General features: G+C 40.9%; 3 protein-coding genes across 9 annotated transcripts; 1 reads left to right on the top strand and 2 right to left on the bottom strand.

Moving 5' to 3' along the window:
- Positions 1-934: 934 nt before the first annotated feature.
- On the bottom strand, positions 935-46,759 carry ctbp2.S (1.S). Of its 2 annotated transcripts, XM_041570884.1 has the most exons (12): positions 46,195-46,759; positions 40,581-40,693; positions 38,106-38,274; positions 19,752-19,906; positions 17,847-17,991; positions 14,145-14,351; positions 11,728-11,942; positions 8,524-8,654; positions 6,967-7,094; positions 6,777-6,894; positions 5,041-5,096; positions 935-1,476 (listed from the first exon to the last, which is right to left on the bottom strand). In XM_041570884.1, exons 3-11 carry the CDS (start codon positions 38,122-38,124, stop codon positions 5,057-5,059), a joined length of 1,158 nt encoding a protein of 385 aa, XP_041426818.1. In that variant the 5' UTR covers positions 38,125-38,274; positions 40,581-40,693; positions 46,195-46,759; the 3' UTR covers positions 935-1,476; positions 5,041-5,056. The 2 variants fall into 2 exon arrangements, with proteins under 2 accessions (XP_041426818.1, XP_018082849.2); XM_018227360.2 differs by lacking the exons at positions 38,106-38,274; positions 40,581-40,693; positions 46,195-46,759 and adding an exon at positions 26,026-27,788.
- Positions 46,760-56,823: 10,064 nt separating this feature from the next.
- ikzf5.S (IKAROS family zinc finger 5 S homeolog) lies at positions 56,824-73,423 on the bottom strand. 6 transcript variants are annotated; one of them, XM_018227355.2, is made up of 5 exons: positions 73,263-73,423; positions 65,531-65,698; positions 63,065-63,304; positions 60,582-61,499; positions 56,824-57,257 (listed from the first exon to the last, which is right to left on the bottom strand). In XM_018227355.2, the coding sequence occupies exons 2-5, from the start codon at positions 65,661-65,663 to the stop codon at positions 57,193-57,195; spliced, it is 1,356 nt and encodes a 451-aa protein (XP_018082844.1). In that variant the 5' UTR covers positions 65,664-65,698; positions 73,263-73,423; the 3' UTR covers positions 56,824-57,192. The 6 variants fall into 6 exon arrangements, with proteins under 6 accessions (XP_018082844.1, XP_041426817.1, XP_018082846.1 ...); XM_041570883.1 differs by having other exon boundaries at positions 60,611-61,499; XM_018227357.2 differs by having other exon boundaries at positions 63,065-63,247.
- A 30,071-nt stretch (positions 73,424-103,494) lies between these two features.
- On the top strand, positions 103,495-106,480 carry hmx3.S (H6 family homeobox 3 S homeolog). The gene is made up of 2 exons (XM_018227354.2): positions 103,495-104,122; positions 105,026-106,480. The coding sequence occupies exons 1-2, from the start codon at positions 103,822-103,824 to the stop codon at positions 105,643-105,645; spliced, it is 921 nt and encodes a 306-aa protein (XP_018082843.1). The 5' UTR covers positions 103,495-103,821; the 3' UTR covers positions 105,646-106,480.
- Positions 106,481-110,371: the final 3,891 nt, after the last annotated feature.

Raw genomic sequence — 110,371 nt, 5'->3', positions numbered from 1 at the left:
AAGATGGCGCCTGTGAACTCCGATGCCTGAATCTGCACCGAGGGGTAAGTAAAACGTTAGGGACATTTGCCCGGTGTAACAGTAAAGGTGGTCATACACGGAGAGATCCGCTCGTTTGGCAATCTCTCTCTGATATGCCCACCTTGAGGTGGGCAATATCGGGCTGATCCGATAGGGCCCAACGATTGGATCCTAGCGAACGGGAACGGGCGGTCAGATCGCGGGACCGCATCAACGAACAGATGCGGTCGCGGTCCGACGGGATTTTTAGTCCCATCCAATCGAGATCTGGCCAACTTTTGGCCAGATCTCGATCGGGGAAGCCCGTCAGGGGCCCCCATACACGGGCCAATAAGCTGCCGACTCGGTCTGTCGGCAGCTTTTATCGGCCCGTGTACGGCCACCTTTAGGCTGGGGGGAGGAAGGGGGTCTATGTAGGGTAGGGATTTTTTTTAAGTTTAGGGTATTCTCCTTTAAATGGAAACTCCAGATGAAGTTGCTTTGTGTAGCTTTATGTTTTATGGGGATCTTGGCTGCTTAGCTACTGGCATCATGCACCTTCATCTGCACAATTCCTCCCCAATCCTGGGGTAACATTTATAAGTGTAAAACAGAGCTCTATTCACTCATATAGGGTAATAGAGCTTGCTATTGATATGGGCCTAAAAAGTGAATACTGATTTTGTTTTTACTTTGTTTTTGTCCCCCTCACCTCTTAGGAAGAAACTGTGGTGATGGGACTCCAGGAATGGTGTGTAATCGCCTCCTGTTCCTATGGAAAGTAATCCAGTGGTTACAATTTTCTCCCTGCATTCAGTGTAAACTTTGCCCCTGTTCTTGTGTAATCCATTTTTTATTCTAATCAAAACTTACGGGGGATCAACATGAATTCAGGGAATATATAAAGCAGAAGAGAATTGAAAAGACAAGAATCCTGTGTTAAAAAATAATTATTATTTTGTAACTAGACAATAGATTTCCTGAGCCATTGGAGCAGAAGGACAAACAGACAAGATAAAAACACACGAAATATTCCATCTGGTTGGTGTTGGACGACCATTGAATGCCAGTGTTCTGGTTTCCCATGTAAAACCGACGTAACCAGTCCTCGAGCTCCACCATGTAGGACAGAAGAGAGCGGAAGCTGCTGATATTGGCTGCTTGTCTCAATCATCATCTTCCCTTGTGTTGTATTTAATGAGATATAACATTGCACAGTGTGATAAACATGGCTGCTGAATCTAGCACTAGAACAGACACCGTTGCTCTCTTTTCCTAAACTGATGGGTTGTAAACTGCCGCCTGAAACAGTCCGTCACAGCCATTTTCTATTGCTCAGTATATTGGTCTCTGTTACATGAGAGCTGGTTGAAGAAGGAATTACTGAGGGGATGTTATATGAAGCGGTAATGCCATTTGGACATATCCTTGGTGTTGATTGACTGCTGGTTGAGATAATGGCCACCACCGAGACATCTGCACATAGACAAAAGCAAACCGATCAGCAATAGAGAACTATGGTAGAGAAGCTTCATGCCGTGTGAGCAGTTTATATTATCTCATATTTGCTCTGATTGTATGGAATGCAGATTGTGATACAGGAATTTGAATGTGACATTATTAGATTATCATAGTGAGGGAAAGGAAATATAGGCTTTCAGGGTTGGTGTTAGTGAACAATAGTTAACAGAATACTGTACAGCTAGTAGCTACGCCTTCTACTTTGATGTGAATGAATGTTTGAGGGAAGTACATCCAGATGCCTTCAACAGTGTGTATGGATTCCTCCAATAAGAACCCAGTGTATTGCCCACCTGCATCAAATGTCTGCAGGCAATCTGCCACTAAGGGCAGAGACACACGGTCAGATTCGGGGTGATTAGTCGTCCGGTGACAGATCTCGCTTCATTTTCCGAAGTTTCCTTGTGAGGCGACTTCGGAAAATGAAGCACTCCCAGTGCCATCCCGTCTGCGATTTTCATTCTACGGGGCGGAAAGGCAGGGGAAAGCAGTTCGGGGAGATTAGTTGCCCCCGAAGAAGAGGAGATTTGTCACCTAACCAGGCCTCGACTGGGAGTCAAAATAGGCCCTGCCATTCCAAGTACACACAGTCCCAAACAGCCCCCTACCAGCCCACTATATGGGACCATACAGCAGCCCCTCTGGCATTTGCCAGAACCCACAGATTGCCAGTCCGGACCTGCCACTAACCATTCGGATTAAATAAAGTAGTAAAAGAACAAATCACAGAATGTTTAGCCAGTGACAACAATCATATGAAAGTCATGTGACAGTCACCCATTGATATGGTCAGACAGGCAATACATGCAGAGATATTATCGTTGGCCGACAGAAATCTTCTAACCAGTCCGATCAACTAAACAAACGATTACCATGGAATGAAAAATGTCAGGATGAACCACACACAATCTGAAAATCACCCGAAACTTTGATACATGCGACTTTATCTTTGTGTCAATGGCCAGCTTTAGTCACTGCAACAAAGAAGCTGGCTCAGCGGGGGTTAATGATCGGCACAGGGTTACACAAACTGCCGGGAAATACATTTGCCAATGGCATTATTATATATTATCTTTCAAAGGTTTGCTATCAAGACTGGAGTTGTATAAGGAACTGGACTTTCCTCTTCCCCACTAACCCCTGTTAATATCTCCATTCCTAGAATTCCTCTGCGAGTTAATTTGTTTTATTTTATAGTTATATTGTTAAAAAATGGCATTGGCTTTCTTACAGTACCATGTGTGCATGAACTACATATCAGCTACAGCTAGAGGGCAGCAGCATTACTTCAAAATCCTGTTCCCATTTTTGGACCAAAGACCAGTGGGGATCCTTCTTAAAGTGATTGTTCACCTATGAGTTAATTTTTAGTATGATGTAGAGTGATATTCTGAGACAAATTGCAATTGGTTTTGCTTTTTTATTATTTGTGGTTTTTAAATTATTTATCATTCAGTAGCTCTACAGTTTGCAATTTCAGCAATCTGGTTGCTAGGGACCAAATTACAATAGCAACCATGATTTGAATATGAATAGGAGAGGCCTGAATAGAAAGATGAGTAATCAGAAGTAACAATAACATTCAATGTGTAGCCTTACAGAGCATTTGTTTTTTTAGAAGGGGTCAATGACCCCTTTTGAAAACTGGAAAGAGTCAGAAGAAGAAGGCAAATAATTAAACTATAAATAATGAAGACCAATTAAAGAGTTGCTTAGCACTGCACTGCACTATTCTATAATATACTATAGGTTAACTTAAAGGTGAACCACTCCTTTAGTGAGTATGCTGAAAGCCCAGTCTTTCCAACCAGTATATTATACCTTTAGCAACCAGAACAAATCTCTCTCGTTTTCTGCAAACATGGCTTTCCCGACTCTCCAACCAACACAGTGAGATTTCTGCAATTGGCCTGACCATGCCATTTCATCTTAAAGCAATGGTGTGAGAATTCTCTCACCTGTTTTCAATACAAGAAAGATTTCTTCTGTGCCCCATTAATTGCTATTACACTTACTTTCCTTCATACCACCCTTGCTCTTTTCCACCCATGCTCCTCTCCCCTTGCTCCTTTCCCCCCCTTTCTCCTTTCCACCCTTGCTCCTTTCCCCCCTTGCTCCTTTCCACCCTTGCTCCCTTCCCCCCATGCTCCTTTCCCCCATGCTCCATTCCACCCATGCTCCTTTCCACCCTTGCTCCTTTCCCCCCATGCTCCTTTCCCCCCATGCTCCTTTCCCCCCTTGCTCCTTTCCCCCCATGCTCCTTTCCACCCTTGTTCCTTTCCCCCCATGCTCCTTTCCACCCTTGCTCCTTTCAACCCCCCATGCTTCTTTCCACCCTTGCTCCTTCCCCCCCATGCTTCTTTCCACCCTTGCTCCTTCCCCCCCCATGCTCCTTTCCACCCATGCTACTTTCCCCCCTTGCTCCTTTCCACTCTTGCTCCTTTCCCCCCTTGCTCCTTTCCCCCCTTGCTCCTTTCCACCCTTGCTCCCTTCCCCCCATGCTCCTTTCCCCCATGCTCCATTCCACCCATGCTCCTTTCCACCCTTGCTCCTTTCCCCCCATGCTCCTTTCCCCCCTTGCTCCTTTCCCCCCATGCTCCTTTCCACCCTTGTTCCTTTCCCCCCATGCTCCTTTCCACCCTTGCTCCTTTCAACCCCCCATGCTCCTTTACACCCTTGCTCCTTTCCCCCCATGCTCCTTTCCACCCTTGCTCCTTTCAACCCCCCATGCTTCTTTCCACCCTTGCTCCTTCCCCCCCCCCATGCTTCTTTCCACCCTTGCTCCTTTCCCCCCCATGCTCTTTTCCACCCTTGCTCCTTTCCACCCATGCTACTTTCCCCCCTTGCTCCTTTCCACTCTTGCTCCTTTCCCCCCCATGCTCCTTTCCCACCCTTGCTCCTTTCCCACCCTTGCTCCTTTCCCACCTTTGCTCCTTTCCCCACCCATGCTCCTTTCCACCCATGCTCCTTTCCACCCATGCTCCTTTCCACCCATGCTCCTTTCCCCCCCATGCTCCTTTGCTCCTTTACCCCCCCCCATGCTCCTTTCCCACCTTTGCTCCTTTCCACCCTTGCTAACAGCACTAAATAACTATGAGCTGGATTAGCTCAGAGCAGCATTACTTTGAGGGTTTACAGGTATATTTAGGTGGACCTTTCTGATAAGACTTACTTATTTTTAACCCTTCCTTCTCCTTTAATGCATTTGGACAAAAAAGTAGCTAAGGCAAAAAAGTCACCACAAGAAAAGCAACCAGTGACATATGAGTAAAAATACATATGAGTAAAAATACGTCGCTCGAAAAAAAAAAAGGTAAAGCCCACTGACTTCAATGTGTTCTCCAAATTTTTTTGCAGTTTTCTGAATTTTTTTCACGGTCTTACAATTTTTTTGATGAAGTGAAACAGGACGATCATCACTACCTATGAGCTCTTTCCCTCATGTCTCAGTTTGTTAAAGGCAATTCTGGAAGAAGATAAAGGGTTAGGTGGAAAAAAGTCAGAAATGTTTTTGCTTACAGGTTGCAGTTGACACTCAGCGCTTCTCCCCCTGCAGTGGCTGCGAGCATACAGATCTGTACAGACAGACACAAGAGCACAGTCAGAAGCACAGACACAGGATAGAGACGGCCTATAGCCAGTGGCTTTGCACATTCACAAGGGAAAAAAAGACAGTGAATAAGGAAATTATAACACAAGTGTAGACGGCTTTAACCTTGTCTTGTATGGCGCTGTTGTTTGACTACACAAATCTCTCAGTAGGGGGCTCCACAAATGAGAACTAATAATACAGCCTGTGTAAAGGGCTTGTTAACCTTCCAAGCACTTTTTTCAGTTCCATTGTTTTCAGATTATTTCCCAGAAATAAAGACTTTTTTAAATTACTTTCTATAATTTATTTTTTCCAGTTTTTCCAAAAATCTATCAATTTTGCAACATTTAGTTGATCCATTTCTCAGCAGCATCTCTGGAGTATTAGCAACAATTGTATCAATTCTAACAGCTGACTGTAATGAAACCCAGAGATTCTGCTCAGCAGGGACAAACATAAGAAATGGATCCACTAAATATCAATTTAGAACAGTTTAACAGGGTCGGCGACCCCCCTTTCCCCGAGGTGAAAAAAATGACACTTTACACTTCAATATTAGAAAAACGGTAGAAAAAGAAAAAGTTGTGAACAACGCCTTTAAAGAATATCTTTTTTCTCATATATCTCTCTATAAGGTTGTAAATGGATTTTTAAATGGAATTTGACCTTTTGTTACGCAAACCTCATGACCTCAGCCATTAAACAGTTACATTGCCATTGGTTTGTCAGTTAGGGGTTTAGTTGACCTTTACATTACCGTTGAGTTATAGACTGAACCAATCAATCTTTCCTAACTTGGTAACTGATCTTAAAGTGACATTATACTGACCAAAAAAAAAATGGCTAAATATTCCTGAGGGGTGTTCAGAGATACCAGTGATTTTCACACATCGAGAGTCACCCATTAATACATGTGCAAAGGAGGGTACCCCCAAATTTTTTTTACAGGGCGCAGCACTCTGAAGTTAAGCCACTGACAGTAGTCACAATCTTCTGGCCAATAGCCCAAGCAGCCCAACATGTAAACAGACTAGAGTGGCCAGCTTTCTGGTTTTGACCCGGACAGTCCTGTTTTTTTAAGGGTCTGTCCGGGTCAAAACTGCCTGTCCGGTTTTCCATATTAGGAGAACTGGGCATGATTCCCTATGATTGACCAATCGACACATCATAGCCCCACCCCTGATGTCACGACCCGCCCCAGACGCCTCACTGCTCAACCCCATTATATCACAGCTCCGCCCCCTGCCCAAAGTTTGACGGGCAAAAAGGTGGCAACCCTAACACAGACGGCAGAAAATTCATATACTGAGCAGAGGAAAGTCTTGTGTTGCTCTGATCAGTTCTAACTTCATTTTCTGTGGCTGGTTGGCCAAACTGAACAGCAGGTGGTACTGTTCAATTCTTTATGGTAGCAGTGTAAAAAATAAAAGTTAATATCTTGAAAACTAGGGAAAAAATATGTAAATTGCAAAAGTGCTCAGAAGAACGCTTAGACCAGTTCGACATTAGTTTCTTTCAAGGGTTTCAACCTCCTTTAACCAGATTACAGCCTCCACCCTGGCAGTATCCAGACCTGAATTGTTCTGTAACTGGGCAGCTGAAGTAGGAAATCTCTGGATTTCTTTCCATTGATTCAGCTGTGATTTATAACACATTTTCTCACCTGTAGGCAGCACCGTTCAACTCCACATTTGTCACCGGTTGCTCCATCGTTGGCCACTGAGCTGATGCCACTAAAAACTCTCTGTTCACACAGTTTCTAAGACTGTCTGGGATGCGACCTTAAGTGAAAAAGACATTACATTACACAATATATACAGCTCCTATTATTCCCCTGGATGGAACACACTTACCTGTAACTGCTCTGCGCACCTCTGTGGCGGCAGCTTCCCTCATCTCCAGAGAGGCCTGTTCACTGTACCATGCCGTGTGGGGGGTGCAGATCAGGTTCGGGGCATCCTTCAGTGGGCCCTGTGCAAATCTGCCAATGAAAACATTGCCTTGTAGCTCTTAACTGTGCACTAAAGATTTTCACGTGCATATAATCAGCAATTTTAGACCGCCAATATTAGGCTTTCAGCTCAGCTGCACTCTTTCAAAGTGTAAGGGGGTTATTTATTAGTCCGAATGCCAAAAACATGAAAAGTGGAAAAAAAAAAAATTTGTAGGAGAAAAAAAAAACCCTCTAATTTTTCAAGATTTATTATATCACCCGAGGATGGAAAAACGTAGAATCTGAAAATCCGAGGTTGTATATAAGGCAATGCGCTAGAATTATCACGAAATCTGACTATTTCTGACTTTTTTTTGGGGCAAAAATCCGAAAAATTCTTCAGGAAAAAGCATGAAAACAGCAAACAATTTGGGGGAAAAAACTCACAATTCGGATTTTCACAAGGTTTTTTTGTGTTTGTCCCTGATTTGATTTTTGGGAAAAAAATTCAGCCGAATATTCGATCGAAAACGGACCAAAAAAAAACCTTTCAACAATTTTCAGTTGGTCTTTTTGAATTCGAATTTCAACGTTTTTTTAATTCGAAATTGATAAATCTTTGAAAGAAAGCTGTTGAGCTGACCCTATGCTCCCTATGGGTCCCATGCTACTGTAGTTGGGTCTCCATGAGCCTTTAAATAATGTACTATTTCTTTCAACTAGGGATGCACTGAATCCAGGATTCGGCTAGGATTCGCCCTTTTTCCGCAGGATTCGGATTTGGCGTAATCCTTGTGCCCGGCCGAACCGAAAAAAAAGTCACAAAATTTCATATGCAAATTAGGGGCAGGAGGGAAATCATGTGACTTTTTGTCACAAAACAAGGAAGTAAAAAATGTTTTCCCCTTCCCACCCCTAATTTGCATATGCAAATTAGGATTGCATTCGGTATTTCGCCAAATCTTTTGCGAAGGATTCGGGGGTTTGGCTGAATCCAAATTAGTGGATGCGGTGCATCCCTACTTTCTACAATAGAACATATTGTATATCTGATTTTATGCATGTTTGGGGGTCTCAATATAAGGATTCAACAAATAAGTTATAGTCTAATAAGCAATCATTAAGCCTTCTACTTTTAAAACTGCAAAAAGTTCAGAAGAACTGTCAGCATTTATTAAACACTGTCGGTTTACATTGCCCCTGCTCAGTAAATACTAGGGATGCACCGAATCCAGGAGTCGCCAGGAGTTGTCCTTTTTCAGCAGAAGTGCCTGGCCGAACTGAATCCGAATACTTTTTTGTTTTTCCATTTTTTTAACACGAACAGTTCTCTTTAATCCTTCCTACATCTAATTTGCATATGCAAATTAGGGGTTGGATTAGGTTCAGTATCAGCATTTTCTTCAAACGATTTTTTATTTGGTTGAATCCCTAAAAGTGGATTTGGTGCCTAAATACCATGTATAATGAAACTCACATGAAGGGCTCAACTTCATGTACATCCAGGGCGGCTCCTCGTATTCGACCCTCCTTCAGCGCCTGGGCCAAAGATTTCTCATCCACAAGACCCCCTCGCGCTGTGTTCACTAGGAAGGCTCCTTGTCTCATCTGCAGAGAAAGATAAAGACAGATTTTAGAAACCCGGCCTGTGCTTTGTGCTGATTATACAATGTTATATTATAGTAAGGACAAGCAAATATGTTGGTGACTAGTATGACAAGGCCAAAGGCTTCACCCTATTCCTAGCAACTTTGCAATTGGTTTCCATTATTTATTTTTATATAGTTTAGGAATTATTTGCCTTTCTCTTCTGCCTCTTTCTAGCTTTCAAATGGGATGAGGGGTCACTGACCCCAGCAATCAAAAATGAATGCCCTATGAGGCTACAATTTTATTGTTATTGCTACTTGTTATTACTTATCTTTCTGTGTAGGCTCTCTGCTATTCAGATTCCCATCTCTCATTCAAACCACTGCCTGGTTGCTAAGGTAAATTAGAACCTAGCAACCAGATAGGTGCCGAAATACCAAATGAAGGGCTGCTGAACAAAAAGCTAAATAACTGAAAAACCATACAAAAGGAAGACCAATTGCAAATTGTCTTGGAATATCAATGTCTACGTCATATTAAAACTTTATTTAAAGGAGAACAAACCATTATAATCTAGATAGTTTCCCCAACATTTATTCAGGGGCACAGTCACAAAGCAGGTTAGAACTGACACCCCAATGGAACACAAGCATAACCCATGTCTCCAAACATTTTGGAAATAAAAACCGTTGCAGTGCAGGAAAAATTTTGACCACGCCCATTTAAGTGGCCACACCCCTAATTACTATGTTTCATTTTACAAAATTTGGCAGGTTATAAAAGTTTGAACATGTTTCTGTGTTTTTTTTCACTTATTACAGTTTTGCTAATGAAGGTGAATTGCCCTTTAAGCTGTGAGTCTAACTTTTCCCAAGAGACCTGTTATCTTATATTGTTACAATTACTTATTTGCTTATCTCAAAATTGTTACAAAAGTATCTTATCTGAACCTCGTGGCTGTTCTGGGCTCTCTGCCAAAAGCCAATTAAGTTAGAAGCATTGTTTCTTTTTTCTGACTTTCCAGTACAAACGAGGGACTGCGGGTTGAGCTGTCAAAAGAGGGACTGTCCTTGTAAAAACGGGACAAGTGGGAGGTATGAGTAATGCACCACATACTCTGTTTCATCCTGTCCAGTGTCAATACCTACAAAGCTTTAGGACGCAGCCAATAGGAAAACAGAGCCTTGGAGAGTCTTTATTTGCTTTAAAAAAATGGCGAGTTTCCAACTGGTAATTTATAGCAGCTCTGTGTTTTTTGGTGTAATAGACTTAGTTTTACTTTAATCAGGTCTTAAAATTGACCTTTGAACAGGGTAGCCATCAGTTCAATCTTGGGGCACTGATATTGCTGGGGTCGTGAAAATATTTAGACGTTTAGTGTAGAGGTTTAGGTATGTTTTACTCAGGCATTTGGACACCTAAGTGGTCCTCTGATTCACCCAGACAGCTGTGTCTCTCTTTTCCTGGGTCCATTGCAGTTCAAGGTTGGCCCAGTAGGTGGCAGTATCTAAAAGGGAGAGCACATGTGCTCAGGACTCTCTTCCTGGATCCCACCTTGTGAGGAGGTGGGTAGTACAGGAGAGGGTCTGAGCGGTGATTAGGGAAAGATTATTTAGCAGCAGAAGTTTATATACCGTAATAGTTGCTCTAGGAGCAAAACTCAGAGGCAGGTATTTAGTGAGCAGCTTTCTGGCTCCAACAAGGAGAGTAGTTGGGGGTTTTGACCCTTATGGAGATCAAGCCTCAGACAGGGACACGTGCGGGTGAACTCAGGAGCAGGGAAAGTACGAAGGAGCAAGATATCCCATGGGAAAATCACCCTGAGAGGTAACGTGTGGTACTGCGAAGGTTTTACACTGTGTGCTGTGAATGTGCTGGAAGATCCATATCGTCTGATTGCTTTGACTAGTTCCACTGCCTGCTTGTTTAAAGGGGAACTATCGCGAAAATGAAAATTTAATATAAGCTTTATCACACTGAAATAAGAAATTTTGTACATAAAATCAATTAATTATTCTGCATTGTTTCTGAAATAATCACGTTTATCTTCACTATCCCTCTCTCAGCATCTGTTTCTCTTCATTCTCTCTTCATGCAGCAGTTGGGTGTCAGATAATCATTGACAGTTAGATCCAATATATCTTATAGGGGGGGCTTCCTTCCTAGCAGATGTAATAACTGATTCCAGTACAAAAAAGAACAAACAAAATAACTGCCATTTGCACAAATCCTGCATGTAGCGAGACATGATGTCTGGTGAGTTTAATAGAGTGAGCTCTAATACATCTTTTTAGGCAAAAGGAGCCCCCCTATAAGATATATTGGATCTAACTGTCAATAAATATCTGACACCCAACTGCTGCATGAAGACAGAATGAAGAGAAACAGATATTGAGAGAGGAATAGTGAAGATAAACTTGATTATTTCAGAAACAATGCAGAATATTTAATTGATTGTATTTAGAAAGTCTCTTATTTCAGTATGAGGAAGCTTATATTACATTTTTTATGTTCGTGATAGTTCCCCTTGAATAAAGAAGTATATCTGTTTGAACTGCTGTTATTTCGAAGCTGGTTGGTCTGTGCACCAGGAGACACACAGGATTCACCTGAGGGTAAGGTGCTTAAAGGGGCTTATACAGATTGCTGGGAGTTGCCCATAGCCTCAGGGTGCACAGGCAGAAAGTCACATTAATTCAACACATCTCAGGCCCACCCACGGGTGTGCTACATCAGTATGGCACAAAGGACCACAAATGTTATACTTGTTTGAGGCCTCAATAAAAAAGTTGATGTCTGAGGGAATCCCTGAATTCAGACCAGGACTCCACAGGTATCAAAGTAAAGTATGGCAGTTTGGTATCGTGGCCACGTAGTTTTATATGGAATAGTGGCCATAGCTGGCAAAGCATAAAGGGAAATTGACATTTTCCCAACAACCGCCAACTGCAAGTAGGGATCAACAAAGAATTTATTTGCAATTGGTCCTCAGTGGGGCTGCAGGTTGGAGGCAGCCAAATGGGCCCTATGCAAACAATTCAACTTTATCTTTCTTTCCTCCAGTGGTGAGTAATGCACATGACTTTGTTACCTGTTTGATGGTAAAGTCGTTAATGAGGTGGTGGTTATGCTCATTGAGGTTACAGTGTAGAGACACGCAGTCACTTTGGTATAACAAGTCCTGCAGCGTGTAGACCCTCTGTACCCCCAGAGATCGCTCGATCCCATCCTGCAGGTACGGATCATAAAAGATAATGCTGAAGCCAAACACTTTCGCTCTTACAGCGACTGCTTGTCCAACGCGACCTGGGGAAAATGCGGAAGTAAAATTCGTTTTTATGAAGGCGTAAGTCCTAAAATGCACAATTCTCTCTTTTTCCATAGGCTGAACTTGATGGACACATTTGTTGTGTTATCAGAACTACACTGATTTGGAATCATTTCCTTAACCCTCACATAGTAACAATCAATGAGAATGTGGTAGCCTGGTATAATAATACATTAAAGGAAAGCTTTCCCCTTGTAAGTAGCAGAGTGTTCTAGTTCGACCCACCGACAGAAAGAACCATTTCATTACAGAGGAGTTTCATGACCATATAAAAACATGAGGCCGAAGGCTGAGTGCTTTAATACAGGTCATGGAACTCTAAGGTAACTTCTAATATCCTCATATTTTGCAACTGGGGGTCCTTTATTTATTATAATACACAAGTTTCAGTGAGTCATGTGACAGAAATTACATCACTACTCACCGTTTATAACTGATGACATCAGAACTCACCATTTATAACTGATGACATCAGAATTCACCATTTATAACTGATGACATCAGAACTCACCGTTTATAAGGATATCATTTACAAGATATTTATGACTTTTGTGTATTATATATATATATATATATATATATATATATATATATATATATATAAACTGCAATATTAAATCCATAGTGAATAATTCACATGATAGACTGGAATAATAAACCTCTAGAAAAATAGATATTTTTCTATCATTAGCTTTACCAATCAGAGCTACTGCACTTGCTGATATGTGTTAGTACTCCATACCTCCCAACATTGGCAGAAATAGAAAGAGGGACAAAAATATTTGCTGCTCGTAGTGCACGCCCATATTTGTGGCCACACCCCCTAATTACCATGTTCATTTTACAAAATTTGGCAGGTCATGAAAGTTTAAACATATTTTTTTTTTTATGTGTTATTACAATATTGCTAAAATGAAGGTGAATTGCCCTTTAAGCCAAGTCACAGTTTCCCCGAGAGACCTGCTTATCTTAAATTGTTACAATTGTTTCTTTGCTTATCTTAAATTGTTACAAAAGTATCTAAGTGCACCTGTCACATATTTTGGTCTCTTTGCCAAAAGCCATTAAAAGGGGTTATTCACCTTCCAACACTTTGTTCAGTTGGTTTCAGATCACCAGAAATAAAGACTTTTTTCAGTTACTTTATAGTTTCTATTTCTACTTTTTTTCTAATATTGAAGTGAAAAGTGTCATTTTTAACCATCTAAAGCAGCTCTGGGAGGGGGGGTCGCCGACCCTGTAAACTGCTCTAAATTGATACATTTATTTGATACATTTGTTATCTTTGTCCCTGTTGAGCGGAATACCTTCATTACAGGCAGCTGTTACAATTGATACAATAGTTGCTAATATCCCAGAGATACTGCTGAGAAATGTTGCAGAATTGTAACTGTTTAGATTTTGCAACTGAATTACTGAGCTGCCAGACTCAAACACAAGAGACAGGGACATTCAACTTTAAACTTGGAAAACTGTAAATTTGGAAAAATAGTAACAAAAATAAAAAAAAGGAAAGTAAAATTGAAAAAAGTCTTAATTTCTGGTCAACAATCTGAAAACAACTCAACTGAAAAAGTGTTTGGAAGGTGAAAACCCCCTTTAAGTTAAGTTTAGAGGCCTAAACAGCCCCACCAGTCCTAAATATTATATGTAAAGTCCAAGGAACTGCAGCACACTGTTAGGGTGAATCAATTTTGTATTGTGGTGAATTTATTGGCTCAAACAAAGGTAGACAAAGAAAGGCAACGTTTCAGGCCTTACTGGGCCCTTTATCAAGCCTGGGACTTTACATGTACCTTTTTACTAGTTATGGGCGAATTTGCAGGCGCCAATTTGCGACGAATTCCCGCGAACCGCTGCAAAAATTCGCCGGCGTAAAAAAATGGACGCCGGCGCATTTTCCCAAGCGAATTTGCATCAAAAAATGGACGCTGGTGTCAAAAACGAGACACCGTCGCCGTTTCGTGAATTTATTGCCGTTTCACAAATTTTTCGGCGAAGTGAAACAACCCAAATTCGCCCATCACTACTTCTGACCCATGGCAAGTTGGGTAGTAAACTGTTCAGCACCTGATCCTAAAGGATTATACACAGACGTTGAGCACTTCATTTTTGTGTGGAATTATAAATAGTCTATATAGCAGCCCCTCAGTCCTGAAACATTTCCCTCTGGTACTTACCAAACCCAATTATACCCAAGGTCTCTCCACGCATCCTGGCTGCCCCTGAGGCCACTTCTCGGATTTGTTCCACACTGTGCACCCGTGTCCCCTCCCGCAGAGCTTGGTACAACCACGTGTTCCTCCGATACAGATTGAGGATGTGACAGATAGTAGAGTCGGCCGTCTCTTCTACAGCTGCCGAGGGGATGTTACACACAGCAATTCCTGAATGATAAACGTGCAGCACCGTTTGAGTAGAATGAGTGACCCCAAAGAGTCCCAGAACCCCAAGAAAAATCTATACACCTACACTGGAGGTTTTAATTACTTTCTGTTCATCCTCTGCTACAATATTGCTATCTGAGCACCACATTACTATATCTGTTAGCAGATAACATTCCACAAACTCCTAATCCTAAACCAATTTTGCGGGAACATTTTTTTTGGCAGCATTACTACTGAGGGGGTAAATTTTACAGTAGGGGAAAAAGAGAAAAATATACTGCTGAAAGCACAAAGGATATCTACATTGCTGTAAATTGCTGATATAGGTAAATACAGGTATGGGACCTGTTATCCAGAATATTCTGGTTCTGGGGTTTTCTGACTAACGGATCTTTCAGTAATTTGGATCTTCATTCCTTAAAGGGCATGTAAAGGCAAAAAAATAAAATCCCATTTTTACTTTTTTAATGAAAAAGAAACCTATCTCCAATATACTTTAATTAAAAAATGTGTACCATTTTTATAAGAAACCTGACTGTATGCAGTGAAATTCTCCCTTTATTTACTGCTGTGGATAGGAATTGTCAGACGGTCCCTAACTGCTGAGCAGGGAAACAATCATACTTATGAACAGCAGGGGAAGCCCTCGCCTTACTTACCAGCCATGCAGAACTCAAGCAGCTTTGTTTATGACGATCCCTAAGCAGCCCAGACCACACTGAGCATGTGCACAGTCTTAGTCTTGCAAAGATGTTTAACAAAGTTACAAGATGGCGACCCCCTAAAGCCAACTTTGAAAGCATAAATTATTTGTTTGATTAGGCTTGTGGTGCAGTAAGTTCATGTTTATATTTAGTATACAAAATACAGCATTTCTAGCCTTATTCTATTTTAGACTTTACATGCCCTTTAAGTCTACTAGGAAATCATGTAAACACTAAATAAACCCAATATTCTGGTTTTGCTTCCAATAAGGAATAATTATATCTTAGTTGGGATCAAGTACAAGCTACTGTTTTATTATTACAGAGAAAAAGGAAATATTTTTAAACATTTGGATTATTTCATTATAATGGTGTCTATGTCTATAATCCAGAGCTTTCTGGATAACGGGTTTCCAGATAACTGATGCCATGCCTGCATTGTTTCTCAAAACCTGTTGTAGGCTGGACTTCCCTGAATCTCAGAATACTTATCCCTTAAAGGAGAACCAATGCTTAACTAGGGCAGACACATTATACATTGTTTTGTGCTTCTGTACCAGCCCAAGGCAACCACAGCCCTTTAGCAGTAAAGATCTCCGTCTCCAAAGATGCCCCAGTAGCTCCCCATCTTCTTTTCTGCTGATTCACTGCACATGCTCTGTGCTGCTGTCACTTACTGAGCTTAGGGACCCACTCACAATATACAGTACACATAGAATAGAAATATCACAATATAAGGCTGATTAGTAATTAATACAGATAATTACTACATGGCAGCACAGAAACCAGTGCAATTAGCATCAGAATTTAATAATCAGCAAACCTGTAGCATCAGCTTATATTACAGCCAGGGAAGCTAATTTTCTGCTGGATAATTAGTGACGAGCCCTAAGCTTAGCTTCTCAACAGCCAATCAGAGCCCACTGAGCATGTGAGTGTCACAGACACTTTCCAAGATGGTGACCCCCTGTGACAAGTTTGAAGTCCTGGATCATTACTACCATAGCCCTTAGATGGGGCCCCATCTGTAATTCTAACACTGACCACTAGTCTGGCTTAGCACAAAAACGTAGAGGTGAGCGAATCATTACACAAAGATACTATCATCATCTATAACCTTGCTTATCAACATCGTACCATAATCTCCAGGTTTATAGAAAAATGTCTAACAATTTTCAGAAGCTCCCTTACTGCAAGTGATATCAGTGGGGTTGGGCAGTTTAGAGGAGTTCTGTTATGCAGAATGCTCAGGACCCAGGGTTTTCTGGACAAGGGATATTTCCATAATTTGGATCTCAATACCTTAAAGGGGTTGTTCACCTTTGAGTTAACTTTTAGTAAGATGTAGAGAGGGATATTCTGAGACAACTTGCAACTGGATTTTATTTTTATTATTTGTGTTTTTTGCGTTATTTAGCTTTTTATTCAGCAGCTCTTCAGTTTGAAATTTCAGGATTCTTGTTGCTAGGGTCCATATTACCCTAGCAACCATGCATTCATTTGTATAAGAGACTGGAATATGAATAGGAGAGGCCTGAATAGAAAGACGAGTAATAAAAAGTATCATTAACAAAAATTCTGTCCTAACAGAGCCCTTGTTTTTGGAAGGGGACAACGACCCCCATTTGAAAGCTGGAAAGAGGCAGAAGAAGAAGGCAAATGAGTCAAAACTATAAGAAATAAATAATGAAGACCAATTGACAAGTTGCTTAGAGATGGCCATTCTATAACATACTAAAAGTTAACTTAAAGGTGACCCGCCCCTTTAAGTTTAGTTTGAAATAATTATGAAACCCAATATTGTTGTTATAAACTCCAATAAGGATTAATTATATCTTAGTTGGGTTCAAGGACAAGCTACAGTTTTTCTATTACAGAGAAAAAGGAAATCAATTTTAGTTATTTTTATTATTTGATGAAAGTAGACAGAGTAGTAATAAAAGTCTCAAGGTTTGAACCATATCTACTAATTTATTAGGGATGCACCGAACCCAGGATTCGGTTCGGCCAGGATTCAGCCTTTTTCAGCAGGATTCGGATTCGGCTGAATCCTTCTGCCTGGCCGAACCGAATCCTAATTTGCATATGCAAATTAGGGGTGGGGAGGAAAATCAAGTGACTTTTTGTCACAAAACAAGGAAATAAAATGTTTTTCCCTTTCCCACACCTAATTTGCATATGCAAATTAGGGTTCGGATTCGGTTCGGTATTCGGCCGAATCTTTCGTGAAGGATTCGGGGGTTCAGCCGAATCCAAAATAGTGGATTCGGTGCATCCCAATTTATACCAAATAATCAGCAGGAACAATTTACTTGTCCCCTGTTTAAAATATTTATTTGACCACAGTTAACTAGACCTGGTGCAGTTTTTATAATGTTACCCCCCCATCTGATCATATCTGAGCACTTGTTTAGTAAGTACTAGTTATAAATCAATACTTAGAATTATATTACGGGGGATTAAAAAGTGGGTTAATAATTGATGATAGTATAGCTTTAAGACAAATCACATTCTAATACAGGAATGCCCAACCTGTGGCCCTCCGGCTGTCGTTGAACTATAACATTATAGCAGACTGATGAAGAACCTTAGTTTTAGTTCTACGGCAAGCAGAGAGCCACAGGTTGGATACCCCGTTCTCCAACTGATTCCCGCTGGGCTGTACTGTTTGAAGTGGTCGCTGGAGACAATTTCCTTGGTTCTGACTTAGCCAAATGGATCCGTGATTTGATGCCTGCCTGATCTGCTCACCTCTACCAGTCACACAGAACTGATCACACAGAGGTTGTACCCAGTTCTCCAGCAGCCTTGATATCGATGTTGTCGTATCCGCTCCCTATTCGTATTATAATGCGAAGGGACTTGAACTTCTCCAGATCTTCCCTCGTCAGTGTGATGTTGTGATACATCATGGCGCCCACTGCTTCGTTCAGAACCTGCAACACATCCCGGATTAGAATGTTCCTTCAATATTACTTGCAAACCAAAGCACAAATGTTAGACAAGGTTAAATTACAGGCAAGGACAATTTGCTTTGGTGGAACCCTGAGTTTCCAAATGTCATTCAGGGTCAGACTAGGATACCTCAGGCCCATCTGAGCACCAGATCCCAAGGGCCCACCACCTCATCCTTCCTCCACCTCATCCTCCCACCACCTCATCCTTCCTCCACCTCATCCTCCCTCCACCTCATCCTCCCTCCACCTCATCCTCCCTCCACCTCACCCTTCCTCCACCTCATCCTTCCTCCACCTCATCCTCCCTCCACCTCATCCTCCCTCCACCGCATCCTTCCTCCACCTCATCCTTCCTCCACCTCATCCTCCCTCCACCTCATCCTTCCTCCACCTCATCCTTCCTCCACCTCATCCTTCCTCCACCTCATCCTCCCTCCACCGCATCCTTCCTCCACCTCATCCTCCCTCCACCTCATCCTTCCTCCACCTCATCCTCCCTCCACCTCATCCTTCCTCCACCTCATCCTCCCTCCACCTCGTCTTTCCTCCACCTCATCCTCCCTCCACCTCATCCTTCCTCTACCTCATCCTTCCTCCACCTCATCCTTCCTCCACCTCATCCTCCCTCCACCTCATCTTTCCTCCACCTCATCCTCCCTCCACCTCATCCTTCCTCCACCTCATCCTTCCTCCACCTCATCCTTCCTCCACCTCATCCTCCCTCCACCTCATCCTCCCTCCACCTCATCTTCCCTCCACCTCATCCTCCCTCCACCTCATCCTTCCTCCACCTCATCCTCCCTCCACCTCATCCTTCCTCCACCTCATCCTTCCTCCACCTCATCCTCCCTCCACCTCATCCTTCCTCTACCTCATCCTTCCTCCACCTCATCCTTCCTCCACCTCATCCTCCCTCCACCTCATCTTTCCTCCACCTCATCCTCCCTCCACCTCATCCTTCCTCCACCTCATCCTTCCTCCACCTCATCCTCCCTCCACCTCATCCTCCCTCCACCTCATCTTCCCTCCACCTCATCCTCCCTCCACCTCATCCTTCCTCCACCTCATTCTTCCTCCACCTCTACAAGTGTGTATTGAAACGAACAATCTTTCTTGGAAACATCCATCGTAATTGTTACGTCTATGGCCGCCTTAAGGTCCCATTCCACCCATGCTCTGCTCTCTGCCATACTCCCTGCTGCACTGATTTATGTGATGATTCTATGCACTTCACTTAAGATTTTGGGTGCAAATTACTGAAGCTGACAGCTGAAGAAGGACCTATGAGCCCTAAATGTTCTATGCCACTATGTTGCCACTGCAGCACAAATATTTCCATCTAACCAATGAACCCTATTAATTAAACAATCAGACTGAACCAAAACAAAACTTGTGGAAAATAAGAGGGACCAGAGGTCACAACTTATTAAACATTTAGCATATTAAGTCCATTCCACCAAATGTGGCCAATGTAATTTTTTAAGAACATTCACCAAGCAGGAGCCCTTTGCCCTTTGCCCTGCTCTCCCTGGTTACTCTTTTCTCAGTGCAGCCCTTGGTGGTCCATGGGGCTCAAAACCATCGGCTAATGCAATACCCTTTTTTTACAGTAAGTTGGTTTTAATGGCATGCCTGGGGTTAATGTTGTGCTCATTATTCAATTCTTCAATGAGAATAGCGTGAATCTTGGTATATTTGGGCAGTTTTTCAAGTGGGGATGATTTTTAAAGGTGCGTAACCTTTTCATGGATCTCCTGCGTAGACTGGGCATCACAGAAGGCCACCGTTGCCAGGTCTTTCAATATTGGCATTTCCACCGTGCAGTCTCTGCCATCCAGTAAGGCCACCAGTGGGCGAGGGTGCATGGGACCATTGACAGCCGGGGGGCGCATACCTGAAACAGAAGCACAGGGAGAAGAAGGTTTATGAATCATCTAATGGTTAGGCTACTACAACGATCAGGGAAGCACTAAATGAACATTATACTGATCAGTAATGAATGCTGAAAACAATGAACATTTTATCCTGCCGTTCCTGCTGAATAAAACAATAGCTTGCTCAGAGTAATTGCTTTGTAAAACTGTGCAAGCATTCCGACACACTGGATATTCCTCTAATCTGTGGATGAAATTTTCTGAATTAAAACAGTATGGCAGCACCAATCAGCACAAGAAGACATAAAACAGAACAATTTATACTTTTTATTTTTCAGGACATTTTAAAGAAACAACGTGATGCGTGTAATGATAATCCAGCATGTGGCCCTGTCTGTCAGTATAAAACCACAGCTGTATTTAGATGTGGCAAATCCATTGGCTGAGCTGGAGGGTGGCCGTCTAGCAGATCATCTCAGTGCCCCTGTCATGTGTATGCACCACTCCACTTGTAGTGGGTTTAATACATTTGCCTAGGGTTTCACCACACAATGAGTGTTATTTATCAAAATCCGAAAATATCTTCCACCAAAAGCGCACAGATTTTTTCCCCCTTATTTATCAATACTTTTTCCCGTATTTCTTGTTCTGAAAAAACGCGATAAAATCATGAAAAATCCAAATACGGCAACTTTTTTGATTTGACACCTGATTACCGCGACTTTTTCGGATATGACGCCCGAAAACTATAAAATCTTCAGATCTTCTCCCATTGACTTTTATATGAACTCGGCAGGTCTGAGTTCGAGTACTTTTTTATTCTGACTTTTAACACCCTCGGGTTTAAAAATTTTTCCCTTTAAAAGGCCAATGAGAAAAAACATAAATAACCCCCTTAAATTCAGCCTTATGAATTCATATATAGCATGAATAGATCTAGCGCCACCTAGTGGAAGCAGCTCCTTCATAACATTATAGAAGTTCCTTTAGCCTTAAGTGACTTGTTCCACAGTGGGACCAGTAACATAAAAAAAAAAAAAAAAAGTCATTAATATGCTACAAAAAAAAACCCCCAACACATTGCAAAGTCTTTATTTAGAAATAATTTACCGAAACTCCGCTTGCGCTCCTCTTCACAAAAGGCGATTGGGTGATCCATCGTGCGGCGCTCGATTTCTCCTCCCTGCCTTCCTTATAGGAGATAGCCAGGGAGGAGAAATCGAGCACCGCACAATGGATCGTCGCCGCGTCGCCTTTTCTGACGAGGAGCGTAATCTGAGTTTCGGTAACTTATTTTGGACCTGTTATCCACAATGCTTGGGACCTAGGGTTTTCCAGATAACAGATCTTTCCATAATTTGGATTGTTATACATTAAGTCTACTAGAAAATCATGTAAACTTTAAATAAACCCAATAGGCTGGTTTTGCTTCCAATAAGGATTAATTATATCTTAGTTGGGATCAAGTACAAGCGACTGTTTTATTATTACACAGAAAAAGGAAATCATTTTTTAAGATTATTTGGATTAAAATGGAGTCTATGGGAGACGGCCTTTCTGTAATTTGGAGCTTTCTGGATAATTGATTCCATACCTGCATAACAAAAAAGTAGTGATCAGGTATTAATTATTGACATGTCCCTATATAGCTGATTAGAGAAATGATGCAGGGTCTGGAGGAAGTGATGCTTCCCTCTAATTGGCTCTCATTCTCTGCCAGGTAAACTGGGAGGTCACCCTGGAGATTGTTACCTTGGGATTCTGGTTACACCGTAGTGGTTGCCGGGCAACTTCTAGCGAAAGAGGTAATTGAAGTTGGTTTCAACAAAAGAATATGGGGGGGGGGTTTGTTCACCTTTAAATTAAATTTTAATATAATCTAGAAAGTTATATTCTGAGACAATTTACAGTTGATTTTAATTTTTTATTATTTGTGGCTTTAGAGTTATTTAGCTTCAGCAAACTGATTGCTAGGGTCGTTATTAACCTAGCAACCTTCATTGATTTTAATAATAGCCTGCAATATGAATAGGAGAGGGCATGGATAGAAAGATGAGTAATAGAAAGTAGCAGTAACAATAAGCATTTGTTTTTAGATGGGGTCAGCGACCCCCCATTTGAAAGCTTGGAAAGAGTCAGAAGAAAAATGTAAATAATTAAAAAACTATAAAGAAAAAAATGAAGGCCAATAGAAAAGTTGTGCAGGATTAGGCATTCTATAACATACTAACAGATTCACCCAGGTGATAAGCTGAGACAATTTGCAATTGGTTTTCATGTTTTATTATTTGTGGTTTTTGAGTGATCTAGCTTTTTTATTCAGCAGCTCTCCAGGCTGCAGTTTCACCAATCTGGTTGCTAGGCACCTAATCACCCTAGCAACCATGCACTGATTTGAACAAGAGGCTGGAATATGAATAGGAGAGGCCTGAATAGCAAGATGTGGAATAAAAAATAACATTTGTAGCCTTACAGGGCATTCGTTTTTTAGATGGGGTCAGCGACTTCTTTTGGAAAGCTGGAAAGAATCAGAAGAAGAAGGCAAATAATTCAAAAACAATAAAAAAACGAAGGCCAATCTAAAAGCTGCTTAGAATCAGCCATTCTATAACATACTAAAAGTTACCTTAAAGGTGAACCACTCCTTTAAGTCTTAGGTCAATCTGCTTCAGCCGCTTGTATTACTGGAAATCCTCATCTGCTGCTAAATCTATTGGTAGGACCAGCTGTCATTTATTGCCCTTTTTCTCTCGCCTAATGCCCCCCCCCCTCTCTCTCTCTCTCTCTCCCTTTCTCTCTCTCTCTCTCTCTCTCTCTCTCTCTCTCTCTCTCTCTCTCTCCCTTTCTCTCTCTCTCTCTCTCTATCTCTAGTTGCCTTATTTCTCTCACCTACAGGCAGATTTACTAAAGGGCGAAGTGACTAACGCTGGCGACGTTTCGCCAGCATTAACGCTTTTAGGTACTTCACAGATTTAATAACAGGCGCAGGCATAACTTCGCTAGCGAAAGAAACAGACGTTAGCGCTCATTCGGACTCTATCGCCAGGTGAATTTTCGCTCTGGCGAATGGACGTTACTCCACAAATTCACTAAGAAGCAGATTTTACTGAACGTTACCTCTTTCGCCAGACTTGCCTTCACCAGCTCAGACCAGGTGAAGTGCATTGGAGTCCATAGATCTTCCTCAATCTTCTGTTACTTACATCATATTTTTTAGTGTAAAAAGTTTCTAAGTCCCAAAAAAACAATGGAGAATTTTCCTTTTTTCAGAGTGATAGGCTGCAAAAGTCCTTAAAATGTTTTTTGGGTAACCGGGTTCCCCCCTACATTTTCTAACATATGGAACATTAACTATACAGTGGGCTCATGTGTAGGGCATTATCATACCTCCCAACTGTCCCTTTTTCGGAGGGTTAGTCCCTCTTTTGACAGCTCAACCCGCAGTCCCTCATTTGTACTGGAAAGTCCCTCTTTTCTCTGCACTGAACAGCCAGAAAAAGAAACAAAGTTTCTCACTTAATTGGCTTTTAGCAGAGAGCCCAGAACAGCTAACAGGTGCAAATAAGATACTTTGTAACAATTTAGAGACACAAAAATACAGTTTAGATAAGGAGAAATATTTTCAAACTTTCATAACCCGCCAAATTTTGTAAAACAAACATGGTAATTAGGGGGTGTGGCCACAGAAAGGGGTGTGGTCAAAAAATTGCTGCGCTACGTGCGGAAAAAAAAAATTTTGTCCCTCTTTTTACTTCCAAAATGTTGGGAGGTATGCATTATAACAACTCTATTGTCTTTATTAAGGTTCCCTGGACTTGTGTAATGTAATGTATTTGTTGCAACATATACGTCCATTCAAATTTAAATTTGCCGCCATATGCAAATTAGCCTGAGCGAAGACCTCTAACGAAGTTGCGTTAGGCAGAATTGAATTCTAGCGCATCTTCACTTTGATTGCCAAAGTAACCCTAGCAAAAATTTGCCAGCATTCGTAGCCCTGGACGCAACTTTGCTGCTTAGTTAATTTACCCCTAGTGTCTTCTCTCAGGGGATTTAGATAGGGTACACTATAGTAATGTGCATGCATTTCTGCAAGGGACATCTAGCTACATACTATACCGACACAGCCTTCATGAACTGACAGCTAGGAATGCAATAAATCAGTGATATCTAGTCTGCAGCCATACATTCTAAAACATCCAATAAATGTCATTTGGAATGTAACCAAGAACTTTTTTTTACCTTGGGGTCCGAAAATTCTAAAACTGACACTTTGCAGATGACAGGGTACAGCTCTGATTTGGAAATGGCAGTTATCACCTCAGGGCAGCCATCAAGGGGGGACAGGGGGGAGAGTTGTAGGGGGCCCCAATTGTAAGGGGGGCCCCAGCCACGCCACACTTACTTGATTAGCCAGGCCCCACCATCTTTCTTAAAGCTTCTGACTTTGGGAAGGCATGGACGTTTAAGGGGCCCTGGCCACTAATTTTCTTATAATGTGAGGGGGGGGCTGGCCACCAATTTTTTTCCTCTTGTGGGGTCCTAGCCACTAATATTTTTTAATGGGGGGCCCTGGCCACAAATGATTTTTTATGGGGGGCCCTGACCACCAATATCTTTTTATTTTGTATTAACATGTTGGAACCCTAGCCACCAATATTTTTTTTGTTTTTTTACTGTGTGGTGGGGAGGGCGGACCTGTAGGTGGGGCTTGTGGTGGGGATTAGCCCAGGGGGCCCAGGCAATTTTGTTGTATGGGGCCCTGCGATTTCTGATGGCGGTCCTGTATCACCTTATCAAAGCCAGAAAGCTGTGTCACATATCCTGTTACAGTACAAGTATAGGACCTGTTATCCAGAATGCTCTGGATTTGGGGTTTCCCGGATAACAGACTTTTTAATAATAAAACAGTACCTTGTGCTTGATCCTAACTAAAATATAATTAATCTTTATCAGAAGCAAAACCAGCCTATTGGGTTTATTTAATATTCACGTGATTTTCTAGTAGAGTTAAGGTATGAAGATCCAAATTACGGAAAGGTCCATTATCCAGAAATCCCCAGATCCTGAGCATTCTGGGTGACCTATGTTTTAATTAACATTTCTTCTGCTGATTGTGTGTTTGTTGCAATAACAGCGTTTTAAGCATCAAAATGGGAAATAGAAGAAAGACTCGAAGGAAACACCAGCAATATAAAATATATGCGAGTCAAGCAAAAGGGAAAGAAAAGCAAACCACTAAAATTAAGATTAATTTCCTTTACAATATAAAAAACAATTTGATGTAGAGAGGAGAACAAGAAGACCTGCGTAAGGTTCAGAGCAGGGGCGTAACTATAGAGGAAGCAGACCCTGGGGCTGCAGGGGGCCCAGGAGGTATAGGGGCCCCATGAGGCCCTAATTCATATACAATTTCAATAAATATTGGAGAAACAAGTCAACCTCTAAACATTTTGGGGGCCTGAAAAATAATTTGCTGTGGGGGCCAGTAATATCTAGTTACGCCACTGGTTCAGAGGCTTAATGCTGGTTTGTTTTGTTGGGGTCCTGACTTTGATTTCAAATTGATCACTATCTGCAAGGAGCTTTATGTTCTCCCTGTGTACTGGTTGTATCCCATGTTCCAAAAACACACAGGCATGTTAATTAGCCCCAGATGAATGTGGATGTGATCCTCTATGTGTCTGTGATAGGGAGCATACACTATAAGCTTCACTGAGGGCACTTAATTATGAACAATCTCTGTAAAGTGCATTAAAATTAATTAATGGAACTCTGTTGCCCACAGGTAATGTCCTCAAGTTCCCAAAAATACCTTCTTGCCACTTTACATGAGACGATCCACCATAAGGAAAATATAGAAGGCATTTAAAAAACAACAAAATGAAGACCAACTGCACAGTCGATCTATGTCTATATCTACAACAGTTTAAAGTGAGAGCCCCTTTATTACATTACCTGTTTGAACACATTTCTTATTGCCTACTTCAAAATCGAACCACTATATTACATATATTTGTTTTTGAAATTGTCTATTATCAATGTCCTTCCTTCATGGACCTCAGAATATTAATCTAACTTTAGTTTAAACAGTACGAGACAAAGAACCAAGGTTTAAATATTTGAAAATGATAATTACTTGGTTCTGGTGATGCCATGGTGGAGACGATGACAGGTGGTCCAGTGCGGCGGGTGACCTTCTGGTAGGGAGAGTGCAGTACGTGCTGATTGGGAATAGTAGGTGGAGGGACATTCATCAAGGTCTCCAAATGGCCCCCGTGTTTGCGTAGAAGCTGGGGGCTGCAATGGGGACTCTGTAGAGGGGATGCTGGTGGGAGACGCTCTCTCTTCATCAGCTCCATGGGCACGGTGTAACTAGTAGGGTAAGCTGTCTTTGGCCCTGGGTTAAGGTTACTATGCACGGCCGTCATTGGGATACCAGTTGAAGCAGGAAAAGCAGAAGCTGGCCGAGGCTGGACATGAGCCGCGTATCCAGTCCCTGGTATAAATTGGGCATTTTGAGCATTTATAGCAAATGTAGAATTGCTGGCAGTCTCCAACAAGTGTTGGGATGGAGCACTAGAAGGACGACGGTTGAGTTCAGCCATACGGGGTGACACTGGCTGCAAGGATAAGGCCGGCTGAGGGTTCTGCGCTCCATCCAGCACTGGATTGTTCAGAGAATGGCCAACAAACTCACTGCGCATAAGGTCTCCCTGGTGGCTAAAGCTATTGGAACGAACCCGAGCTCGCAGTGAGCTGTTTTTCTGTTGATCCTGCCTTAGCATCTGCATATCAGCTCTGTAGCTCTTGATAAGACCTGAAAGCAATCTAGCTTGGCCAAGATTAGGCGCCACTGATTTAATGTCATGGTCTTCCATAACTGCAAGGGAACTGGGCGTGTCAAATCCTTGCTGTATCAATGCATTGATAGTAGCCTCAGAAAGGCCTTCGTTCCTCAGGACGGAGAGAAACTCCATGTCCACAGCCCTCTTTATTTCAGCACCTGAAAGTGACATAGGAATCTGTGGATGGGATGGAGCCAGAGAGCTTTCGTATGTATCATAAGCCATCTTAGCATTGACGTTCTCTCTCACTGAGTTATACCCACGATTTGCTGGAAGAGAAGAAGTCCCTAGAGTGCCATCCATAGCAGCAGCTTCATTGGGCTCCACCACCAAACAAGTGGGACCTGTCTGTCTCCCTGTAGAGGGATCAAGGGATCTTTCCAGCATGTCATTGTACATTTGTCTGTTGGGGAATGCTGAAGCCTCTGAGCCATACCTAGGATGGAGTGGTTCAACTGAATATCTTGCAGGTGAAGAATCATGGCTTCTGGTTCGTTGGCCCTCAACGATTACTCTACCTGTAGGATCTCTGTACAGGCGCCCAACTTCTTGGGGGAGGAAAGGACGAGCTTGCTGTTCCCAGGCATTCCGAGACATTGGTGCCCCATAGCCTTGCCCGGCACGGTTTTGTACATGGTCTCTGTAGTAACGAGGATCCTCTAAGGATCTGGTGGCCATTGAAGGGTCAGTGTAGTAATCATGAGTTTGCAAAGACCCTCGTGCAGCCATTGCCCCCTGTGCTTCGTACGGAGAGCTGATGTCTGGAACAGAGTTATTCCTCGGTGGTCTACGGTCCTGACGCACAGGGTGACCTTGCTGACCTCGGTGATAGGCGTCTGGGTATGAAAATAATTCGGGCTTTATTTCTGTGCTGCCTGGCAGGGTAATATCGCGGGATCTGCCGCCTGGCAGCTTGTAGAAAGCCTCCTCTCCGTTATAGGTCAAAGAATTGTTTCTGCCTGCTGCTCCGTGATATCCTGATGAGATGTCTCCCTCCCAGCCGCCTTCATAGCAACCTGCAGCATCCCAGCTATGAGAACGGCTGATGTTTGTGTGCTTGTTTGGAACCGGCATTGGAAAAAAAAAAAATCCTTAATCTTAGATAAAGAGCTGGAGAAGGAGGAGGAGGAGGTGTAAAAACGTCTCAGTCAAAATCTTCTGTTACACGTAGCCAAAAAAAAAACAAAAACACAATAAATAGATGTAGCAACACCTAAACTCTCTGGAGGCACAAGCAAAAAAAATAGGAGGCTTGAGTTACAAAGGTATCGTCTGAATTATTAATCCCAGGTAATTCTAGGAGACACAATACAACATGCCCTGTAAGACGCTGAGAGATGGCGGTTTCTGCCGGTTCCAGCGACAGACTGGTCGCCCCACAACTAATCCCTATGGCTTTGCCCGAATGGCCACAGGGACATTTTACTTCCCATGGATAACTGTGTGTAGAGATTAGAAAACCCATAAAGCCATAATCCTGCGTGACAGAAAGTTTATCCAGTAGCAAAGAGAGCTCGGCATTAGAGGAAGAGGAACCTGCTCCCTATGATACCCCCCTCCCTGATTTCTCTTGCCGTTCATGTCTTCCATTAACATTGCTCTGGAAATGGTTGGAGAGAGCCGCAGAAATTGGGACAGGTAGAAACATAAACTGCCTAGGGGTGAGGTCCTGATAAATCTCTCCTGATGAAAGAGTAATCCAGCTCACGCAGCTGGAGGAAGGATTTAATATCCACGGAAAGTCTAAGCACAATGCTCTGCCAGCTTATTCATGCATGGGAGTCTCTGCACAACCCAACGTTATGGCAAATATGGGGCACAGCCTAAATGATAAGGGGCATAGAGAGAGGACAGAGACCGTAGAAGTCTATAAATAACTGTAAAATCCATCATTAAAAATAAATAAGAGGAGATGTCAGGCTTTTACAAGCAGAAACGTGTCTTCATTTTGGTTTTGCTGACCTCCCCATGTGTTACTTTCTATATCATGAAGAACCTTTCATTTTCTGGCCAAGGATCTTCATCAAATGTTGGGTGCTCACGGCAAAGGTATCCTGCCCTAAAATGTTATACACCTGCACCCTTACTAGTTACTGTACAGTTGTAACTAACACCCCCAACATCAATTCTTAATTTGCTGAACTACCTCTCCCACATTCTTCAATGGCTAACATTATATTCCGCATTCAAATCCTTGTTGTCACATAAGTTTAGTGCATGGACAACTGAAGAGAACACTGAACATGTTTAAAGGGATCCTGTCATCGGAAAACATGTTTTTTTTCCAAAAGGCATCAGTTAATAGTGCTGCTCCAGCAGAATTCTGCACTGAAATCCATTTCTGAAAAGAGCAAACAGATTTTTTTATATTCAATTTTGAAATCCGACATGGGGCTAGACATTTTGTCAATTTCCCAGCTGCCCCCAGTCATGTGACTTCTGCCTGCACTTTAATGCTTTTTGGCAGGCTGCTGTTTTTCCTTCTCAATGTAACTGAATGTGTCTCAGTGGGACATGGGTTTTTACTATTGAGTGTTGTTCTTAGATCTACCAGGCAGCTGTTATCTTGTGTTAGGGACCTGTTATCTGGTTACTTTCCCATTGTTCTTTTGTTTGGTTTCTGGGGGGAAAAAGGGAGGGGGTGATATCACTCTAACTTGCAGTACAGCAGTAAAGAGTGATTGAAGTTTATCAGAGCACAAGTCACATGACTAATTTTGGGCCGAGGGGGGGAGAAGAAGCTAAGGACCCAGGACTAATAAGCATTTCAGTGGAGCGAGGATCCTGCAAGCCGACAACTGCCTCCGACAACTGCCTGTCCATCACACAAAATCATAGTGACCTTAATCTTCTCAGGATCAGGCACTAATCCTTTAATCTAAGTACAGAGGATAAGTCTGAAGCAAACACACAGGGAGGCACAAATACTTCCCAAACCGTTTTTTTTTTGTTCAGGAGAGGATACTACTACATACCTCCCAACATTTGCAAAACAGAAAGAGGCGGACATTTTTTGGACCATGTCCATTTTATGGCCACACCCCCTAAATAAACATCCTTTTTACAAAATTTAGCAAGTTATGGGAAGTTTGAACACATTTCTTGGGGTTTTATGTGTTGTGTTATAGTTTTTCTAATGAAGGTGAATTTCCCTTTAAAGGACCAGTAATATAAAATTGTTTTTAAAAAAAACTTGTTTCTACTTAACGAAAAAAAACCCACCAAGGCAGTTTTAACCTTCAATTCGCAAAGTCTTTCTTAAGAAATTACTTACCAATTATCTGCTTGCGCTCCTCTTCAGAAACGGCAACAGGGCGACGATCCATCGTGCAGCACTCGATTTCTCCTCCCTGGCTATCTCCTATAGAAGGCAGGGAGGAGAAATCGCTTGCCGCACAGTCGATCGTCGCCCTGTCTCAGTTTCTGAAGAGGAGCGCATTCAGAGAATCAGTAACTAATTTCCTAATAAGAACTTTGCGAATTTAAACTTAAAACTGACTTGGTGTTTTTTTTTCATTAAATAGCAATTTTTTTTTTTTTTTTTTAAATTGTTACCAGTCTTTTAAGCTGCAAGTCACAGTTTCCCCAAGAGACCTGCTTATCTTAAATAGTTACAATTGTTTCATTGCTGATCTTTAATTGTTACAAATACAGTATATCTAAGTTTAACTGGACCCTCTGCCAAAAGCCAATTAGATTTTAGATTTTTTTCTGGCTGTTCAGTGCAGGAGATCAAAGTCGGGACATTTCTGTAACAATACGGGACTGCAGGTTGAGCTGTCAAAATCATGAAAAATGGGACAGTTGGGAGGTATGCTACTAGGCGGGAAATCTTCAGGGTCACAGGTAGGTGCGCTATTTCATACCTGTAATGCTATCCTCACTATATCATCATATGGTTCCACATGTGTATGCCAAGGAGAGAGTGGCTGGAGATGGGGGGATTTTTTTCACTATACAGGAACCAAACCCAGTGGTTCACCAGTGGGTCTGAACAAATTTTCACCGATAGGGATTTCAGCAGGTTCAGACTGGTGAATAACCATTATAAAGATGGAGCAGCCATTGTGGCATCTCATTGTCTACATCAGTGGTCCCCAACCAGTGGCGTGCGAGCATGTTGCTCACCAACCTATTTAAGTTTTATCCCAGAGACCTCAAAACAAGTGCTTAACCCTTATTCCTAGCTTGAAGGCAAGTTTTTAAGATGGCCATACACGGGCCGATAAAAGCAGACCGACCCTAGAGCCACGATCGGATCAGCCAGATATTGCCCACCTCAAGGTGGGCATATCGAGGAAAGATCCACTCGTTTGGTTACATCGCCAAAAGAGCGGATCTTTACCTGTATGGCCACCTTTAGTTGCATAAAAAACATGTATACTGCCAAAGAGAGCCCCCTGCTACCAATAGCCAATTAGAGCCCATATTTTAACGACCCTAAGAACTTTTTGAATGCTTATGTTGCTCTCCAACTTGTTTTTACATTTGAATGTGGCTCACAGGTAAGAAAAGTTTGGGGACCCCTGGTCTACATCATCTCATTTATGCTGACATCCCACATACAACATTTATTTAGGGTGTAAATTCTATAGAGAATTTTCCTTACTACACTGGTGATTTTATGCAGAGAATCTACACCAGCAAAATGATGGCACATTATTCCTGCAAAGACATATTTATTTGATGTTGTGAAGATACGCCTGATATATTGAGCCAAACTTTGGCGCTATTACATAAGGGTGGTGTTAGACGGGGAGATACGTCGCCCAGTGACAAATCTTCTCTACTTCAGGCGACTAATCTCCCCGAAATGCCTTCCAGCCGGTATTGCATAAGAAACGCTTCTTGAGGATTTGCCTCACGAGGAAACTTCGGGCGACTTTTGAAATCTGAAGCATTTCTTATGCGACTAATCTCCCCGTCTGCTTAGCTGCACTTCAGTAAATAAGCCCGGTAGTGTTGGGTTGATATTTGTTTCCAAAATGAATGCAACTATATATTCCAAACTAATGGCTGTCACATACGGGTATTTTGTGCATTTGATGCGCGTTTGAGACCCAGGTTTGGACGCATCAGCAAATTGTTTTCATTATGTTCCACCTAGGGTTGCCACCTGCCCGGTATTTTATCGGCCTGGCCGGTAAAAATTAAGCTTGATCCCAATGTTATTAATAGGGAAAATGCATAAAAATAAAGGAAGGCCGTTATTTTTTTTCAAGAAAAGGTGTCAACCCTAGTTCTACATGGTTATGTTGAGAGTTGCGTTTTTATTGCAATGGCGTATGTAAGAGACAAAATGCTGCATTTTCTTGCGCTTGATGGAACAGACTCACAAAATCGCACAAAAAAATGCACAAAAACACACTATTCATGCATCTGTAAGCGCATTAACTCAAAACACCTGTGTGTTACATAATAATTACATTGTATGATATTGGTATGGGACCTGGTTATCCAGAATGCTCGGGATCATGTGGTTTTCCAGGTAAAGGGATCTTTCTGTAATTTGGATTTTTAAGTCTGCTAAAAAATCATTTAAACTTTAAATAAACCCAGTAGAATTGTTTTGCCTCCAGTAAGGATTAATTATATCTTAGTTTTGATCAAGTACAAGCAGTGGCGTAACTAGATGTTGCTGGGCCCCACAGCAAATTAATTCTAGGGACCCCAACATATCCAGTGTTTGTCCTGTTTTACCAATATATGTTCAAATTGCTCATCAATGAGAGCCTCATGGGACCCCCTGTACCTCCTGGGCCCCCCTGCAGCCGCAGGGTCTGCTTCCTCTGTAGTTACGCCCCTGAGTACAAGATACTGTTTTATTATTACAGAGAAAAAGGAAATACTTTGTTAACTTTTGAGTTATTTGAGTAGAATGGAGTGCATGGGAGAGACGGCCTTCCTATAATTCGGAGGTCTCTGGATAACAGATCCTGTACCAAAATCATAGAAAACTACCTTCTGCTATGCTGAATACCAAATTTCCCTCTTACTGCCTCTCCTTCCTATGTTTCAGTAATGTACACTATAGATTACTGACGGTTCCTTCATTAAACAAAGCAGCGAAACTTGTGAAAAGTGTTGAAGAAGGACAAAAGGAGGTTTACGGATGACATTGTAAAGGAAGGGATCTAATAACAGCGCAAAGGTCTGTTACTGATCACTGGTGCTTTATAAATAAATAAAGTGAAAACCAATAAGCGGCGATGATCCCGTAACCAAATGACTCATCATAAATGATTCTTCATAAAGAGAGACATAAGCAGTGGCGTCGGTAGACCGCAGAACTTCCAATTGGGCGCAATGCTGACCACTCCTAAATGGGCGAGATGTTGTGAATACAAATACTATTGCTTGGTGAAGCCATGCGAGCATCTGCCCATCGCACCAATGCAGTCTAATGAGATAAAATGAATGTTATTGGAACGGGCAAAAAAAAATGATCTGTAAATTAAATGCTAACATGGATCTTCATCTTTGTGGTCTTGAGCCTTTCTATGGCCATGAGATGCCTCGGGATGTTTAAAATTTCCTTAAACAGGTACCTTAATGCAAGGTGAATTATTCCCTGTATTATTAGTAAAGTACTTTAAATATATATATATATATATATATATATATATATATATATATATATATATATATATATATATATATATATATATATATATATATATATATATATATATATCAATCCACTTTTTTCAATTACTTTCCATTGTTTATATTTCACTGTTTTCCCAAAATTTAAGCAAGTTGAGTGTCCCTGTCTCTGGTGTTTCCCTCTGGCAGTTTATTCTAACTGTAACAATTTCGCAACCTATAGGGGCAAATTTACTTAAGGGCGCAGTGACTAACGCTGGTGAAAATTCACCAGCGTGACTTCATTTCGGTACGTCGTCGATTTACTAACGGGCACAGGCGTAACCGCTAGTGAAGAAGACTGACGATGGCGCTCATTCGCACTCAATCGCCAGGCGGATTTGCGCTCTGGCAAAGGGACGTAACTGCGCAAATTCACTAAGATGCGGAGTGCAATAGAGTAGCTAGATTTTTAAATTTAGTTGTAAATTTTTCTAAGTCCCAAAAAACGCTAGCGTATTTTCCTTTTTTCAGGGTGATAGGCTGCAAAAGAGTGTAAATTTTATTGGGGGTAACCTGCTTCCCCCCTACATTTCTAACATATGGAACATAAACTATACACTGGGCTCATGTGTAGGGCAATATAACAACTTTATTTTATTTATTAAGGTTCCCTGGGCTTGTGTAATGTAATGTATTTGCTGCAAAATATACGTCCATTCAACTTTAACTTCCCGCTGTATACAAATTAGCCAATGCTAGCGCAACTTCGCTTTGCGAATTAATGCTAGCGCAACTTTACCAGCATTCGGCGCCCTGGATGCAACTTTGCATGATGGTGAATTAGCGTTGTCTGAGCGAATTTTCGCCTGGCGAAGTGTTGCGTTGCATGCGAAGCCATCGTTGGCGAATTTTCAACGCTTAGTAAATTTGCCCCATAGTTGTTTCTCAGCAGCATCTCTGGAGTATCAGCAACTATTGTATCAATTCTAACAGCTGCCTGTAATGAAACTCAGAGATTCTGCTCAGCAGGGACAACGATAAGCAATGTATCAACTAAATGTATCAATTTAGAACAGATAACAGGGTCGGCGACCCCCCCCCTCCCAGAACTGCTTTAGAAGGTGAAAAATTACACTTTACACTTCAATATTAGAAAAACAGTGACACATAGAAAATAGAAAGTCATTGGAAAAAGTCATTATTTCTGGTGATCTATCAGAAAACAACTAGCTGGAAGGCGAACCACCCCTTTAACACAAACATAATTAAAGCAGTTGCAGCATTGACAAGCTAATGATGGATCTCAGAAGCTGTAAGTCAGTGTTTGTGCTTTTGAAGAGGTCGGGAGCTCTCATTTCTGTGCCTGAAGGCTGTAATCTAACAGGTTCAGATGAACAATAGGACTTCTCTAGCCAACATGAGTTATTCACGATGCTGGTCGGGAGGTGCAGGATGGATATAGACAGAGGAACAGGTGGAACAAAGGCAGTGCTGGGTATGGCTTTAATAGATGAAAGGGAGGTTTTAGGGAAGATATTATATACTGATCAATAATCACACAATAAAAAACATGTAAATTATCTACTATAAACCCTGCACCACCAAAACTATTTCAAACAGTATAGAGAATAATGGGCCATAATTGGCTGTACATGCTTTACTCAATACACGTTTTTTATTTTTAATAATACCCTGTGGTTGTTGCTTCTTTCTTGCACATGTACATTAATACTTAGGGCAGGACTAAACGGCCGATTCAGCCGCGATCCGAAGCACTGCGCAAAATCGCAGGCGTCACGTCGGATGCGACGGAAACAAGGTAAGTAAAGGCAGTGTTGGATCGTGTCGCATTGTTGATGCGTTGCAACACGACTGTCGGATGCAGACGCAGCATCAATGCTGCTACACGATGCAACAATTGAATTACTTACCTTGTTTCCGTCGCATCCGACGTGACGCCTGCGATTATGCGCATCGTGTCGGATTGCGGCTGAATGTAGTCCTGCCCGTAACCGTGCAACTGGGTGCAACTTGGAAGCAGTGTGCCACTATACAACTATATATATATATATATATATATATATATATATATAATATATTCATAAATATACAGGTATGGGTTCCGTTATCCAGAAACCCGTCATCAGGAAAGTTCCGAAATTACAGGAAGGCCATCTCTCTTGTACTTGATCCCAACTAAGATATAAATAGTCCTTATTGGAGGCAAACCCAACCAATTGGGGTTATTTCATGTTTGAATGTTAAGTAGACTTAAGGTATGGAGATCCAAATTACAGAAAGACCCCTTATTTGGAAACCACCAGGTCCTGAGCATTCTGCATAACAGGTCCCATACAGTATCCGTACATCAGTATTAATTAATGGGCTTCTGCATGCAGTTCATTCAAGGGAAAATAAATGCAACACTACTTATAATGTAATGTTTCTCCTTCTAGGAAAGTTTATGGAAAATAAATCCCTCTAAGGGCTCTTACTCACTGGCGTTCTGACCTGCGCTCCCCTGCATTCCGTTTTTTGGCGTTCAGCCGCAGGGGAGCGCAGGAATAGACGCATGTTATTATTTCAAATGGGGCTGTACTCACTCAGGCGCGTGTAGGCGCCGAACGCAGGTTGAGCCGCAACATGCAGCATTTTTCCTGCGTTCGGCGCCTACACGCGCCTGAGTGAGTACAGACCCATTTGAAATAATGAAATGCGTCTATTCCTGCGCTCCCCTGCGGCTGAACGCCAAAAAACGGAGCGCAGGTCAAAACGCCAGTGAGTAAGAGCCCTAAATAGGGAATAATCTCAGTTTAAACAAGTATTAATGATCTGGACACAAGCCATCAGCTGCCAGTACTAATTTAAAGCAACAGTACCAGGCCTAGATAGGCAATCTGTAAGTTTTCATAGACAATCACTATTTATTTCTTTATAGACCTCAACAGTACACATTAATACTTATATCCACATGTATATTTAGGGGTTATTTACTAAACTCCGAATGCAAAAATCATGAAAAATTAGTGAGTTTTTTTTTTAATAAAATTGGATTTTTAAAAAAATCTAATTTTTCAGAATTTATTAAACCCCGAGGATGGGAAAATCGGAAAATCCGGCATCTCAGACCTGTCGAGGTTGCATATAAGAATTTTTTGATGTGCGCTGGGTTTTTGGCAATACCCCAAACTTTTCGGAGTTTTTGGGCAAAATTCTGAGTTTTCAGGTGAAAAATCATTGTGAAAATCGGACGAAAAATCCAAAAAAATCTTGAAAATCAGATTTTTCACAATTTTTGCGTTATTTGTCCTGCAACCAAAATTTTCAGGAAAGTGTATTAATAAATAAGCCCAAAAAACCCGTGCGGAGTTTTTTTCTGAGAATATTGAGATAAATCTGGACTTTGATAAATAACCCGCCTAAAGTACCCTGTAGAAATGTATTACTGTTTCATAAAAGGGGGTGGGAAATCGCTTTTGAGTAAAATTTTAGTATGTTGAACAATGACCAATTCGAACCAGCTTTTCAGTTGGTCTTCATTATTTATTTATTTTTATAGTTTTTGAATGGTTTGCCTTCTTCGTCTGACTCTTTCCAGCTTTCATATGGAGGTCACTGACCCATCTAAAAACAAATGTGCTGGTTATGTTATTGCTATTCTTAATTACTTATTTTTCTATTCAGGCCTCTCCTGTTCATATTCCAGTTTTTTATTCAAATCCATGCATGGTTGCTAGGGGAATTTGTAGCCTAGCAACCAGATTACTGACATTGCAAACTGGAGATCTGTCTGAATAAAAGCTAAATAACCTGAAATAATAAAAAATGAAAAACAGTAGCAAATAGTAATATACAGAGAATGGAGTATGCAGCACCTTCCACCAAACAGGAGAGCACAGAAATGGTGTGCAGGGTCAAGGGTTAATAATAAATGTTCAAAGGAGAGAAAAGAATGACCCCCAAATTGCACCACCCCATTTATTATTCAGTAAGTCCCATTTATTATACAGTAGCAAATAGCCTCAGAATATGATTATCTGTAACATACAAAAAGTTAACTCAAAGGTGAAACACCCCTTTAGAGGGGTGGTTCACCTTTTCCTTTAATGACGTTTTTATTATAATAATATAGAATGAACAATTCTAAGCAACTTTTCAATTGGTTTTCATTATTTATTTTTTTAATAGTTTTTTTAGTTATTTTCCTTTTTCATCAGACTCTTTGCAGCTTTCAAATGGGCGTCGCTGACCCCCTTCTAAAAAGCAAATACTCTGTAAGGCTTCAAATGTTTTGTTATTGCTACTTGGTATTCATCATCTTTCTATTCAGGCCTCTCCTATTCATATTCCAGTCTCTTATTCAAATCAATGCATGGTCGCTAGGGGAATTTGCACCCTAGCAACCAGATTGCTTATGATGCAAATTGAATAGCTGCTGAATAAAAAGCTAAATGATTTAAAAACCTTAAATAATAAAAAATGAAAACCAATTGCAAATTGTCTCAGAATATCGCTCTCTACATCATAATAAAAGTTATTTCAAAGGCGAACCATCCCTTTGGATCTCCCAAAATCATTGCTATTAACACACAGTTAAACATGCCATTATATGCAATGAATAGTTAATGCGTTTCATAATCAGGAATGCCACTAAATCCCAGGCTGCGAGATCCTAATCCGATAACTGCTAAATATAACCTGCCCTGTATCGCAGAAGCTGCTGCTGCTGCTTAAGGAACGAGTTGCAAGCCACAGCAAATACACAAACATACAAAAATCTTACCAGCAACAAGGTTGGCCATTGCTGCAACTTCTCAGATCTGAGGTTACAAGGAGAGCTGATCGGTGCGCTGCTTATTTAGGTTCCAGTGTAAAACAGGATCAATCCTCAGTGAAGGCAGGAGAAGGCTCACGGCTTACACACGGGCTGCCACGGCTTTACTGTTCCAACCCTAATCATGTATGTGTTAAGAAATGGATTTACAGGTTAAGAAATCCACTTGGCAGGCTGATCACGTTAGTGTTACATATTACTTATATTTTTCATGCATAGACACTGGGCTGCTGTTCATTGGATGCACCGATTATCTTTGCACTTCTTACATCCTGCTTTAATGAAATAGTAGAATCTATACTTAGAACTAGAAAGTATGAAAAATGATTTGTGCCACCCAGCGGTATATATTTATATTTAAATACCATTTAAGCCAAAGAGCTTACAGTTATATAATAACATGCAGAGGAGCTCATATATTTGCCTAGCAAACAGCAGGGCACTGAGTCTTGGGGAATATAAGCTTAGCTTTTCTCTTCCTGCATTTTATCAGCAGACGGAGAAAAACTGATGTGTTCCCATACGTTCCGCTTTGTCTCTGACAAGCACAGCATTGGTCTATGTGCAGACATAATCGCTAACAGAAACACATGCACATTACTATAGTGTACCCTGTCTAAATCCCCTGAGAGAAGACACTAGGGGTAAATTTACTAAGCGGTGAAAATTCGCCGGCGACGGCTTCCTAGCCATCGCAACACTTTGCCAGGCATAAATTCGCCAGGACAACGCTAATTCCCTAAAATACGAAGTTGCATCCAGGGCGCCGAACACTGGCGAAGTTGCGCTAGCGTTACTTCGGCAAGCAAAGTGAAGTTGCGCTAGCGTTGGCTAATTTGCATACGGCGAGAAGTTAAAGTTGAATGGACGTATATGTTGCAGCAAATACATTATATTACACAAGCCCAGGGAACCTTAATAAAATAAAATAAATTTGTTATATTGCCCTACACATGAGCCCAGTGTATAGTTTATGTTACATATGTTAGGAAATGTAGGGGGGAAGCCGGGTGCACCCAAAAAAATGTACGCTCTTTTGCAGCCTATCACCCTGAAAAAAGGAAAATACACCAGTGTTTTTCCAACTAAATTTTGAGGAACTCCAATCTACTCTATTGCACTTCTCCTGGTCTGAGGTCTGGCGCAAGAGGTAACGTTCAGTAAAATCCGCGTCTTTGTGAATTTGTGTAGTTACGTCCATTCGACAGAGCGCAACTTCGCCTGCCGATTGAGTGTGAATGAGCGTCAGCGTCAGTCTCTAGCGAAGTTACGCCTGCGCCCATTAGCAAATTGGCAAAGTACCGAAATGACGTCACGCTGGTGAATTTTCGCCAGCGTTAGTTACTTCAGCTTTTAGTAAATTTGCCCCATCGAGTAGATTTCGGGTGATATTATTATTATTATTATTATTAACATGTAGTTATAGATATCATAAAGAAAATAGTACCCAGAGAGCACATCAATCTTAATCCAATCTTAAATTTTTTAAAGAGACAGTACATGATACATTTCAAAATTCAAGTTTTCGAATGCTTTTCAAATTCGAATCTCTTTAAAAATTCAACTTCAACCATTCGCCATCTAAAAACTCGATTGAATGCTCCATTACTTTGATTCATACGATTCAAATTAGAATACCCTAGTTGAAGTACACAAAATTTAGCTCAATATTCAAATTTTTTAAATTCTAATTTTCACTTCGACCTTTGATAAATCTGTCCCTCAGTGTCTTTATAACTCAAAAAAGACCAACCAAAATAGGTCAGTTTTTGATCTAATTTGAATCGTATGAATCAAAGTAATAGTGCATTCAATCAAGGTTTTAGATGGTGAATGGTTGAAGTCCAATTTTTAAAGAGACAGTACGGGGCATATTTATCAAGGGTCGAATTTTGAATTGAAAAAACTTTGAAATTTGAATTCAAAAAGACCAACTGAAATTAAGTTAAAGTTTTTTTTTGGGTTGAATAGGTCAGTTTTCAATCAGATAGGTCAGTATTTGGCCGAATTTGAATAGTATGAATCGAAGGAATATCGCATTCGATCGAATTTGATTCAAAGTTTTCCCCCAAAAAAACTTTGATTTTTCAAAGTCCGCCAATTGACTCCAAATAGGTTCTAGGAGGTCCCCCATAGGCTAAAACAGCAATTCGGCAGGTTTTAGATGGTGAATGCTCGAAGTCGAATTTTTAAAGAGGCAGTAAATGATAAATTTCGATATTTGAATTTTTGATTTGTTTTCAAATTCGAATCGAATTTGGACTATTCCCTAGTCGACGTACACAAAATTTGCTTGAAATTTGAATTGTTTAAATTTGAATTTTCACTTTGACATTTGATAAATCTGCCCCTCAGTGTCTTAATAACCTGAAAGAAATTCTGCTTGTTGAGCAAAGCTGAGTGGTAACAACAGATATCGCTCACCTTCACAAACCTGGTCCATGCGCAAGCGTTTGATCTTCTCATTCTCAATCATGTCCATCTTGCACAAAGTACACGTTAACTTGCATATTTATCCCATGTCACTTCTCTCCAGTCTGCAAGGAAACAAGTGGACTCATTGCATCTCCCTCTAAACAACAACAATCATTTGCATCATATTAAAGGACTTGTTCCCCTTTAAATTAACTTTTAGTATGATGTAGAGAGTGATATTCTAATCTAAGACAATTTGCTATTGGTTTTCAATTGGTATTATTTGTGGCTTTTGAGTTATTTAACTTTTTATTCAGTAGCTCTCCAGTTTGCAATTTCAGCAGTCTGGTTGCCAGGGTTCAAATTCCCCTAGCAACCATGTATTGATTTAAATAAGAGACTGGAATATGAATAGAAGAGGCCTGAAAAGAAAGCTGAGCAATAAAAATTGGCAATAACAATACATTTTATAGTTCTACAGAGCATATGTGTTTTTTGAATGAATCAGAAGGCAAATAATTAGAAAACTAGAAAAGTTGTTAAGAATTTGCCTTTCTTTAACCTACTAATAGCTAACTTAAAGGTGTACCAACCCTTTAAAGGGCTACAAACAACCTAACTAAAGTAAAGTAAGACTGCAGAGAACAATGATTGTAGTTTTAAATAATTAGCGAGTTTATTGTTTTGCCTTGCCTGTAGTGTTTCTGTAGTGTTTCTGTAGACTTTAACAAAACATTCCCATCTAGCGGTCACAAATACGTTTTCTATGGGGCAGATTCACTAACCGGTGAAAAGTCGGCAGCGACCGGTTCGTACCCATCGCTGCACTTCGCCAGGCGAAAATTCGCTTAGACAACACTAATTCAATAAAATGCGGAGTTTCGTCATAGGCGGCGAACGATGACGACTTTTCGCTAGCGTTACTTCGGCAATGCGAGCAATTCAAAGCAAAGATGCTGGCGATAGAGTGAGAATGAGCGCTAGCGCTTATTTCTTTCGCTAGCGAATCGGCGCCTGCGCCCGTAAGTAAATCACCGATGTACCTGCGGGCGTTATTGCTGGCGAATTATAGCCAGCGTTTGCCACTTCGGCCTTTAGTAAATATGCCCCTATGTCATACCTAAGGGGGTTATTTATCAAAGTCTGAATGTATCTCAATATTTTCTGAAAAAAACTCAGACCAAATTTGCATGGGTTTTTTGGCACTTTCCCAAAAATTTTGTTTGCGGGGAAAAAATCCAAAAAATCTTGAAAAAATCAGATTTTCGCTGGTTTTTTTTTTCAATTTTTTCATCCGATTTTCGCATTTTTTCTGATTTTTCTCCCGAAAGCTTTGGGGTATTGCCAAAAACCCAGCGCACATCAAAAAGTCATCTGGACTTCTCCCATTGACTTATATGCAACCTCGACAGGTCTGAGATGCCGGATTTTCAGATTCGGACTTTTCCATCCTCGGGGTTTAATAAATTCCGAAAAATTTGTGATTTTTTTAAAAGTCCAATTTTATTAAAAAAAACAAATCACTCATTTTTTGGGTAGAACTCCACGGTGCCGCTCGAGCGGACACGTCGCCATGCGACGAAACGCATGCGACGTGTCAGATGTTGCACGCTGCATTTTCATCCAACAGTCGGATAAATGTAGTTCTTTGTTTTTGAATTATTTGCTTTTTCTAACTGCTTCCAGTTTACAAATGGGGGTCACTGACCCCATCTAAAAAGCAAATGCTCTGTAAAGTTACAATTTTATTGCTACTTTTTATTCCTCATCTTCCTATTCAAGCCCTCTCCTATTCATTTTCCAGTCTATTATTTAATTAAGTGCACGGTTGGTAGAGTAATTAGGACCCTGGCAACCAGATGGCTGAAATTGCAAACGGGAGAGCCGCTGAATAAAAAGCAAAATAACTCAAAAACCACAACTAATAAAAAATGAAAACCATTTGCAGATTGTCTCAGAATATCACTCCCTACATCATACTAAAAGGTGAACAACCCCTTTAATACACATGGCAGTACCTGGATAATATCAATGTCTCAAGCCGCCATTGGCCTTTTATCAAGCTAATTCAGTCAAGAATGGGAATGGGGATGCGCAGGAGATAAAATAGTTTTTTAAATGTCATGTGCGCTAATCCACAATTCTCCGGTCTCAATGATGAACATTTGCACAAATATAAGGGAAGAAACGGGGCAATGAACGGCAGTGGGCCTAGGGGCGCCCACTATGGAAATCCAGCCCTGCAAAAGCTGTTTTGAACAGTAATCATATCCCTATTCTTCAGCATAAACAACCCCAACTTAGCCAGTCTTTCCCCATATTACTGGGCCCCACACCAAATTAATTCTAAGGCCCCCAAAATGTCTAAAGGCTGACTGTTTTACCAATATCTATTGAAATTGTTTATAACGTAGGGCCTCATGGGGCCCCTATATCTCTTGAGCCCTCCCTGCAGCTGCAGGGTCTGCTTCCTCTTTAGTTATGCCCCTGCTAGTGATGGGCGAATTTGTCCTGTTTCACTTTTCCACGAAATTCGTGAAACGGGCAAAAAATTAGCGAAACACAAATTTTGACACCATTAAAGTCAATGGGCTTACATTAATTGTCGCCGACATAAATAAAAAACAGTTTGATGCCAATGAATTTTCGCTGCAAATTCGCAAATTTATTAGCCGGCAGTGAAACGCGGAAATTCGCCGTGAATCCGCGCCTGCCGAATAAATTCACCCATTACTAGCCCCTGCTTAAAGGATTACCCATTATTAAAAACAACACCAAACTTGTATAATAGAATTAGAGATTAAAAATGGTTCTATTGACTTGTCCAGGGGTCCAAGTACTTTTAAATGTACTGAAATAACTTGTGAACTTGTTGTGGTCCTACTACTCTTGTTTCATGTTCCCCCATTTCATACACAAATATAAATACCATGCAGCCGTTTTATCACCAATTCTTCAGTCCATAAAACTCCTTGCACACATTTCAGCATTGATTAAGCCCCTCTCTGGACCCCCAAGGAGCTTCTGGGTCTGTTGCTGTTATTGTTAAACCCGTCTAAACCTGCTCTATATCGTTGGTGAACAATGAAATCTACAAGTTGAACAAAGCTCATTCAGAAAAAGCCGTTTCCTATTGAAATGACTGAGTGTACAAATATTTATCCATTACCGGATGCTTCACACACTTGTGCAAACCCTGCAGCAGAACATTCATCTCTTTGTGCAGATACAGTCAAGGATTTATCCAAGGTCAGATATAGCTTACACCAAGGACAAATGTACCTGCAAGTCAAGAAGATTTATATACTAACATGGTGTAGTATATAATGAGATCACAAAATGGACCATTCCGAGCAATAATCCCAACCTGCGAGTGCACGGGAGCGTTTAGGCCACTGATCCCCAACCTTTTTTATAGGTGAGCCACATTCAAATGTAAAAGAAACTGGAGAGCAACATAAGCCTCTGAACCGTTCATGGTGGTGCTAAATATGGGCTGCGATTGGCTATTTGGTAGCCCCTATGTGGACTGGCAGCCTAAACATTGTTATAAAGTTCTTTGTATGGGTACAATTTATTGCTACTGAGAGTATGTTAGGGATCATTAAAAAAATTTAGACTATTTACATTGCACTTGCCCATAGCAGCCGATCAAAAATTAGTCTTTTATCTGTCTACCATGAATTGGAAAACGAAAAGAAAGATCTGAGTGGTTGCTATGGGCACTGACCTTGGTTTGGTTGCTATGGGCACTGACCCTAGAATTTAGCACCTAACTTCACCTAATAAGCCCCTTGTTTATGCCCATTATGCTTTGCTTGAACTTAAGCTTAAAGGGATCCTGTCATCGGAAAACATGTTTTTTTCCAAAATGAATCAGTTAATAGTGCTACTCCAGCAGAATTCTGCACTGAAATCCATTTCTCAAAAGAGCAAACAGATTTTGTTATATTCAATTTTGAAATCTGACATGGGGCTAGACATATTGTCAATTTCCCAGCAGCCCCTGGTCATGTGACTTGTGCCGGCACTTTAGGAGAGAAATGCTTTCTGGCAGGCTGCTGTTTTTCCTTCTCAATGTAACTGAATGTGTCTCAGTGGGACATGGGTTTTTACTATTGAGTGTTGTTCTCAGATCTACCAGGCAGCTGTTATCTTGTGTTAGGGAGCTGCTATCTGGTTACCTTCCCATTGTTCTTTTGTTTGGCTGCTGGGGGGGGGAAAGGGAGGGGGTGATATCACTCCAACTTGCAGTACAGCAGTAAAGAGTGATTGAAGTTTATCAGAGCACAAGTCACATGACTTGGGCCAGCTGGGAAATTCACTCTAGCCCCATGTCAGATTTCAAAATTGAATATAAAAAAATCTGTTTGCTCTTTTGAGAAATGGATTTTAGTGCAGAATTCTGCTGGAGCAGCACTATTAACTGATTCATTTTGAAAACATTTTTTTTCCCATGACAGTATCCCTTTAAACTACTCTGCTTCCATCTATAACCGTGGCGTAACTACTGGGGGAGTCCCCTCGGGAAGGACATCTCCTATACGCTCCATTTGAAACAAGTTAAAATTTTGAAAAATGATTTCGTTTTTCTCTGTAATAATAAAACAGTCCCTTGTACTTGATCCAAACTAACATATAATTAGTCCTAATTAGAGGCAAAACAATGCTACTAGGTTTTATTTAATATTTAATAATTATTTTCTTAGTAGATTTAAAGGAGAAGGAAAGGCATCGGCAGAAAACTGCACCGGCCCAGGGTTATACCAATGAGCACCATGGAGAGATCCTCTTCCGGCTTCCTCTTTCCTTCGTGCGGCTACGCAAGCTCAATAGAACGAAAAGCTGAACTTTAACTAAAAAGTCGGCTATTTCATTCAACTGCGCATGCATGAAGAAAGAAGAAGCCTGAAGAGAAGTGCTCGGTGGTGCTCACTGGTATAACCCGGGCCGCTGCAGGGGTTTCAGGTAAGTAACCTAACCTTATAACCCAAGTGTACGAAGCCTTTCCTTCTCCTTTAAGGTATGTGGATCCTAATTACAAAGAGATCCCTTATCTGGAAACCCCCAGGTCCTGATCATTTTGGATACCTGTATTGCACCCATGGAAAGTTTTGGGGGCACTGCGGTGCCTTAATAATACATTCCTTGGGTCTGTTTGAGATAAAATATTGAACTTACATCATACACCCTGTTGCACCAGTGTTGTTACATCTGTAATTCAACAGGTGGGTAATAACATAATAATATCAGCACCCGGTCACACAGCCAGTAAAAGCCAGTCTGCTCAGATAATGCCAGGGGGTTAATAGTAGCACCTGAGAATACAAAGTATGGACTAACACAATGTGTGTCGGTTACAGTGCACAAAATGAATATTTTTCTTTTTTCCTGCTACTGCAGATCTAGATGGGGATGCTAGTTAGTTCCATATAGTTTTGCAGCAAAGCTTTCCCATCTCTCTCTACTAATAAGGCCTGTTACACCCCTCTGTACCACATGCATCTCAGACCTACTCATCCATCTGCTCATTTACTACTCATTTACTGCTCATTTACTGCAGCTGCCCCCCAGGCATGTGCCAGTCTCCGAAGCATCACAACTGTACATCATCTCCGCTTACCTTGTACCATTGTTCCCTATATGGGCAAAGTGCACCTCTTCTTCCTCCTCTTTGCTCTTCTTCCTCCTCTTTGCTCTTCTTCCTCTTCGCTCTTCTTCCTCCTCTTCGCTCTTCTTCCTCCTCTTCGCTCTTCTTCCTCCTCCTTGCTCTTCTTCCTCCTCCTCGATCAGCACCCTATAGGATAAGATCCCCCCTCTGCCAAATAGCACATCTACAGACAAGTCCTTGTATAGGGGGTAACAGCACCCACTCCCCCAGCAAAGATCCCCCTAAAGACACACCCCTTCAGTGCTATGCAGCAGGCAGATAGACAAGGCTCCTTTTGGCAAGGCGGGTCTGTAAGTGCAAAGCAATAATAGGAGGATGGGCACAGGGATTTCGGACCCCTCCTAAGCTCGTCATCCATGAGACCCCCCAGCAGCAGCAACACAAGAAGGTGGGAGGGGGTCCGTACTGTGATGGGAAATGAGAGCAGGGAGGGGGAGGCAAGGAGGATATTAATGGCATGTGCAGGATAAAGGCATGCTGTGGCTCTACATTTGGGTGGGGCTGGAGAAACATACACAGGCAATGCATGGACAATGCAAAGCAATAACCCAATTCACTGCAAAATGATTAGTCTCTAGGAGAATGGGTTAAACATGTTGACAAATATAAGGATAAGTCAATAGCTGCCAGCGTGTCAAGGTGCCATGGACAATTCCTATGCATTTTTTTTATTTATACAGCCACAGAACAAACCAAACACATTAAGCACAATAGGTCCTCGGGGAGTTCTGTGATCGTGTAAAATAAAGCTGCAGGCTAAATGCTTTTGTAAAAGAGAGAGAGAATCATAAGTGGCATTCAGGGGTGAACCTGGCCCATCCGCAGCCTGAGGCAGCAGCAGTTGTTGCTGCCCCCCCTCCCCCGGAAATTCGCTCTTAAAGCTGCCCCTGGTACCTAGTGGGGCGCTGCTGCCTGCAGCGACAGCCTCAACTTGACTCATTGGCGAAGCACCCCTGGTGGCATTTTAGAAGGGGGTAGATTATTTTTCACAATGTGTTTTGGAAAGAATAAATAAAATAAACTCAAATGTTCTCAATGGATAAACATGCTTCTAAAATGCACTCATCCTTCTCTCCCCACTGTAATTATTGACTTGCTGTTACTTGCTTCTCCCAAAATGTTCTGCTCCAAAGTTAAATATCTCAGTGACGCACGTGTGGACTTCATGTCCCAAACTGCATCCCATGGGCTTCTCTCACATGAGGCCAGTGGTGACAGATAGAAATACTGCTACTGCCTCTTTATATAATTCTCCATGCTCTTGTATTTCTCTGTTACCATCAGAAATCATGGGGCCCCGTACGACAACATTTTCTGGACTTCTGGTTCCTTCCCAGCCCCAAGCCCCACCCAGATCCCAACCCCCACCCCAGAGTAAAAACACAGACATTTGTACTAAAACTGTAAACCCCCCACATTTAAAAAAAACAACAACATTAGTGGCCAGGCCCCCTAAGTTAAAAAAAAACATTGGTGGCCAGGGGTTTAAAAGATATGGTGTTCAGTGGAACTTAACTTTAAAGTTCTTCTTTGATCACCTTTTCTTTGGCTCCATTTGGCTCTTTTCGGCAGCTCCTCCTCTTCTTGGTTTTGGCTCCATTCAGTGGCTCCCTTCTTGTGGCTTTTGGCAACAGTCATTAGCTTCCAGTTTCATTCGGTGGCTCCCTTGCAGAGGTTTTCGGCTCCATTCAGTGGCTCCCTTCTGGTGGCTTTTGGCAACAGTTGTCGGCTTCTAGTTCCATTCGGTGGCTCCCTTGCTGTGGCTTTTCAGCGCTGCTTTGTGACTCAAGGGGGATCCTCTGATGGTGGCCCAGGAAATGACCCTTTGTCCCTCTACCTGCCATGAATTTGGACCTTTTATAAGATACGTAGCTTCCCACTACTGCTCTACCCTAAGTCAATAGTAACCTGATAGGAGGGTTCCTTCCCATATTTAATACACGGGGCAGCCCATTGTCATAGTTCCATTATGTTGTGCAAAGTCCTGTAGAATCAGCAAATGTAAAAAAATCTATTGTTATTAGATAGAAACATGGTTATAAGGCATAATAGCTCTCCCTGGGGAAATAGAAAACAGAACTAGAATATATAATATATAATACAAATTTGCCTAATAAAAGAAAACATTATTCTAAGCAACTTTGCAATATACATTCATTACAAATTTCCTATGGTGTGTAAGTTATTTGTATATGTATTGCTATTGAAAGCAGTGTCTGTCCCTGTCTATTCTCTGTCCTGGTGGCTCAGACTGTTGATGAGTGATGGGCGAATTTCTACCGTTTCGATTCGGCAAAACATTTGCGAATTTCAATGGGCACCTAGAATTGTCGCTGGGCAAATGTTCGCTGTTATTTGCTGGTGGCGAAACACGAAAACTCATGGCAAATTCGTGCCTGGCGAATAAATTCGCCCATCACAACTGTTGATACCATGTAAGACAAGGCAGCTGATTAACAGACCTGACTTTGCTGGAATGAATGTATATTGGAATTATGTTTTATTTGGCAAATTTTTATTTTGGGGTTGACTTGCCCTTTAATAATATCAATGGCAATAAGCCCATCTAGAGCAGCAAGTGAGCAAGCATGATGGGAGTTGTAGGAAAGCTGTAAGTGATGCCCCCCTCCCCAAATGGCAAGGTTTTCCTTGGTTTGTCTCCATTTCAGATCTGAAATAATCAGAATATCATCCTGCGGCCGGACTGAGACTCAACGGCATTTTGCTGGATTATCAGGCGCTGAGGTTCAGAATAATTATGTCTCACTCAGAAAGTTGGACATCAGTGTTTCTATTATTTGTTTATCAATGTCATTTTTCAATCTGTGGGATCCACTTTGATGGTGGAAGCGAGACCTGCATTTTTACCTATTCATTACAGACGATGGTGTTTCCATAGTAACAGCATAAAACGACTTGTGTTTACACAAAGAAACTGTTGTCAGGGATAAAACGGTCAATGGCCTTAATGTTAATAGTAAAGTGTGAGATTTAAGCCTTTTCTTTATAGGTTTGTAAAGAGGCAAAACGTCACAAGGTTTTCTGGAAACACAGATGATGCTGTTTATTGACTAACGCAGACAAATTAGATTATATCCGCTGAAGAAAAAATAGAGGCAAATTCTCTTTAAAGGTCTTTTAACTGCTGGTTAGTGATGGGCGAATAAATTCGTCTGGCAAAAATTCATGGTGAATTCCCACGTTTTGCTGCCAGCGAATAAATTCACGAATCTCGCCGGTGAAAATTCGCTGGCGTCAATTTCCGTTTTTCACGATTTTTTATTGAAAATGACCGATTTTCATGATCTTTTAGTGAAAACCTTCAAATTTCAAGATTTTTGAGTAAAATCCTTCAAATTTCACGATTTCTAGTGAAAACCTTCAAATTTCACGATTTTTTAGTGAAATCCTTCAAATTTCACATTTTTTTTGTGAAAACCTTAAAATTTCAAGATTTTTCAGTGAAAACGTCCGAATTTCACGTTTTTTTTTGGGGAACTTTCCGATTTCACGATTGTTCGCAAATTTTTAGGCGTTTCACGAATTTTGTGGGAAATTCGCAAAATTTTCGGCGAAGCAAAACAGGACATATTCGCCCATCACTACTACTGGTGTTTGCATACATTTTGCCATTGCTATCATTATTAGCTCTCATGCCTAAAATATGCAGTTACATCACTCCTAACATTTGAACAAAAAGAGGGTCAAAAAGTTGTGCTGTGAGCAAGAGTTAAAGGAAAACTATACCCCCATAATGAACACTTAATATTAAAGAATCTTACCAAACTGGTCTATTTATTTAAGTAAATCTTGCCCTTTTACATCTCTTGCCTTGAGCCACCATTTCGTGATGGTCTGTGTGTTGCCTCAGAGATCACCTGACCAGAAATACTGCAGCTCTAACTGTAACAGGAAGAAGTGTTGAAGCAAAAGATAGAACTCTGTCTGTTAATTGGTTCATGTGACCTAACATGTATGGTTTGTTTGTGTGCACCGTGAATCTTACGATCCCAGGGGGCGGCCCTTATTTTTTAAAATGGCAATTTTCTATTTATGATTACCCAATGGCACATACTACTAGAAAAGTACATTATTATGAAAATGGTTTATTTACATGAAGCAGGGTTTTACATATGAGCTAAAGATATTTATAAAAGAGCTCATATGTTAAACCCTGCTTCATGTAAATAAACCATTTTCATAATAATACACTTTTCTAGTAGTATGTGCCATTGACCCAGACTGAAACTGCCCACATTGTTCACCTGTTCACAGTTTATACAAAATGCTAATGGACCAGCAGCACTGTATGTAGTACATATTAGAGTGGTCCTAATAGGTTTCCCTGTCTCTTGCTCTGTTCTTCCTTCCCTATGCTCCCTGTGTGTGCCATACTCTGCCTGCCCTATGCTCCCTGTGTGTGCCATACTCTCCCTGCCCTATGCTCTCTGTGTTTGCCATACTCTGCCTGCCCTATGCTCCCTGTGTGTGCCATACTCTCCCTGCCCTATGTTCCCTGTGTGTGCCATACTCTGCTTGCCCTATGCTCCCTGTGTGTGCCATACTCTCCCTGCCCTATGCTCCCTGTGTGTGCCATACTCTGCCTGCCCTATGCTCCCTGTGTGTGCCATACTCTCCCTGCCCTATGCTCTCTGTGTGTGCCATACTCTGCCTGCCCTATGCTCCCTGTGTGTGCCATACTCTGCCTGCCCTATGCTCCCTGTGTGTGCCATACTCTGCCTGCCCTATGCTCCGTGTGTGTGCCATACTCTGCCTGCCCTATGCTCCCTGTGTGTGCCATTCTCTCCCTGCCCTATGCTCTCTGTGTTTGCCATACTCTGCCTGCCCTATGCTCCCTGTGTGTGCCATACTCTCCCTGCCCTATGCTCCCTGTGTGTACCATACTCTGCCTGCCCTATGCTCCCTGTGTGTGCCATACTCTCCCTGCCCTATGCTCCCTGTGTGTGCCATACTCTGCCTGCCCTATGCTCCCTTTGTGTGCCATACTCTCTCTCTGTCCTATGCTCCCTGTGTGTGCCATACTCTGCCTGCCCTATGCTCCCTTTGTGTGCCATACTCTCTCTCTGTCCTATGCTCCCTGTGTGTGCCATACTCTGCCTGTGGAACATAAGTCTGGTATTTGTTCTGAGGGCTTGTAAGCATTTGAAAATTACTGATAGGGACCCGTAAAGTGTTTAATTATGTTCTGGGGTGCTGTGTTATCCAAAGGGGAGGAGGTATATGGATTTAAGGGTATGTCTTAATATGACTTAACTTTTTTCACATATGAGAGATATCCCTGCAGTGAGCACCAACCATTTGGTTTTTTGGTGTGCAATTAATGTGGACTTGGTCATGTGGTAACATGGGTGTGGTTTAAGGTGGGTGTGGACTAAAACAGGGCGTGTCTAACACTGGCTTCCATTATCGGCCCTCCACCATGTAGACCAGAAAAATTCCGGCCCTCTGTGGTACAGAAGTTGGACAGCACTGTTCTAGGCAAAAGGAGCCCCCCTATAAGATATATTGGATCATTCATCTGACACCCAAAGCCTGAATGAAGACAGAATGAGGAGAAACAGATGCTGAGAGAGAAATAGTGAATATAAACTTGATTATTTCAAAAATAATGCAGAATATGAAATTGATTGTATTTAGAAAGATTCTTATTTCAGTATGCTGAAGCTTATATTACATTTTTTGCAATAGTTCTCCTTTACATTGTAGACGTGTGCAGGATGACCATAGGGATTTGCTTTTACTTCCTTACATTTTATTTAAATGGAATGTTCCTCTTGTTTGGCAGTTGGAAGATCACACTATCTCCTACACAAACAACATTTCCGCATCTTTAGCCAGAGGGCTGATTAACAGACGTAAGCAGGTTCCGATCGTTGTGACCTGTGAATTGGACGGCAATACGACTGTGGAGATAATGTACATGACAGAGGATGATATTATTCAGCAGATGTTGGTCTGTCCTTCTTTACCTCTGACACATTTGCAACCCCAGTGCTGGAATCTCCCTACTTTGTTAACTTGAACCACTCTACTTACAAGTCACACTGAACCTTCCAGACCCGCAGCTTATGGTCTTCACCTGCTTTGCCTCCTCTGAACTCAAATTCCAAACTGCAACGTGTGATCTCATCAGACAAGGCGAAGCAGAAGCTCAATTCCCCAAAATAAATAGCACCGGATATCTGCTTCCAGATTCATAAACCAAATTAACCAACAGTGTTCCATCTTTTAAAGGGGCTTTTTAGAACATTTAGTATGATGTAGCCAGTGAATTTGGACACACTTTGCAATTGGTCTTCTTTTTATTATTTGTGGTTTTTGCATTATGCAGCTTTTTCTTTAGCACCTTTCTAGTTTTTTTTAGCTCACTGCTTCAAAAGGTTGGGGATCCCTGGACGGTTGGGGATGGTACAAGTGATGGAACATGGAATTGTTTTCCTGCAAGCATTTACCTCAAGGAATCAAGGAACCTAAAATGTCACTTATAACTCATCATTTTAGTGTTTAACAGCCCTAAAATAAAAATCATTGTTGATTATTATTATTATATATTATATTCCTGTGTATGCTCACACGTTATGATGAAAGTGTTTGTGTTGAGTTCTATAAAGCAATGAAGTTACTGCTCACTCAGAAGTTGGTGTGTCTGTCCTCACATGTAGTTCAGATCAGATCTCTGATAACATTGGTCTGGTACAGAAACACAAAGTATAATAAGCACTACTAGCCTAGTTCTTCTTTAACCTTTCATAATATAGCTGAGTAGGCTGGGATGATATTTGGTCAAGGGTTTACTTTCATAGAAGGGATTTAGCTTCCCACCTTCATGTATTTTTTTTTTTTTTATCCTTTTCTTTCAGTACGAGGATAATCAAACTGGTAAATCCCTTTGAGAAAATCTGGAGTTTAAGGTTCATTTATTTTATAACGTATCAGTGCTGTCATTTAAATCCACAGCCGACTAATACTAAGGTCACAATTAAACAGGTGTTGCTCTGTAGAGTAGAATATGGTCATGAGTACATAAAGAAGGTAACCATTTTGCCATCCTACAGCCATCTGATATTAATTAGGGAATGCACCGAATCCAGGATTCAGTTCGGGATTCGGCCTTTTTCAGCAGGATTCGGAATCGCGGAATCCTTCTGCCCGGTCGAACTGAATCCTAATTTACATATGCAAATTAGGGGCAGGGAGGAAAATCGTGTGACTTTTTGTCACAAAACAAGGAAGTAAAAAAGGTTTTCCCCTTCCCACCCCTAATTTGCATATGCAAATTCGGATTCTGTATTCAGCTGAATCTTTCGCAAAGGATATGGGTGTTCAGACTAATCCAAAACAGTGGATTCGGTGCATCCGTAATATGAATCGACCTGCCCTGAATTTTAGGTGTTGGCAGCCATTGTACAGGTATGGGACCTGTTATCCAGAATGCTCGGGTACTGGGGTTTTACGGATAACTGATCTTTCTGTAATTTGGATCTTCATCTACTAGAAAATCATGTAAACATTAAATAAACCCAACAGGCTGGTTTTGCTTCCGATAAGGATTAATTATATCTTAGTTGGGATCAAGTACAAGCTACTGTTTTATTATTACACAGAAAAAGGAAATTATTTTAAAAAATGTGGATTATTTCATTATAATGGAGTCTATGGGAGAGGCCTTTCCGTAATTCTGAGCTTTCTCCGCGTTTCCAGATAACAGATCCGTTACCTGTATAAAGATACAGGATGAGCATCAGCAATTACAGTACAGCATTTATCAGATTTCTTCCTGAGTTTATTATAGGGAGGCACCGAATCCGCTATTTTGGATTCGACCGAACCCCCGAATCCTTCGGGAAAGATTCAGCCGAATACCGAACCGAATCCTAATTTGCATATGCAAATTAGGGACGGGAAGGGGAAAACATTTTTTTACTTCCTTGTTTTGTGACAAAAGGTCTCGCGTTTTCCCTTTCTGCTCCTAATTTGCATATGCAAATTAGAATTCAGATTTGGTTTGGCCGAATCCTGCTGAAAAAGGCCGAATCCTGGCCAAATCCCGAACCGAATCCTGGATTCTGTGCATCCCTAGTTTATTGGCAACAATAGTTATTGCTAGATCTCAGACACCATGAGAAGAGTTAAAGGTGCATCGTTTTTTTTCCCCGTTCATTTAAAGACAAGATCCCATACTACCCAGTAAACATCAAATGTGCTTGTTACATTAGGTACATAAGGCAAAGTGCTTCACATAAAATGAATTGGTACCAATGGCAATCCAATAACAGGTGTAGAATGTGCTCCACACCTGGTAGCCTGTAGCAACCAATCAGATTTATGCTTTTCAGACAGTAGAGCAGTAACGGGTACTTGCTCCTTGGACACAAGGTCTATTGCTTTAGGATTCAGAGAAACTCTACTGTCAGGGTAATTATGTGCATTATGAGATGATTCTGCCCCCTTGTGGAAGTTCTATACATTTTTTCTATACATTTTTATAGCAAGCATTGGGCTTTTGTGGGTCAGACCTCATTCTAGAAAGATTATAAAAATAAATGCAAAGTTGCATTGGGTAATTATATATTAATTTTTAGTATGTTATAGAATGGCTAATTCTAAGCAACTGTTCAATTGGCCTTCATTGTTTGTTTATTTATTGTTCTGAAATAATTTCCATTTTTCCCTTTTTATTCTTTCAAGCTTTTACTGACCCCCATCTTAATGACAAATGCTTGATAAGGCTACAAATTTATTGTTATTACTACTTTTTATTACTTCTCATTCTATTCAGGCCCCTCTTCTATACATATTCCAGTCAAATCAGTGAATGGTTGCCAGGGTTATGTGGACCTTAGCAACCAGACTGCTAACAAATGGAGAGCTGCTGAATAAAACCCAGCTTATTAATTTTACATTGATTTCAGAGAGGGGCGCGGAGAGTGATATTCTGAGACAATTTGCAACTGGTTTTCATTTTTTATTATGTATGGTTTTTGAGTTATTTAGCTTTTTATTCAGCAGTTCTCCAGTTTGCAAATTCAGCAATCTGGCTGCTAGGGTCCAATTTACCCTAGCAACCATGCACTGATTTGAATAATAGACTAGAATGTGAATAGTAGAGGGACTAAATAGAAAAATGAGTAATAAAAAAAGTAGCAATAACAATACATTTATAGCCTTAAAGGACATTTGTTTTTTAGATGGGGTCAGTGACCCCCCTTTAATGGCTGGAAGAAGAGGAAGGAAAAGCAATTATAGGGGTTGTTCACCTTTCACATAACTTTTAGTATGTTATGAATATTCTGAGATAATTTGCAAATTGTTTTAATTTTTTATTATTGAAGGTTTATGAGTTATTTAGCTTTTTATTCAGCAGCTCTTCCATTTGCATTTTAAGCAATCTGGTAACTAGGGTCCAAATTACCCTAGCAACCATGCACTGATTTGAATAAGAGACTGGAATATGAATAGAGGAGGGTCTGAATAGAAGGATCAGTAATAAAAAGTGACAATAACAAAACATTTGTATTCTTACAGAGTAGTGATGTGCGGGTCAGGGTTTTCCTGACCCGCACCCGACCCTAACCCGCCCTGCCCGCTTCCGGGGTCCTTTTATAGACCAGCGTCGGCCCACCAATCATGTCACAATGACATCACAAAAGGGGCGGGGCAAGCAGACGCGAGAATATAAAACCGGAACCCGGAAGTCGGCATTTGAAGGTGGTGAGGAGCAGTGCAAGGTTGACCAGAACCTGCCCGACCCGGGTCCCGCGGGTATCGGGTCGGCCCACACATAACTAATACAGAACATTTGTTTTTTTAGAAGGGAGTCCGCGACGTCCATTTGAAAGCTGCAAAGAATTAGAAATAAATAAAACAACTATAAAAATATAACAAATAAATAATGAAACCTTATTGAAAAGTTGCTTAGAATTGGTTGTTCTATAACATAATAAAAGTTACCTTAAAGGTGAACCACCCCTTTAAAAACTATAAAAAATAAATAACGAAAACCAATTGTAAAGTTGCTTAGAATTGGCCGTTCTGCAACATACTAAAAGTCAACTTAAAGGTGAACCACCCCTTTAAAGTCGACACATGGGGGCATATTTATCAAGGGTCGATTTTCAAATTGAAAAAAACTTTGAAATTCGAAAAGACCAACCGAAATTTTTTTTGGTCGAATAGGTCCGTTTTTGATCGAATTAGGTTCGTATTCGGCCGAATTTGAATCGAAGTAAGAATAGCGCATTCGATCGAATTCGATTCGAAGTTTTTCCACCAATTGACTCCAAATAGGTTCTAGCAGGTCCCCCATAGGCTAACGGTTGAATTTTTAAAGAGACCGTAAATGATAAATTTCGATATTCGAAATTTTTTTTAAATTCAAATGGAATTTGGACTATTCCCTAGTCGTAGTACACAATAAATAGCTCGAAATTCACCTCGACCTTTGATTACCCTGCCCCATAATGTCGTTGCTTGGTTAAAGGTAGAACATACCTGCCCCTATTAATGAATAAGAAGTGGTGTAGATTTGAGCGACGGCACTGATCATGAACACAAAGTATGTGAACAGACAATACAGATTTATTAGACTCCGTGAGGGTTTATGGAGCGTTAGAATCTTTGGAGAAACCATTAACACACAGTGATAAAATCTCTTTCAAACCCCCAGTAGGGAGAAAGAAGTAGAAAGATATATTGTAATTTGGTTTTGTAACCTTAAACGTTACACATTGTTCATTCTCGCGCCCTTCAGCCAACGATACACAGTTATGTCAGCTCTTGGCCAAAATATGGTGCAGAAAATCTGATATAAATCAAACAATAAAGTCCGCGGCATGAGGTTACCTATGTGGGTCTTCACGAGCACATCCAGAAACACTCTCTCCCTTCAACAGTACAAATACAAAGACGGAAGAGACCAACACAATATCGTTATTTCGGCACATGATCGTCGGTCCTCCTAAATGCACATCGTGACGCGGGTTGACAGCAGGCACCTGGGAAGACAGCTAAACATTAGATGCCTTATCCAACCCACATAATCACTCATTTAAAATATATGCCCAAGCCAGACAGCAATGATGCATACCCTCAATTAAAGGGGAACTATCGTGAAAACGATTATATAAGCCTCATCATTGCAATAAGAAACTTTGTAAATATCAATTAAAGACTTAAGTTTATATTCACTTTTCCTCTCTCAGCATCTGTTTCTCTTCATTCTGTCTTCACGCACCAGTTGGGTGTCAGATATTCATTGTAGGGATGCACAAAATCCAGGATTCGGCCGAATCCTTCGGCCCGGCCGAACCAAATCTGAATCCTAATTTGCATATGCATATTAGAGACAGGGAGGGAAATCATGTGACTTTTTGTCACAAAACAAGGAAGTAAAAAATGCTTTCCCCTTCCCACCCCTAATTTGCATATGCAAATTTGGATTCGGCCGAATCTTTCACGAAGGATTCGACCGAATCCAAAATAGTGGATTCGGTGCATCCCTAATTCATTGACAGTTAGATCCAATATATCTTATAGGGGAGGTTTCCTTTCCTAGCAGATGAATTAGAGCTCATTCAAATAACTGATTCCAGTACAAACAAAAACTAACAAAATAACTGCCTTTTGCACAAACTCTGCATGTAGAGAGACATGATATCTGGTGATTTAATAGAGTGAGCTCTAATACACCTTCTAGGCAAAAGGAGCCCCCCTATAAGATATATTGGATCTAACTGTTAATGAATATCTGACACCCAACTGCTGCATGAAGACAGAATGAAGAGAAACAGATGCTGAGAGAGGAATAGTGAAGTTAAACTTGATTATTTCAGAAAAAGAACAGACTTTTTAATTGGATGTATTTACAAAGTTTCTTATTTCCGTATGCTGAAGCTTATACTAAATTTTCATTTTAGTTCCCCTTTAAAGGCACACTAAACATTGTTTGTATTTGACTTAATGGCTTAGCTTCTAGAAGGACTCTTACACATTGGCGTTTTTTTCTGTGTTTTTTTTAAACTCAAGCTGAGAAAAAAACCCACTTATTTAGTTTAAATACGTTTTTGACGCGTTGCGTGCGTTTTTTCACCCATTCCAAAAACAATCCTCTGCTCTATTGATAGCTGAACGCACACTAAGCTCAAGAGAATGCTGTGTCTAAACAGACGCACTGAAACGCAAATGGAGTAAAACGCAAATAGATGCCGAATTACATAGGGAGTCAAAATGCCCAGTGTGGAATTGGCCTTAAAGCGGTTGTTCAACTTTAAATGAACTTTTAGTATGATGTAGTGATAGTCTGCGATAATTTGCAATTGGGTTTCATTTTTATTATTTGTGTTTTTTGAGTTATTTAGCTTTTTATTCAGCAGCTCTCCAGTTTACAATTTTAGCAATCTGGTTGCTGGGGTACAAATTACCCTAGCAACCATACACTGATTTGAATAAGAGACTGGAATATGAATAGGAGAGGCCTGAATAGAAAGAGGAGTAATAAAAAGTAGAAATAACAGTATTTGTAGACTTACAGAGCATTTGTTTTTAGATGGGGTCAGTGACCCCCATATGAAAGCTGGAAAGAGTCTGCAGAAGAAGACAAATAATTCAAAAACTATAAAAAAAGAAAAAGTGAAGGCCAATTAAGAAGTTGCTAAGGATTAGATATTCTATAACTTGTCTTTCATATGACGTTTTCAGTTCAAGTATAGAGCTATGGTCAGGACCCCCCTTAGCTAATAAATATAGAGAACATTTCTGTACAGGTATGGGACCTGTTATCCAGAATGCTCGGGACCTGGGGTTTTCCAGATAATGGATCTTTCCGTAATTTGGATCTTCATACCTTAAGTCTACTAGAAAATCATGTAAACATGAAATAAACCCAATAGGCTGGTTTTGCTTCCAATAAGGATTAATTATATCTTTGTTGGGATGAAATGAAAGGTATTGTTTTATTATTACAGAGAAAAAGGAAATCATTCTTAAAAATTTGGATAAAATGGAGTCTATGGGAGATGGCCTTCCCGTAATTCGGAGCTTTCTGGATAACGGATCCCATAGTAGTTTTCAGACAAAATATTCTCCTAATTGACCTTCTAGCTTGGCTTTCAGGTGTATCTAAGGCAGCAAATAGGCTTTCATCCACTATCTCACCCCCGGCCACTGTTTCAATCTCAACCCCAGAGTTTGTGCAGCACTGCCATAAAGAGACACTGTTCCTGTATATTCCCATAATCTTCAACTCATCCCAAATGTCATTATTCTTAGCCAAGTGTGAAAATCCTATCACAATGAAGCAACTGAAGGTGTGATCAGCCAAAAAGGACAGAGTCAGGTAAGGTGAGACAGACACGGTGCTCTACATTGGCTCATAGTCTGCAGAAAGGAGAAGACAAAATGATGCTTTGCGGTGCCCTACTTAAAGGGATTCTGTCATGATTTTTATGATGTAGATTTTGTTTCTAAATGACACTGTTTACACTGCAAATAATTCACTCTACTATGTAACATTTCATTCCTGAACCAGCAAGTGTATAATTTTTTTTGTTCTCACAGTCATCTCAGGTCATTTTGCCTGGTCATGTGCTTTCAGAAAGAGCCAGCACTTTAGGATGGAATTGCTTTCTGGCAGGCTGTTGTTTTTCCTACTCGATGTAACTAAATGTGTCTCAATGGGACCTGGATTTTGTGCTGTTCTTAGATCTACCAGGCAGCTGTTATCTTGCGTTAGGGAGCTGCTATCTGGTTACCTTCCTATTGTTCTGTTGTTAGGCTCCTGGGGGAGAAAGGGAGGGGGCAATATCACTCCAACTTGCAGTACAGCAGTAAAGAGTGACTGAAGTTTATCAGAGCACAAGTAACATGACTGGGGTCAGCTGGGAAACTGACAATATATCTATATATGCCAGATCTCAAAATTCTAAAAAAAACTGTTTGCTCTTTTGAGCAACGGATTTCAGTGCTGAATTTTGCTGAAGCAGCACTATTAATGTTTTGAAAAAAAACAAACAATTTCCCATGACAGTATCCCTTTAAAGCGAAGCCTTTTTTTTTTTTTAGTTTAGTGTCCCTTTAACACCCCTACCCACCCTTTCCAGACACACAAATACTGTTGGTTAATTAGCAATCTCTCTCACACACTTGTTATTACTTGAGAAATGCAGGTCATGTGATCAAATGAGGCACGCACAAATCTATTATTTACAGGCTCTAAACAGTCCTCATATGAATGCAGACGTATACACGCATTGTCTGTTAAGGTGTAAAGTAAAAAAAAGAGTGAGTGAAGGGTCTCTAGAGTCAGTGCTGGGTATGCTGACCTCGAGCAAAATGGCAGGCAAAGTCATACTTGTTTTTGCACTTGCAACCACAAATGTTGCACTGGAAAGGATTTTCAAAGCCGTGGCAGCCCATGTGGATTGTGTACAATATGTTGTCTGCAAAGTACATGTCACAGTGCTGGCAGTGGTGCAGGAGCTGAGGGTCCTGGACTGGAAGGGCGGGTGCAGGGGTGCTGGGTTGGCTGTTGCTAATACTAGGGGTGCTGGTGCGCCCACTACGCTCACTGCTTGGCCCCGCCATAGGGCTACAGTTCCTGTGATTGTGGGTCGGACGCCCTTCAGGGCTGGCAGGGGAGGAGCTCTGAGCTACACTGGTAGACACAGCAGAGCTACAGGCTGGAGGAGGAGGCTGATGAATCATAAAGGGTTTTTCATCAGGACAGGGCCCGGTGTCTGGGGAAGCAGGATTCTGAGTGTCCGGTGGAAGGCTAGAGAGTTGCCCTGCCAAAGTGGACAGCTGGTTTAAGGGGTTGTCCACCATAAGATCTTCCCTTGAGAGCCCCCCTGAATGTGAGGCCTTAGCCAAGTGTTCATAAGCCTCGCTCTGAATGCTGGGAATCTCGTGTGCGAAGTCGTTCAGATAGTCCGCTTTGTGCACCACCATGGAAGGAGGACTGAGATTAATGAGGGTCCGGCGGGTGTACCCCAAGCTGCTGACTTTCTTCTGAAGGACCCCCCACATTTTCTTATTGCCAAGGGTTGGCCGAGTGCCTTTGATCGGCAGCATCTTGTGTTTGCGCCGGCGGTGATGAGAGAGGTTGCTACGGTCGCTGCAGCGGAAGGAACACAGCTCACACTTGTACGGCTTCTCCCCGGTGTGAGAGCGCATGTGAGCCTCTAGGTGGCGCTCGTAGGCAGATGCAAATGGGCATAAGTGGCAACGGTGTGGCTTCTCACCTGCAAAATAAGTATCAAGTTCAATGAGTCAAGTTCATGATGCAGCCATTTAGCCCATCGGCCATATTTATGCAGCTAAAGACATTAAATGAAAACTATACCCACAAAATGAACACTCAAGCAGTAGATCGTTTAAATCATATTACTGTATATACTTGAGTATAAGCCGAGTTTTTCAGCATCCAAAATGTGCTGAAAAAGTCTACCTCGGCTTATACTCGAGTCACTTGAGATTGCAGTCACTTTTAATCATTCCTATACCAACAGTTCGCTTGGGGAGAGACTGAAATATCACACAGCACCCTCTGTTGATTACATGAAAGAATAACAGTGACTGCAATATCACACAGCGCCATCTGTTGGTGGTAAGTGGCATATTAAAGAATCTTATCAAACTGGAATATATATTTAAGTAAATATTGCCATTTTACATCTCTTGCCTTGAGCCACCATTTCATGATGGTCTGTGTGCTGCCTCAGAGATCACCTGACCAGAAATACTGCAGCTCTAACTGAAACAGGAAGAAGCGTTGAAGCAAAAGACACAACTCTGTCTGTTAATTGGCTCATGTGACCTAAGAAGTAAAGTTTGTTTGTGTGCACAGTGATTCATACAAATCCAGGGGGCGGCACTTATCTTTTAAAATGGTCATTTTCAATTTATGATTACCCAATGGCCCATACTAATAAAAAAGTATATTATTATGAAACTGGGTTATTTACATGAAGTAGGGGTTTGCACATGAGCTGTTTTATGCAATATCTTTTTGTTGAGACCTACATTGTTTGAGGGGTATAGTTTTCCTTTAATTCTCTGGCCAGCATGTAGTATTATAGTGTGGTATCTTCTTAGTGCAAAAACTGAAAGCCTAAAGTGTATCACTGGAACCAAATATGTTACAAATGTGTTGTTGAGGCTGAAACCCAAATATACTGTTTATTTATAAGATTTATGTCACATCTAAGCATGATTTTAGGTACATCAAATACCTTCTAAGTATAAGGAACCATACTGGTTGCTGCTGCTAAGGTCAAGTATGGATGCTATTGCTGTATATTTTAGGGATGCACCAAATCCAGGATTCGGTTCGGGATTCTACCAGGATTAGGCCTTTTTCAGTAGGATTCGGCCGAATCCTTCTGCCTGGCCGAACAGAATCCAAATTTGCATATGCAAATTAGGGGAGGGAAATCGTGTGTCTTTGTCACAAAACAAGGAAGTAAAAAATGTTTTCCCCTTCCCATCCCTAATTTGCATATGCAAATTAGTATTCAGTTTGGGTTCGGTATTCGGCCGAATCTTTCGTGAAGGATTCAGGGGTAGTGTATTTGTGCATCCCTAGTATATTTAGATATATATGTATACTCTTCCCTTACTCTGGCAGGTCATTCAACCCCATCTACACCTTGCTCCATGTTAAAGTGATGGATTCTGGGACGTGAAGTCCCAATCCATGAATGCTATATAAATATATGTTAATAATGTTAATAATTCTATGGAAAGCAGAGTCCCAGAATGCATAGCTTCAGCATTATGGAACATAAGTACCAGAATGGGATCGTACCTGTGTGTATACGGATATGCTCGATCAGACGGGCTGTGCCTTTGCTGGCGTAGTTACAATAGCGACATTTTAGTTTGCCGTCAAAGGTCCGCTCGAAGCCGTCCACCAGCATCCCAGCGCTTTCATCCAGAGACACCTCCACGGAGGGATGGTCCAGCCCATTATGATCGCTGTCTGTCCCAGCTGCCGGTAGAGCAAGGCACGGAGAATTAGCGGAGAGTGCATCATGGTTCTGAGTCCCTGATTTGCAGAAAGTGAGTGAGTGAATAGCAGTTTGCTAGAAGTGTTAAATAGTGCACAATTGTTAAAAAGTTAACACAGAGGTATCTGATCCATAGAGTGTCTGTTCTACAAACCTTGTGTTTGTGAAGTTTTCCCACACAAAAAAAAACCCAAAAACAAACCCACATTGCAATTTTATTAAAAAGTTTGTTTAGTTTTACTACTATGTTCTCTTTTAGCCAACAATTTCCTCCCCTTAAATGAGAATTCAACCCGTAGTTTAAAAAAACCCTCCCCCACTACCCTGGGTAGACCCCCCTCCCTCCTCCCCCCCAGCCTACCTGCCCCTAATTTTTTACTCACCCCTCCGTGCAGATTCTGGCCTCGGAGTTCACGGCAGCCATCTTCTTCTTCTCTAGTAATCTTCGTGTATTGACGGCATTTTCAGCACATGCGCAGTTAAGTCACGAAAATTTTCTGAAACATTTTCGTGACTTTCGGCGAATTGCGCAGTGGTTCAGGACCAGAAATTTACTCCAACTGCGCATGCACCAAAATTTCAGAAAAAGACTGAATTAAGAAGATGGCTGCCGTGAACTCAGAGGCCAGAATCTGCATGCAGGGGTGAGTAAAAAAATTAGGGGCATTTGCCTTGGGGGGGGGGCAGGTAGGTTGAGGGGAGGAGGGAGGGGGTCTACCCAGGGTAGGGGGCGAGGGTTTTTTTTATTACGGGTTGAATTCTCCTTTAATCCCTGTTCTGGCATTGGAATCATGTTACTCATACAGGCCAACCAATCAGAACACAATAGACTGACGTTGTACAAATGGAGGCCAGCGTGTTCCATAGCACCCCTGAACAGCCCACGTGGATTGCACAGCAATTTTTCAGCCCTCAAATATTGTCGTACAATCTGTGATCAATATCTTTATAACAGGAGAGGTTGTAATAGTTTATACTCTCTGCTTTAAAGGAACGGTTCAGTGTAAAAATAAAAACTGGGTAAATAGATAGGCTGTGCAAAATAAAAATGTTTCTAATATAGTTAGTTAGCCAAAAATGTAATGTATAAAGGCTGGAGTGACTGGATGTGTAACATAATAGCCAGAACACTACTTCCTGCTTTTCAGCTCTCTAACTCTGAGTTAGTCAGTGACTATAAGGGGGGTCACATGGGACATAACTGTTCCGTGAGTTTGTAATTGATCCTCAGCATTCAGCTCAGATTCAAAAGCAACAGTTATGTCACATGTGCCCCCTCAAGTCTCTGATTGGTTACTGCCTGGTAACCAATCAGTGGAAAGCAAGAGAGCTGAAAAGTAGTGTTCTGGCTATTATGTTACACATCCAGTCACTCCAGCCTTAATACATTTCATTTTTGACTAACTAACTATATTAGAAATATTTTTTATTTTGCACAGCCTATCTATTAACTCCGTTGTTATTTTTACACTGAACTGTTCCTTTGAAGTATAGCAAGAAAGTCACCCTTTGTCTCAAGTCAGTGTCTAGGATCATATGGGAATAAGACCTGAGCTAAGATCAATGCTCCTATGGGACCAGTTATAGAAAGGAAGAGGCTGGCAGAACCTTATATAGACAGCAAAGTATAAGACAATTTCAGGTACAAGACTAAAGCAACAACACAGGTTTGCACCAGTGTAATAATTAATAGGCAGATGATAATAATAATAATGAAAGGATATTAATAATAAGCTGCAGTAGGCAATTGTGCTAGTGCTACCGGTAGCAATCTTTGAAGGGTTGATTCACCTTTAAGGTAACTTTTAGTATGTTATAGAATTCCCTATTCCTCGCAACTTTGCAACTGTCATTATTATTTTTCTTTGAATGATTTACCTTTCTCTCCTGCCTTTTTTCAGCTTTTAAATGGGGGTCACCGACACCAGCAGGCAAAATCTATTGGTCTGTGAGGCTATAATTCTATTGTTATTACTTTATTTTTTTTACTTAACCTTCTTTGAAAGCCCTCTACTACTCATACTCTCATCTCTCGTTCAAACTACTGCCTGGTTGCTAGGCTAAATAAGACCCTAGCAACCAGATAGCTGCTACTACACCAAGTGATGAGCTGCTGAATAAAAGCTAAATAACTGAAAAACCAAAACAAACAAAGACGAAGAATTGAAAATTGTGTCATAATTTGTCTACATCGTATTAAAAGTTAATTTAAAGGTGAAGGAACCCTTTAACTTTGGGTTGTCCACGACACACGAGCTGCTTACCTCCTTGTAAAGCTTCAGCTTCTTTGTCACTGCTCACAGAGCCAGAGATCATGTTGACGTGATGTGTCTGCTGAGTGAGATATTCCTGGAAGTCTTTTACAAAATCCAGCGTTTCTGGCTTCTTTTCACCCATATTCAGTGCTGAAGTCTGCCTGCAGCTCCCCCTTCCTAAACAGAGATAAAAGGCAAGTTATACGCCAACTTTGTTTAACAATGTTTCTATCAGAGGGCCATAATCATGACTCCTCGGTAGGGATGTCCGAATTTTTTCACCTTGTTTCGCCGCGGAAATTACGCCCATAGACTTGTATGGTGTCACGCGTCAAAAAAAAACAAAACATTTTTTTCACGTCTATGGGGGTCGGCGACATTCCATCGGTGGCAAATTTTTGCCGAAACGAAACCGGTCAAATTAGCCCAAGCCTACTCCTAAGTGATTACGGGAAAACTATACCTCCAAAATGAACACTTAAGCAACAGATAGTTTATATCATATTAAGTGGCATATTAAAGAATCTTACCGAACTGGAATATATATTTAAGTAAATCTTGCCCTTTTACATCTCTTGCCTTGAACCCCCATTTAGTGATGGTCTGTGTGCTGCCTCAGAGATCACCTGACCAGAAATACTGCAACTCTAACTGTAACAGGAAGAAGTGAGGAAGCAAAAGGCAGAATTCTGTCTGTTAATTGGCTCATGTGACCTAACATGTATGGTTTGTTGGTATGTTTGTGTGCACCGTGAATCGTACGATCCCAGGGGGCGGCCCTTATTTTTTAAAATGGCAATTTTCTATTTATGATTACCCAATGGCACATACTACTAGAAAAGTATATTATTATGAAAATGGTTTATTTACATGAATCAGGGTTTTACACATGAGTTTTATGCAATATCTTTTTCTAGAGACCTACATTGTTTGGGGGAGTATAGTTTTCCTTTAAAGGGGTTGCTCACCTTCCAAACATGTTTCTCAGTTGAGTTGATTTCAGATTGTTCACCATAAACAAAGACTTTTTTTTCAATTGCTTTCCATCTTTTATTTATTACCGTTTTCCCAAAATGTAAGTTTAAAGGGATACTGTCATGGGAAAATTTGTTTTTCTTCAAAATGAACCAGTTAATAGTGCACTGAAATCCATTTCTCAAAAGAGCCAACAGATTTTTTTATATTCAGTTTTGAAATCTGACATGGGGCTAGACATATTTTCAATTTCCCAGCTGCCCCAAGTCATGTGACTTGTGACAGTATCCCTTTAAGGTTTAAAGTGATCCAGGAGCATCTGAACTGTTACAATTTGCTACATTTAATTGATACAATTAGTTGATCCATTTCTCAGCAGTATCTGTGGAATATTAGCAACTATTGTATCCATTCTAACAGCTGCCTGTAATGAAACTCAAGGATTCTGCTCTGCAGGGACAAAGATAACAAATGTATCAACTAAATGTATCAATTAAGAACAGTTTACAGGGTCGGCGACCCCCCCTCCCTGAGCTGCTTTAGAAGGTGAAAAATTAAACTGTACACTTCAATACTTCAATATTATAAAAACGGTCACAAACAGAAAATATAAAGTAATTGGAAAAAGTCTTTATTTCTGGTGAACAATCTGAAACGAACTGAACTGAAAAATAGTGTTTGAAGGTGAACAACCCCTTTAAAGGAAAACGGAATTAACAGTAATATGATGATGATTGTTCCGTGCTGTATTTAATGTTTCCAACTTCATAGAACATGGATCCAGATTTACACAGGTAAGTTGCGATTGTCGTTGGAGGATAAATTTGCATTTTAATACTGGTGCCGGCTCGGGAGAGTTGGCAATTAGCAATATTGCTTTAAGAATACCACCATGATGTTGCTGGACTACAGCTCCCAGTATGCCTTGACCTTGATAATATGTTAAAGTATGCTGGGATTTGTAGTCCAGCAACAACTGCAGTAAAGTGTGGTTGAGCAGTGCAGCGTAGAAGGGTTTAGTGTCCCTTAGGCAAAACCACAAAAAGTGAGTTGTACCTTTCTCCTTGACAAAAATATTTCTAGTTGAATCCAATAAACACCTTTATTTAGCAGCCCATGCCAGCACTAAAGTGTTTTTAAAGCAATGTCGATTTATAAGCTGCATACAGAGGACAGTATCTTCCTGCCCCTGTAATGTGCCCTCTTATATCTCCCCCAATATCTGCAGATCACACACTCTCCACTACAACTGACAGTTGCTCTTGAATAGCTATGGAAAGTAATAGCAAAATGTGCTTAAAAAATATATCCATAATAAAACAGAAATTAATAATAAAAATACACAACACTTTTAATTAAAGGGGTTGTTCACCTTCTAACACTTTTTTTTTTAAGTTCAGTTGGTTTCAGACCAAAACTAAAGCCTTTTCCAATGACTTTCTATTTTCTATTTGTGACAGTTTTTCTAATAATAAAGGGAAACTCTTCCAAACCAAAATTTAATGAAGAGGCCCACAGAAACCCCTAATATATTCATCACAGTTACCTGTTTCTTCAAAAAGTAGGAATAAATGCCATGTTCTATGCTGAAATCCAGCTGTATAACAGTTCTTCTCTTTCTGCATCATTTGAGATCCTGGCAGGGAAGGAGGGACTAAACACTGATGTTACAAATTGTAACAACTTCTCCACAGCTTACAGACAGCATGCAGGAACTACATAACCCACAATGCATTGCACTGTGATGTTCTGTTCCTTATTGAAGTCACGTCTGCAGGGAATTGTGGGGTTTGGAGGATGCAGACTGAGGACAGATGGCTGTTGATACGAAGTAACAGTAGTCAGACAGCTCAGCAAAGTAGTCAGACAGATCAGCAGGAGAGCAGGGGGCTAGGCTTAGGGAACTGTCAGAAACCATTAAAAAAAATCGGTCTGCATATTTTTTAAATTATGTATATTGCAAAGTTGCTTGAAATTATGTTTACTTTTAAAAAAGCTTAAGTTATGTTTTTGTGTAATTTCTCTTTTTAGTTTAATTTAAAAACAGCTCTGAGAGGGGGGGTCGCCGACTCTGTAACTGTTCTAAATGGATACATTTAGTTGATACATTTGTTATCTTTGTCTCTGCTGAGCAGAATCCCTAAGTTTCATTACAGGCAGCTGTTAGAATTGATACAATAGTTGCTAATATTCCACAGATACTGCTGAGAAATGGATCAACTAATTGTAGCAAATTGTAACAGTTTAGAATCTGCTACAGGATCACTGAGCTGTCAGACTCCCCAGAGACAGGAAGACTGAACTTTTTTTTAAAATAGGTAATGTTTTATTGATTTTTAGGGATTCAGCCGAATCCCTGAATATGTAAAAGTGGAAAAAACATTTTTTGCTTCCTTGTTTTGTGACGAAAAGTCACATGATTTCCGTTTCTGCCCCTAATTTGGATACTTGAGATTCGGCTGAATCCCTGAATAATTTGCGAAAGATTCGGCCAAATACTGAACCGAATCCTAATTTGCATATGCAAATAAGTGGGAAATTGCATATGTAAATTAGGCGAGGGAAAGGAAAAAGTGGAAAAAACATTTTTCACTTCCTTGTTTTGTGACGAAAAGTAACCAGTTCTGTCCTGCCCCTAATTTGCATATTTAAATTAGGATTTGGTTCGGCCACACACAAGAATTGGGAGTAATCCGAATCCTGCTGAAAAAGGCCGAATCTCGAACTGAATCCTGTAATCAATGCATCCCTATTGATTTTATACAAAAATAAAACAAAGGAAATAAAAACACAATACAAAGCATACATCAAAATGGGACACTGACCTTTAAACTTCAATTTTGGAAAAACCATAAAACATGGAAAGTAATTGAAAAAAAAAAAAGGTTTTATTTCTGGGACACCGTCAGAAAACAGCTGAACTAAAAAAAAAGTTTTCAGAAGGTGAACAACCCCTTTAAAGGGAAATATTACAGATGTTTAGCTTTCATCTAAAATAAAATACTACAGATGTTTAGCTTTCATCTAAAATAAAATACTACAGATGTTTAGCTTTCATCTAAAATAAAATACTACAGATGTTTTGCTTTCATATAAAATAAAGCATTACAGATGTTTAGCTTTCATCTAAAATAAAATACAGATGTTTAGCTTTCATCTAAAATAAAATACTACAGATGTTTAGCTTTCATATAAAATAAAATACTACAGATGTTTAGCTTTCATCTAAAATAAAATACTACAGATGTTTAGCTTTCATATAAAATAAAATACTACAGATGTTTAGCTTTCATATAAAATAAAATACTACAGATGTTTAGCTTTCATATAAAATAAAATATTACAGATGTTTAGCTTTCATCTAAAATAAAATACTACAGATGTTTAGCTTTCATCTAAAATAAAATACTACAGATGTTTAGCTTTCATATAAAATAAAATACTACAGATGTTTAGCTTTCATATAAAATAAAATACTACAGATGTTTAGCTTTCATATAAAATAAAATACTACAGATGTTTAGCTTTCATATAAAATAAAATATTACAGATGTTTATCTTTCATCTAAAATAAAATACTACAGATGTTTAGCTTTCATATAAAATAAAATACTACAGATGTTTAGCTTTCATCTAAAATAAAATACTACAGATGTTTTGCTTTCATATAAAATAAAGCATTACAGATGTTTAGCTTTCATCTAAAATAAAATACAGATGTTTAGCTTTCATCTAAAATAAAATACTACAGATGTTTAGCTTTCATATAAAATAAAATACTACAGATGTTTAGCTTTCATATAAAATAAAATACTACAGATGTTTAGCTTTCATATAAAATAAAATACTACAGATGTTTAGCTTTCATATAAAATAAAATACTACAGATGTTTAGCTTTCATATAACATAAAATACTACAGATGTTTAGCTTTCATCTAAAATAAAATACTACAGATGTTTAGCTTTCATATAAAATAAAATACTACAGATGTTTAGCTTTCATCTAAAATAAAATACTACAGATGTTTAGCTTTCATATAAAATAAAATATTACAGATGTTTAGCTTTCATGTATTTCACCAGTGTAATAAAGCTATGAAGGTTTGCACATTAAATTCCTTATCTCAAGCCTTGCAATTCTATACAGGAGCCGTCACATAACTTTCCCTGACTACGGCATAATCGACTAATAAAATGAAGACTTCACTATCACTATCTATTAATTCATACCATAGGAGAGGGGGCTTGGTTCTATGGAAAATAAAATGAGCTGCTGAAGTGAAGACTTGCAAATGCCATAAATAAAGGGCAAAGGGCGACATGTCTGGTGTCAACTATATGTACAGTCTATCCCATACTTTATAATTAAAAGAGGTGTTAAATGGCATTAACCTTCTCTTATAAACAAAGTTATTCAGAAAGAATAAAAGCTCAATATCCATCAAGTGCCATCTATAAATGCATGATGAGAAATAAGTAACTAAATATAGATATAGAGACACGAACATGCTTACTTTACTGGCACCTTTTGATCTAGACATACCAAGTGCTGCAAGAAGGCATGTGTTATCTGTTATCCATTATTTAACCTGTGCCATATAGTCTTTTTTCAATTTCTGCCATTGCTACGCGGCAGCTTGTTTATATAAACTATAGTAGTACTTATCTGTTATCTACTGTGTATCCTGTGCTTGAATGGCTGCCCCCATGGCTACACATCAGCTTGTTTATATAAACTATAGTAGTACTTATCTGTTATCTACTGTGTATCCTGTGCTTGAATGGCTGCCCTCATGGCTACACAGCAGCTTGTTTATATAAACTATAGTAGTACTTATCTGTTATCTACTGTGTATCCTCTGCTTGAATGGCTGTCCCCATGTCTACACAGCAGCTTGTTTATATAAACTATAGTAGTACTTATCTGTTATCTACTGAGTATCCTGTGCATGAATGGCTGCCCCCATTGCTACACAGCAGCTTGTTTATATAAACTATAGTAGTACTTATGTTATCTACTGTGTATCCTGTGCTTGAATGGCTGCCCTCATGGCTACACAGCAGCTTGTTTATATAAACTATAGTAGTACTTATCTGTTATCTACTGTGTATCCTGTGCTTGAATGGCTGCCCTCATGGCTACACAGCAGCTTGTTTATATAAACTATAGTAGTACTTATCTGTTATCTACTGTGTATCCTGTGCTTGAATGACTGCCCCCATGGCCGCACAGCAGCTTGTTTATATAAACTATAGTAGTACTTATCTGTTATCTACTGTGTCTCCTGTGCTTGAATGGCTGCCTCCATGGCTACACAGCAGCTTGTTTATATAACTATAGTAGTACTTATCTGTTATCTACTGTGTATCCTGTGCTTGAATGGCTGCCCCCATGGCTACACAGCAGCTTATGTATATAAATTATAGTAGTACTTATCTGTTATCTACTGTGTATCCTGTGCTTGAATGGCTGCCCCCATGGCTACACAGCAGCTTGTTTATATGAACTATAGTAGCGTTTCTGAAGTAAACACATCAGTTTTACCTGTGCAGGGCAACACTGCATTATATTTTTATTACTTTAAAACACTTTAATTTTTTGATGTTACCGTTCCTTTAAGGGATTTTGCAACTGAGCACTGTGTAATTACTGGTTTTAATACCTGTACTTCCATTTGTCTGGTATAAAATTGCACCGCAAACGGGAACCAAGCAGCGCAGAGGGTATAAAACACTAGCTTTCAATGGCAATTAAAGGGAAACTCCACAAAAACATAACTTAAGCTTTTTGAAAAGTAAACATAATTTCGGGAAACTTTGCAATAAATATCAATTAAAAATATGCAGACTTTTCATGATTTTTAATGGTTTGGAACAGTTCCCTAAGCCTAGCCCCCCGCTGATCTGTCTGACTACTTTGCTGAGCTGTCTGACTACTGTTACTTTGTATCAACAGCCATCTGTCCTCAGCCTGCATCCTCCAAACCCCACAATTCCCTGCACACGTGACTTCCATAAGGAAAGGAACATCATAGTGCAATGCATTGTGGGTTATGTAGTTCCTGCATGCTGTCTGTAAGCTGTGGAAAAGTTGTTACAATTTGTAACATCAGTGTTTAGTCCCTCCTTCCCTGCCAGGATCTCAAATGATTCAGAAAGAGAAGAACTGTTATACAGCTGGATTTCAGCATAGAAAATGGCATTTATTCCTACTTTTTGAAGAAACCCATAACTGTGATGGGAATATTAGGGGTTTGGAAGCCGGAGTTCCCCTTTAAATTTACAAATAACTTTAAAACCCTTGATAATATGCCATGAATGTACATAGGGAAGTGGTTTAGAATGACATATTTCAATATAGGACTGTCCATTTGTACAGCACACAGAGGGGGAATGTAGAGTGAATAGAAATGTCAGATGTGAATAACAGACACAGGAGGAATAAGAGCCCTGAACTGTGGAGCTTACAATCTAAGTGGGAGGGTAAATTACAGGCACCGCCCCTGGAGGCCAGAGAGAGAGAATTATGTGTAGATTCTAATATGTAATGAGTATAAATTATGAATAGAAGAACCAGAAGGGGAGGGTCTCTGTCTGTATTTGCTCCACATATTCCCTGAAGGTCCATTAGAGAACACATAGAAGTGTTGGCCCAGACTAATTCTACCTGAGCGCCCTGCTTTTGTTTTTGAACTGCCTGTTACCCGCATACAACGTATGACGTCACACTGCCTGTAGCCCCGCCTCCGCCAGGTCTCTCCTTACCGTTACCGGAAGCTCCTCACAAAGGGGAACCTCCACATGCCGCCGGCAGGGTGCAGGATAAACACTCACCGATACCTCCGGTGAACACCGAGCCCTACCACCGCTAGGGCCCTGAAAAATCCCCATACGCATGCGTTCTAGAACGTCCACCCTGTGTGGATGCGCATCCGCCTGACACAAGTGCATGGCGGGGATTGTAGTTTCACCTGAGTTTCGCCATTGAACTACGGTTGCCGTGACAACAAACTATATCACGTTTAGTCGCTTTTCGACTCCTTCTTTTCCCTGTCCCATTGTGGAACACTACAGAAATGTTTTATTCCCATGACCTTTTAGTTTTGTTTAGAGCAACCTGAAGCGTTTACCCACTTCCGCTTCTGTTGAATGTAGCAATATGAAGCATTTGGGATAACAAATATGGCGGCCGACGCTGTGTGAGCTACAGGTGCCGATTACTGGGTGTAGCAATATGACTCTTTAAAGGAACTTCCGGCCGAGGACCTGTCATTCCTTAACTGTGTCTGTTATGGCTGGAGTTCTGTGTCGAAGAGCCCAGGTAAGATGGGCCAGTGCCAAGTCATATAAGTTCAGTGCGTTACAAAGCAGTTATAGGTTTTACTGAAATGATATAGTGAATAAAGTACCCCCTCTTGTAAATTATAAGGATATTATAAGTTATCGAGGAGTTTCATGACCATATAAATACACCAGGATATACAATATCCTCATATACAAGTTTCAGTGAGTCATGTGACAGAAATGACATCAGAACTCACCGTTTATAACTGATGACATCAATACTCAACGTTTATAAGGACATAATTTACAAGATTGCCGTTGCCAAAAATGAAGATTCTCTCCCACCAACCCATGACTAAGTTGGCATAGGTTGGTGCGAAAGAAGCCCCCATCGCGGCTCCCCGTTGTTGCAAATAAAATTGACCATTGAACAGGAAATAGTTAGAGTGTAACAAAAAATCTATCCCCTCCAGAATAAACTCATTCTGTTCGATGCAGCAAAAAGTCAGAATCCGATTAGCCGAGGGCTCCTCCTGAGGTGAAAGGCGGCTGTTAAAGGCAGAAGCAAGACCAGAGAACAGGGTGCTTAGCATAGGTTCTGGATTTAGGGTGCTGGCAAAATTTAGAAAATGTAGGCTTTTCAGGAAAAAGCTAGAAAAAATTGAGCAATTTGGGAAAAAACTCAGAAAAATCACAAATCACACGATTTGTTTTTTTCGATCCATTTTATCGAGTTTTTACCCGAACTGATTAAATTGAGCTTTTTTTTTTATTAATAAATAAGGTCAAATCATGGATTCTAGTTTGGTTGGAATTTGGAAAAATTTGGATTTTTAGTAAACAGCCCTCTAGCAGTTAGCACCCCTTTAAAATAAACATACAGGCAAGTTTATTTTGATCCTGATCAAACTGACTTCATTTGTGGATGTGTTAGGGACTCTAGATTGTAAGCTCCGCTAGGCACATGTCAGTGATGATCTCTGTGCACTGCTGCTGAATATGTCGCCATTAATTCCATTTTCGGTTTATGGACAGTTTGGAGAGTTCTGGTTTACAGAGCTAATGATCAGGGAATGGCAGACAGCTGGAGATAAGAAAACCTTTTAGGGCTATTAGATAACAGTGCTGATGGTCATCAACCTTAAAGGGACATAAGGCTAAGGCCACACTAGGCGATAGCGCGGCGATTTGACTCGCCGCGACTTTTCGCCGCGACTTTTAAGCCGCAATCGCTGTGGAAACTTTTGCGCTGGCGTCTATGGGGAATCGCCAGCGTAAAAACACACGCGGCGATCTTTTTTCTATTGTCGCTCGAAATCGCCTCGCTAGGCGATTTCGAGCGACAATAGAAAAAAGATCGCCGCGTGTGTTTTTACGCTGGCGATTTTACGCGATTCCCCATAGACGCCAGCGCAAAAGTTTCCCCAGCGATTGCGGCTTAAAAGTCTCTGCGAAAAGTCGCCGCGAGTCAAATCGCCGCGCTATCGCCTAGTGTGGCCTTAGCCTAAGGGAATAATCAGTGTTGGTATTGATTTAGTGCCCAGTAATACAGCGTGAAAATAAGAGCCCCCAGTCAACTGTGCCCCCCGTTCATTAACTGTTAACTGTGTTTTTTATTGTTTTTAGTAAGGTGAAAATATAACTAAAGACCTGTGCTACTGATTTAAACTACAGAAATGGGATTTGTTATCCAGAAACCCTTTATCCAGAAGGCTCTAAATTAAAGGCCATCTCCCATAGACTCAATTTTATCCAAATAATCCAGTAGCTCTCCAGTTTGGAATTTGCAGCTATATGGTTCCTAAAGTCCTAATGAGACACTGGCATATTAAAAGGAAAGACCAGAAAAGAAGAAGAAGAAGATAAATAATAAAAAGTAACAGTAAGAGACTCTTCTTCTGAGCGACAATCTCCCTGAACTGCTTTCCCCTGCCTCACGACGGGTATAATGAAAAATCGCCAGCGGGATGGTACTCGTGGCGATTCGTTTTCCGAAGCCGCCCGTAGTTTCCTCATGAGGCAACTTCGACCAACGAAGATTTCCGAGTGCCATCCCGATGGCGATTTATATTCTAGCCGGCGGGAAGGTAGTTTGGGGAGATTAGTCACCCGAAGAAGAATCGATTTGTCGCTGGGCGACTAATCTCCCGAAATAGCAGCGTGTGTCTCTGCCCTTACTGTTTTCAACTCCAGCTGCAGGGACAAAGATCATGGAGCCAGATTTAAACAGATAAACTGGGATTCTATTTGGAGGATTGTTTTGCTGCAGCCACTGGTTCTGCAGAGTTGGAGAAAGTTTGTATTAAACAATACAAAAACTATAAAATCCACATTAGATTACATGACAACACACGACCCAGTGCAGTCGGCAAATTCTGATTATTAATCAGTCTTGCTGTATCGGCTTCTGGCAGATATTATTTGATTTGTGCTGTTTTGATAATTTATGACGATCCCTAAGCAGCCCAGACCACACTGAGCATGTGCACAGTCTTGGTCTTGCAAAGATGTTTAACAAAGTTCAAGATGGTGACCCCCTGTGGCCTACTTTGAAAGCATAAATCATTTGTTTGATTAGGCTTGTGGTGCAGTAAGTTCATGTTTGTGTTTAGTATACAAAATACAGTATTTCTAGCCTTTTTCTATTTTAGACTTTACTTCCCCTTTAAATAAAAAAAATCTGTTTGCTCTTTTAAAAAACGGATTTCTGCGCAAAATTCTGCTGGAGCAGCATTACTTACTGATGTGTTTTGAAAAAAAACCCCAAAAACAAACATGTTTTCCCAAACAGTAAGTTCCTGGAGGGGATAGTTGAACGCACCAACTGGGTTAGTACAGTGTGTAGGATGCGGCGGCTTCATTCCAGCAACTGTATGGGAGTAGGATTGAAGTTGCAGGTACCCCTAGATCCACCTTCAATGCTGTTTTGAAATTCTAAACAACTATAGGTAGACAACATGTAATCTCCAGATGTTGCTGCCCTGCAACTTCCACAATGTTATCCTAATGTTCTGGCGTTACACAAATAAATTAGGGATGCACCAAATTCAGGATTCGGTTCGGGATTCACCCTTATTCAGCAGGATTCAGATTAGGCCGAATCCTTCTGCCCGGCCGAACCAAATCCGAAACCTAATTGGCATATGCAATTAGGGTCTGGGAGGGAAATCGCGTGACTTTTTGACACAAAACAAGGAAGTAAAAAATGTTTTCCCCTTCCCACCCCTTATTTGCATATGTAGATTTGGATTTGGTTCGGTATTCGGCCAAATTTTTCACGAAGGATTCAGGGGTTCGGCCGAATCCAAAATAGTGGATTCGGTGCATCCCTAAAATAAATAGACGTTGTTTTATTCTGTGTCTATAGTGCCACCCTGTGGTTAGTTCGGGGAATAGTGCAACAGCCCCCCAAGCCCAGAATACTTTCATTTGCAGCTTTATATCCTATTAAAACAGGGTTGGCAACATAGGGTACATGCAGTCCAGCAATGATATTTATAGAAGAAGAGAACTTCACGTCTTTCAGGGACACTTCTAGAAAACTATGAATACGATCTACAGCCTAATCAGGATCACAAATTAGAAGAACCCCTCTAAATCCTGAATTAAAGGATTAAAACTCTGAATTACAGGAAGGCTATCTCCCATACATTCTCTTTTCATCAAACAATTAACATTTTAAAAAATGATTTCCTTTTTCTCTGTTACAATAAAGCAGTACCTTGTACTTGATACCAACTAAGATATAATCGTTATTGGGGGGGGGGGATTAATTAGGGCAGAGACACGTGGTCAGATTCGGGGAGATTTAACGTCTGAAGACAAATCTCCTCTTCTTCGGGGGGGCTAATCTCACCAAACTGCCTTCCCACCAGCTAGAATGGAAGTCGCGGGCGTGATGGCATTTTGAGTGCTTCATTTTCTGAAGTTGCCTCACAAGGAAACTTCGGCGACTTCGGGAAACGAAGCGCAGCGAGTCCCATCCCGCTGGTGATTTCTACTGTCGGAAAGCAGCAGAGATTGTCGCCCGGATCTCCCCGCGTGACCTTACCCTTGCATTTTTTTTGCTGCTGGTGTCAGTGACCCCTTTTTGAAAGCTGGAAAGAATCAGAAAAGGAAATTAAATACTTTAAAAACTATAAAAAAATAAATACCGCAAAACCCCGACCCGCTGCAGGACTCTAGTCCATATAGAAGATATTTGAGATAAGCCTGGCCTTTCTAATGTGCAGGAGATAAGCCAATACACAAAGCAATGCTGCAAAGTAATAAAAATACAATAAAAATGCCTGGCCGTTACCAGGAAGCAATATCTAATGAGAGGACGGAGAATACACTGAGCAAGAGCCTTGTGCCTTAACCATAGTCCCCTGTCATGTCTTCTCCACACGCCCCAAGTCCAGATCATTCTTTCCCAAAGGTTAAGATGGCTTTATTAGTAAGCTGCAGATATTTATTTTCAAGTTATGTCTCAGCAGGAGCCGTGCAGCTTGTGATGAGAGGGATGAAAGGCACTCGGTGGGATATGTGTGTCTAGTGAGGGAGTCTCATTGTGCCTCTCTTTATAAACTCGCCCTTTACTTAATTTCCTCACTGCCAGGCCTGTCCCAGTTAATAAATGTAATTGCTGCTTTTCATGAAAATACTATTATCCAGATCACACGTTACAGCAGCAAAGCGGTTCTCTCTTTAAACACAGCGCCCGTTGCCTCTAATTATTCCCCTATCAAGTGGATTTGGCACAATAGAGCAGAGTATTGAGGGGGAACCAGGAATGAGAGTGCGGGGAGGCTGGGGACAATGAACAGATTACACCTTCATTTCCTGCTGAAAACTCACACAATTGGGGGGGGGGGGAGTGGAAAGGGTCCCTGCAATTTTTAAGAATGTGATTAGCAGCTGCAACAATGCACCTGTATAGTTATTATAGATACCAAGCTTTATGGCCTGGATTTTGTATTTCATGTATTTATTTCCACATTTATGGGCCAGTTTTACATGCATTGGATGCAAGCACTTACAGAGGGAGCAGCCCTTTATCAAGCATCAACTGCCCCTCATGAATACAGCACTAACAACTGTCAGGCACCACTGTATTCATGGGGGAAGAGAACAAAGACCTGCAAAGTGCAAGGCAGGGTGCAAAAAAATGACTGGTTTGTGGTCAATTTTTACTTTGCACCCTGGACTGCACTTCATAAATGATTTACAGATTCATTTACAGATTAGATTTACAGGAGATACTGGTCTCGCAGGGAACTTCTCTGTTGAAGAAGAAGTGGTTTGAAGGCACTTCCCTACATGTCCAAGTCTGAAATCCATTTATTATTCTACCCCTCTTTTAAGTTCTATCATACACGGCCCAGGGGAGCTCATAATACTCTGCCCTTCAATATAATATATTTTCAGGTCTAAATATTAACATATAATACACAAAAGCCATGAATATTCTTTTTTTTTTTTATATATATATTCTTTATTTTTCAGTACAAAAAGCATTTCACATACATACGACCAGCATGAAGTGGGTGGATGAGCCCACAAAGATAAAATGTCATGTCATACAACTATCACAATTTTCAAACATCAACTGTGCGAACATCACAATATAGTCGAGTTGCATAGATATAAAATCCTTCAGCTAAGTATGTAGGAAAATAGAGATTTTCCATACCTCAAATATTAAACACTTAAAGGAAAACTATACCCCCCAAACAATGTAGGTCTCTATAAAAAGATATTGCATAAAACAGCTCATATGTAAAATCCTGCTTCATGTAAATAAACCATTTTCATAATAATATACTTTTCTAGTAGTATGTGCCATTGGGTAATCATAAATAGAAAATTGCCATTTTAAAAAATAAGGGCCGCCCCCTGGGATCGTAGGATTCACTGTACTGTATGTTAGGTCACATGAGCCAATTAACAGACAGAGTTGTGTCTTTTGCTTCCACACTTCTTCCTGTTACAGTTAGAGCTGCAGTATTTCTGGTCAGGTGATCTCTGAGGCAGCACACAGACCATCACTAAATGGTGGCTCAAGGCAAGAGATGTAAAAGGGCAATATTTACTTAAATATATATTCCAGTTTGGTAAGATTCTTTAATATGCCACTTAATATGATATGAACTATCTGTTGCTTAAGTGTTTATTTTGGGGGTATAGTTTTCCTTTAAGTAGTCGAATGTGCAGAATTAATAAGAATGATAATTAACCTTGTAAATGCTCTTTGCCATTATATAATCAATAATTAAAAAGGGGGAGAGTTATACAGAAGAGAGTATAAGAAAGGAAAGAAAATAAGAGAAGCGTCCAGCTGTTCCGAGGTGCCTTACACAACAGCAATACACATGCAAAGCGAGGGGTCTAACTGAGAATCCTAAAATATGACAAGAAGGTGGTAAGAAGGCTCCTAGTCCGGTTAGCAGGTAGGAAGGGATTCGGACTCTAACATAACAATCCAGGGGGGCCATGAATATTCTTTTAATGATATCCTTATAAACGGCTCTTAGTGATGTCATCAGTTATAAATGGAGCTTAGTGATGTCATTTTTGTCCCATGACTCACTCGCGTATTATAATAAATAAAGTAGCCCTTTTAGAAGTAACCTTGGAGTTCCTTTGGCTTTGTGCCTTTATATGGTCATGGAACCCCTCTATGGCTTATAGTATCCTTATATTTTACAATAAGGGTACTTTATTCTCTATATTCATATAGTGCTTTACAGAGCTTATACTAGGGATGCACCGAATCCACTATTTTGGATTCGGCTGAACCCCGGAATACTTTGTGAAAGATTCAGCTGAATACTGAACCGAATCTGAACCCTAATTTACATATGCAAATTAGGGGTGGGAAGGGGAAACCATTCTTTTTGCATATGCAAATTAGGATTTGGATTCGGTTCAGCTGGGTAGAAGGATTCGGCCGAATCCGAATCCTTCTGAAAAAGGCAGAATCCTGGCCAAATCCCGAACCGAATCCTGGATTCGGTGCATCCCTAACTTATAAATCAGCCCAAATGAATATACATGAATCAGAGAAATCTCTCTTGAATGAACCAGTCACATCCCTCACTTTGTTTGTGCAATGACATATGGGGGCAAAGTTATCAATATGGGCGAAAAGAGTTGCCCACAGTGTATTTCGCTATAAAAATGTCACCCATAGACTTTAATGTGCTTCCCGATTCGCTCATCACTTCACAGCTCTCCAGTCCCCTGTGCAGGATTTTTAGTTGCATATTAACCCTTCTTTCACCTGTCCTATATCCCAGAAAATCTTTGATGGGTGATAAAGAGAACTGCGGGATTCTCCTCTGGGGAACTGTGGTCAGGATTGACCACCGAAAAGATGGCAATTCTACTACAGGTGTAAACTTAAGATACGAGGTATGGAAGACTTTCTCTTAAAGGACAAGGAAAGTTAAACTAAAGAAGTAGCTAGAAATGTTGTATGTTATGTTTTGTGCTTCTGTACCAACCCCAGGCAACCACAACCCTTTAGCAGTAAAGATCTGTGTCTCCAAAGATGCCCCAGTAGCTCCCCATCTTCTTTTCTGCTGATTCACTGCACATGCTCTGTGCTGCTGTCACTTACTGAGCTTAGGGACCGAGTTAAAATATTTAGTACACATAGAAATAAATTACAGTCACAGCATAAGGCTAATTAGTATTAATATGGATAATTACTACATGGCAGCACAGAAACCAGTGCAATTAGCATCAGAATTTAATAATCAGCAAACCTGTAGCATCAGCTTATATTACAGGGGAAGCTCATTTTAGTGACGAGCCCTAAGCTTAGCTTCTCAACAGCCAATCAGAGCCCACTGAGCATGTGAGTGTCACAGACACTTTCCAAGATGGTGACCCCCCCCCTGTGACAAGTTTGAAGTCCTGGATCATTGCCGCCATGTAAAACATGGAATTTTTTTAGTCCTATTCATTTTTAGGGTTTCCTTCTCCTTTAAACAGTTGTAGTATATTGTTGTGACTCCTTCATAACAGGGAGACAGCGGCACAGACGTTTCTCCTCACCTCTCCCTAACAAAGACTGCTGTCCCTTCCTCTATCACTGCCAGAATGGCCATCCTATTTCCTGTTCCTCTTTGCTTTATTCACTCTTTAGTACCAACAACTTTCACAGTCAACTTAGGAAGCACTGCCACCTAGTGGCCAAACTAATTATACATTAACTATTTACAATTCACGTTTTGCCTCTTTACACAGGGGGTGAGGGCCCCTGATGTGGAAGCCCAGTAGGCCCTGGACAGCCCAATCCGACGCTGCAGTGTCCTCTGTTTTTCCAGCTTGATAAAAATACCCCTAAAAATAATTTACAAGTGAATAGAGGGGCTGCGGCATTTCCCTCATGGTTGACAAGCCAAGGGGCAAACTTTATTTTTTCCCTTTGAAAAATACACACAAAAGTGTCACCAACTTGCTGTGCTGTCACTATAGAAGCCTGGCATTGGCATCTTGTCCTACTGTAGCTGTAATTGTTCTTATATTGTATTGTTCTTATCCCCATGTACCTCACTGCTCTGCACCCCCATAAGGACAGCTGCCCAGCAGGTTATTATACAGGACGGTGCCATGAGACTTTCTTTCCTCAGTAAGGACACCGCTTGGCAACCTTTCTCCTTGAGTGACTGTCGGGGAAGAAGAAGAAGAAGACTAAATGAAAGATGAAGGTGAACGAGTGTAAAGCATCCTGTTACTTTCTGATACACAGACTCTGCCGGCCGCCGGGATTTATGGGATTGAGGAGAGAAAAGATGTATTGGCAGGTTTAGCCGTATTTTCAGTGGGAATGGCACCTTGGAACCATTACACTGGTATTTATTTGATTCCTGAGCAGCACAAAAGCCAGCTTCACAAATAAAGAAGATTGAGGAGCCGCCGGTGAGTGGTGAGCTCGCTTTAAACTGCGAATGAGGTGTCGGCCGCTGACTTACTGTGTCCAACTGCCATTTGTACAGCGTGAAAAGTGCGAGGATTTCTCTGGGCTGACGGAGCCTGAAGTGCAGCCAGTGTGGCTGAGTGATACGCTCTGGGGGACATCACTCCTAAGGCCGCTTCATTCATAGTATCAATCCACACTCCTTGTATGATGGATTCACACTGTAACTACAACCAGAAATTGTATAGTCTGAGAACTACAACTCCCAGCCTACCCTCTATAAGTGCTTAGGGCTCCCTATAAGTGGCAGGAGGGGTCCAAGGTACAAAAGGTTCTATTCTTCCACCAGTTTCTGGGATTGTGTTGTGTGTATAGCCAGGCATTATGTTATCAGAGAACTGAATTGTAACTGTGGCCCTTTGTGCACAGTGTACACCAGCCAATACACCAGTCTGCAGCCGGTATGGGGACCTCCAATTGTATGGCCCCCCTTGAGTGTAGTAAAGGTGGTGTTACAGTAATTGTGGTGCTGTGTGTATAATAAGGCAACAAGAGTGAGTCAGGGAAAGGACAGGTGGTATCAGAGATGGAGCTGTGCATAGTGTGTGTAGAGAGGCAAGATGGCATTTAGGGAGTAGGCCACAGCTGGGGGGTCTCAGTAAAGTAAAGTCAGAGATGGTTAGTATTGGGGCTGCACAACATTCAATCTCCTGGTTGAGAACAGGTCAAGTCTTTGGTTTCCAGGGGAGGCTGGAAATCCAGTTGAACAGAGCTATGTTTTGGGGGGTCCCTCACACTACTAAGGAAAGGACTGATAAAATGTAGTTGGTCAGGAATGTATCTTTTTATAAGGGCTAATGCCAAACTACAACTCCCAGCATTCTCTACCAGCCAAAGAATGTACCAGCTCAACCCCAGACCTTACGGTAAGACAGAGACATTTTGTGCATACTGCTACTGAAAAATGCCTTACCCTTTAAACAAAACAGGGATTGTTTGTCCATATATCGCAATATATTTAAGCTGGCCAACTACGTCAAAGTCATCCCATATCTGGCCAGTCCTGCACTCAATTTTCATCTGATTCATTAAGAATTCTATTGCTTCATTATACATTTTACACAGTTTTACCTGCAACTTACTCGCTGCTTTCAAAGTAAAACTCCCAAACTTGGCTGCCCTTTAATTAGACACCAGTGGGATCACCTGACTATAGTTCTTAATTCTTAATAAATCAGATGAAAATTGAGCATAGGACTGGCCAGATATGGGATGATATATATATATCTTTGAAGTCCAGTGTATGCACTCTTACCGGATTGTGGATATTCCTGGGTGCAAGGGTCAAAATCCCTTCATATGATATTATAGAAGGACCAGCACTTCATTTTCTTGTGATTTCTTTAATGCATATACGACGTTTCGGACTGAAACTTTGGATAAGCATTAAATAAGAATAATAAGAACAAGAAAATGGAGTGCGGCCTTTCTATATATATAATATATATATATATATATATATATATATATATATATATATATATATATATATATATATATATATATATATATAACAAACATTGCACCCCCGCCTAATGGTTTTAAAAAATAGTGGTGAGCACAACTTTCCCTTGTTTGTTATAGTTATACAGGAGCAGTGACCAGCTCTATGTTGTAGCTCCCACCCCCTCCAACTATAGTCAGGTGATCCCACAGGTGTCTAATAAAAGGGCAGCCAAGTTTGGGAGTTTTACTTTGAAAGCAGCAAGTAAGTTGCAGGTAAAACTTAGTCCCTTTGCAAAATGTATAAGCAATTGAATTCTTAATGAATCAGATGAAAATTAAGCGTAGGACTGGCCAGATATGGGATGACTTTGACGTAGTTGGCCAGCTTAAATATATTGCAATATATGGACAAACAATCCCTGTGTTGTTTAAAGGGTAAGGCATTTTTTAGTAGCAGTATGCACAAAATGTCTCTGTCTTAAATATATTGATAATGGGTTGAGTGCAGAGGACCTCTTGTAGTTGACTATATATATATATATATATATATATATATATATATATATATATATATATATATATATATATATATATATAGGGGCTTTCCTGCTAGCAGTTCTTTAATTACGAATTATTTGTACAGATCATTCTCGGCCAATGAGAGCCAGGCCAGTGCAAATGAATGAGGCAGCCTTTAGGCCCTTCTGTACATAAGGAAGGTTTCCTGACAGTATGATAAATACAGGTTATTAATGGCTCATTTCTAGGGTGCAGCCCCTAGTGAGCTCAGCACAAAGCCTCCAGTGACTGCGGCACCTCTTTATGTAGGAATTGATAGAGAGGAACGGTGACTGGGCCCTGACCTTTATTGATTGGAGTCTCGGGACACAGCTGAGCTCTACTGACCGGTCAGCTGAGGAGAAATGGAAAGGGCTTGTCTTGGGCCCATCAATAACCCGTCAGAGGGTGACTGAGAGGCGCAGGGAGAAGCCTGGTCCCTGGTTCTCTACTCTTCCTCTATCCTGAGCATCAGAGGTGAGCTGAGTAATGTGTGGGCAGGTATCAGCTGTTTCATAGACCAATGGGGCAGAATAGATTCTATCTATAGAGCTCTCCATGGAAACTAAAGAGAAATGACATACAACAAAGATGTGAAGCAAGGGTGGCATTACCTCTGATGCGGCAGTTGCACAGGGGCCTGGAGATGTTTGGGGCCCATGGAATTATAAGACTAAGTTTCTGTTTAACAGGCTAAGCATAAGCAACTAGTGGCCCCTCACTTTTCATTAGTTGGATTGTTATACCACATGTTGGGGGGGGGGCACAGGTTGCCTAACTGAAATTAGGGCAGTATGAACCGTTTTACAATTAACAGTGGTTCAGTTTGTTAGATTTTACCTGCAGGTTTACCCGCAGGTGGGGCGGGTTCGGGCCGACCTTGCGCCCCCCTATGAGGGTCGCAGGTGGGTCAGAGTTGAGCTCTTCTGCCTGCTCTCCCCGCCCGCAACCTTACAATGCCAGCTTCCGATTTCCGGGCTCAACTCTAATAGACGCACGCCTATTCGCCCCGCCCCATTTTGTGACGTAATTGGCGGGGGCAGTGCGAGTCTATACAAAGAACCTGGAAGTCGGGCTCGGGTGGCTCGGGTAGCGCGGGTGGAGGGAGGACTGATATCGGACGGGTGCTGAGGGGAGGCACATGGGTCATAACTGTTTTTTTTTTTTTTAATCTGAGCTGAATTCTGAGGATCAATTGCAAACTCACTGAACAGTTACCCACCTGTATGTCCCAGTCGAATTGTGTGTATTATTGCATTAAAACAATTTTACATGAATTCAAAATTCAACCTTTGATAAATGGGCCTCTAAATGTGAAGCTTTACAGAGTATTTGTTTTTAGTTGGGGTCAGTGACCCCATCTGAAAACTGTAAAGAGTCAGAAGAAGAAATAAATAATTTAAAAACTAGAAAGAATTAAAGTTGTTTAGAAATGGCCATTCTGTAACACAATAAAAGTTAAAGTATGTTAACGTATGTAAATGAAAGTGGTGGCACATCCACTGATTTTCAGAGCTGTAAATTCTTTGCATATCCCAAATCATGCAAATGAGATGTCCTGTCCAACTGGAGATCCTGGAAAGTGTTTCCAGTAAACCCAGAACTACCAGATACTTTGTTAAAGGGCATGTAAAGGCAAAAAAATAAAATCCCATTTTTACTTTCTTTAATGAAAAAGAAACCTTTCTCCAATATACTTTAATTAAAAATGTGCATTGTTTTTATAAGAAACCTGATTGTATGCAGTGAAATTCTCCCTTCATTTACTGCTGTGGATAGGAATTGTCAGACGGTCCCTAACTGCTCTGCAGGGAAACAATCATACTTATGAACAGCAGGGGGAGCCCCCACCTTACTTCCCAGCCATGCAGAACTCAAGCAGCTTTGTTTGTTTCCCTGTAGAGCAGTCGGCGACTGTGTAGAGATTTGTATTGGATTTTATTTTTGCCTTTACATCCCCTTTACTGTTTCCAACTCCAGCTGCAGGGACAAAGATCATGGAGCCAGATTTAAACAGATAAACTGGGATTCTATTTGGAGGATTATTTTGCTTCAGCCACTGGTTCTGCAGAGTTGGAGAAAGTTTATATTAAACAATACAAAAACTATAAAATTAGATTACATGACAACACAGCACCCAGTGCAGTCTGTATATTCTGATTATTAATCAGTCTTGTTATATCTGCTTCTGGCATTATTTGACTTGTGCTGTTTTGATCATTTATGACGATCCCTAAGCAGCCCAGACCACACTGAGCATGTGCACAGTCTTAGTCTTGAAAAGATGTTTAACATAGTTACAAGATGGTGACCCCCTGTAGCCAACTTTGAAAGCATAAATCATTTGTTTTATTAGGCTTGTGGTGCAGTAAGTTCATGTTTATGTTTAGTATACAAAATACAGCATTTCTAGCCTTATTCTATTTTAGTCTTTACTTCCCCTTTAAAGGCATCATTATATTATACAAGGTCCAGATATTTAATAGCAGGGTCTAACATTAGATAACATTAGCACAGCAGGGCTACAATTACAGATCACTGGGCAAAGTAGGTTTTACCCCACTTTACAATAAATCTAACCTTGGTCCACCTTATAAATAATAGTCCCCAAATGGATTGCGTTGCCCATTCAAGGGGCTCTTCATTGCAGCAAACCTTGAAGTTATAATAAAAGTACTACTAAGGGCCTGAGTATGTAGCCTTACAGCATGACTAATGTCAAGAGACATGGGAGGAAAGGAGCTTATTGCTTCACTTGAAAAAAAATCAAAGAAACCTAAATTTATTGAGTAACTCCAGCACAGTGACATTTATACAGCCCGTTCAATACGTTGCACCCACCCTGATAATCACAAAGGGCTTTCCTGAAGGTCTCCGTGCCCTTGAGTATAGGTGCAGACACCCAACCCTGGTGGGGCTCCTAGGAGTATGCATCCATCAGGCATCCCATTATAGTGATGGGGAGATCTCCTGCTCCTGAGTAATGTTTTTAAATCGGAGGAAAGCAGAGAGGTAACTGAGCATGGAAAAGCTTTCAGAACATAATGCTGAAATAAATTGGGGAAACCCACAGGGGATCCCTTTACCGGGAAATGCTTCATGAGACTGAGGCCGATAAAAGGCAAAAGGATAATAGTAAAATACATCCAGGCAGAGAAAAAAGCCTTTATATAAATCAAAGGAATGAGAGACCCGGAGAGAGAAGGAGGGGAGGTAACAGAAATTCTACTCTCAAACGAGCCAATATCAAGAAAATAATTTTAAAGTGCAGAAATCTACAAGAGGGGCTTGGGAGAGCAGCTGCAGCTAAAAGGGTTGGGTGTAGGGCTGATGTATAAAAATGTAATATCTATTCTATAATATAGTTACATAGCTGATGTGGAGAGATTGTATCTTATCCAGCCTCTTCGCATGACAAATCTGAGGATGCTGGGAATTGTAGTTGTGAAGTAAAAGGTGACACTTATTAAACTAGAGCAGTGGTTCCAAAACTGTGGGGTTGCTTTACCTGGGGTAAGGTGGGGCCCAGTCTAAGGGCCACTTAGGGTGAGAATTGGGGAGGATGCCTATTTGCTCTCCTAGATATACCTAAAGGCCAAAAGTGAGTAAGAGTGAGATTTAGGATAAAAACTCATTTTACCTACTCATCGGATCTCACCCTATCCGCCCACCTATGTTACATCCCTGTGCCACCCAAATTTTCCCTTTTGACAACCTAGTATAGCTATTTTTGTGTACATCGACTAAGGAATAGGCCAAATTCGATTCGAATTTGAAAAAGATTAGAAAATCCGAATATCGAAATTTATCATCTACTTTAAAACTTTGACTTCGACCATTCACCATTTAAAACTTGCCAAATTGCTGTTTTAACCTATGGAGGACCTCCTAGAACCCATATGGAGTCAATTGGTGGACTTTGAAAAATCCAAGTTTTTTTTTTTTAAAATACTTCGAATCAAATTCGATCTTACTTCTATTCGAACGATCGAATACAGCCTGTTCCCCCGTGCAGAAAAAAAACGTTGATTTTTTAAAATAAATTTCGGTTGGTCTTTTTTTATTCAAATTTTGAAGTTATGGGAGTTCAAAAGAACTCCCATTACTTTAAAAAATTCGAACCTTGATAAACCTGCCCCATTATGTCTAATTATTAAAGACTACAATAATAACCTGGAGAGGAGCAGATGCCCCAGCCTGGGGGGGAGGTAACTTGCCTAGGGGTTAACAACAACCAATCTGGATGGAACACATGAAATATATCATACGCAGCAACTGTATTGATTTCCTCACAGCTCTGCTTTCTGCATTGTTCACAGGAAAGGTGCATTTGTGAACACAATCGTGCAAAGCATGAAAATACACATTGCATCCAATTAAACACTATAATAATAGGTCCTCTAATACATGCCCCTCTAGACTTGCACCTGGTCTCAGAATGCAGCTTCATTTCTAAATAAGGTGCAAAGTCCAGGGTGCATAGATACAAGGGAGCACTGGAATTAACACTTGCCTTGAGATGATGTTAGGGGTCATATACAAAGACGTAGAGGTGCAAAAGTGTACCCCGCAGCATGCATTCACTGAGGACTTCTGTAGAGGGTCTAGCTGGGCTTTGCATCTTGCCCTAAATAAAAAATCCAGCAATTTGGCATAGGGCAGGCCGTAAGTACAGGGCAATATTGCAGACTGCACCCACTGGTGATCCTTTATGTGCACATCAATTGCACTGGGGGGATTCCTAAATGCCTGGGGCAGGGTGTAAAGTCTAAAATACCCAGTGGATTGCCAATGTGGGCATGGATTAACATTACACTGGTAAATCACATCCAAGCTGTGTAATTTTTGGGAAAACTTTGAATGGTGGGTTTAAATTAAAAAAACACGGTGTCTTTGCACTTAAAGGAGAAGTAAAGCCTAACTAAAGAAGAAGCTAGAAATGCTGCACATTATGTTTTGTGCTTCTGTACCAGCCCAAGGCAACTACAGCCCTTTAGCAGTAAAGATGTGTCTTCAAAGATGCCCCAGTAGCTCCCCATCTTCTTTTCTGCTGATTCACTGCACATGCTCTGTGCTGCTGTCACTTACTGAGCTTAGGGACCCACTCACAATATACAGTACACATAGAATAGAAATGTCACAATATAAGGCTGATTAGTAATTAATACAGATAATTACTACATGGCAGCACAGAAACCAGTGCAATTAGCATCAGAATTTAATAATCAGCAATCTGTAGCATCAGTTTATATTACAGCCAGGGAAGCTCATTTTCTGCTGGATAATTAGTGACGAGCCCTAAGCTTAGCTTCTCAACAGCCAATCAGAGCCCACTGAGCATGTGAGTGTCACAGACACTTTCCAAGATGGTGACCCCCTGTGACAAGTTTGAAGTCCTGGATCATTGCTGCTATTGACAAGCTGAGACTTTAGGCTGGGGCAATAAGTTCAGTATATAAAATATGGCATTTTTAGCCATATTCGTTTTTAGGGTTTAGTTCACCTTTAATGCACTGCATTTAAATTTGCAAATGAACCCTTTAAGATTTTTGTTTGTAATATAAAAGACTTCCCTCCCCCCCTTCACACCCTGATCTTCCTTTCTGGGGGAGGGCTATAAGGGTAACACAGGGAGGGACACTGAGTGTGCGTCTTTAATTCCTCCCCCGGGAGCACATTAGTCGATCAATCTAATAAATTGGAAAGCTATTAGCAGGTCTGGTTTATGCATTTCAAGCTGTTAACTAGAGTTTGAAGAATGGTTCTCCCTTTGATGGGATATGGAGGCCTGATCTGCCTGGGTTGGACGCTGCTATAAATTAGAGCTTTGCTTCTCAGAGAGATTCTCCCTACAGGGTCTGGCTGCTCCCAGCACACTGCTCACTCTCTTCTTTATGGGCCTATTTAGCTTGAAAAGCTTCTCCACAATCCTGGCCTCCAAAAAATCGAAGCATAATCAAGGTGTGTGTGTGGAAAATTTATTGTTATAATTTTCCCTGCGTAATCTCCTCCATTTTCCCGGCAGCTCCCACTCATAGATCATCATCTAAAAGGGAAAATGAATAGCAGTTTAAAATTTATCGGTCTTTGATTCTCAATTATACGTGTTTATGGCTTCATCTGTCTTCAGCGGCTTCAACCTTTTCCATTCCGGGGGAATATTATTTGTACGAGATCCATTAAATTCACCATCCAGCCCTAATGGTCGGCGCCAGCATTCGCAGAAGGAAATTTTTTGAAAGGCGGTTTGCAAAAAGCACGGCTGTTATGACATTGGAAATTGCCTTATTGATGGCTCCTCTCTCGGCTGCTCTTGGTGCAATTTGTAACCCGGCCCATGTCTATATCTTAGCCTGACAGCTCAAGAATAGCCCTCCCACACCCCTTCCCACACATCATCCGATCGGTGACACAAGGGGGCACATTTACTTAGCTCGAGTGAAGGAATAGAAGAAAAAATACTTCGAATTTCGAACGTTTTTTTTTTTTGGCTACTTCGACCTTCGTCTACGACTTCGTCTTCGAATCAAACGGTTCGAACTAAAAATCGTTCGACTATTCGACCATTCGATAGTCGAAGTACTGTCTCTTTGAAAAAAACTTCGACCCCCTAATTCCCCAAGTAAAACCTACCGAACATCAATGTTAGCCTATGAGGAAGGTCCCCATAGGCTTTCCTTGCAATTTCTGATCGAAGGAAAACCGTTCGATTGAATTTTTTTCAAAATCGAAGGATTTAACTTCGACAGTCGAATATCGAGGGTTAATTAACCCTCGATATTCGACCCTAAGTAAATGTGCCCCAAGGTGTTTAGACAGATGGACAAAGCCCTGTCTCTCCTGTTTAGCCTCACCCCCCAACAAATGCAACTTATTGTATATAAGGGTTGTCGGGTAGGAAAAAGACAAATATCAACATGTTCTATCTACCTATATGGACCTATCTACCCACATCTATAAAGTCATATATTCCAAAAGATCCATAGGGTTTTCTATTGAAAGACCAACTTTTATACCATGCAGTTGATTGCGCTCATTTCAAGCATTAAAATATTATTATTATTTATTTATTTATATAGCGCCAGCAGATTTCGCAGCGCTGTAAAGTAAATGTGTTTATACAACTAAATCACATTAATTACATACATAGAACATATGGAGTTACATACATCACAACCAATACCGGTACAAAGGGTGAGGAAGGCCCTGTGCAAAGGAGCTTACAATCTATAGGGAAGGGAATAATACACATGGTGTGGGAGTGGGCAGGATCAGAATTAAGTGAGTGAGCGATGTAGTACTGTATGTGGTGTTGCATTTGATAGTTAAGCAGAGTGAGGGGAGGCTTCTCTAAAGAAGTGCGTTTTAAGAGATCTTTTGAAAGCAGAAAGGTTGGGAGAAAGTCGGACAGACCGTGGGAGAGAGTTCTAGAGGAGGGGTGCAGCCCTTGCAAAGTCTTGAATGTGAGCATGTGAGAAGGTAATGAGAGAAGAGTTGAGTAACAGGTCAGTAGAGGAGCGTAGTAAGCGGTTGGTTGAGTACATAGAGATGAGTACAGAGATGTAGGGTGGGGCAGAGTTATGAAGTGCTTTGAATGTCAGGGTCATTAATTTGAATTTGATTCTGAAAGGTAGCGGAAGCCAGTGCAGGGATTGTCAGAATGGCGAGGCAGAGGAGGAGCGGTTGCTGGGGTTTATGAGCCTGGCAGCAGTGTTCAATATGGACTGGAGAGGTGACAGTGTCTGGAGGGGAAGGCCAATTAAAAGAGAGTTACAGTAGTCCAGATGTGAAATGACGAGAGAATGAATAAGAATTTTGGCAGCATCTTGGGTGATAAATGATCGTATTTTGGAGCTAACTTGCACAAGTGCAGCTGATCTTGAAGCAGAATCATTTCTGTGATTGGTTTCCACTGGCATCCGCACTGAGGGACGCCATCAGCGGGGCACAGGGGGTACATTTGTACCAGGCCTAATGGGGGCCCGGCTGTGCTGCACTTTTCAAATTACCCAGGCCGCCCTTAACAGCGCCAAAGAGCCGAAGCCCCAAAGACCCGAGGTGCTGAAGACACGAACACGCGAATGGAGCCGAATCCATGAAAAGACCCAAAGTTGAAGTCCTGATTTTGTTGTACCGGGCCCCATGATTTCTGATGGCGGCACCTATGTGAGCACCCGGAGATTCCTAAACCCATGACTCAGGACCCAAAAATGAATCCCCATGCTTTATAATGTGGGTCCCCATGATCTTAATACAGTGGCAATGCAATATGGAGTTCATTCTATTAGGGTTGCACCAAATCCATCATTTTTTTTTAAATTCAGCCGATTACCAAATTCTTCTCCCAAAAAATTGCTGAGTCTGACTGCTATGTAAAGAAAAATGTGAAGATTGCACAAAAAAAAAAATTGTCATGTTTAGTTCTACAGAGTAAAGGCCCCCATACACAGTCGAATAAAAGCTGCCGACAGGCCAAGTCAGCAGTTTATTGGCCCGTGTGTGTGGCCCTCTGACGGGCTTTCCCGATCAATATCTGGCGGAAATCAATAGCCAGGTATGAAAGGGTCTGATTGGCATGGCCTTAAAAGTCCCATGATTGGCAAGTTTGACCATAAGTGAAGAGATATATTTTTGATAATGGCAAGGCCTAAGGCGACTGCTACTATTGCAGCTTTGCGCCAACACGCAATTACACGTGTGTGCTCACAAATTCGGGTCAAGTGGCTGTAAATGTTTCCAGGGGATTGAGTCACTTCCAGCTTGTGTTTACACCCACTGTCTGAACCCTGGAATTACCGTCACATTCGGGGTTCCCCGGCATCAGCAGCACTTGTACAGGATTCATTATAAGAGGCAGGTCGGACACATTAGATCTTAGTGCAAATAATGAGCGGTATCAATACGTGCAACATTTGCATCCGTTTTAGATTGACCGCACTTGCCACGGCATTTGTAAATGACCCTGAGGTTATGGCAGATATACTGTGTAATGATTGTGGTAAATTGAAATCTACTCATCCTGACACTGAGGAATTTTATTGCCCCCTATTGATTTCCTATAGAATGGAATGTGCACGGTTTTTGGGATACTTGGGGGCATATTTATCAAAGAGGGAAGTTAGAGATCACCCCAGTCCTCTACAGTAAAATTCCGCCACTCTCCATTCATTTCTATGGGATTTTTTAAAAGAGTATTTACAGGACAGGAACTAGGGGTAGGGAGAAGAGGCAGCTGCCTAGGGCGCAATGATTGGGGGTGCTGGGCAGCTACCTCTTCTGACTACCCCTAGACTGGACCTGGCACTAGACTTGTGCGCGAACGCCGGTACTGCGCCTCTATCACTCATGCTCGCGAACGACTATACTGCGCATGTGTGCGTAAAACGTGCACCAAACAAGTGCTTCTGAATACCGTTACCGCACATGTGCGCGAAAACAGCTACTGCGAGACGGGGATGGCGGGCGATCTGCCCGGCTGATCTGCCTAGGGAAGAGTCCTGCGTGGAACCAATTTCTAAGACCCGCAACCCGCATTTTTTACCCACTTTGAACCGCTACCCGACCCAGACCCGCTACCAAACAAGTGCGTCTGAATACCGTTACTGCGAATGCGCGCAAACACAGCTACTGCAAGACGAGGATGGGGCGCTATCTGCCTGGCTGGTCTGCTTAGGGTAAAGTCCTGCGCGGAACCAATTTCTAAGACCTGGACCCGCCCCGAAACACACAGCCTGCAACCCGAACCGCGACCTGCATAGTTACCCACTTTGAATCACTATCCGACTCGGACCAGCAACTGCCTTATCCGCAACCCGACCCGCAACCCGCCAACCACCATCAAACTGGAAGTGATGTTGCAGCAAACCGGAAGTGACATCATCAACCATGGCTGATAATAGAGAGGAAGAGGGACAGAAGCATGCCGTGTGATGTAAGAGAGCTGTGCCGGAAATCAGATGGGAGAGGGAGATGACTGGAGGGAAAACTGCAGGGAGAGAGCTGCAGCAGGAAGAGACTCGCAACCCGACCTGCGTCTCGCAGACCCGCAACCCTGCAGACCCGCATCTGAAAAGCCTACCCTTATTCCGCAGGGTACTTGCTTTTTTTGCGGGTACCCACCCGCTGCAGGACTCCAGCCTAGGGCACCCGCATCTCAATATTTATCAATGGGTGATAGTCTCATAGAAATGAGTGGCGGAATTTCACTCTAAAGGACTGTGGTGATCTCTTACTTCACCCTTTGATAAATATACCCCTTAGAATTTAAAGGAAGCTCTGGGGGAACACATATATCTCGGGGGGCGCTTTCCAGTGGTATGTACATAGTATGGTATCTCTGGCTCTCAGCGGAGGCAGACTTACATTAGAAAAAATTCTAGCTGGAATGAAAGATATTTAAATAGAAATAGCAGAGTGGTTACTTAGTTGAATGTATAATTAACATGCCAACTACATAAGAGTCACTGGCCGGCTCAACAGAGGACTGACTGCACTAGATATCGAGGTACAGCTTAAAGTGATACTGACACTAAAAAAACTAATTTTCAAAATACATCGGGGTATATGTCAAATATACATCTTCTTCATGGTTAAAGGGGTGGTTCAACTTTAAGTTAACTTTTAAATGTTACAGAATGGCCAATGCAAAGCAACTTTTCAATTGGTCTTGACTATTTATCTTTTACTGTATTTCCAGCTTTAAAGTGGGGTCACTGACCCCATCTAAAAAGCAAATGCTCTATAAGACTAAAAATTTATTGTTATTGCTACTTTTTATTACTCATCTTTCTATTCATTCCTCTCCCGTTCATATTCCAGTCTCTTATTCAAATCAGTGCATGGTTACTAGGATAAATTGGACCCTAGCGACCAGATGGCTGAAACTGCAAACTGGAGAGCTGCTGAATAAAAAGCTAAATAACTCAAAAACCACAAATAATAAACCATCTGCAAATTGTCTCAGAATATCACTCTCTACATCATACTAACAGTTAATTTAAAGGCCGTAACGGAACTTGGTGGGGACGGGCCCTGCTCCCTCGGTAGTTACACCCCTGTTTAAAGGTGAACAACCCCACAGCTAAGGGAGAGAGAGAGAGAAAGAGAGATTACAAATGGATCGGTTACATTTATGGTGCCCAATCTGGAGTATAAAGGGTTAAACTGTGCATGAATTCTAATGTGTATTTATATCTATCTATATATATATATATATATATATATATATATATATATATATATATATATATATATATATATATAAAATTACATGTAATATGCATTACAACTTTATATGTAAAGTGAAAGAAATCCTTATATTTGATTTTTGGATGATTTAATATTTCAGAGCAGTATAAAAATCATATTCTCTTCTTATTTGTTTGTACCTAAAATATTCCCTTTCCTGAGTCCTGAACGTGAGTGCAGCCGATAGATTAAAGAATCACAAGGAATGGAAAGTAAATCAGAGCCATTCTCTCTCTCTCTCCTTTTTATTTTGAGCATTGCAAATAAAAGTCGAGAAGAAAGAATTGTTGGCGGGGTGAGATTTTTCTTCATTTACCCGTTAGATGGTGATGGATGCCGGGCTATAAAAAATACCTAAACTGAAATCTTTAGCGATCCTGCAGCCTACAATTCTCATCATCGTTTTAATAGGAATCAGTGACTGGTGCGCGCCATTTGTCATTTTCACACAGGAGGAATCAATATCTGGGCTATGAAATTAATAATTTAACACTCACCCCCCCTCCATACATTCAGCTTCTGTTAAGTAGAAGTTAGAACAAAAAGAGGTGGGGGGGGGAGCTTGTGATCATAAAAAACATCTATCCTCCCCGCCCCATATAGATAAAATGCTGAACAGAATAATCATCAACAACACGGCTGAGAATTCTACACCAGGTCTGAGACATGTCCACAATTATGTCAATTAAAAAAATTAAAAAAAAGCATTGATTAATACTAGTAATTATTCTTGTTTTTTTCTTTGCATTTTTATCTTTGTCTCTTCCATTAAAATAGGAATTGTCAGACGGTCCCTAACTGCTCTGCAGGGAAACAATTATACTTATGAACAGCAGGGGGAGCCCCCGCCTTACTTCCCAGCCATGCAGAACTCAAGCAGCTTTGTTTATGACGATCCCTAAGCAGCCCAGACCACACTGAGCATGTGCACATTCTTAGTCTTGCAAAGACGTTTAACAAAATTACAAGATGGTGACCCCCTGTAGCCAACTTTGAAAGCAGAAATTATTTGTTTGATTAGGCTTGTGGTGCAGTAAGTTCATGTTTATATTTAGTATACAAAATACAGCATTTCTAGCCTTATATTTTAGACTTTACATGCCCTTTAACTAAAGAAGTAGCTAGAAATGTTGTACATTATGTTTTGTGCTTCTGTACCAGCCCAAGGCAACCACAGCCCTTTAGCAGTAAAGATCTGTGTCTCCAAAGATGCCCCAGTAGCTCCCCATCTTCTTTTCTGCTGATTCACTGCACATGCTCTGTGCTGCTGTCACTTACTGAGCTTAGGGACCCACTCACAATATACAGTACACATAGAATAGAAATGTCACAATATAAGGCTGATTAGTAATTAATACAGATAATTACTACATGGCAGCACAGAAACCAGTGCAATTAGCATCAGAATTGAATAATCAGCAAACCTGTAGCATCAGCTTATATTACTGGGGAAGCTCATTTTCTGATGGATAATTAGTGACGAGCCCTAAGCTTAGCTTCTCAACAGCCAATCAGAGCCCACTGAGCATGTGAGTGTCACAGACACTTTCCAAGATGGTGACCCCCTGTGACAAGTTTGAAGTCCTGGATCATTGCTGCTATTGACAAGCTGAAACTTTAGACTGGTGCAATAAGTTCAGTATATAAAACACTAATTTTTAGGGTTTAGTTCTCCTTTAACCATGAACTGGATGTTTATTGACACTTGCAATCAGGGTCGGACTGGGCCGCGGGACACCGGGAAAAAACCTGGTGGGTCCCGGCCCCCACCGGGCCAGACCCGCTTGCTGATCAGCCGGAACCTGGAACTAAAAGGAAAAAAGTGTGGTGCGATGCGCAGGATTTCGTGCGTGTGTGTGATATGCAGGACTTGATGCGCGCGGTGCGTTTACGTTCGGGCGTGCACGTGGTGGCCCGGCATCTGCAAATGCGCCGTTTTTTGCACATGCGTGAAGGGCCCCAAGGTTTGTGCCCCAAATACGCCAGTCCGACCCTGCTTACAATGGATCAATGTGACGCAATAGATCTGAAACAGAGAGACGCAAGAAGGACTCACACAACTATCCAGGCAGGAGATAGGATGGAGTCTAGTCCCACTGTAGGCACACCTCAATGTAATGGATCCAGCAGAATCTGATGAGGGATAAATATAATCCCTTTCCAGGCCGTGGAAGTCCGAATTTATCTCATTGTTTTCTGAAAACAACTTTGCCCAAATCCGCATGGGTTTTTTTGCCTTTTTTATCAATACATTTTCCCAAAAATTTCCTGTGCGGGAAAAAACCCCGTAAAAATCGCAAAAAAAACCCTGAATTGTATGAATTTTTCGGATTTTCCACTCGAAAACGGATTTTTTCCTGAAAACCACAAAATCTTCGGTTTATTGCACGAAACCCAGTGCAGATCAAGATATCTTCAGGACTTCTCCCATTGACTTCGTAAGCGCTTCTCCTCTTCTGAGCTCCCACGAGCGTCTCCTCTTCTGCGCTCACACGCGCGCCATATTCGTGCAGGCAGGGGGCTGGAGGTCAGGAGGAGGCTGGTAACCAATCAGTGGAAACCAAGAGAGCTGAAAAGCAGGAAGTAGTGTTCTGGCTATTATGTTACACATCCAGTCACTCCAGCCTTTATACATTACATTTTTGCCTAACTAACTATATTAGAAACATTGTTTATTTGGCACAGCCTAATCTATTTACCCAGTTTTTATTTTAACACTGAACAGTTCCTTTAAAAAGTATACTTATATATACAATGTACCTATCAGAATATTTGGATCAGAAAGATGTCAGTGTATTTGGTATAACTGATGAGTAGATACAATACTTATATATATATATATATAATAATTATATATAAGTGGCTATAAAACCCTCCTCAAACCAATGAGATACTGGGGGGTGAAGGAATGAATTGCTGGAATGTACAACCCATTGCCCTGCACCTATTTCAGTATAAGGTGGGGAAAGGCCTTTTCCAGCAATAGATCATTGCATCAAATTTTTACTGGCGGAAAGAATGTGCTAAGAATGAATTATGACTTGACCCCCCAACTCAGATTAAGTCAGAAGAAAGTGATCTAAGAAGCAAAGGACAATTTACAGCAGGTCATGAAATCGCTCCTAATATAAGAGATTTATAATGCAGATGTCCATGTCATTCGTGATACACAATAATACCTTCCCTCCAGCAGCCCCTGCTTTAATCATTATTCTTTGTACTTCTGTAGGTTCAGAGGTGCAGAGAATTCGGTTACTCTAAAATATACTGTATTAGGGTCCATATATAAATCAGAGATGTCCAACTTGCAGTACTCTTGTACTATTGTTCAACTAGAACTTCCATCATCCCCTCTGTAAAGATGCAATTTGGATATCCACGAATCACTGCCAAATCCAGACTGATGGTTGAATTACACCCCTACTATACCTGCTATCCCACAGTCACACTCCCTTCCCAGAGACTATTATCCACTGTTACTATAGGCACCATCTCTCCCTACTATACCTGCTATCCCACAGTCACACTCCCTTCCCAGAGACTATTATCCACTGTTACTATAGGCACCATCTCTCCCTACTATACCTGCTATCCCACAGTCACACTCCCTTCCCAGAGACTATTATCCACTGTTACTATAGGCACCATCTCTCCCTACTATACCTGCTATCCCACAGTCACACTCCCTTCCCAGAGACTATTATCCACTGTTACTATAGGCACCATCTCTCCCTACTATACCTGCTATCCCACAGTCACATTCCCTTCCCAGAGACTATTATCCACTGTTACTATAGGCACCATCTCTCCCTACTATACCTGCTATCCCATAGTCACACTCCCTTCCCAGAGACTATTATCCCACTGTTACTATAGGCACCATCTCTCCCTACTATACCTGCTATCCCACAGTCACATTCCCTTCCCAGAGACTATTATCCCACTGTTACTATAGGCACCATCTCTCCGTACTATCCTTACTCAGCCACACTCCTTTCCCAGACACTATAGTATCACTGAGCTGCAGCAGTTCATCACTACACCACCAGAGTGCGCCTAAACACAGATATTATGTGCATTTCAATCTCCATTTAAAAATGTACAAATTCATGGCTGTTATTTTTGATTTTTATGACTTATTTATGTACTGCTCATATTTAACTTTACTGTGAGCATTTGAAAATTTGTTTTAAAAACACATTTCGGTGTATAGCATCCATAAAGGTATAAAGTACACCTAGCAGAGGGGAGGGGGTTAGGGGATATTTCTGGTGCTTTTGTTGCAATGTGATTGGTTGGTTAGAGCAGCGAGCGAAACAGCACAAGATTGAGTAGCGTTTGTCTCCCAGTGATGACCGTGGGGCTGTCCATCTCCTCTCAGGGACTCAAAGCAAATAATAATCACATTCAGCAAAAGGGAAATATGAAGCCTCTCCTGTTCCCATTCAATCGCTTTGTCCTCTTAGATTTGTAGCAATAAATAATCTTGTCTCCCCAGCCTTTACTCCTCAATTGGCTGCGACTAAAGCCCAATATTTTATCTCAGGGCCTTTCCTACCTTCCTTTTCTACCCCCTGTATAAATAATTATACAGATACTGAATAAATAGGAACAGAGAGAGAGAGAGAGAGAGAAAGAGAGAGAGAGAGAGAGAGAGAGAGAGAGAGAGAGAGAGAGAGAGAGAGAGAGATGGTGTAAATACAGATAGTGTATAAATAATATAAATAATATAGAGGCACTGTATAAACACACACACATAGAATACATCCAAATAAATACTATATTCTCTATAGAATCAGCAGCAGACCTGTGAAAAACTGAAATATGTATGTAGGTCATTAAATTTCTGTAATATCCAACTATAACTAACTACTATAATGATATAATTGCTAACATGCCTTCTGCACACACATTCTCATGCTACATGTATGTATATATAGAATAAACATGAATATACACACGTACAAGACAAAACACACATAATTATACTCACATGGAAACTGTATGTATTACGTATAATAAATGCATATATATATATATATATATATATATATATATATATATATATATATATATATTTAAATGTACATTTAAACACACACATACATACGATATATATATATATATATATATATATATATATATATATATAGTGAATAAAGTACCCTTATTGTAAAATATAAGGATATTATTAGTTACCGAGGAGTTTCATGACCATATAAAAGTAGAAGGCCGAAGGCCGAGTGCTTTTATACAGGTCATGGAACTCTGAGGTTACTTCTAATATCCTCATATTTTCCAACAAGAGGTACTTTATTTATTATAATACACAAGTTTTAGTGTCATGTGACAAAATGACATCAGAACTCACCGTTCATAACTGATGATGTCACTAGTCACCGTCTATAAGGATATAATTAACAAGATATTCATGGCTCTTGTGTATTATATGTATATAATACACAAAAGCCATGAATATCCTGTAAATTATATCCTTATAAACGGTGAGTAGTGATGTCATCAGTTATAAACGGTGAGTAGTGATGTCATTTCTGTCACATGACTCACTAAAATTTGTGTATTATAATAAATAAAGTACCCCCAGTTGTAAAATATGAGGATATTAGAAGTTACCTCGGAGTTCCATGACCTGTATAAAAACGGCCTTCGGCCTCGTGTTTTTATATGGTCATGAAACTCCTCGGTAACTAATAATATCCTTATATTTTACAAGAGGGGGTACTTTATTCACTATGTATACATACTGTAAATACACATAAATATATATATATACAAATACATACAAAAACACACACATATGCATATAGGAATATACAGAAGCATCTATCTATCTATCTATCTATCTATCTATCTATCTATCTATCTATCTATCTATCTATTATCTATCTATCTATCTATCTATCTATCTATCATTTATATGATCTATCATCGTCTATATATGATCTATCTATCCATCCATTCATCTATCTAATTAATTTAAAAGACTCCAAACAATTTATTTTTATTGACTCGTTCAGATATATCCAGGGCTGTTGGGAGTTGTAGTGACAACTGGATGACACAGAAATATGTGAAGAAGAAGAAAAGAACAAAATACAACACTTGGTTCCCAACAATAAACACTTGCCTTTCCTTAGTAACAGATAGGGAGCAGCTTCTCTAGTAATATGAGGATATATTATTTGGGGGTCTGGCTGCACCTCGCCTTGTTTATATGATATAGGAAATAATAAAGAGGAAGGAATTTCCCCAGAACTCAAGTCTGTCAGATAAATGCGATTTCGCGCAGGGACATTTTTCTCTGAAGTCTTGACACGAGGTTTGTCGCCAAAAGGTGAGTAATTTGCGCAGCGTCTGTCTCTTCTGTTACCAACGGGGCAAGCCCCTCCCCCACTCACTATTAATTGCCCCCAGCGCAATGTGCAAACCCCACATCCAGGCGCTATTGTTTCATTATATTATTTCATTCTACTATTTAAGTGATAAAAATAAACATAATTTTAAATACAAAGAAAAAGAAAGCTGAAGAATATATTGGTAGAAAAAAAACCCAAATCGGTTAATTTTAGGAAGGCAGAAAATATTTATATATATTCCATAAAAGCCTATTAATAAGGGATTACTCGTGGCTGAATGTAATTATGCGGCGCTATTGTACAATTTGGATTTGGGAGAGAACAAGAGGATATTAAAGAGGAGGGGTGAAAAAATCGAAATAGTTCGTTCCAGGGGTGACCAAATTCGTCCCTGTTATAATTCCTAAACCCGTCACATTGGACTGCTCCAATATAACTCATTGCGCCCTAATATTGCCATTTGCTGGGCGTAAAATCGCTCATTTGCCAACACTGTTTAAGAACATTAAGAACCAATAAACATCTTTTTTTGTAGAGTTGTTCTCTTGTGTGTGCGACAGAATTGCATGTTGTGCGCGTTTTATTTCATGGGAGGCTCAGTTCGTTTATACAGACCTGCAGTTGGTCGGCTCTCAGCTGGGGGGAGTTTGCGAATAGAAAGTGTCAAAAAAGTTGCATTTTGTGAGAATCAGCGTAAAGCTTGTTGTTTTTATCAGAAAATCTAGTGGGTGGGTGAGATGTGGAATGTGGGTGCAGGATGGATTATGGATTTGGCAGTCTCAGTCTGGGTCATTTTTTGGGTGCAGGTGAGATGGCAGTTTTGGCCAAGTGCTAATGGTACATTCTAAGGAGGGATTTTAACGTCACTATATTAATCTCTGTCCTTGTATAAACTCTAGACAAACCTGTGGAACCCAGAAGCCCCAGTGCAAAGCAGTTCGAGCTAAAATCCAGTCCTGTGCCAAGTACCCGGCGCAATTGTAGCTGTTGAGTTCAGCAGATCCGACGTCCTTCTGTGCCAAGAGCCCGGTGCTGGTTTGCTGACTAATTGTACTATATAATATATATATATATATAATAAAGCCAATAAGAGGCGACTTTCTGTATCCAAAGCCCTGAGTGTGGGAGTTGGGCTGAGAGATCAAACCTCCCTTCCCTCCTCCTCCTCCTCCTGGTCCTCTCCCCTCCCTCCTTCTGTCTTTGGCTCTTCCTCCTCTCTGCTCTCCCCAGTTGTTATCAGGCTCCCCAGTCTGCAGGTAGTCACTGCTGATGCCTGGTTGCCTCTTGGCCTGCTGCTTTTGTCTGGCCCCACAAATGTTGGCTTAGGAGTCCTACGAGCACTTGCCTTGGGTTTCCCCCTCTTTCTCTCTCTCTCCTTCCAGCCCAGGATTATTGGGGGGATCCCCTTCAAGGGTCTGACACCCTCCATCTGGTTGGAGCCATCATGCCTGAGACTGGCCAGGAGAGCAGCAACCCCCCTGCCAAGGAATCCCCCTTCTCCATCAAGAGTCTTCTCACCTGTGAGTCCAGCAAGGCGGCCCGACCCCCCAAGGCTCTCTTCACCCCTATTAAAGGGGCCCTGGACGGTGCAGCATTTGCGTTCTCCCCGCTGACAGATTTGACTTTCCCAAGGCTGGAGATCCCGGCTCAACGGTTCGCCCTCCCTGCTCATTACTTGGAGAGATCCCCGGGCTGGTGGTACTCTTACACCTTGGCACATGGAGGGCACACGCCGAGGACTGAAGGTACTTATTACTTACTACTTGTTGCACACTGGACACGGGCTACAATGCCTGATGGGGGCACTGAGTTACTGCAAGAGGGAATTAACTGTGGGCGCACAGCTCCTGGCGCTACAATGGAGTTTGCATCATGCGCTGCACAGGGGGGGGGGCAGCCAAAGTCCATTAATCAGATGCATAAAGAGGGGACAATTCCATTAGCTGAAGGAGAAAGGTAGTAAAGGACAGGTGTGTGAATTAATCTGACGCTAAGCGCTGCGCTCTGTGCAAATCAAAAAGGCATTTCTCTCATCTCTCTCTTCTGTCTCTTCTTCCCTCTCAGTCTCTCTCTCTTGCTCACTCTTTTCTTTCTCTCTCTCTGGCCGCTGCTGATGCTAAATGAGGAGTTTGATGGATGAAAAGGCAGATAATGGGATAAATAAATGGGATAAATAAATGGGATAAATAAATGGGATAAATAAATGGGATAAACAAGAGTCAGAGCCACTCAGATAGTGAATAAAACGACCTCCCTCTCTTCTGAGGAAACTTCAATAGTGAGAAAGAGACAGATCTATAAACACAGTTGAGGGGAGACCGCCTTTAATAAAATATAGTGAAAGAGACAAAGATTGGATCAAATATTTAGGGATAAATGAGTGACAGATATTTGTGACCTACATAAACTATTGAGTCTCTTTTTGTTTTTTTTTTTCTGAGCCTCTGAAATGCGCATAAAGGCCTTGGTTTGCTCTGTTTTCCTGTGGCTAATGTTCTGTGGGTGGGCTATGTTGTTCATTGGGCTAGTGGCTCAGGTGCAGAGTTGTTGGTGGCCTTGTGCTTTTTTGGGGAGGATGATGATGATAATGATGCTGGTGATGATGAGTTGGTGTCAGTGACTGATGAGACCTTTTTGTATGTCCTTAGTGCCAGACAAGAGCCTTCTGCTGGGCTCCACATCTCCAGTGTCTGGGGGCGAGAGAGACTCTCCTGAGTCAATACTTTCCATTAAAAGAGAATTGGAGGCCAAGGAGAGCGAGGCCAAGAGCCCAGAGGAGATTATCCTGGAGGAAAGTGATCCTGAGGAAGGCAAAAAGGACGACAGCGGGGAGGACTGGAAGAAAAGAGAGGACAGCCCGGACAAGAAGGCCTGTAGGAAGAAGAAGACCCGGACAGTGTTCTCTAGGAGTCAGGTCTTCCAGCTGGAGTCCACCTTTGACATGAAGAGATACCTGAGCAGCTCAGAGAGAGCAGGTTTAGCGGCCTCCCTGCACCTCACAGAGACCCAAGTAAAGATTTGGTTCCAGAACCGCAGGAACAAGTGGAAAAGGCAACTTGCCGCAGAACTGGAGGCTGCAAACCTGAGCCACGCAGCTGCCCAGAGAATCGTCAGGGTGCCCATCTTGTACCACGAGAACTCATCCAGCGTTGAGAGTGTTAGCTCTGCTGCCAACGTGCCCTCCAGCCAGTCCCTCCTGACTTTCCCCCACCCAGTGTATTACTCGCACCCAGTGGTCACATCAGTTCCTTTGCTCAGACCAGTGTGAGATCTGCTGCTCCCCCTCATTGGCACCGGGCAACAGGGTAATGGGCACCAGCTTTGGGCACAGGACACTCCCAAAGTGTTAGTAAGTACTGAAGACTGACAGGCCCCAGACTACAGGGCAGAGACCACAGTCCATCCAAAATAAGGACACAAAATAGATTCAGAAAAATACAAATTTTTGTTTTGTAAAAGCGCAGATTTGTTGGGTGACGTTCGATTTGCCAAAATATTTATCCAACAAGAACTGATTCTGTTCCCCCCACAACATTTCTCCATTTCTGAACAACTGAATATAATTATTTGTATAAAGATTTGTTGTTTTTTTTTTGTCAATTTTGTTTGTCAGCCTTTCAACCTCCCTGTTATTTATTCATTCCATGTTTTTTTTTTTTTACCCTTCCACACAGAAGACTATTTAACTTGAAACAAGACTAATTGCCTATTTTATTATTTTTTTTTTATTTTGTAATATAATTATTGGATTGTGCAATACGAACAGGCGGTCGTTTATTTAACCCTCTCGTCCACACAATTGGCTACATCTGACCTGGTGAAAATGTGAGGGTAAAAAATAAAACAAAAATATAAAATATAAAGTTCAGCTTTGAGAATGAACGTTTCAGGCAGAGAGAATGGAGCTCAATCAGCTACAATGATGTGTATAGTTCAAGGCTTAGATATAAGGGACAATCAACGATGTTATTTAAGTTATTTTGTAAATGTAAAAGTTTCCTTCCATTGCAAAGAGGGGGGTGAAGTTTGGGCACCGTCCCTCTGCAATGGGAACAGACCCTGTGTATGGAAGATCTCCTTTACACAATGCAGGCTCCTTTTTTTAACAAAAAAAACAAAACGACAAAATATATTTGTTAAATAAATGTTTGTTGTGAAAACGAAATAAAACACAATTTACTTATTTTGGCTCTGTGTGATTTTCAGGTCTGGGTTGCTATAAAATCTTTATATTATAATATATACATATATATATATATATGCCTTATGCACTCTGGTTTATTTATTGCCCTGGAGCTAACAAAATGTATATATAACAATTGATAAAGACCCCAGTGAGGGTCGAAACCGTCGATTTATAAAGTGTTTTAATTTTTTGCAAGACCCTGTTTTGTGCAATAGCTTTCTTTCAATTCTTATATATATATAATATATATATATTATATATAACACAAAAGGTCCGCACTCTCAGGACTTACTTGTATATAAAAAATGTTTTATTAAAAGACTAACGTTTCGGCCTCTCTGAGGCCTTTCTCAAAGCCAGGCACGTTTATACATAGTGACGAGAGTGCCGGCTTCTCCTTTGACTCTATATATATATATACACACCTATACAGGTCACAGGTTTTCCTTTATTTACAGGTCTGGGTTGCTATAAAATCTTTATATATATATATATATATATATATATATATATATATATATATATATATATATATATATATATATATATATATATATATATATATATATATATATATATATATATATATATACATATATATATATATACATATATATATATATTATATATATATATATATATATATATATATAAAGAATAGATGGACAGTTGTTACATCATATGTACAGTGCATGGATTATAAATGATTTCATAGAACCAAATTAGAGAATGACCTGCAACTATGTCACTTCTTAAGGGGCCTCATTAAATATTTTCATGTGTTTGGCAATAATATATTTTTTGTTATGAGAATACGAAGAGCCATTTGGAATGGCAAAAGGAAAACGGTTTTTGGGTTTGTTTTTTTTAATGCAAAGTATAGTGGATTAGTGGTTTCTAAATTCTGATTCTGAGGTTTATATTAATGAACTATAATTTAAAAAAAAAAAAAGTTGGACGAGATCTCCCCAGTACCTGTGCTAAGCAAATGGGACAAGGGTTGCTGTACTACTATAACGGTTTCTAATAAAATATCAGGCTCCACGAATGGTTTGAGACTGACAAAGTGGAACCCATTTAACTAATGTTCTAAGGAGCTTTCCAAAACTTTGGAAGGAGCTGTTTAATTCTTTCACTTCTGCAACTCCAAACCATGATCATGTATATCAAGCTCAAGGAGAAACCACCCAAAATAATGCAAGCAAATGCTTAGTTATTTGCAAGGGATCCTAAACATTCTGCAAAATATCCTCCTGAAATGCAGAAAGAGTTCCTGACTGGCACCAGTGTATGGGCTGATGTGTGTGTGTCTAACAAGATGTTTATCTATTATTACTGTGCGCTCTGGTACCGTTTATAGGCTGATTGCACCTGTAGGAGAGACAGTGACTTACATCTAAACACAAAACCAGTCTAAGCAAACTGTGTTTCCAGTGTTTCATGTTGTGATGTACTGTAAAAAAAAAGAGATTATATCGTTTTGAGTCGATAGAAAACCAACCCCTAAAATGATTTGTGTGTGTTTATGTCAAACCCTCTCAAAGCAGGTTCAGCGCAATGGAACAGCTCAGTTGAAGTTCAGTTTGGAACCAAAACGCTGGCATGCGACTTAAATGAAAAATAAACACAGGTACTTAAAGGCAAATATGTTGTTCCTTGTGTATGATAAAAACACAGGGGATGCTTCCATTGTTTGCAATACCAACTCTCAGAGAAGTCAAAGCCACCTCATTAAATTGTTGTTACAGCAAACATGCTCCAGATTTGAAAGATAGGCTCCAATGTTACCAAATAAAGAGGTGGAAAAAAAATACTTCTTTATTTGGGGTTTGTGTGTCTCGCCTGAGCCAGTCCTTACTAGTGCGAGATTGTTACAAGTACAGAGTGTAGTTTTGTGTCTCTTTTAAAGTCATTTTGTAACACTGAAACAATTGCTCTGTATGCCAAAATGAAATGAACTCTCAGGGTATTACTATGGTCCTGGTTACGCATGCGTTGTAGGGTGCTGGTTGGCACAGAAAGACTTAATAATTGCCTTCAATAAAACTGGACTGTCTGTGTGTCTTGCCACCAGCAACATTAGGAGCTGCTGTTTGTATTTGTCTTAATCTGTACCAGGCAATGATATAATAACAATTCCTCATCCATTTGGCTGATACGCAATCTCTTTCTCTATATATTTGCCCTGATCTGAATGAATTCAAGGCAGCATTCGTGTTGATACGATAATCAGGAGAAATGATTTTTATATCTCTGTGTATCAAGGTCCAGATTAATATCTGATTTATCCTTCTGGAATGGAAACAGTGTGGTTGTTTTTTTTCTGTATTCTGGTGGTGCATTTGCTCAAGCTTTTTGCAATCTCACCATGAGATAAATCTGGACATAGTTCCAGTAGATTCCAGTAGATTTATGTCGATGTCCTCTTCAGTTTAATATTTTATGAGCAGAATTTGCTAACCTGGACGAAATTGAGATTATTCTATCACTTGGTTATTTCCTCTGTGAGTCCATCAGAAGTGGAGCCTGAATTGGAGCTACACATGTTGCAACTTATCCTTAATTATCGACCAACAGTTTAGAACATATCTATATATATATATATATATCAGTCCGATTTACTTATTTAAAAATAAAATAAAATCACGGTTTGTCTTTAGATGAAAACAAAACAGTCCCTGGGTGTATGTGTTTGTTTTCAAACACGGTTTGGAATGATTTTAAAAACATTTTGCAACACACATCTGCTTTATTTATGGTACATAAGCGATGTTGATTTTATTCCACCTAAATTCATGCATAAATAAAAGAAGAGCAGAGGATGGGGGAGATTGAAGGCGAATAAGAAAAGGAGGGCACGGGTCAGATCTCCCAGATTAAACCACCTGTGTGTTTTCCATGTAAACGCCTCGAATTAAACAATTAAATAATTAGGTAAATAAAGGGGACACGTTTTGCAACACAAATAAAGATCTCTGAGTTAACAGATAGATACAATGCTGGCAAAACAATGGCCTTCAGCCTGTGTCATTTGCTAAACAGCTGCCCTCTTTTCAAGCAATGTAATTACAGGCACTGGGACCCTTGTTTGCTGCATTTGTTGAAAAAAGCCTCTTTATACCGAGTCTGAATATAAAGGCAGTGGCTCTTAAGTGATAAAATGAGGACAGTTGGTAGAATCCATGGATCATGTATTTTTTCTTTGCAATTGGGTTGTTAAGTCTAAATATCCTACACAAGTCTGTGCGTTATGAGCGCAAAGACTTGGCACAATACGCAGGACCTGGCACATGCTGTCACGTACACTACATAAAACAGGCAGAAGGGAATTCTATCCCAGTCATTGTAAAGCAGTGTGTCAGGATGACCTGGGTCTACAGCAAGGGTCACAGAGGGCACCAGGCATCTATATTGTTTTCTACAGCTTTGCCACAGAATGAAGTGGCAGGGTTGTTCTTGTCCATATAGACAAAGTTTACTTTACTTTATTTAAGCACAACATGGATGAGTGCCACTTAAGACAGTAGAACTGTATCATAAAAGTGCCCATTAGTGTGGCAGAGGGTGCCATGGGTGTGGCAGAATAGTGCCCATTTAGAGTGAGTGGCTGCTGGCAGCATCTTTTTGCTAAAATTAAACTCACAAACGTGCCAATGTCACTCCCTACTGTACAGAGCGCAAGTGCCCCAGCGCCTTCAATCTCTTCCAATTGCGCAAAGTGGCCACGTTTTCCTTGACAATCTGTCGACAAGTCCTGGGCCACTTGTGTTGATTCGTTTGACTTTGGTTTCTAAATCTGTGCGTTTGT

The sequence above is a fragment of the Xenopus laevis genome, chromosome 7S (assembly GCF_017654675.1).
Source record: "Xenopus laevis strain J_2021 chromosome 7S, Xenopus_laevis_v10.1, whole genome shotgun sequence".
Lineage (NCBI taxonomy): Eukaryota > Metazoa > Chordata > Amphibia > Anura > Pipidae > Xenopus > Xenopus laevis.
This window is presented reverse-complemented; position numbering and strand designations above follow the sequence as displayed.

Excerpts from the sequence above, each read along its gene's own strand:
- ctbp2.S (XM_018227360.2), bottom strand. The coding sequence starts at position 27,463 with ATGGCTGCACGAGGGTCTTTGCAAACTCATGATTACTACACTGACCCT. Across the intron at positions 14,352-17,846 it reads CAAGGCTGCTGGAGAACTGG|GAATTGCTGTGTGTAACATC; the intron begins GTACAACCTCTG and ends TTTATCATTCAG. Across the intron at positions 11,943-14,144 it reads CTTGGGTATAATTGGGTTTG|GTCGCGTTGGACAAGCAGTC; the intron begins GTAAGTACCAGA and ends CATTTTCCCCAG.
- hmx3.S (XM_018227354.2), top strand. The coding sequence starts at position 103,822 with ATGCCTGAGACTGGCCAGGAGAGCAGCAACCCCCCTGCCAAGGAATCC. Across the intron at positions 104,123-105,025 it reads GCACACGCCGAGGACTGAAG|TGCCAGACAAGAGCCTTCTG; the intron begins GTACTTATTACT and ends GTATGTCCTTAG.
- ikzf5.S (XM_018227355.2), bottom strand. The coding sequence starts at position 65,663 with ATGGGTGAAAAGAAGCCAGAAACGCTGGATTTTGTAAAAGACTTCCAG. Across the intron at positions 61,500-63,064 it reads GCATATCCGTATACACACAG|GTGAGAAGCCACACCGTTGC; the intron begins GTACGATCCCAT and ends CTTATTTTGCAG. Across the intron at positions 57,258-60,581 it reads TGCCTGCCATTTTGCTCGAG|GTGCCTGCTGTCAACCCGCG; the intron begins GTCAGCATACCC and ends CTGTCTTCCCAG.